The sequence below is a fragment of the Tachypleus tridentatus genome, chromosome 13 (assembly GCF_004210375.1).
Source record: "Tachypleus tridentatus isolate NWPU-2018 chromosome 13, ASM421037v1, whole genome shotgun sequence".
NCBI lineage: Eukaryota > Metazoa > Arthropoda > Merostomata > Xiphosura > Limulidae > Tachypleus > Tachypleus tridentatus.
This window is the reverse complement of record NC_134837.1, coordinates 188,398,788-188,526,904: the sequence shown is the minus strand read 5'-3', so window position 1 is coordinate 188,526,904 and position 128,117 is coordinate 188,398,788. Positions and strand designations below refer to the sequence as shown.

Genomic DNA, 128,117 nt, shown 5'->3' with positions numbered 1-128,117 from the left:
TCCCAGATAATTACGGCATTTGGCAAAAATTCCTTGCACACGCTGATGACGTAACCCTAACTTTAACTACAGAAAGAGCAATAGTAAAAAGCATGCAGACATTGGACACCTATTGTAGTGCAAGTGGAACAAAAATAAATAAAGAAAAGCCTAAAGGTTTCTGGCTAGGTAGATGGAGAATCAGAAATGACTCCCCACCTGATATTAGCTGGACAAAAAAAAAAAAAAAAAAATTTTAGGAATATGGCTGGGTCCATACGACCTGATAGTCTACAACTGGAAACTCAAAATTACAGAAATAGAAGAAAAAATAGAAAACTGGAGAGAAAACGATTTTTCCTATAAAGCTAAAGCACAAGTCATATATCCAGGCAGAACACTTCCATCCCCGGAGACGGAAATAAAAAATAATTTACAGTTTTATATGGAACTCCAAAAGAGATCGTCTGGCACGTGAAATAGTTAATCTCCCCGACTAACGAAGGAGGCCCAGGTTTACCCAAGTTGGGCAACTACCTTACAGCAGTCACTATAAAAAACGTGTAAAATTATGGGGTCTGACACAATTGTGCTCTTTTCTGTAGCTACACAGTTGGTTTCGATGCCAAATTTTACGTAAATAAGACCAAACCTCAAGCACTATGAGCAGAAACTCCACCAGCCTACCTAAAAAATATGATAGCAGAAACAAAAAAGGTGACAAACAAAAATCCAGCAGTTCAAGCGTATAAAATGTCAACAGAAAAGATATATGAAAATCTAACAGATAAACTACAAGCTAAAATAGTGAATGAATATCCACATATTAACTGGAAAACAGCGTGGACTACAACAAGCAACAGGAAAATAGAAAACAAAAGAAGAGCCCTATATTATAAAATAGCACATAATATTGTAAGTACAAAAGAAATATCAAACAGACAGAAAGTCATGAAATTAGACAAATGTCCGTACTGCCAGCGCATAGAAACAGCAAAACATGCTTTCTATGACTGTGCATGTGCAAAAGTATTTTGGTCCAGATATCCGACATTTTTCACACGGGCTTGATAAGTTACGATACAGCCCTCTTTAATACTCCATTACCTGTAAAGAATAATCAGAAATTCTCCTTTTTCCTTTTGGTGAGTGAATTTAAATACCAGATATGGTCCGCAAGATGCAAAGCCGTTTACAAAAATGTAAAGGAAAGTGTTCCGGTGGTGATGAGAAAAATTAGAGCAAATACGAGAATTAGGTTAAAAATCGATAAACATCGATTGGCGAAAGAGGAAGTTAATAAGAGATGGGTCCCGGAAGAGTTGAAAATAATGGAAATGAAAGGCGGATTCATAGACCTAAAATTCACTTTGTCGAGGCAAACATCACACGCTGACTTCAACTGGACGATGGAGGAGGGAACCACGGCGGACCAGCCAACGCTGGAAGTGCAAACCTGGTTAGTTTGGGTTTGGTTGTTTAAAGTGGAGAAACTTTGGAATGGCGTGTCAAAGTTTGCATTTGAAAGAAAGCAAATTTCCATGCTGACGTTTTTAACTTTAAAGTCCCATTTTTGAGAGACAGCATACAGGCAACAGTTCATTTAAATATGGTCATAACAGGACATTAGCAATCGGTGTGTTAGAAAGAAAACGATGTTAGACGATTAATAGCATAACTATATTGAAGATCAAGAAATAAATTCATATAACAGAAGGGGCAGAGATAAAGTTTTCAGTATTTTACAGATTCAGTCCTTAAATACTGAACATAATGCATAATTTCTAACTAAATAACTAAAATAAATTGCTGAAATAACGATAATTTAAACAAAACTAAAATACATAGAAAGTAAATTACTGACAATAAAAAATGCTGTACATATTTTAAAATGTCTATTTTAATGAAGACTACATGACATTCGGTGTTGGTTAAAGTTGTTTGATGTGGATGGTTTCTTTAAATACTAATTCCAGATTAGAGTTATCCTTGCAAAGAATATTTATAACTTATAGTTCGTGTCTTGTTTCTTCACTATGTTGGTGTATAAACTAAAACCATGAGTCACTCAACTTTTCTGTGTATTTTCAAGAACAATCACAGATTTCATCAGCTCTTACTACTAGATGGCGTACGGATTCGTCAATACAACAGGCGTTACCGCCTTCATGCGTGAAAATATGGGCAAGTCACGAACAGAGATAAATTCGACTGTCTTTCTTTAGTCAGAAGAAATCACACGTGTATGATACGGTTAAAACTAATCTGGAACTAAAACATAATTTGTGAGTTATAAAAAAGCCATTACCTATCACCGTACTGATCTGGGCTTTTTGGTTTTTAACCTATATTTTTAACTTACCTGTTTTTTATCCTACCCTGACTAGCGAGCACCTTTTATATGTTGAATGATCACTCACATATCAAATTTTAAATGTATACTAACAGAAATGCTTCAGACTTTATAGTTTCGTAACATTCATTCAGTGTATGTCACAAATAAGAATGAAAACCAATTCAGACTTTCATATTTGTTCGCATGTGAATTCTGATGAGTTTCTCCAGTAGACGATCTATCTATTAATTTGTAACATCTAATCCCAAATCCTATGGTTGTATTTGTTAACTAATTATCATTTTTCACATACTAATTACTCATGTCTCGTTTTTCGTACAATTATTTTTAGTGGTTTAATTACTACAATCTTTTTATCTCACCCTTGTATGATATTACAGAATTTGATCTGAACAACAACCACGACTTGTGACTAACTTTCAGATGCACACCTTTATATTAAATTTTAAACTGTAAACAAGAAATAATTCTAAATCTGTGTCAACAGTTTTACTCAGAAATAGTTTGTAATTTATAACTTTGTGACATTCATTCAGTGTTAAGTCACAAAGAAAAATGAAATCCAATCCAGATTGGACAGAGAACTTTATCTACTACTTGTTTTATATATACTGTGAACCGTGGTGTCTGTCCATCCGTTCATCTGTCTCCTGTTTATGATGACCACGCCCGCTGCTGGTACAGCGGTAAGTCTACGAATTTACATTGCTAAAATCAGAGGTTCGATTCCCCTCGGTGGGCTCAGCAGATAGCCCTATGTGGCTTTGCTAGAAGAAAACACACACACACACGACGGCCACTTCTCGTGTTGAGTGTGAAAAGCTACTGATGAAGACAAAGTCTAATGAACAATTAATTTTATGTTTAAGGATATTAAAGTCATTTGTTAAAACACAACACACAAAGAGATAGTGAACATTGAAACGGAATGTTTGACAAAGTATGTTTGAAATTCTCGCTGAGATGTTTACCAACTTTAGGTTCCAATTGCATACAAATAATATGAACACATTTAATCCTATCATTTGGTTACCATCATATAACACGTACCATGTTTTTCATCTTTTAATATCATGTAATTCTCATGTGGTACAGCACTTATTCTACAGAGTTACAACATTAAAATCAGGGTTTAAATTATTTTCAGTGTACACAACAGGTAGCCCGATATGGCTTTACTACAGAAATAACTCGCACATAATGTCATTTAATTTTCCTTGATGTTATACTTGCAAAAATGTTTATTTTTCAATAAATTATTTATTAACATTTTATTCAGATATTTTGTTCTTTATATGAAGTTATTATTCGTGATCTTATTTAAAGATTGATTTTAGATGTTACGTACATTATTATTTGTCATGTTAAATGTTCAGTTTTATTTACATATTTATATTGGTAGTTAATGTTTTATTTTGATTTACACAGAATTCTACCAGATATACTTCAACATAATTTGAGATTTACTGACTGAAGTGTTACTGGCTTATTTGTTTGTTTGTTCTGAATTTCGCGCAAAGCTACTCGAGGGTTATCTGCGCTAGCCGTCCCTAATTTAGCAGTGTAAGACTAGAAAGAAGGCAGCTAGTCATCACTACCCACCGTCAACTATTGGGCTGCTCTTTTATCAACGAATAGTGGGATTTACCGTAACATTATAACGCCTTCACTGCTGAAAGGGCGAGCATATTTGGTGTGACTGGGATTCGAGCCCACGACCCTCGGATTAGAAGTAGAGTGCATTAACCACTTGGTCGTGCTGGGCCGGTGTTAATTGAAACTATAACAAGAGACGAAGGAGAAAACGGATTTCCTGTTAACCTGCCAATTTAATTGGATGAATTCAAAATATTGGAAATGTTTGATTCGCTAACACAAACTTTATTTTGGAAAGACAATGTAATGAGATTCCCAAAATATTTTTAAGCTTCGTTTAAAACAAAAAACAAACTATACACTACTGTCAAAGCTGACAACTGGCCTCCTGTTTAAAGTAAAACACAGTCTTCAAAATTGACAGAAAAAAAAAGCACCAGAAATAGAAAGTGTGAGGAGGCTAAAGTATCTATTGGAAATATATTATCAGTGTAAGAAAATATTAAGCTTGGTACGTTATCTTACTAAAACTAACATACTAACAGGAATCATAATAACATTGACTTGGTGGAGGAACCTAGACGAGCACTCTTCGGAAGGTGTCCAAAGAATGTGGTTGGAGTTTGACTTCTCTTCTTGGAGGAACACTAGTGAGAAAATGAACAAACCAGGTACACTCTTCTCCTATCTTGAAAGTATGGGTCACTACGTTGGGTTTTAAATCACATCCTTAATTGTAGATATGCTACTTGATCCACCTTGTTTCCCATGTTAGGGGGAAAGGAATCTTAGCCAACACAATACATATACGTTAGTCCACCTTCTTTTCCATGATAGGGTGGGGAGAATCCTAACTAACACAACATCTCTAAACTGGTCCATCTTCTTTCTCTTGATGAGGGAAGGAGAACATCATAGCCAACACAATACATTTAAACTGGTCCACATTTCTTCCCATGACAGGGTGGGGAGCATTCTAGCCATCACAATACATCTACACTGGTCCATCTTTTATCTCATCACAAGGTGGGGAGCATTCTAGCCAACTCAATACATCTACGCTGGTAGACCTTCTTTTCCATGATGGGGTTGGGAGGTTATAAACCCCTTTCATACCATGTCGAGGTTGATTCTTTGGAGAGCTGATATAGAAAGGAGTTTCTTATCTGACTGATATATTCTTTTGCTGGTACAGCTTCTACTGAAACAAGACAAACCTTTTCACACAGATAAGCTCTCTTTCCTGTTCGTTTGTCTTAGAGATTTGCTCATAAGGCAACTACCATTTTAACTTACAAGATTCCTTATAAAGCAGAAAAAGTCTTCCACCAACTGGAGTAGACACCACCTTCCTGTTTTCTTTATATAGTCTTTCACTTATGAAACTTGATTTCCCTCCACCTTATTACATCTGAAGAATGTGTTTTAGAAATTCACTAGTTTTAAATGAAATATTTGCTTCATTTTCTGACTTATGATGCATTTCTTATTTCTCCTTATCCTTAACTTTGCCTACATACTGACTTTTTCTAGACTAATTACATTCCCAGGAACATGTATCTAGTCCTCGCTTCTTTACTTATTTCTTTATTATGACTTACAGTTATTCTTAGTTTCATTATCTGAATTTACATCTTTGGAGTAATTTTTGCATGTTTGGAAAGCTGATCTATTGAGTTCAGTTCACTGCTCAGGACACAGTTATCCTGTCTTTTCCTGATCCTTTTTTGTATACCTCTTCATATTTTATCTCTTCATCATCTGTCAGAAATACGTCATACAGATGCTGATTCCATTTGAAATAATTCTTGTTTTCTCCTATTCCCTACAGTTATTTGTTTTATACATTCTGTGCTCTCTTTACTCACTTTACTAATTTGTAATTGGGACTTTTTTATTCCCTTCTCGGGATCTTTTGCTTCGCACCGTTTCTGCGCAATAAGATTTTGGGGATCTTCTAGATACTGTTGAACCTAGGGAAGAAGCCATATGTAACCAATCTTCTCTTACCACACACGACTCTCAGCTTTCTCAAACCCACCATTTCTTTATGGTGCTTGGCTTGGTTTCCAATACTCCCCTTGAGTACCTTTGCGTGAAATTAAAAAAACAACAACAAACAAACACCTCCTAATTACAAAGTTCTTCTTATCCCAGGTTTTGTCAGATTCTGTTTTGTCAGTCTCTTTTGTGAACACCCCATCAGATTCTGTTTTGTCAGTCTCTTTTGTGAACACCCCATCAGATTCTGTTTTGTCAGTCTTTTTTGTGAACACCCCAAGGAATCGCATCCTGTGAATATGTGTTTGTCGTAACTTTTACTCCACTGGTCCCACATGTCAAGGAATGAATGGGTTACCATCGTTCTTATACTTGTGCTATCACTTCAATTCTATTCTCCTTTACTTACTGTCAGTTCTCAACCTATTCAGTTGCATCTTCTTTAGGATCTATCTCCTTTAGCTGTGAAGAGAATTACAAACCATTTTACAGGGTTTTACTTGTGGTTCCTGAAAAGACCAGGATGAGGTTTAGTTATTAATCTGGCTAACGTTTTTGTTTGGAAAAATTCTCTTCCCTTCATTCGACCATTACTCCATAATAAGATCTACAACTCAGGTATCTTTGTTCATATTCCCATTGCAGAGTTCTCTAGATGGTTCATCTACTTCATCCAATACCAGCCGATTTTACATGTATATTTTTCTCTACAGGTTGGTTTTCTCGTCATCACAGAATTAGTTTGTATTTCAAAATAATATTGTTATAATTTGTCAAATATTTCTATGTAATATCTCGTACAAAGTTATTAACAAATGAACTTTTTACTTGTGTTTACATAAATACTTTCAAATCAAATACTTTTTATTTCGCATTGTTGAATTAAAACTTACTTTAGCAACTTTACATTTTGAAAGAAAGAAAATTTTGTTTCTTTGTTGTTAAGCGCAAGTCTACAGAATGTTCTATAACACCATAAGTATAGAAACTCGGTTTCTGGCAATGTTAACCTTCAAATTTACAAGTGAGATAATGAGGGTTGAAAGAAGTTAAAGAAGTTATTGTAAAAAATTTGAGTATTTCAAACACTCCATTGTCTCCAATGGTTTCAGTCACATGGTCAGAGCCTATGATTAAATAAGAATAGACCACCATTTTAAACTTGAGTTAGTATCATATCTGATATCTTCACGAGAAAAAGTAATACATTCACTGTTATGGCTTGGTGTAGCTTTCATGTGGTACGCATAACATATTTTGTAATTGTTATATTTATTTATAACATGCTTTTCTTACAGAATATCTACAAACTTACCGTGCTAGAAACCAATACAAGTTAAATTGCGTTGTAAAGGTTTTTTTTTCTTTTTTAATTTCGCGCAAAGCTACTCAAGGACTATCTGCGCTAGCCGTCCCTAATTTAGCAGTGTAAGACTAGAGGGAAGGCAGCTAGTCATCACCACCCACCGCTAACTCTTGGGCTACTCTTTTACCAACGAATAGTGGGATTGACTGAAACATTATAACGCCCCCACGGCTGAAAGGGCGAGCATGTTTGGTGGGACGAGAATTCGAATCCTTGACCCTCGGATTACAAGTCGAACGCCTTAATCCACCTGGCCATGCCGGACCAAGCAAAGGTTTATATCAGTGATATAAAAAAAATACAAGTTAAATTACGTTGTAAAGGTTCACGTCAGTGATGTAAAAAATACAAGTTAAATTACCTTTAAATGTCCACCTTGAAGTGACATAACCCTAATGGTGAGATTTTGTTGCCTCCTGAATTTCGATTCACTGAAACTGAAATACTTTGTTATTTTCAAAAGATTCACTAGATGGCACAACTTGTATTAAATAAAGTGCCCTCTTGCGGTGTTACGTAAGACCTTTGGTTTACTTACAAGCAGTTGCTTGAAGGCATGAATTATCTTGCCTTGTAGCAGCTGATCGTGTTGAAAAGGACCTAGCAGGTAGCATGGTATCAATAATTATAAAAATTATTTTAGTGGTAGTCGGAGCTATAGCTTGCATATCTGGTGGTGTTTTGTACGCCATGTTTCCAGAAATAATCAAGGCTAAGATTGAAGCGGTAAGTTTATTAATCTACATTTGAATAAATACTGGTTACAAGTCTTCATCAATGGCTCAGTAACACACTTAATATGTTGTTTAGAAGAATAAACTATAGATAAAAAAATTACCAATGTTTGTATGTGCAAGTTTGCTATCATTTACAATAATTGTTCATTTCAGTTTTATCTTCTTTTTATGTTATTTATTGTTGTGTATTCTTCGATTTCTACCGTTCTATAAGTCTAATTAACATCAGTTTTTAATTTCTATGTTCACTCAGGCTTGATATGTTGTTTCATCCTACCTTATTATCTGCTATTCTACCAATCTGATTGTCCTCCGTGTTATCAACCTTATTATTTACTATTCTACCAGTACTGTTAAATTCACTTTTATCTTCTCTGTTATCTAATATTCTACCTGGTTTTGTTGTCTTTACTTTTATTTTCTACTGTTCTACCATGTTTATTTTCTCCATTATTTACTATTATATCAGTTTTGTTCTCTTCAGTTGTTTTTATCTCTAGTATGTTCTATTTTCACAGATTTTATGTTCAGTTTTATATCTACAACGAGGCTTGTTATAGACTGTCCTTGTCTAGTTTAGATTATAAATATTTAGTTCACAGGTGGCGTGCTTTCAAGTTAAATAGTTCTACGTGCTGTCGAAGCTACAGAGTTATCGTATTCATTTAATTGAGATTTTTAGAAAGAAACAGTCCACATCACTGTATTTCTTTACGAGGATCCCAGTTTTTGTTTAATCATTCTAACCTAAATATCTTTTGAAGAATGAATTCCGTGATAAGATATTCGTAAAATACATAAATTTCTCTACACTTCTAGGATTTTGTGTGAGATATATATCTGCATGTTACGTTTTATACTCAAGGTTAACTATAAGGAAAATTGACAAACTACTTTACGTTTTTTTCCTTCTTCCCGCGAAATCCTTGATGAGAAACCTCTCTACACGAGCACTTTAAACTTACATATACTTAACGTGTTTGATTACACAATAATAGAAGAAAGTACCTAAACAACGTTTAACACGATGCGAAGTAAAAAAAAATTATCGATAGATCGTAGTTACTTTTAAATATATTTTGCATCATTCATACAATCGTGGTATATTTCACTTTTTAAGTATGTTTTATATTTCACGTAAAGCTACGCGAGAGCTTATTTGCGCCAGCCATCCTTAATTTACCAATGTAAGTTTAGGTTTGATTTATTTTAAATTTCGCGCAAAGCTACACGACGGCCATCTTCGCTAGCCGTCCTAAATTTAGCAGTATAAGATTAAAGGGAGGGCAACTAGTCATCACCACCTACCGCCAACTCTTGGGCTACTCTTTTACCAATGAATAGTGGGATTGACCGACACATTATAACGCCTCCAAGCCTGAAAGGGCGAACATATTTGGTGTGACAGGGATTCGAAACTGCCACCCTCGGATAACGAGTCGAATGCCTTAACCACCTGGCCATGCCGAGCTATCAATGTGTGACTAGGGGTTTTGTTTGTTTCTTTTGAGTATCGCGCAAAGCTACACGAGGGCTATCTGCGCTACTCGTCCTTAATTTAGCAATGTAAGACTAGAGGGAAAGCAGCAAGTTACCACCACCAACCATCAACTTGGGCTACTCTTTTATCAACGAATAGTTGAATTGACCGTACATTATAATGCTCCCACAGCTGAAAAGGTGAGAATGTTTGGTATGACAGTAGTTTGAACCCGCGACCCTCAAATTACTCGTCGAGTGCTTTAACCACCTGGCCATGCCTCGCCCTAAATTTCTTAAGCCTGTTTTAATTAGGCCAAGACGCAAGCTGTATTAAACTTATAGTACCTGTAGATTATAAACTATTTTATCATACAACAAAACGTTCACGTATTTTAATACGTCAACAGAATCTGAAATTCTGTCATACCCATAATAGAACCACCCAGGTAACTGTAGGTCATGAATGCAGGGTCTTAATATGAAGTCAGAAGAACTACGAAGGTGACTAATTATAAGTCATGGATGCAATGTCTTATTCTGGAGTTAGAAGAACTGCGAAGGTAACTAACTGAATGGCATCACAGTTCTGTCTCTGAAATTGGCAACAACTGGAAAGTTCACACTCCAGTCCATAATGTGAAGGGAGGAAATAAAGGTATCTGAATATCCTGAACGTAGCCTCGATTGTAGAGTGGCGAGTTAATTAACTGGACAGTTGAACAGAAAAAACTGTCTTACGAGGATTTCCGGCGGCAGGTGACACTGTGCTTGTTCCAAGCTAACACAAGGGGTGATCAAATATTATGTCAAAGAGCACCTGTTGGCGTTGCTGCTCCGACAGAGGTTATTCGTTTCGATGGCCTAAGCCATGTATTAAGCTCCACACTGCAAGGATGGTGAAAAATGTGCAGAGTAACACAAAAAATGTGTGCAAAAAGTTCAGTGTTCGTCTTTATGATGAAAGAGGCAAGTAGTGTTTCTAGATGTGCCACCGCTTAGTCTGCCCCTGATATCAGTGCCTATACAAAACACACGGTGTAGGATGTTTCTTTTATATATTGTAAACTTTCTTATTATAAAAAACATTGAAGAGAAATATAAATTAAACTTACGTATAATTCAATAAATTTTGATTTAGAAAGTTATAAGGTCGTAGTTTCACTATCTTATTACTAAGTCTCAAATATTCCTGAAACAGAACATGCTGTAACACTGAAATCGATGTTACTATAAGTCTAAGGTTATAGTTGTGATAACAGTACACTTCTGTGCAAAAATAAGCAAATTTAACAACATAGTCAATAGCAGGTAGATGAGGGTTAAACGTGACTAAATACCATTAGAGTGGGTTAATTGTCCATTCTCTGTTAAACCTGGCTAGATATCATTAATGAAGGTTAATTGTCCAAACACGGAACTATACATCTCTCAGCTCATTAGTTTGTGTTACTGTGAAGATCAAACACAGAATTAGTTTATATGTGTAAAAACGGCTGGTATTGGTAGAAAAAGCTTTCTCTACCCATACCAGCCGTTTTTACATATATATTTTTCTCTACGAGTGGGTTTTCTTGTCATCACAGAATTAGTTTGTATTTCAAAATAATATTGTTATAATTTCTCAAACATTTCTATGTAATATCTCGTACAAAATTATTAAGAAATGAACTTTTTACTTGTCTTTATATAAATACTTTCAAATCAAAACTGCGATTTGTTTTACAATAACAACGTTCCTGTTGTTAATGTTCTGTGATTTGTTTTATAATTAAACACCAGCAACTACCGGGCTAACTCACCGCATGTTGGTCCCAACTGATCATGAAACTAAATTTTGTCTTTTTATTTACAGACGACTATAAATTTTACTCTCCAGTAGAACATTAATCTAACCCTCGACTTGAAAATCGTAATTGTCCAAAGAACATAGATTGATTTTCTAAAAGTATAGTCAAAAACACACAAATATTTAGTTACTTTACACAATTACTTCAAAGGTGCTCTTTTGTCAGCTGTGTAGAATTTACAATAATGCTTAAATATTTTAGCAACTAATCTTGGCAGATGGGACTACAACCTATGAAAACTGGAAGAATATTCCTATACCGATGTATATGAAGTTGTACATTTTCAACGTCACGAATCCATCTGACTTCATGAATAACAATGCTAAGCCTATCGTAGAAGAAATAGGACCTTACACATTTAAGTAAGTTCAGAAAACCTGAGAAACGTTTCTGCCTTTTATTTCGCATTGTTGAATAAAAACTTACTTTAGCAACTTTACATTTTGAAAGAAAGAAAGTTTTGTTTTTTTGTTGTTAAGCGCAAGTCTACAGCATGTTCTATAACACCATAAGTATAGAAACTCGGTTTCTGGCAATGTTAACCTTCAAATTTACAAGTGAGATACTGAGGGTTGAAAGAAATTAAAGAAGTTATTGTAAAGAAATTTGACAATGGCTCACGATATTTTGTAAAAGTAATTTACATTTTTGGTATAATTACAGGTTTAAAGGTGCGTGCTATTTATTATATCATGCTAATTTTACCGTTAAGTTTAATATGAAACATGTAAACTATAAAACGTCTGCAGCGGTGAGGGCTTTTAGCAATCAACAATGGTGTTGTTAACTTTAGGTTTAGGTCTAGCATGACGGTTGTGAAATATAAACAGTGTGTGTATCTAGCGTTGAGGGATTTTAGCAATCAACCATGGTGTTGTTAACTTTAGGTTTATATTTAGTATGACGGTTGTAAAATATAAAGAGTTTGTGTATCGAGCACTGAAGGCTTTTAGCAATCAATGGCGCAGTGTAACTAACGAATCAACTGTTTGTTTGTTTTTCAAATCAGGAATGATAGATACAATTTAGAAAAGAAAAGCTTTTCAAATAATGCACCGATACAACTAAAGAGACTAAGATGAAGGTATCTTGGTCTGATTATAATATAACATTTCCAGACATTATAAAGAGAAAGTGTGTGTAGAAAGAAGAGAGTCGTACGTAGTTGAGACTGTCTTCACTAGTAACCAGGAGAAGAATAAAATATAGAATAAAAGAGAACCAATTACAAATGAACTCTCCATGTTACAAGGCACTGTTTTAGTACTGCTGGAGTGTGTTACAAATGAGTTTGTGTAACTAATTTTATCAGAAACAACAAGGACAAACTGTAATGTTGATTGAAGAACAAAATAACTACCAATATATGAGTTTTTTTAATCAGTGATTAAGTGGTGAATAGTAATACATTAACGTCTTCAGAAGAATATCCTCAACAGGAGGTAGAGTAAGTATTATTCCATAAGAGAAATTTGTTTGTTTGTTTTATGAATTTCGCACAAAGCTACACATGAGGGCTATCTGCGCTAGCTGTTCCTAATTTTGCAGTGTAAGACTAAAGGGAAGGCAGCTAATCATCACCACCCACCGCCAACTCTTGGGCTACTCTTTTACCAACGAACAGTGGGATTGACTGTCACACAATAACGCCCCCACGGCTGAGAGGGCGAGGATCTTTGATGCGACGGGGATTCGAACCCGCGACCCTCAGATTACGAGTCGAACGCTTTAACACGCTTGGCCATGCTGGGGTCCATAAGAGAAATTACAATACTAAAAGGATGATTTATCTTCTATGAAAGTAGATCTGAGGAAACGTTGATAAGAACATGATATGAAGTAGAGGTCACTATCTTTAATATTACAACGTTTTTAAAGTCACGTGTGAAATAGAAAACGTATATTAATTATACTGTCAGGCCTGTTGTAATACATGTATATCAGAGTTCATGTCGATGGGAAACAATAACAAAATGAAGCGTAGAGCAACAGAAAACACTCAATAAATTAAAAAAACAACAGCTAAGAAAACAACACTTCGCGCCAAGTTTTAGGCCTTCTCGGACCACAAACAACCGAATTTTTTCAACATATTGCCAGCTAAATGCCATCTAGCTGTATTTCCATCTCATTGACCAGTCGTCGATGCAACTTTTGTATGGCATAGTAGCTTCTAACCGTTACTAAGTCCAACTCGGCATGAAGATTAAACTATATTTTTCTGTTCTAATTAAAACAAACTACAACAAGTCGTGAATGCTACAAATAAATTCAGCCTCAAACTTCAGAGACCTAAGATTTAATTCATATCACTTTGAAGTTAAATAAGCAAAAGTAATCAGGTTAAGAATTATTAATATTGGTTTGAGAAAAATTAGAATAATATGAAAAAACATGACACTCAAATGACGTTTTAGAAGGTAAGGTAGGAAATGTTAGAGGCTAAATTATACTCATTTACTAAATTATATTTATAGTGTGTCCCCAAGTGGCATAGCAGCATCTCTGCAGAGTTACAACGCTAGAAACGGGATTTCAATATCCGTGGTGGGCAGAACACAATTAGCCCATTATATGGCATTGTGCTTAACTCCAAAGAAACAAATAAACAGATTTTCAGAATGTAAAGTAAATAGTTTGAATTTATAGTACAGAGATAAATCACTCGTGCACAACTTCAGACTTCTGAGTGCTAATGGTTGAAAGAGCTGTTTTAAAAGTTTAAATGGCGCAGATCGTTAATATAACTATTGAAAATGAGCGTGAGAGACGAAACTGTTTTTTAAATAAAAATAAAGAACGTAAATAATTAGACTGATATTCCAAGTTGATAGAGGGACTATTTCATTGTAATATGTAGGTCCGAAATTAGAGCGAAGAACTTGGCGATAAGCTACTATTATAAAACGTAGGTCTTTCAGCGAAGCACATAGTGAAAAGTTACTATTTTAATATGTATGTCTTTAATCAGAGCGAAGAACATGGTGAAGAGTTACTATTGTAATGTGTAGGTCTTTCACCAGAGCGAAGAACATGGTGAAGAGTTACTATTGTAATGTGTAGGTCCTTCATCAGAGCGAAATACATAGTGAAAAGCTACTATTGTAATATGTAAGTCCTTCACCAGAGTGAAGTACATAGTGAAAAATTCCTATTGTAATATGTAGGTCTTTCACCAGAGTGAAGTACATAATGATGAGCTAGCACTGTAGTATGTAGGTCTTTCACCAGAGTGAAGTACATAATGATGAGTTAGTACTGTAATATGTTGGTCTTTCACCAGAGCGAAGTACATAATGATGAGTTAGTACTGTAATATGTAGGTCTTTCCCCAGAGCGAAGTGCATAATGGTGAGCTAGTACTGTAATATGTAGGTCTTTCACCAGAGCGAAGTGCATAATGATGAGCTAGTACTGTAATATGTAGGTCTTTCACCAGAGCGAAGTACATAATGGTGAGCTAGTACTGTAATATGTAGGTCTTTCACCAGAGTGAAGTACATAATGATGAGCTAGCACTGTAGTATGTAGGTCTTTCACCAGAGTGAAGTACATAATGATGAGTTAGTACTGTAATATGTTGGTCTTTCACCAGAGCGAAGTACATAATGATGAGTTAGTACTGTAATATGTAGGTCTTTCCCAGAGCGAAGTGCATAATGGTGAGCTAGTACTGTAATATGTAGGTCTTTCACCAGAGCGAAGTGCATAATGATGAGCTAGTACTGTAATATGTAGGTCTTTCACCAGAGCGAAGTACATAATGGTGAGCTAGTACTGTAATATGTAGGTCTTTCACCAGAGCGAAGTGCATAATGGTGAGCTAGTACTGTAATATGTAGGTCTTTCACCAGAGCGAAGTGCATAATGGTGAGCTAGTACTGTAATATGTAGGTCTTTCACCAGAGCGAAGTACATAATGATGAGCTAGTACTGTAATATGTAGGTCTTTCACCAGAGCGAAGTACATAATGATGAGTTAGTACTGAAATATGTAGGTCTTTCCCAGAGCGAAGTGCATAATGGTGAGCTAGTACTGTAATATGTAGGTCTCTTCACCAGAGCGAAGTGCATAATGATGAGCTAGTACTGTAATATGTAGGTCTTTCACCAGAGCGAAGCACATAATGATGAGTTAGTACTGTAATATGCAGGTCTTTCACCAGAGCGAAGTGCATAATGGTGAGCTAGTACTGTAATATGCAGGTCTTTCACCAGAGCGAAGTGCATAATGGTGAGCTAGTACTGTAATATGTAGGTCTTTCACCAGAGCGAAGTGCATAATGATGAGCTAGTACTGTAATATGTAGGTCTTTCACCAGAGCGAAGTGCATAATGATGAGCTAGTACTGTAATATGTAGGTCTTTCACCAGAGCGAAGTGCATAATGATGAGTTAGTACTGTAATATGTAGGTCTTTCACCAGAGCGAAGTGCATAATGATGAGCTAGTACTGTAATATGTAGGTCTTTCACCAGAGCGAAGTGCATAATGATGAGCTAGTACTGTAATATGTAGGTCTTTCACCAGAGCGAAGTGCATAATGATGAGCTAGTACTGTAATATGTAGGTCTTTCACCAGAGCGAAGTGCATAATGATGAGCTAGTACTGTAATATGTAGGTCTTTCACCAGAGCGAAGTACATAATGATGAGTTAGTACTGTAATATGTAGGTCTTTCACCAGAGCGAAGTACATAATGATGAGTTAGTACTGAAATATGTAGGTCTTTCCCCAGAGCGAAGTGCATAATGGTGAGCTAGTACTGTAATATGTAGGTCTTTCACCAGAGCGAAGTGCATAATGATGAGCTAGTACTGTAATATGTAGGTCTTTCACCAGAGCGAAGTGCATAATGATGAGCTAGTACTGTAATATGCAGGTCTTTCACCAGAGCGAAGTACATAATGGTGAGCTAGTACTGTAATATGCAGGTCTTTCACCAGAGCGAAGTGCATAATGGTGAGCTAGTACTGTAATATGCAGGTCTTTCACCAGAGCGAAGTGCATAATGATGAGCTAGTACTGTAATATGTAGGTCTTTCACCAGAGCGAAGTACATAATGATGAGCTAGTACTGTAATATGTAGGTCTTTCACCAGAGCGAAGTACATAATGATGAGTTAGTACTGTAATATGTAGGTCTTTCACCAGAGCGAAGCACATAATGATGAGTTAGTACCGAAATATGTAGGTCTTTCCCAGAGCGAAGTGCATAATGGTGAGCTAGTACTGTAATATGTAGGTCTTTCACCAGAGCGAAGTGCATAATGATGAGCTAGTACTGTAATATGTGGGTCTTTCACCAGAGCGAAGTACATAATGATGAGTTAGTACTGTAATATGCAGGTCTTTCACCAGAGCGAAGTGCATAATGGTGAGCTAGTACTGTAATATGTGGTCTTTCACCAGAGCGAAGTGCATAATGGTGAGCTAGTACTGTAATATGTAGGTCTTTCACCAGAGCGAAGTGCATAATGATGAGCTAGTACTGTAATATGTAGGTCTTTCACCAGAGCGAAGTGCATAATGATGAGCTAGTACTATAATATGTAGGTCTTTCACCAGAGCAGAAGTGCATAATGATGAGTTAGTACTGTAATATGTGGTCTTTCACCAGAGCGAAGTGCATAATGATGAGTTAGTACTGTAATATGTAGGTCTTTCACCAGAGCGAAGTGCATAATGATGAGCTAGTACTGTAATATGTAGGTCTTTCACCAGAGCGAAGTGCATAATGGTGAGCTAGTACTGTAATATGTAGGTCTTTCACCAGAGCGAAGTGCATAATGATGAGCTAGTACTGTAATATGTAGGTCTTTCACCAGAGCGAAGTGCATAATGATGAGCTAGTACTGTAATATGTAGGTCTTTCACCAGAGCGAAGTGCATAATGATGAGCTAGTACTGTAATATGTAGGTCTTTCACCAGAGCGAAGTACATAATGATGAGCTAGTACTGTAATATGTAGGTCTTTCACCAGAGCGAAGTACATAATGATGAGTTAGTAGTGTAATATGTAGGTCTTTCACCAGAGCGAAGTACATAATGATGAGTTAGTACTGAAATATGTAGGTCTTTCCCCAGAGCGAAGTGCATAATGGTGAGCTAGTACTGTAATATGTAGGTCTTTCACCAGAGCGAAGTGCATAATGATGAGCTAGTACTGTAATATGTAGGTCTTTCACCAGAGCGAAGTACATAATGATGAGTTAGTACTGTAATATGCAGGTCTTTCACCAGAGCGAAGTGCATAATGGTGAGCTAGTACTGTAATATGCAGGTCTTTCACCAGAGCGAAGTGCATAATGGTGAGCTAGTACTGTAATATGTAGGTCTTTCACCAGAGCGAAGTGCATAATGATGAGCTAGTACTGTAATATGTAGGTCTTTCACCAGAGCGAAGTGCATAATGATGAGCTAGTACTGTAATATGTAGGTCTTTCACCAGAGCGAAGTGCATAATGATGAGTTAGTACTGTAATATGTAGGTCTTTCACCAGAGCGAAGTGCATAATGATGAGCTAGTACTGTAATATGTAGGTCTTTCACCAGAGCGAAGTGCATAATGATGAGCTAGTACTGTAATATGTAGGTCTTTCACCAGAGCGAAGTGCATAATGATGAGCTAGTACTGTAATATGTAGGTCTTTCACCAGAGCGAAGTACATAATGATGAGTTAGTAGTGTAATATGTAGGTCTTTCACCAGAGCGAAGTACATAATGATGAGTTAGTACTGAAATATGTAGGTCTCTTCCCAGAGCGAAGTGCATAATGGTGAGCTAGTACTGTAATATGTAGGTCTTTCACCAGAGCGAAGTGCATAATGATGAGCTAGTACTGTAATATGTAGGTCTTTCACCAGAGCGAAGTACATAATGATGAGTTAGTACTGTAATATGCAGGTCTTTCACCAGAGCGAAGTGCATAATGGTGAGCTAGTACTGTAATATGCAGGTCTTTCACCAGAGCGAAGTGCATAATGGTGAGCTAGTACTGTAATATGTAGGTCTTTCACCAGAGCGAAGTGCATAATGATGAGCTAGTACTGTAATATGTAGGTCTTTCACCAGAGCGAAGTGCATAATGATGAGCTAGTACTGTAATATGTAGGTCTTTCACCAGAGCGAAGTGCATAATGATGAGTTAGTACTGTAATATGTAGGTCTTTCACCAGAGCGAAGTGCATAATGATGAGCTAGTACTGTAATATGTAGGTCTTTCACCAGAGCGAAGTGCATAATGATGAGCTAGTACTGTAATATGTAGGTCTTTCACCAGAGCGAAGTGCATAATGATGAGTTAGTACTGTAATATGTAGGTCCTCATATTTTGTAAATAAAATGGTAATGAAACTTGTCATGTAAAAGGTGTTTTTTTTACATTTTCTTAATATCTTTAAAGACCAATCAGGTGTTTTATTGAACAATGGAGAAGAGAGAATAATTTTACAGTGTATTGTGGTAGAGACATAGGTTTCCCATGCTTATATATGTGGTGCTTCTTAAAGTGAACCTTTGCTATCATTTATTTAATGTTTAAATATCTACATGGATAAAACTTAATTTCCTTAAACATTTAAATTCACTTATCTTTACTTCTATTTAGAGTAACTAGAAAAAAGGAAATTATTGGTCGAAATGAAGAACGTGACACAGTGCAATATAACGAAGTAAACACATATATTTTTCAACCAGAAATTTCTGCTGGAACTCAAGACGAAATGGTTTATGTTGTAAATGCTCCATTACAAGTAAGTAGAAAGTTATAAAGTTGGTTAATTAAAAAAATAAAAAACATAGAAACGGAACTTCGTAGTAATAATTTTCTCTGCAATGAAGATGTTACACGAGGCATTTGTAGAAGCAGGATACCAAGGTTTGATAATCTAATGTCATGCTAATAATTTATCATATAGTAGCGATGTTATATGAGGCTTATAGAAGGAGAATGTCTAGCTTTCATAATCTGAATGTCATTCTAATAATTTGTCATGTAGTAACAATGTTACATGGGGCTTGTTGAAGCAGAATGTCAAGGTTTGATAATCTGGATGTCATACTAACATCTGTAATATAGTACGATGTTACATGAGACACCTGCACAAGCAGAATAAGATGGCTTGATAATCTTGATTTAATGCTAATGATTTACTTGTTTTCGGAAACCATCTACTTAAGGGTTATCTTTGCTTTCTCTCCATAATTTTGAACCGGTACAAGAAATCGAAGTCGTCTAGTCCATAGCAACCGTCGGCAACTCTCGAGTTTTTCTGATCGGAAAGTGAGATTTCATCATTATTGTTTTAATTCACCCGTGGCTTCGAAGTATTTTTGAGACTACGAAACGTAAACATTAGCCTTTCTGGTTCTTTATATGACACACTATCCATGGGGCAACACTGGGTCAAACGGAACTGTTATAATTGATTCCTAAGAACAATGTCACGATGTTTCAAAAGATGTTTTTTCTGCTTTCAGATATAGAAATAATATTTTAGGGTTTTATTTCTTTATAAAATTCAAGCAACAAATGCTTTATTTTTATGATATTATAAGGTTCATTTTCTGTTGTTTAGTTTTAAAAACGTAATTTCATTTCTCCCCCTTTTAGGGAATAGCCAAAATAGCAACTAATAACATTCCACCACTTATACGTCCATTTTTCCTGCCACTTCTCAGTTCGCTGCTCATACACTACAAAGAACACGTGATTGTGAGAAGAACAGTTCGACAGCTTCTTTTTGACGGATACGAAGTTTCTCTGCTGAAAGATCTCAGCAAATCAGCATCACGGTTTATAAAACTTCCTCCGTTGCTACTAAACAACACTTTTGGTCTTTTCTATGGAGTAAGTTAAATCTTATCGTAATGGTCGCTTATAGGAACAAATTATGAAATAGATATATTACATTTCTATAAAAGGCAATAAGAATGTATAGAATATGTTAAACATTATACGAAAGAACTTCAACAGGAATTGCCACAAAGAATATTACATCTTATTCCAGTGAATTTTAAGATCACGTAATGAATTACGTTACATGTTATTGTAAATTTATCGTACTCAGAGATGCCAACTATTTCAAATGACTGAATGTAATGATTGTAGACAGAGCCCTTTCACAGTTTTAGTTTTAGATTTGCCAGAAACAAGACAATCTGGTGAACGAGGCCTCTCTTTTTCCACTTAAGAACGACCGCATTGGTGTTTCTATGCCGCTTAGAAAACGAGAAATACCCATCTACGCGAGCGCTGATTGGCTGACAAGCACTGATGACGTACTATGGATTCCCCACGTACCCAGTATGGAAAAGCACCGCAATCAAACTATTGGTAGACGTCGGAGATACAAATATTTTTTTATTATTTCAAGCACAAACATGATTATCATAAGTAGCCATTTGGACTATGTCTTTTATTTATCAAAATTTATTTGTATTTCACTAGAAATATTCTTTTCACCCCTTTAAAGCCCTGGGGGAACAATTTATCACTTTATTGTATAGGCCTATATAATATATAATAATTTGGGAGTTGCAACAAGTCGTAATATTTGTCTGTATGAGCGTATACAGTGTAGTGGTAATGTATACACCAAAATCGTAATGATTACGCTCAACTCGTAATGGTTGGTATCTCTGCTTACTTCTTGAATTCCGCTATTATAAAATAAATATATCACAACATATCGTGTGAAATAATGTTTTACGGTAAGTATGTCACAACGTATCGTGTGAAAGCATGGTACAGAGTGCATATGTTCAGCTTATCTTGTTGAAACGTAGTTCTCTACTTATTCAAGTCAAAAGTATATAGAATGTTAGATGCAGAACATATTCAAAGCATTCCATTTAGGAAGAGTGAGCTGTCTAATGATATGTACACACTGAACAACTTATTACCATGTTACAGAAAAATGCCACTAGTGGAGAAACTTTTTCCGTGTTCACTGGGAAAAGTAACTCGAGCCGATTTACACTCATTGACACGTGGAACAATAAAACGTGAGTAAATTTTTTACATCTAACCAAATCGAAGAGAAATCAAAGTGGTTTAGTTTGTTTTGAATTTTCGCAAAAAGCTACACATGAGGGCTATCTGCGCTAGCTGTTCCTAATTTTGCAGTGTAAGACTAAAGGGAAGGCAGCTAGTCATCCCCACCCACTGCAAACTCTTGAGCTACTTTTCTACCAACGAATAGTGAGATTAACCGTCATATTATAACGCCCCCACAGCTAAAATGGCGACCATGTTTGGTTTGACAGGGATTCGAACCCTCGTCCCGCATATTACGTGGAGTGTCTTAACCACCTGGCCATGCTGGGCCGCAATGAAAGTTTAGATTCAGTTTCGGTGAAGATCTTTATAATCTTATCTTTAAAATATTAAACTGTGTTTTTTAACTTATTATTGTAATCACATTCTTAATAAGATCTTTATTATCAAATACTGATATCTGTAAAATATTAAACTGTGTTTTTTAACTTATTATTGTGATCACATTCTTAATAAGATCTTTATTATCAAATACTGATATCTGTAAAATATTATTGCGTTTTTAACTTATTATTGTAATCACTTTCTCAATAAGATCTTTATTATCAAACTTACATCTGTAACATATTAGAATGTGCGTTTTTAACTTTTGTAATCACTTTCTTAATAAGATCTTTATTATCAAACTTACATCTGTAAAACATTAGAATGTCTGTTTTAATTTCTTGTAATCACTTTCTTAATAAGATCTTTATTATCAAACTTACATCTGTAAAACATTAGAATGTGTGTTTTAATTTCTTGTAATCACTTTCTTAATAAGATCTTTATTATCAAACTTACATCTGTAAAATATTAGAATGTGTGTTTTTAACTTTTGTAATCACTTTCTTAATAAGATCTTTATTATCAAACTTACATCTGTAAAACATTAGAATGTCTGTTTTTAATTTCTTGTAATCACTTTCTTAATAAGATCTTTATTATCAAACTTACATCTGTAAAACATTAGAATGTGTGTTTTTAATTTCTTGTAATCACTTTCTTAATAAGATCTTTATTATCAAACTTACATCTGTAAAATATTAGAATGTGTGTTTTTAACTTTTGTAATCACTTTCTTCATAAGATCTTTATTATCAAACTTACATCTGTAAAACATTAGAATGTCTGTTTTTAATTTCTTGTAATCACTTTCTTAATAAGATCTTTATTATCAAACTTACATCTGTAAAACATTAGAATGTGTGTTTTTAATTTCTTGTAATCACTTTCTTAATAAGATCTTTATTATCAAACTTACATCTGTAAAACATTAGAATGTGTGTTTTTAATTTCTTGTAATCACTTTCTTAATAAGATCTTTATTATCAAACTTACATCTGTAAAATATTAGAATGTGTGTTTTTAATTTCTTGTAATCACTTTCTTAATAAGATCTTTATTATCAAACTTACATCTGTAAAATATTAGAATGTGTGTTTTTAACTTTTGTAATCACTTTCTTAATAAGATCTTTATTATCAAACTTACATCTGTAAAACATTAGAATGTGTGTTTTTAATTTCTTGTAATCACTTTCTTAATAAGATCTTTATTATCAAACTTACATCTGTAAAATATTAGAATGTGTGTTTTTAATTTCTTGTAATCACTTTCTTAATAAGATCTTTATTATCAAACTTACATCTGTAAAATATTAGAATGTGTGTTTTAACTTTTGTAATCACTTTCTTAATAAGATCTTTATTATCAAACTTACATCTGTAAAACATTAGAATGTGTGTTTTTAATTTCTTGTAATCACTTTCTTAATAAGATCTTTATTATCAAATACTGATATCTGTAAAATATTAGAATGTGTGTTTTTAACTTCTTCTAATTACTTTTGTAATAAGATTTTTTTTTCAAAGACCGACACCTGTTAAATATTAGAATGTGTTTCTAAACTTTCTATAATGTTTTTTCTTAATATTTGCTATTGGTACTTCGACACTTAAAGAATTTTATACTAATAAGGACGTGAGAATACGTCTCTTCAATCCACTTGGTTTCTGTGAATTTCAAATTGCCCAACTTTCAGTTGTGATTGAGAAACACAATATATAATATTACATAAAATTCCCTCTTCCTGTGTTTCATGGAAGATTGAGTTTTACGAAATAGTAAATATTCAGATTAGTTAAGACTACTGAATTTTTTAAACTGTGATCTAGTTAATATTTCATACATGAAAGAATACCCGGTTAATTCAGTGAACGTCTTAAGAAATAAACGAGAAAAGTAGAAGTTGAGTAACCTAGCATATAAAAATATCAGATACAAAACATTCTTTATAAATCGATATAATATTTACTTAGTGGTGTATGGTTCACGACTCAGCAGCCCTAGTATTGTTAGTTCAGCAACATTCTCTTGATGAGCCATCTGTGTTGCCGTTTCTTAGTTAAGTAAAAATCAGTTGACGATTTATGTGTGTTAAAGTTTAACTCATTATCATTCGATTTACGATTCGTGTTTGTTACTGAGTGAACAAACGTCAACACTAATCAGTAATCAACTGAATGTTAATGAGCGAACAAATGTCAACAATCAGCTGATGATTCATGTGTGTTAAAGTTTAACTCATTATCATTCGATTTACGATTCGTGTTTGTTACTGAGTGAACAAACGTCAACACTAATCAGTAATCAACTGAATGTTAATGAGCGAACAAATGTCAACAATCAGCTGATGATTCATGTGTGTCAACGTTTGTTAGCTTATTAACATTCAGTTGATTCATCTGTGTTTGTTTGTTAACTCAATAATACTCACTTGATGATTGATCTGTTCAAACATTTATCAGGTGGATAACATGTAGCTGTTGATCTATTTCTGCTAATGTTTGTCACCTCAGTAACACGTGGTTAAAGATTCATTTCCCTGTTATTGTTTATCGACTCAGAATACTTACTTATTGATCTATCTGTGCTAACACTTTTCAACTCAATAGCACATGGTTAATGATGCATTTTTTTTTGCTAACGTTTATCAGCACATTAACATTTAGCTAATGATCCGTTTAAACTAACCTTTGTCATTTCTGTAACCCTAGTTTGTTGAGCCATCTGTGCTTTGTCAGCTTGGTAACACATAATTACAAATCAGTTTGTTCTAATGTTTGTTAAGAGTTACTTCCATATGATATAGCTCTTGTCACCAAGGGCACTCTATCTGCCCAGTGCTTGTCAGATCGGAGACATTAGTTGATGAGCTTTCTGTGCTGACTTTCTTAATGTATTAACATTTAATTAACGATCCATCTGTTCAGTGCTTTTCGGCTCAGTATCAACTGATAGGCCTGGAATGGCCAGGTGGGTTAAGACGTTCGACTCGTAATCTGAGGGTCGAGGGTTCGAATTCCTGTAACACCAAACATCTTCGTCCCTTTCAGCCGTGGAGGCTTATAATGTGACAGTCAAACCCACTATTCGTTGGTAAAAGGGATGCCCAAGAGTTGGCGGTGGGTGGTGATGACTAGCTGCCTTCCCTCTAGTCTTACACTGCTAAATTAGGGACGGCTAGCGCAGATAGCCCTCAAGTAGTTTTGCGCAAAATTAAAAAAACAAACAAAATCAACTGATTATCCATCTCTTTAACGTTTGTCAGATCAGTATGTATTTATAACATTATGTAACAAAATGTTTACTTTTTCTTGTTCCTGGGCAGAAAGTGTTATTTTCCAATTGCTTATGCCTAAAATAAATGGAAAAGACCTATTTTTCTCTTCAAACTTTGCTTTTGTGACCTGGGAGCGTATAACGAAAACATGGGAGACTATATTTGGGAGCTGATACGTGAAAGTGATTTACATTACAGTCGCAAATCTCGAAAAACTACTCACTTCTAAACATTTTTGTATAAGTTTAGTATAAATACATGTAAATCTTGATTCATATGTTGTTTTATTCAGTCCTTATGTAAATAAAAATGTGTAAATTTGTCCGTTTTTACATAGAAAATAGGTTAATTTCTAAATTTCATTATCCAGGTCACAAAAGCAAAGTTTCAAGGGAATAATGGCCATTTTCCATACTTTTACAACATAAGCAATTAAGAAATAACACATACTATCCATGAACGAAATATGTGTTACATAGTGTAATCCATCTTTAAAACGTTTTTCAGGTCAGTACCGGTTACAAATTCTACGTTTGCAGGACAATAAGTTTTTATTTGAGATCTACCTTACTTAGTTACTTACTTAGTTCAAAAACACATAAATTTTAACTTAGAAACAACTAATGCAAAGACAATTGGAAGTAATGATAAAACTTTCTACGAATTTGTATAAGAAGTCTCATAACTAAAGTTCACCAACACGATATAGAAACAAGACTCTGGTTACTTTATCATCAGTATGATAATTTATTAATCAGTCTAAATTTAATGTTAAGAAAGGAACTGGAGTCAAGGGGTTTACAAAACCCCATGGATTAAATTATTCTAGGAATTAGAATGAGTTTATGTTTCATATTTAAACTAATATTAATTTTCTCTAGCTTTCTACCATATTGGAGCTCCAAATACTGCAATATGATCAACGGAACAGGTAAGTGTTAGTGAAGAGGTTTTTGTAATATATTTATACACTACATGGCTAAAAGTATGTGGACGCTCGACCATCACACCCATATGTGCTTGTTGAACATCTCATTCCAAAATCATAAGCATTACTGTGGAGTTGGGCCCCTCTTTGCTGCTATAACAGCCTCCATTCTTCTGTGAAGGCTTTTCACTAGATTTTGGAACATGGCTGCAAGGATTTGCTCCCATTCAGCCACGAGAGCATTAGTGAAGTCGAGCACTGACGTCGGGCGAGAAGGTCTGGCTCGAAGTCGGCGTTCCAATTCATCCCAAAGGTGTTCAATGGGGTTGAGGTCAGGCTTTCTCGTCCGACATCAGTGCCTGACTTCACTAATTCTCTTGTGGCTGAATAGGAGCGAATCTCCGCATTAGCATTATATTTTTTATCAATGACTTCCTACGGTATCTTTTGTCTAGTTAAGCCTAGTTGAGCGCTGTACCCCATACTCTTTATCCATGTAATATTAGTCTAGCATAAAAAAGAAAAATGTTTGCATGCTCTACACACATAGATGTAAAGCTTAAGATATTACAAACACTGTCTGATCCAAAGTTTCTAAGGAATATGTGTATTAATAATTGGTAGATTTCAGATATGAATAAATATAAATAAATATAGTTGTATCTTTTTCAATTACTACAGATGGCAGTCAGTTTCCACCTCACATTAAAAAAGGAAGAAATTCTCTATGTATATAGTACTGACCTATGTAGGTAAAGTATCTCTATTCATTTCTTATAGTCTGACATACATTCAATATACAAGACTAAAACTACAGTATTTACTACAGTCTTCAACACTTAACTGCTCAGACTGAAAGTTGTCTCTTTACTTTTGTGTTTATTACTATAGTCTGTGATATATAGATATTTATAGACTGACGTTCTCTATTTACTTAGTAGTCATTTACTATACTCTATGATAGAGGTGGCTAAACCGTGACGCGCGAGCCACATGCGTCTCTTTGACACACAATGTGCGGCTCGCGAAAGTATATTGGCTGAGCTCCTTTTTGCATCACAATTAGTATTAAAGGTAAATAAAAACTGTTCAAGCTTTATAATTTATTGGGTATAAACTGAGAGTCCACTGGATTAAAACGTAAGTTTAATATTCATGGTGAGTAAATATATTTAATAATTTAAATCCTAATTTTAATGCTAGATTTCAGTTAGGGATTAAAGGAATTTCGGATCATCAAGCATTACAGAGGAATTTTGCTGGAGAATCAGTAGTCGCACAAGCCGGTGCTGAAAATGTTAGTTTTAGTAGGCGTGGATTGCGTGATTGTGGCGTGTGTAGCTGTGTTGCGGGCAGTGAATTGGTGGAGTGTTAGTGTGATACTGGGCACTGTATAGTTTGGTTTTGTTGTGAGTGGTGGAGCTTATTGTTTCTTTTCACTTTACCTTTTTAGAAGTGTCTGTGAAAATTTTATGAAGGAAGATAGCGTCATCAAATTGTAAGAAGCAAAAGTATGAAGATGAAAACAGAAATTTTGAGCCAGAGTGAGAGGAAGATTTTTGCATTAACTGTTAAAGTTACTATTGTGTTACTCAGTCATTAGAAAGCCAGTAACTTAAAACGCCACTATGAAACAAATCGCAAAAACGTTGCATCTGATTTTCCACCTAAATAAGAATTTCGGAAAAACAAGTTAATTGTGTTAAAAATCATCACTGAATAACCAGCATACGCTGTTGACAACGCTCAGTAAGGAAGTTGACACAACGACTGAAGCTAGCTTTGTTAAATCATGGAATATTGTTCGTGCTAAACGCCCATATTCTGATGGTGAACTTGTTAAGAATAATATAGCTGAAGTTGTTGCAGTGTTAGATCTAAATAACACAAAACTTCAACGACTAGTAGGACAAACACCAGCTTCATGCCACACTACATAGATACCTATCTCCCAGATCAGTGCTGATGTTGCAGGCATAATGCAAAATAATTTAAAGAATTCCCTTGCATTCAGCTTAGCACTTAACGAATCTACAGACATACAAGACAACCCACTGCTGGCGGTATTTTCTCATTATGTTTCCTATGATGTAACTGTGAAAGAAGAGATGCTGGACTTAGTGGCACTAAAAGAAACAACTTGTAATGTTGACATTAAAAATACGCTTGACCGAACGTTAACAAATGCTGATATTCCACTGGATAAACTTGTCAGTGATGCAACAGATAGAGTACCGCGATGGTGGGGAAAATGTAGGATTAATTGCACATATGAAAAGTGATCCCAGCTTTCCAGAGTTTCTCCCCATTTACTGCATTATTCATCTTGAACACCTGGGAGACAGATACTTCAAGTATGAAGATATTATGAAATTTGTTCTTGAAATTGTCAATTTCATACGCTTAAATGGGAAGACCCACCAACAGTTGAAATATTTTATTGAAGAACTGGAGCTTCAAGATAAACATGGTGATGTCTATTTCTACTGCACTGTGAGGTGGCTGTCAACCAGTAATGTCTTAACTAGGTTTGTGGATCTGTTGAAACCTATTAGTACTTTTCTTGAAGAAAAGATTATATCCTCAACTGAGAACTGATGAATGGATGCAAGATCTAATGTTCCTTACTGACAGGATCGTAGATCCTGGGGGGATGGGGATATACCCCCTTTATTTTAGGTGGGGGTATGGTGCATACAATCATCCCCCCTACAGTTTGGTTTGTTGAATTGTTTTATTGCATCACAGGACTACAAATTGTGTGTTTGTTCTTGTGATTCTCGTGTTCTTACCAATCGAATTATATAATTAGGCCTAGATGTAGGCTTTTTCAGTAGCCGAAATGTACATCTTTAATATAGTCGTGCTTCTAAGCTTTTCGATCTAAGCGATAGTTCGTAAGTATCAGTCAGTAGGCCTAAGTATACATGCAAGGCTTGCAAGCACTATCATAGAATCTAACTACGTCTTGTATATAGTGTAAGATTAAGTAAAATTTTCATCACCACAGATTGAACAGAGCATGAAATTCGAAAATTTTGCTCCCAAGCGTAAACTCCTATAATCTAGATCTGGCAGGCCATTTGTAGCTTGTAGCTGCATCAATCTCATGTGTATATTGTGCGGTTTTCCTACGCCATTTGTTCTTATGCATGTCTAGCCGGTTTTATTGTTGAACGCCTTACTCTCCTTAGCTGCCGAATCCGCTGACCATAGTGTACATTAAGTGTACAGTTAACGACAGGTTCGAGCCGCTCGGATCCAGACGCGCCCTAAATCACCCTTTCCGCTCCCTTTAGTCTGAGCCTCGATTTTACAACAGAGCTCATTAGACCTGTATTTGTAGCCCTCATTAATCCATGAAATTTCAGATTATCACTGCCCTCTAACAATGGTAAAAGAACAATATATTCTCTTATCATAGATAGTAAAAATATTGTATTTTCTTGCATAATTAGAAAACAAAAGGAGCGATTTCAACAACCTGAACCCTCTATTTGAATTGTATTGCTAGTTTTTGTTTAGATATTTTTATTTAACAGACATGCTTATAGAAATTATATCACAACGTGTTTGCCTTTTGATGAGATTTAACAGGAATATAATATATTTGTGATTGTTTAAGTATTTTTCGAGAAACTTGTAATCACTTGTGTTGTAGCTAGCACACATTATTGTCCCAGCGATGCCCAGGCGGTCAGTCGGCTCGGTAGTCTCTGTGAGGTTCGTGCGTTCAACCTAAATACATTGTACAGTTCAGTCCTACTTCCATTCTGTTCTATCTCCGTTCGTTGTACGTTAGAGTTTTTCAATAAAGACTGTATTTTAGTCTGTTGAGTCATCTGAGAAACAGATTCCAATTATGACAAGCAAGCGTCTGAAACTTTCCGATATTAGACAGTTCTGCAAGCCAGTTACTAGTACTACAAGTGACAATGCAGATGTAGATAATACAACAACCTCAAGCAAAGGAATAGAAACTTGCCATACAGAGAAAATACCATGTTCATCAGAGGACGAGTCTTAAAATGCTTGTGCAACTATTGCACATCATGAACCACCAGATAGTTGTGAAACAAGTTTGTGCAGTAATGAAAAATCTGACACTCCACAGATACAGTGTGGATAGCCATATCATCCAGATGCACAACTAATACCACGACAGAAAGCAAAATCTCAAAATATCAACTTCCGGGGCAAGTGGTTTGATGAGTTCCCATGGCTGCACTTTGAGAATCAGACTCAAAAAGTTATATGCTTTCATTGTGTCAAGGCGGAAAACAGAGGCCTTTTTACAGGGAAATTGGAGAGGCCAGTGGAGTATACATTCATATCCACCGGTTTTTGCAACTGGAAAAAGGCAAAACAGAAATTCAACGAACACCAATCCTCCTCTCAGCACAGATTCGCTATATCTCCAGAAGGTTCACTTGATGTAACTCCAGTGACTGTCCAGCTACATGATGGAAAGAAGAAGCAGCAGGAAGAATGCAAAAGAAGTCTTGCCAAAATATTCAGAAGTTGACGTTTGTTACTGCGTCAAGGTTTAGCATTACGTGGACATACTGGTACGGAAGAGAACTTCCTGCAGTTAATGAAGCTCCTGGAAGAGGAAGATCCTGAGTTGACGGCCTACTTGTCAAAGAAAACCACATTCACATCATCCCAGACTCAGAATGAAATAATGGAGATGCTCAGCCATCAAATACTGAGGAACATAGCACACGAAGTGCAGCAAAATAAAATCTTTACATTAATGGTTGATGGCACTCAAGATGTTACAGGTGCCGAACAGGAAGCAATATGTGTACGATACGTAGATGAGAAACTTGACGTCCATAAGACATTTCTTGGTTTGTACAGTGTTTCTATTGCATTAACAACATTGTTTGTTAATCACCAAAATTGTGATTTAATTAAAAGTAACTCAAGATTTGTAAGAGTGACACTCATATCACAGCACACCATTTTATAAGCAGCCATCATGTTGAAGCAAAAGTTGAAATAACTGCAATTTTTAAAATAATAGACAGTTTTGAGTTTGAATTATGTCAGAATAACAGTTATAGGATCAATTCTTCGGTATGTATGATAGTTACTTTGTACATATTCATCAATAGCTCTCATGATTGACACAGGAATTTTACTATGTAGCAAAATCAGGAAACGACACTATCAGAATAAAAGTAGTTCAAACTCTTAACGTGAGAACAGTGGAGTTGATAACTTTTAATTATTGAAAATTTGTTTATATGTGAACATGAAAACCTTAGCATAATTTTACACAGTTGATTATAACAGTATTGCTTTATGGGTTTTTTCAGGTCCTTGAAGTTTAAGTATGAAAAAGAAATTAACATTAGAGGTATAAAAACCTACCGCTTTACGATTCCTGCTGAGTTCTATGCTGATCCAACTATCAATCCAGACAACCAGTGCTTCTGCTCAAATAACCAAAGCTGCTTAAATAGTGGAGTTATTGAATTAACAACGTGTAAGAGAGGTAATGTTTTCTTTCTTTAACTTGGCTGTGTTTAAACTAGAACACTTTCACAAGTTTATTTGAATTTTTAACAGCTAATACCTGCTGTACAGTGTTATTGGTAATTTAAAGAAACACAGTTTAGTTTCTCTCCCATTCAGTTTCTTCATCTTTAAAAGGAAGCTGATAAATATTTAATAAACTATAATAAATAGTTAGTGTTTTCCATCATTACTACACAAGTTAGTAGTAATAAAACGTATTGAATTAAATAGAAACAACTTATTTTCTGTTACTACACTGAAAACCTGAATAGTTCTTTTGAAAGTAAATTAATAAAATACATTAAATTACAACTAGAATATATAGTCATATTATTTTACATGTCAACATATCTTTTAATACATTATTTTAATTGTGGTATCAGCTGTATTCTTAAACATTGTTCATTATTACTTTCTTTTGAATGTAAGGTAGCATTTCAATTGAAATAAGATATGCTTCATACACAATGTCAGTAATATTATTATAGATATGTTGAAATTATTAAAATAGGTAAGAAAAACTAATTTGTAGGGCCAATGCTTATCCTGGATATGAAATTAGTAGTTATGGCTGTAGATAGATAGAGGGCGCCATGCATCTATCGAATTTATGGAGGGAGGGGGATGATGTCATCAAAGACGATTATATTGTAGTTCCACAATGTTTCACTATCATGGAAAGGGTTGAAATTTTAGGTGGATACCAGACAGGCAGCTTTGACGTATTAGTTCTAAGATGATAGAGAACGTGTTTCTAGGATGTCATGACAGGCAACCATGAAGTAATAGTTTCTCGAAGTGGGGCCAGCATGAACTTGATCAACATGAGTATATTTAATCAAATTGGTTCAGACCATTAACTTATTAGTTAATTAAATTTCTTGACCATTTATACTTAAATCATCTTAAAAATGATGCTTAACACTAATTCATTAGTTCATTATACTTAAATATTCTTAAAAGGACAATATCATGAAAAAATTAAAACTTACTATTTGACTATTTAATTATAAATCAAGTGATTATTTTAAAGATCTTTAGCAATTACTTAGTATGAAGACAAAATGTTTCATTTCACATGTAATATTTTATAGTTTTATCTCATGGTTTTACAAAAGTCGATGGTGTTCTACATATACATTGTTTTTCAATCATACAATGCAAAACAAGTACCTGAACCATCTTATACCTATACTATTCATGATGACCATTACATCACTCTATCAACTAACAAGAGTAATTTGAATATTTATATTCAACAGCTCAAACACTGGAAAAGGAACACTACATCCAACCAGGGAAGGTATCACTTTCTCTTCAATAAAATGGGAAGAATTTAAACAGTAAATCTATAACATTAGTGTTGCTGTGCAAACCAAAGTTGTACAAGAGTTTGTTATAGAAGGACGGAAATGTTTAATTCATGTTAGATGTGTTAATATTATCCTCTCTATTTTCTTTGCAAATTGAGTGGCTTATCATAGTATTGATATCTTATCTGATAAAATTTTCTTTGTTTTACCAAATTCAGAATGGAAGACTATAGTTGCACAGATTTTTAATATCAATACTTACTTAAAAACTATAGTTTGTAATGAAAAATAACTGAATAAATAGGTTAAACGAAATTTTACTAACATATATGCAAAACCAGTGTACCATATTTTAAAATTATTGGGTCTGACTTTTTTGTAGTTTAGTTTTAGTAAAGTTAACTGGAATGAAGACGTTATTGTGTTTTTTGGTGTAGGGAAGTCACTTGTGTCTATAGAGATGGTTGTGGCATAACGTTCCTAGTTTGGTGAAGTGGTTTGTTTCAAAAATGTTGTGGTGGGGAGTGACAAATGTGTTGGCAAAATGCTAGATGAAAATATCAACTTTCTGGTGGTGTTTGTGTTCCCATAAATAATGTATCCAAGTTAGTTGTTTTCTCTGCATGTGTTTTTGAAGATTTCTGGAGGAGTGATAGGTTTGGTTTTAGTTTGTTGAAACAAAAACAGCTCCATCTCTCTGTCTGTTGTAGCTTAACAAGTTTTTTGATTTTGCTCTTACAAGAGTTGATCTGGAATTTAAGAGAGAGATTCCTAGCTGTAAAAGTATGTTCTGTATAGTTGATGTTGTTTGAAAATTAGCTTGTGAATATCATTGTTAATTCATAGAAGTTTAGTGATATCTTGAAGGTATTTTTCAGTATTTGTTGATACTTTCAGTAATTGCTGAGCTTAGATTTTGTGTGTAGGTGTCAAGATCATTTTTGTTTCCTATGAAGGATCTGAAACTTGGAGGTTTTGGTACTAATGTTGAATTGAAAGAATCCCAGCTAGCATTGTTAAAGTCAAGACAGTGTCATCAGGGGAGCTGTTGATTGAGTGGTGAGGTTAACCTTAGGTTAAAGAAAATCAAATATTGATCTTAACCTATGTTTTTGTGTACCTTGAAGTTGTTGGATTGAAAGTACTTTAGCAAAATCTATGGTACTTTATGAACCGTTGTAATGAGGGGGGATGGAGACATTGTTATTGAAATCAAAAAGTTTATGATTGGTCAATGATTTATCTGCAAGAGCTGTTAAGGGGAAAAAAAGATGTCAAAAGTGGTGTACAGAGGACTATAAATGGTTAAGAGTGTAATGCAAGGTGAGGTTGGGTTATTTTACATTACATGTGCTAATGTGTGGTTGATGTAATATATGTTAACATGCAGATTGTATTTATGTTGTAATGCTATAGCTTTTGTACCTTGAGATCTGTGTTTTGAAATCAATTGTTATTTCTGTAATTTCAATTCAGTGTTTCTGTTAAGGATAGTTTCATTAATGGTTACGATATTAAAGCTAATTTTATAAACTAATTTGCACAGTTCAACTTTTTGTAAAAGAAGTCCTTGTAATAGAGGGAAAGGATAATTAGACTTACCTTTGAATTTGGTCTTGGTACTCTTTTGTGATCATTTCTCTGAGGATATGTGGGATAAGTCAATGAAGTTTCAGGTATTGGATTGTGCAGTTGTAGACTCTTATCAGAAAGAGTATTGAGTCATTAATTTTTCCTGTGCTGATAATGATGTCTGTCACAAATGCCATGAGGTCCATGGGTCATAGGAGGTTGTATTTGGCTATAACTGGAAATGTGGATTGTTTTTCTATGTTGGCGTAGATTCATTTGTGGTGCCCAAACAGGTTACCATGGAACCTGAAGTTGTGTGCATTCTGCTTGGAGAAAGTCTGCCACTGAAGAAGTGGAGGTAAGTCCAGCTAGTATGGATCTGGATTTTATGGCAATTACTGTTTTAGAATTTGGGGAATCTTTGGTAAAAACAGAAAGTATGACAATCCTAGGTTGTTGCACAAGGCATCTTCACATTTATTAGAACAGTCGGTGATGAGATTAGCTTTGGAATATTGGATTTTGGCTGCTCAGAAGAATCTGGTGTGGTTGAATGGTTGACAGTTGAAGCATTGTAGTATGGAAACTCTTGAGCTGACCAATTCTTTCATTCAGTTTCATGAAACACGGGATAATTTTATCTTTGATAACTTGGTTAGCTTCATATAGAATAAGGTGGATCAAGAGTGTACGTTATCCTATCTTAGTTGATTTTATTCTGGCAAAAATGGTGATTTTATAGCCTTGTGGGAGAAGTTCATTTTTTGATTTCTTGTATCAATTGGATTATCTCTTATATCGACAGTCTTTTCTGGTGAATTTTCAGCTGGGATATGGACATTAATTAAAGCATCATTGAAGGTATTGTTGACCACCATTTTATAAGGGTGGTGTTGTTACATTTGATTATGATATCACCCCTCAGTAACCTGCAGATGTTTACAAAGTTCATTAATAGGAAAAGACAGTGGAGTTCATCTGCAAACTGCAGCTAATGAATGTTTATGTAAATCCTTTCTACTGCAGTAACAGATGGCTGAATGGTTTCATTGCTGTTATTCGATTTTTTTTTTTTTCCATTTGATGAGTCTTGTGTATTAGATGATTTGGCTGGATGAGATGTCATAGGTTTGGTCTGAGAGAATTTTGAGGTAATAGTTAATACACTGGAACTAGGTGTCGAGTTAAAGGTCTCTCCATTGGAAGAATTTTGGGAGATTAATATCATATCATTGTATGTCTTTTCCAGGAGTGTAACTCTATTTTCTGTTTAGAGTGGTTTGCCTTGGGAGAGAGTGCTTGATTGTGACCTTTCTTACCTAAGAAATTAGGTAAGGATACTTCTTTGGAGTAGTCCTGAAAAGGAGTAATTGAGTAAAATACTACTATCGTAATGGTCCTAAAAGAATAAAAGTCATAACAGTTTGATTTCTCTAACTCAAATCCCAAAAGAAGAAAATATCAGTGTGTGTCATCAAGTCAAATTTCTTGGTAGATAATTTGTTCTAAAATCACCAGGGGTATACTTTAAAACTTCAGGAGACAATTGAAGGCACTCAGAAATGAATGTTCCTCTATCTATATGGAAATATATGACCTTAACTTAGGACATGGCTTTATTCAGTTATTAAGTCTCATCTTTTTTTTATTTATATGGTGATATGTGTTCTTCAAGTACAACATGGCCTTATTCAACTATTAAGTCTATTCATTTCTTGATTTACCTTATTACTGATATTTTGCATCTTATGTTTATTTATGAGGTTATCTCATAAGTAATGTTCGAAAATTTAATACAGAAAGTGCATCATCATTTCTGTCTTTGTAGAAGACTTTAATGATGAAAATGTGTAGTAGGATGTGTGTAAAGATGTTCAGATAACTAAAAGAAACTAACCTAACTCCATTTTTTTCAGATCATTAATCATATAAACCCTTGTGAGAATGATGTCTGAGGAGCACATCAGGCATATAATGCTGTATTAGTTTAAAAAAGGCAATAGTGCAGCAGAAACTACACAAAACAGTCAAGGTATTTATGGTGCAAAGTCTTTCAATGAAAGAAAATATCAAAAGTGTTTTCAGAAGTTCAGATCAGGTGACTACAGTTCAAGTGATGCACCACATTCAGGTCATCCTGTTGAGTTTAATGATGACTTGTTGCTAGCTGCACTTGATGAAGATTGTACTGCAACAGTTGAAGAACTAGCACAGAAGCTTAATTCAACCCATTCAACAGTTAACTGTCATCTGCAACAGCTTAGAAAGGTGTCTAAACTTTGAAAATGCATCCCCCATTATTTGATAGAAGCCAACCTTAAAGCAAGAGTGGACATTTGTACTTCTCTGCACTCTCATGAACATAACTCACCTTTTTTGGACAGATTAGTGACTGGAGATAAAAAATTGATATTTTATAAAAATGTTAAGTGCTGCAGATGATGGCTCAGTGCAGGTAAACTGGCTGAAGCACAGTGATGTCGAGAAAAATATATATGTAGAAAAGCCTGACGATGACCGAAGAAGGTCATTCTTTGCTCCTTTACGTAAAATATTTTCTCAACCCAAACAAGCTGTTTCTACATATATATTTTTGACTGAAGCAAGCCCAGAATGGACCACCACTCTTTGCATCTTGTGATTACTTATATGGTGATATATGTCATTAACGTAGAACGTGGCTTTATTCAGTTATTAAGTCTAGTCTTTTCTTGATATACCATATCAGTCTATTTTTTGTATTTGCTAAGGGAATCAAACCACTGATTTTATCATTGTAACTCCAAAGACTTACCACTGTTTCACTGGGGAACATTACATAGATGTCTTTTTTTTGTTGAGGTTACATTTGGCTTATGTGATAAAAACATTATCTCCAGTTAAGTGTGTTTGTTGTTAAAGTTACAATTGACTTGTGTAATAAAAAGTTTTGTCTGATCCATCAAAGCCAAGAGTTGGAGGTTTGTAAAAAACAAAAAACTGTAGGTTCTCCATTCTTCCATGAGCATAGTATTTAAGTTACAATGTCGGACCTTTGGTTGTACCATAACATTATTTTGTTGTTTGAAAGTAGACTACAAATATTGTATTTTGGTCAGGCTTTAGAAACTATTATAAGTTTATCTACTCACAGTGTTGAGTACAGTAAAGTTTAGCTCAGACTAAACTAAAATACTATTTTGAACTTGCATTTCATTGTCTTGCAGTACACTTTTATTACATATTTTTGAAGAAAATCGATAAATATTACACCTTTGTTAGGTACGTTTTCATGTATTTGATTATGTATAATGTTAATGTTTTTCTCTATAGGTGCACCAGTAGTTGCTTCTGCTCCTCATTTTTATCAAGGCTCAAAACAATACCTACAAAATGTGATTGGACTAAAACCTGACAAGACACGACATCAATCCTTCCTGGATGTTGAACCAGTAAGTAAGAACTTTTCAATACTTAAGAAAATATAGCTTTTAACATTTCCTGAATATTAAAACACTTTTAAAAAAAAAGGTTTTCATTGAAAACTAATAATACATCAAATCTACATGTATGCTAAACTAAAAACTGAGCAAGGTTGTTTAGACCAGAAAAAATAAACAAATACTGATGAAAAGTTTTAGAATCTAGAGACAAACACAGAATTAGATCTTCATGAATGTTAAACAAGTTCTGATGAGAAGTTTCAGAAAACAGAGACAAACACAGGATTAGATCTTCATGAGTGTTAAACAAGTTCTGATGAGAGGTTTTAGAAACTAGAAAAAAATAACATCACATCCTCTTTGATGTTATATCAGTACTTATGGAAAGTTTTAGAAACTAGAGAAATGTGCAACATCAGATCTTTCTGTATGTTAAAAGAGTGAGCAATGTGATATTGTTGTAGCACTTATCTGTTGAAGATAATTCGATATCAAGTCCATATAATAATAGCAAATTACTTTTATTTCCTTTAAAAGTTCTACAATCATAAACATTTGCACATTGCAATAAGTATGCTATAGGCTTATGTTACAAATGACATTTACTAAGGTAAAACAAATCACCTTACTTCTACAGTGAAACTATGATAGCTAACACACTGTCTGATTCATCTTTCTATCTTGAAAATAGCTCTAAACTGTCTAACTGAACTTATTAAAGTATGAAGAACATCATATTTATAATCTACTTTTGATTATAGAAGGAAAAACTTGAGTTAATATCCTTTGATCATTGTACACCCTCTAGTCCTCTAACAAATTACAACTCTAAAACATCATGTTTATAATAAACACTTGTTCTACATATTTTTGGGACTTACTTTGTCTTAAAATCATGTATCTCATAGCTAATATCGAAATTAAATAAACAACATTACAAATATAGCTTATAGAATTGACCCTTTATGCATTGAGAAGTTGCTTGACATGCTAGAGTGTTTAAATCTAATGCATGAATAATTATTGCTATTAACTCTCGATATGAGAATCTCACTTCTACATGGTACAACAATCACTATCCCTGCTTCCACTAGATATTCAACCTGCAGTGTAGTAGTTGCTAAATGGTGCACAGAGATTTTTTAAACATAAATTGTGAAGATATATGAAGCTGGTACAGCCTCACGTCTACATCTCTGCATGAAGTCAGTTCCCAAGATGCATTTTTTCTCATCATCAGTTCTTCACAAATCATGAGGCACTGAGTAGTGATGTACAGTAAGGGCAACTTCCTTTTTTTTGGAACTTTATGTCCAACTGTTTTTCACATTAATCCCTCCTGTTTTTATGTCTTAAGACATTTTCCCATCTTTTGTTAACAAATCAGGACAAGCATCTGAAGCTTTAGAATCAGTTTCAATCAACATACTGCAAGATATATCATCAGTAAGCCCATGGACAATTTTTCTCTTATTTTCTTATTCATGGTAAATGGTATATTTCAAGCTAATCTCAGCCTCATAGATTCAATTAATTACTGTTTTCTTAATATCTGATAAGCTCATTCTTACTCCTTAGATGCAGCCAGAATTATCCTGTACAATATTTTATGGTATATGATGTTTAGGTTGAAACTTTTGATCTGATATAAAAAGAGGTGGGGTTTAATATATGCTTAATATTTCATTTTTCAAGTATTCTATTCTATCATTGATATTCTTTCTTACATCATTGATGTCTTCTTTTTTTTATATAACTTTTGACTTGGATTATTTTGTCACTAAAGCCTCTGTAATTTTTTATTTTTGTTATTGCATCCTTTCTATACTTCTTCAATCTCACTGTTGTAATTTCTCTTTACCTTTCCAATATTAATTATTTTAATTCTTTCCTAGGTAGTACATCTCTCTTTTTCATTCTAGTCTTTCTTCTTTCACTTTTTCTGTAAATTTTTTGGGGGTTTCTTTTAATTTTCTATTTCACTTTAATTGGTCATCTTTAAATTGTTGGTTTCATTCCTCTAAATTTTAGATCTTATTAATTTCATCATCTGAAGAATTATTATCAGTACTTCATCTTAACAGTTGATGTGCAACTTCAAGTGTTTAAAAGTTAGTTCTTTTGTTGGGAAGTTTCTTTAAATTACTTTGTAAAAATAATACAATGACCAGTCCATATTAAAATAACAGTTTACTTTTTATTTTTTGTAAATGCTTCTACAAACTTGTACACTTACACACTGCTGTAAATCTGCATTACCAATGACATTAACTAAAGTTAAACAAATTAATTTATTTCCATAAAGAAACCAAGAGAACTAAGACACTCAGTGACTCATCTCATTATCTTGAAAATAACTATACTCACTCTGTCTAACATAACCACATTTCAAGAAATGTTTTATTTTTAATCTGTGTTTGAGTTCACTAGAAAACAAAATGAATTCACACCCTACAAGCGTTTTAGGTTAAAGATTACCACATTAAAAATACAGCTTACAGCAGAATGGCCAGTATCAAGTAGTTTTCAGTAAGTGTTTGTTCTTAAAGATGTGAACAAATCGATAAGGCATGAGTTATTTTTATGTTGATCCACATGTATTTATCTTCCACATTTATGATTGTTAACTTGCTGTCTTAATGTATTATTTTCAGATGACTGGTTTGGTTCTAAATGCTCGTAAAAGAATTCAACTGAATATAGATGTGAAAAGAACTCCTGAGCTAGAGTATGTTCGCTTCCTTATCATTTTATTTCTCTATGTATTTTATAAAAGTGTATTTACAATGTAGAAAGAAAACGTCCAGTGAAACCTCATCAAAAGAACATAAACTTTCCATAACTGACTATTTTAGCCTAACAAGATATAAGTATTTATTTTTCAAAGCTAATGATGATCTTGGAATTTTCATTTATTTGTTTTTCTCACTTTTTATATAAGGAAAATTGTAGTTACTGATGTTTCTTTCATTTTACAGGAGTCTTCGTAATATCAGCGATGTTCTCATTCCTCTAGCTTGGCTAAGTGAAGTAAGTTATTTTTTCTACCTGCTTTTGTAATACTAATTTTTAAATAATTATAGAAGGAGTTGCTGATGATCAGAAAATATTATTAATATTCAAATCTAAATGGAAACTTAATGTTTAGGCTTATCTTTTAGAAAATATTAACCTCAGATTAATGAGCATTGTAAAAACAAGTTGGTAATTTTAAACATATTAATGAACTACAGTCCTAACAAAAGTGTGTTGATGTAATGTTTAGATTACAGACATTGAATTGTCAGCTGTTCTTAACACATTAACCATTAAACACCATAAAGTACTGTAATTCACATTTAATATGATAAAACTGTTGTATAAAATTGAAATTTGCACTTATCTTTTAAGCTTTGGTATGAGTCTTAAATTCACACTAGTGTTTTTAGTGTTTAATATGATAAAAGTGATTTTTAAATTTTAAAATTCATGCTGTTCTTTACACTTCTGTTACAATAAAACTGATAATTTTACAGTTCATAAAATTTTGTAAGCTATATTTTTAAAGTTTTATATGTTAGCTAGATAAGGCTGCTAATTATAATGCTGTAATAATTGAGAGACTTTTCAAAAACCAAGAAACAAAGATAAAATAATAAAACAAGTAAGCAGTTACTTAATTAATGTACCAGTTAGTTCCGTGACTTAGACTTCAATGAAGCATTCATTTGAGTAATAAAAGAAATTAAGAGGAATTGATGAGTGCTTGTGTGTATTCAGTTTTTATATTGTAACAGGTTCATCAGATGGCTATCAAGGAAATTCTGTTGAAAGTGAAAACATTATTTATTAGCCCAAGCACACTGCTGTATACAAGTGAAAGTAGTCTGTAGTAAATGTTATAGAATGTGGTAGAAAGAGATAGAAAAATTAAAAGATTTTAAAGAAATTTATAGTAAATTCAAAAATGATCATGAGATAAGGGAAGAGATAAAAGAGAGAGGTATAATATATAGAGAAGAATGTATCATGTAATGGCCCAGCATGGTCAGGTGGTTTGGGAACTCAATTTGTAATCTGAACACCACAGGTTTGAACCCTTTTGACACCAAATATGCTTACCTGTTCAGCTGTGGGGGTATTATAATGTGATGGTCAATCCCACTATCTGTTGGTAAAAGAGAAGCCCAATTGTTGGCAGTGGATAGTGATAACCAGCTGCCTTCCCTCTAGTCTTACAGATAACCCTTGTGTAGCTTTGGGCAAAATTCAAAAACAAACAAACTTATCACATAAATACATTTGATTGAAGACAAAATTAGAAGTTTTCTCAATTCTATTACACACATGAAATGACAGATTTGTCTGAATGTAACATGTTTTTTATGTTTACCATTTGAGGTTATGTGAATTATGTTGAAACAAACAACATGTGAGTCTTTGAGGAAACTCTTCAGTTTGGGATGAAATTTGATACACTAATAATAGTACCATCTACAAGTTACAGGATCATAAGATCCCTTAGTACTCACACAGAGACTCCCCCTTAACATAATCTAGAAAAATTGAAAGAATTAGGCTGACAGCTAATTACAGAGATTAGAGAAAATAACACAAAAGACAACATATTTTTAAAGTGTAACCTTAAAGGATGCATTATCTATAACTATAAATAAAAGCCTTAATAGAATAATAACTCCTCCCAAAGGATTTTAGAAACAGAAAACTGCCAAAATTGTATAAAATATGGCTGTTACAGTTATTATAAAGCAAATAAGACTACTATAAGGATATGTCTCAGAGCTTCAAAGAACTAGTGAGACAGTAAAGAGACAAGAACTAGCTGGATTTATGGGGCAGAACGCAGCTGAAAATGTTCCATCTACACCCAATGAGATAATAAGTTCATTATTTCGAGAAAGTTGTCTACAAAGCAATAGAAAAGCTTGCAGCTAATTGACTGATAACCCAGAAACTGTGAAATTTAATTTGTCAATGAAAGATGTGAAAGTTCCTCCATGTATTAAAAAAGAGGAAAAAAGAAGAGGGAGTGATACAAACAGCAAGTGAATATTAAGTAGCAAGAAGAAAGTTAAAAGATTTCCTTATTGTAGGAAACTTCTCTGCACATCATGTTGTTTTGTTAACTAACATTAAGGAAGAGTGCAACTTGGAAAACTGATTTTATAAAAAGAAATGGAAAAGAGGTTAGGCTAGTTTCAAACAGCTTCACAATACATATCAGGAAATCTTATATGCTACTTGGATATCATTACACCACCAAAGGTTGAATTTTTGATGACAACAAAGGTGGCAGCCATAGTTCCACCAAGAAGTGGAATATTTTCATCAGAAGATATTACCAATAAATCTTCATCTACTGACTGAAGTGCAGTGGAACAAACACTCCAACTTGTTTTATGGAATTAGTACTTGGAAGAACTCTTCTTCTGTAAAGAATAAAGATGTCATATGTCACTTTACTCAAGAAAGATGTAAATCAGTTTATGATAAAACAAAAAATCACTGATGTCTTGCTCACAAACTGGATTTTATCTTGCTGACATAATATGGCTGAACAATACTCATCACAAGGAAAGGCAAACTTCAAAGTTAAATAGTTTTTGGAAAGTTCATACTCTGTATTGAAAACAATGAATAATGTAAATCATCAGCAGAAGGAAAGATGATCCATATAAAATGCCAACCATTGTTGTAATCTTTAGAAATATCTTGGTGAGAAAATGGCCAATTGAGAAACTTCAAAAACCAACTTGTGAGTATAAAGTCAACCCATTGAGAAGACCAGAATTGTTTTCATGCTACTTTTAGAGAAAAGTAAAAATACAGCCAACATTATGTTTGCTTGATGACCTCTCTAAAAAGATGTCCCAGCAACAAGAACAGCTAGTGATGATAAACAACAATGCATACCATGAACCTCAGAAAAGAAAACTGTGAAAAACACTCGAGGAATGAACACCTAAACATCTCAATACAAAAAATAAAATCAACACGACACTAAATTTTCCAATTACAAAGTTTCTGTTTAATAGTTGCCTCTTCCAAGACCAATGATAATTATGCTGAATAGCAAGTTGCCCCTTATTGTCACTCCACATTCTGCCACTGGGGAAGTTCTACCTTGTTAAGTGGTCAGATAAATGGCAAACCTTGCTGCTGCTCTGGAAATAGTCCCAGCAGGAACTAAAAATTTTTCAGCAGGTTTAGATTCTGTTGATGGTATTTCCTGGGACTACCATACTAGCTTTTCTCCCACCAATGTGATTCAAAAGATAATCATGATGAATGAAATTTGGCTTGGATTGCTGAATCTATAACACCTACTTAACTTTGAAATGTGTCCTCTTTTAGAATGAGAACTTTTCAGCCATATCATATAACTCTGATAAACTTTCTTGGGTGAAGTCATTTAATTCTACACATTAATGAATCTTCTAACCACCACCAATTTTAGAATTTGGCTCCACTACATGTCAATCACTAGATGAGGAATTTATTGGTAATAACTCCTGGACTCTTTATTACACTTCTTGATGAGGCAGTAACTACCATGCTTATTTCTACTAAATTTTCAATTCTCTAATCCAGTAATTGGAGTTAGTACAATGGAACTTCATGGTTATTGGCTGTGTAACTAACCTATTCTTGTATTCATGTTTCCACATGAAATCATTTCCTGAGATGCACCCTTCCTAGATGTCAATCACCCACACATCCTGAAGTGTAGAGATGCTTCCTACATTAATAATAAATTCCACCTTCTCTTTTGCTGTAACCTGTGTCCACCAGCTGTTTGCTTCATTTTTCATTGCCTACTGGTTAGGGTGTTTGGCTCACTATCTACAGGTCATGACTATAAATCCCTGTCACCAAACATGTTCATTATTTAGGTATGGAGTGTCATAATATGAAGGTGTATCCAACAATTCATTGATAGAAGGGTATCCCAAAAGTGGGTAGTGGGTGATGTTTAGAGAAGGTTCGTGGACTTAATTGAGCAAAATATATAGACGACCAAGCAAGCAAAAGTCAAATGAAGAAAGGTGATGTTAAAGTCAGAAAAAATGAAGCTAGCAGGCATTTGAGTGATTAGCCACAATGGCTAATATTTTGAAGCGAGTTTTACAACTTAATAGTGATAAAGAGAATAATTTGTCTTGTCAAAGGGTGTTCTAAAAATGATATTCATTCTTTTTATCAGAGATTTTTCACAAAACATCATTTGTACTTTTGGACAACTGAATCATTCTCATTGAAATTGGGTAGTTTCATAAAATGTTGACATATACTGTCTGAAGATTTCTCTAGACCAATCACAATGTGAGTTTTATTGATCATTTTAGGATTCACAAGAAACAGACTACTAGCACATAAAAAATTAATAAACTGGATGTCATGTCATTTCTTGCTAGTATTTGTTTGTGCATACAATTTGACATTATTTTCTTTTCAGTATTATTTATTCATTTTTATAGCAAAAAGAGGTTGGGTAACATCTTAAAATGTTGATATATACTGGCTAAAGATTTCTCTAGACCAATCATAATGTGAGTCTTATCGATCATTTTAGGATTCATGAGAAACAAATGGTACATGAAAGGTTGACTGGATGTATTTGTTTGTGTGTACAATTTGACATTATTTTCTTTTCAGTATTATTTATTCATTTTTATGGTGACAAGAGGTTGTGTGAATTACCTAAATATATTCTGTTATATTTGTTGCAATCTTTTGTATATAAACAAGGCAAAGCATTACAGAATTTGTCAAAAAAATCATATTACATGTATTTTGGAATAGAACTTGAGGACCAAGAAAAATCATGGACTCTGCACAGAGTTTGTACCACTTGTATTGAAAAGTTAAGACAATGAACTAAAAGTAAAAAAAAAGTCTTTGCCTTTTGGAATCCCAGTAGTCAGGCATAAGCCTAGAAATCATGGAGATGACTACTATTCTTTTCGCTCATGACACCTGCAAGGCTACAACATTTGAAATAAAAAGGAAATTTTTTAACCGAACCTTCAGTCTGCTATAAGACCTGTTGCTCATTGGCCTGATGTACCTGCACCTACTCTTGATACAGCTTCATATGATTCTGAATGATGTCAGTAGAAATGATGATAAAGACTGTTTTCTACCTGAAACCTCTGGTAAACTGTAACTTTTCACACAAGTGAACTCAATTTGGTGAGAGATTCAAACATTCCAAAAGATTCTTTACAGATTTGGGTGGCAAGACTTTCTCCAGGGACATAATCTTACTGATACAGAAATCATGAGAAATAGTTTGTACTGTACTTTCCCCAAGAAGGTTCACTAGTTTATTTAAACAATATTGCTGAATTGATGGCAATGCTAGTAGATGCACTCTATTGATCAAGTGATTAGTGGTTATTCACTGATTCCTCCAAAAGAAGTCTATAAGGTTTTCTCCTTTACAATGGTAACATATATGCATCTATTCCTATTGCTCATTTGGTTCAATTGAAAGAAACATATAAAATCTTGAACTTTTTAGTAATGTAAAATACAAAGAACATGGTTGACTACTTTGTGGAAACTAAAAAGCCCTTTATATGTTGTTCAGAAAACAATCTAACTATACAAAGTTTCTATGCTTTTGTTTTAATGGACAAAAAAACATCACTAGATAAAGAAGCAATAGCCACACAGAGTCAGCTTGATACCAAGATCAATAAATGCTGAATATGAAAATTTAATTGATATGAATAAAACCCTTTTTCCTCCACTTTCCATAAAACTAGGCTTAATGAAACAGTTTGTAAAGATCTTAGTCAAAGATGATGACTATTTCTAGTATCTATGTTAGCCATTCCCAGCTTTTTCAGGAGCAAAACTTAAATGAGGGATTTTTTGGGCGTCAGGCTAGGAAATTGACTTTGGATAAAAAATTCAAATGGACAGTATTGAAAGTTGAACATGAAGTATGGATTGTCTTTAAATATGTTGAGGACAAATATTTAGGAAGCAAGAAAGACCCAAATTACCAAAGTATTGTTAATAACATGCTTGATAAATGTAAAGAGTTGGGTTGTAATATGAGCTTAAAAGTTCATTTCTTACACTCACATATTAACTTGTTTCTCTAAAAATCTCAATGCCATCAACAAAAAACAAGGGGAAAGGTTTCATGGCTGATTACTGTTGGTCATTGAAACAATTTGCTCCAGATGCAGTGCATAAAAGAAAGACCACAGCACATAGTTTTGATACTAAAAAATGTAGATTTCACACACACACACACACACACACACACACAATACAAAAGATAAATGAGGTACATATTTGTTTGGTATCAATGTTCTTCCTTTTTCTTCAATTTGTTTGTATTTTTAACAAACATAATAATAAAAAATGTTCATTATGGTAAATGAAATATTAATTTGATGTAAGAGTTTTTGTTTTCCTGACAATTTGTAAAAAGCCCTTATGTGATGGAAAAAAATATATATTATTTTTGAAATTTGTGCAACTGAGTTCTGGAAAATTCATTATTAAAATGGACACAACTTTTTGAAGTTTACATTTGTGTCACTTAAAGTTCAAGATACAATTGCTGTAATACAAGTACAGTATGAAATAAAATCAAGAAAGACAGTTCTTGTCAAATAGATTCTAGTGTAATTGAATCAGCCTGAGAAGGTTCTTGACAAGAAAGAGAATTATTTGGAACTTTATATACAACTGTGATATCCTTGAGACCAAAGAATTTTTGTACATACATTTGACTTGTTATGAATACATTATTTTAAAACAAATGAATTGTATGATATCCATTTATCGTTTGAACTTATCACTAACAAGTCAGAACCACCTACTGTAGAATAATTCTCATCCCTAATCTACTATGACAAGTAGGTTTGGAGCTTTGACTATTACAACCAGTCATAATTTATTTATATTGAGTATTACAATGGAATGTTGAGCACACAAGTCACTAACTCGAGGAAGTTTATTATTAAAACACAGAATATTACCCTGAGACTAAGATTCAAGCACTAATAACTAATACATTTAATATACTATATCAAGATATATCAATCTCAAAACTAGCAAACTGTTCAAGTGGAAATGGCAAATTTCCTCCCATTATACTTTCAGCAACATTCATTAAATTATTTAACACCACTAGCACATTATTTGATATTGAATCAGCTGTATTTTAACATTGTGTTCACTCGATCCTAACTACGTTATTCGATTGTTGGAAATATGGCAATAACTTAAGTAGTTGAGTCAAAAAACAATTTCTACTTTGAAACAAGTGAATCATTCTCATTGAAATTGGGTAGCGTATTAAAATTTTGACATATACTGGCTAAAGTTCGTGATGATTTTAGACATGTTTTTTTCTTTTAACTGAGACTTCAAACAACAGTTATAATGCCAAATCTTTTAGGTATTCTCATGCTCTTCTAAACAATGTACACAGCTCCCTGCTAGTAGGTCTGACACTTAAATGATCGTTTTCTTCAATCTTACCATAATTATGAGAACCAGAACCATTTAACCAATGGTTACAGATAAAGTCGGTAGATTGGCAACTATTTTACTTGTATCCTTACATAACATACACTTTTGATATATGCACTACATCAAAGTTCCGACTTATTCCTTTGTTTAGTAACTGTGTGCAACATAACATAAGCATTTTTGGTAGCTTTCTCACTGCTATAGAGACACCAACCTGTAGATAATTATTTAATTCCCAGTCTCTCTAATGAGGGTTTTCTAACTTTCTCATGACCTAAGTAGCGTCTTTTCTAGAATGTATAAACAAAGACGTTTCTCAGTATACTTCAATCACCGTTATATTTTTTTATGCCTTTGTGAGCGTGCATAACACCTTTCCTTACTATATATATTTTCTCATTATTTGAAATGCCCAGAAGTGCTGCAAATGCTTCACTACATACACAAAACTCACATCTCATAACTTTTAAATGGCTCCAGTTGTACTTTTTTTTGTAACTGATGGATTCCAGTTCCATCATCAATGAAATAGTTTTCTTTAAAAATTCATACAAATTCTCGTATTCTCATTTGTTATAGTTTATATAAATTGGTCGAATGACAAGAAATCCATCGTCCAAGTAGGATTATCTGGATAAGATAACGGAGCAAGTATTTCCAAATTTTCTCTAAGTCTGGCTAAAGTCTCCTCTTTCCTCCACATCCTGTTTTGGAACTTTACTCTTGACACTTCTCTCTGGCGTGACTCTCCAAATATGGTGGACGAAGCAGCTGCCAATATGTGATACTTGTTACATGTCTCAGCACCTGGTTTACATTATGTTATCAGTCTGCTTCTATATAAATGTAGAGAAAGATAGATGGTTTGTTTTCACTGTTTCACCTGTTCACTCTTAAAATCATTTCATTCTGAGACCTATACATCTCACGTGGTTCCTTTTCACCATAATTGGTTGGTTTCTCTATTTACCAATGTTGAACTAGCCATTTAAAACCTGCAATTGGATTTGGTAATGTCTTGGCTGGAGAGATGCTTTACTAACAGGTGATACGGCTTATTGGTAGTAGGTGTAGACTAAATTAGTTCTATATCCTGTAGGCGATAGTCCTTACGATTCAATTCTATATTTGTTTTTTAATTATAACGCCCCCACGGCTGAAAATGCGAGCATGTTTGGTCTGATAAGGATTCGAAGCCCCGACCCTCAGATTACGAGTCCAGCACCTTAACCACCTAGTCATGCTAGCCCTTCAACTTTTTATGCACTGGTCTTAACATCATGGAGCAAACTCACATTAATCTTATAAACCTCTAAAAGAGTAGATCACCACTGACACAGGAAAAGAAAACTCATGATAGAAGAAAACATCTGAAAAATTATTATGAATTGCCCCATGATGTTATCAATAATTCGTAGCTCTGTCTATCTAACAAATAAATTATATTATCAATATATAATAGCGATAAGTGTTGCTCACGTATCATAAGTCACTGCCACCTTCATCCCCCAACTGCTTACATTGCTAGAAACTGGCTTTCAATACTAGATAGCACATTCTATAGCTTTATACTTAACAATGAACAAATATTAGTCACGGATTTTCTGTTAAACAGCTGATTTACAAAATCAAACTTACAAGTTAGCCTGGTTGTGCAAATGTCTATTGAACAGATAAAATGATTCTATCATTACACTGACTGGACTTTGTATTATTATCAATAGGCAATCCAAAAGAACCTGCCAAACAATAACATACTTCATCACAGTAGGTTTTATTTTTGGTATAGTAAAAGTAATGTCTGCTTTTTAAAATTCACACTAAGTCTTCTCAACTTTCATAAACTTGAAGATTAACACTTTATCTTATAGTTGTTCCATGTTCTAAAGATCATCGCTGATTCACTTTTTATAATAATTTCCAGTTTCATTTCAATTTTAGCTGTTTTACATTATTTGCTTACAAGAATTATCTGACAAGTATTTCTATGCATAAGTGATATACATTTCTGCATGTTTTTTGTTACAGTCGACACTACTCAACTTGACAAAATTATTTTTAATCTATGTTTTTGTAACTTTAGGAAATAGTTTTGATTTTTGTGCAAGGTTACACAAAAGATATCTGCACTAGCCTTCCCTAATTTAGCAGTGTAAGACTAGAAAGAAAGCAGCTGGTCAACACCACCTACTGCCAACTCTTAGGCTAGTTTTTTTTTACCAACTAATGGTGGGATTCACCATCACATTGTAACACCCCCAAGGGTGAAAGGGCGAGCATGTTGGATGTGATAGGGATCCTAGCCTGCGACCCTCATATTATGTGTCAAGTGCCCTAACTTAAGGAGAAGTAAATTTATTTTTTCCGTAATCTTTCTTTACACCAAGTAATATGTGGAGAGACTACATTTACAATTGATGTTAAATCTTTTTAACAACAGTATTGGGACTAATTTACAATCATTCCATAAACTTGTACAAATCTGCGTGATAACATTCTTTTATCTCAATTACCTATCAAATAAATTAAATTTCTGCTTCAGAGAACATCATGTCCATAATCTACATTCAAAAATGGCCCCCTAAGGACCCAGTAAAAAGTCTAATAAAAGTTTTTAACCCTAGAAAGTGGATCTCAATACCCTTGGTGTGCACACCACAAATAGTTCATTTAGTGTCTTTGTGATTAACAATAAACATTCAAAAGAAAAAAATTTGATATGAGATTAAGACTTTTTTGTAATATTTCCTTTAGCTAACAAATAAATGACAACATTTCATATATGTAACAATAATGTTTTTCCGATGAAGGTAAATTAATTCTACCTCAAATCAGTATAACGATTATGAATTATCTTACTTCTTATTTTAATATTTCTACAACTTTAGCACTTGTAGACTCATAAATTGTGGTAGGCCAACGTCACGAATGATGAAATCAGCCTACTTCACAATGCAATAGCTAACACACTGACTTGTTCACTTTCCATCTTTAAAATGTTACTTTGTCTACTTCAAAACTATGACTAAAGCTAGTGAGCCTATTAATGTTCTATGAATAAAAAGTTCTTAGCACGTCAAACAGCTGCTGGGAAGGCTATTAACAAATTGACTTTCAAGTAAATGTTCTATAACTACAGTTCTCAGCACATCTAATAACTGATAGTGAACATGTTAACCTAAACAAACGTTTACTCTAAAGCTATTTATTTAGAAGATTAATAAGTTGTATGGAAGATTATTAATTTGTATAGAAGATTACTAATTTGTATATAATATTATTAATTTGTATGGAAGATTATTAATTTCTTCATATATCTTTTCCACAGTCTGCAACATTAGATGAAGAAAATGCAAATTTATTTAAACACCAAGTTCAATCTCCAATCAAAGTCGGTGTAAATAGTACATTAGTGACGACCATTGTGGGGGCGCTGTGGACACTAATTGCGGGAGCTGTGATCTTCTACTTCAAGAAGGTATTTTGTTTTCACAATCTAAATGTGTAATAATGTTCTTAGTAACTCTGTAAAGATTTTTATGAAACTTGAAAATGGTTTTAAAAGTACAATTTTCTGTTTTCAGGAACATAGCAATCTGTGTAGTCAATATTTTTAAACATATTCCTCAGTACATAGTAGTTTTGAGAATCTAAACGGAGACAACGTTTTGCCTGCTAGAAGGCTTTCTTTGGTATAAAAGTCGAAAAGTGGACTCTTTCTTTCAACAGCCACTTACAGTCCATTAAGGTCCCCTAACTTAATATGTTTACACTGCCTAAAATACAGGAATCGAGGCGATTTTTCCTTCCTTTATTTTAGACCTATCAAGTAACATTGTTTAGAGAATATAACCACTGAAAATGGTGGAATATGATTTAAAAATCACATTATTTAGTGAGTTTCTCTTCATTAAGGTTAAATTTTTTATTAAGTTGAGCCATTTGATTGCTATCAGCGTACAAATTAGTTAGAGAATGTAGTTTCCATAATGAAACTGTAAAGCATGATCAGTGGTACTAGTGTCAGAGTAGTTGATCAGTAAGAGATTGTACTGATCATAATTAAACTGTAACATGGTAAGTTTGACTAGTTTCAGAACACTGATCAGTTAGAGATTGTACTGATCATAATTAAACTACAAATCATGATCAGTAGGACTAGTGTCAAAACACTGATTAGTAAGAGATTGTACTGATCATAATTAAACTGTAACATTTTCAGTGGGACTAGTGTTAAAATACTGATCAGTAAATAAACTAAGTCATGATGAGTTTCTGTAGTATCTGTAAGTGATAAATGGTGTTGCTTGGAACTATGGATTAAAAAGATTTTTGAACAAGTGGGAGATTAGAAATGTTGATTACAAATTTTGTAATTAGCGTCAGTATACTAAAAGTGAAAATGTGGTCTGACTGGAACAATGAACAAAAACTTTAAGTAGAATTGATAGTTACTGTGTTTAATATAAATGTGCAATTTCAAGGAAATAGTATAGAAGTAAAGTTAGATATCATATTGTGAAAAAATAGACTAAATAGGATTGATAAATTGTCAAGTGAGTCACTTTGTTGAAAATAAATGTACAATACCAAAGAAATAATACAGAAGCATAGTTAAATATCATATTGTGAAGAAAAAGATTTTAAATAGTATTCATATATTGTCAAGTGAGTCACTGTATTGAATATAAGTGTACAGTACCTAAGAAATAGTACAGAAATTTAGTTTGTTATCATATTGTGAAAAAGAAAACTAAGTAGGACTGACATATTGTGAAGTGAGTCATTGTGTTGAATATATATATACAATAGCCACAAAATAGTTCACAAGTAATGTTAGATATATTGTCAAATGAGTCACTGTGTTGAATGTAAATGTACAATACCAAAGAAATAGTACAGAAGTAAAATTAGATATCATATTTTGACAAACCAAAAAGACTATCTGGTTTTAATAGATTGATAACTGAAAGAATGTGTTAAATAAAAATGTAAATTCAGTGAGGTGTGACTAGTGTCAGCATAATGATAAGGTATCACTCCCAATATAGAAATGGCCCAAGCCATTAATAACACTATGTAACAAAATTTTTACTTTTTCATGTTCCTGGGCAGAAAGTGTTATTTCCCAATTGCTTATGCCTAAAGTAAATGGAAAATCATATATTTCTCTTCAAACTTGGCTTTTGTGACCTGGGTAATGAAATTTTCAAATTTATCCATTTTCTAGAACATTCCAGGAAGATTCAGTGGTGAGTAACTGATAGAAAGTTTTCTCGAACTTACAATCATTTTCAAAAACTTTCTAGAATGTTGTAGAACTTAAGAAAATTTTAAAGAACCTTTTATAATTTTCTAGAACTTTTCATAGTAATATATATATATACAGGGGCTCACCACTCACCATTTCAGTGTAGTTCTAGCTGCCTAAGTGAACACACAGATCTATCTGATTTTGTCAGAGGTGGCATCAAGAAGCTACAAACATTCTCCAGACACATTCTGCTATGTATGTGGTTAATTTATCAAGACAAGAGCAAAAAAGTACTCTGTGACAGTATCTGCTAAAATGTGTGAAGCCTACAGCCATATTTTCATCATGCCTGTCAGGGATCAAGACAAACCCTGGGCACCTCATTTTACCTGCGAGCACTGCAAAAAAACTCTAGAAGGTAAGACGGACAATTTTTGCTTGCTTGAATAGTAAGATTTTATATTATACAAATTTTAGACCTTTTAAAATTTAAATATTTTTTTTATATTTCCAATAGTATAGAAAATATATCACAAAAAATTTTGCATGAACCTCTTACATATTAGTTGTGGATGCAATAAATTTATTCTTCATAATAACAATTTTATTTTGCTCTTTGGCAGGATGGTACAGAGAGAAAAAGAGAGCCATGAAGTTTGTCATTCCAGTAGTTTGGCATGAATCCACTGATCACTCAAGCAATTGCTACTTCTGCATCTTGGACCTTCTGTCATCCATCCTCCCAGTGCTACACTCCCCTGAGCTCCCTGTATCCACTCTGTCAGAGAGTAGGCAGCCATCCTCAGAAGAGAGCAACAAATCAGAAGAGGAGGTAGATGTTGAAGATCCAGATTATAATTTCAGAGGTACAGCTGGTGAGAGAAACCTATACTACCCTAACCAAAGAGACCTCAATGACTTGATCAGAGATCTTGGTTTAACAAAATCGAATGCCAAGCTTTTGACATCTGGGCTCAAAGATTTGGATTTGTTGGATGAAAGTGTCCAAGTCACAAGTCGGAGGAAGCATCACAGACATTTTTCAAGCTTCGTCACTTGTCAAGATGGGCACTGCTTTTGCCACAATGTATCTGGTTTATGAGAGACTGTATTTGGGGGCTGATACATGAAAGTGATTTACATTACAGTCGCAAATCTCAAAAACTGCTCACATCTAAACATTTTTGTATAACTTTAGTATAAATACATGTAAATTTTGATTCATATGTTTTATTCAGACCTTATGTTAATGAAAATGTGCACATTTACCTGTTTTTACATAGAAAATAGATTAATTTCTTACTTTCATTATCTAGGTCACAAAAGCAAAGTTTGATGGGAATAATGACCATTTTCTGTACTTTTACAACATAAGCAATTAAGAAAGAACACATACTATCAAGGGACAAAATGTGCATTATAGTGTAATTGGACTTTGATGACTGTGTAAGTTTTAAACCTTGAGATCTGATTGCTACAACCATAAGTATAAAATGGATGATTTTGTTGTTTCCTTTAATCACCCTGTTATTGTGATTTACCTTATAATGTTAGCTGTAGTAGCAATGCTTTTTTTGGGTAATTATGTTGTTACTGTATCCTAAAAAATGTATTTAAAAAATTAATACTATTGTAAGAATGTTCATTTTCTATATCATAGATCAAGTCCACTACTGTTATTGTGACCAAAGATCATTTGTGCATGCCGACGAAGAAACATCAAGAAATGCAAACTGGAATTACTAACAAAACATTTGAATTCAGCGTGTGACGTCAAAATGTGTTTAACAGTTTTGTTTCGATGAATCTCTTCCTCTATTATTGTCAGAGTTTAAACATGTTAAATAAATGTGATGTAATTCAGAAAAATATCTCAGTAACATTTTAGTTATGGTGTGTTTTGTACATATTGTTTATTTATGTAATTTAACTTACTCATTCTTTATAAGTAGCAGTTGTTTCTACCATTCCATTTGAAACGTATTTTACCTAATATTAAATACCATTTTTCATTGCTTGACAACACTTCGAGCACGTGGAGTACATTCATGTATAATGATAAAAAGATGTTTCATTAAAGTACAAATATGATGTGATCTAGTGTTGCCTGTTTTAGAAGAGGTAACATAAAATGTGATGTTCTAACCCAAGAGTTTCAGAAAATAGCCTACTCATTTCCAGGTTGCCCAAAAGAACAGTTTCCTTGAAGGTATTTTAAAAGATATCCCAGATGTTTGAATGTAGAAGGTTGTTATTTCATTCGGTGTTGAAGCCCAACAATAAAGACATTTCCTGTAAATATTTTCCAGGTATATGTAGAATTATTAGCTAATCTGGTGGACATCTTAAATACAACAGTTTTCGAAAATATCAGCATGTTACATAAATTTTGGTTACAACTTTTTGAATGATAATTTTGTTAATCGTAAGAGTTGTATCGAAAGAAAATAACAGTAGAGCTAAGTAAAATAGACAGATGCCATAATAAAGAAATCAAAAGTGAAAATCATGAATATCTAAGTTCTGAAATATCAAAATTCAGTTTTGTAATTTGACTTGTTATTCACTGCAACATATAAGTAAAACAAAATTATGTATAAATTACAAGTGACTGTGTTACTCAAATACTGTAACATAGTCAGTTGTCACTACAAGAGTCTCTCTGAAAGGATCTCTTCTGTAATCTGGATCAGTACACCATCTTAAATAATAGAGGTTTTGAAACTTCTATGACTTCGTTGGGTCGAAAGCCAAAGTACTTAAGCCAGCTTAGAGATTTAAATTGGATTTATATATATATATACACATATATATTTCAAAAATAACAGTGGACCCTAGATGGGGTCTAAGATTTCTATACCTCAGTTGAGGCATTCTGATGACCTTGTCCTGAATTTGCCAGATACATAAATATTTGAAGGTGCAAAAAGTTGGTAATAATGGAAAAAATTCAAAATGGTGGAACGTTATTTCTGTGTTTCTATAACTCACTGGCAAGCATTTTAAAAATAATCATTTCCATATATTTCATATTTAGTTACAAATAACACAATTTTGACTTATCAAAAAAAGCTGATTGTTTTAATGGTTTGATAATGTTTGTATGAAACAAATACCAGTAATCAATAATATTTTTCATAATATATAAAACTTCCTTGTATAGATATCACATTTGTTACTCTCACATTTCCATTCCTGAGCTATCCTGGTAAGAAAATAACCCTTGCAAACACATGCCAACTTATTTAATTTTAGTAAGGTTGTCTCCTATCTTATGACGTTTTACATTTACAGAATATCGTTTGATGGAAAGCATGATATAGTCATTAGCATAGGATGAATATCATTGGAGAACATTCACAGGACAAGAACCATATCCACAGCTGAGATGTGATGTGTACAGTGTTTTCCTGAAGAACTTTTTTTTTTCAAAACAACGCTGCAACTAACACTCGTAGATATGAAACACAGATGGGTATCATAAAGTACAAATACAGAGTTAACCAGGCAGAGGAAGATATCACATAATGATATAAATTACAAAAGAGATAGTTAACCAAGTACATGGAGGTATCATATCATGATATAAATTACAACAGAGATAGTTAACCAAGTGCATGCAGGTATCATATCATGATATAAATTACAACAGAGATAGTTAACCAAGTACATGGAGGTATCATATCATGATATAAATTACAACAGAGATAGTTAACCAAGTACATGCAGGTATCATATCAGAGATAGTTAACGAAGTACATGCAGGTATCATATCATGATATAAATTACAATAGAGATAGTTAACCGAGCTGTGTTGAGTGTAACATCTGTACACAGTAACCCTTTAACGGAGACAAAAAACGTTGATCTATAATTAATGATAACCTTCATGTGTCTTGAGGCATTACAGGAAGAATAGTTTCATCTGTTACATCAGTAAGCCTGCTTAGTTTGCTATATACATCATTATCTCCAATGTTCAGCACTAAATGTATTTTTTCAAAACTTCGATCAGAAATAAGCAGCAGTTGATGTGTTTTCTTATAGCAAAGCAACATCAGGCTATCTGTTGATCTCACCGAGGGAAATCGAACCACTGATTTTAGCGTCGGGAGACATACCGCTGTACTAGCGGGGGGCACGGCAATTTATACTTTATATTTTAATGTCATTTCAGTCTTACATTGTTGAAATGCTAGAGACTTTTCGTGAACTTGAGGAAATAATATACTGTCAACCATTTTCTTTAGTTTTGAAGGTATTTCAATCATGAGAATAATGTAACAATGGTGATAAGTGAAATAAAATATTTTCATCAGGATTAGAGTCGTTATATAGGTTTTATTATGACGTATAAATATAACGGATTTATACACATACACGAAGCAATATAACTTAAGATATATACATTTTGTTTGCTGTAGATCTTGTCGACACTGATACGGGAGGACATATATACACCAGGTTATATTTACTGTAAATCTTGTCTTCACTGACACCAGAGGATATATATACAGCAGGTTATGTTCACTGTAGATCTTGTCCTCATTAACACCAGAGGAATTATATAACCAAGTTATACTTAGTGTAGATCTTGTCCTCATTCATACCAGAGAAGTTATATACACCAAGTTACGTTTACTGTAAATCTTGTCTACATTCACACCAGTGAACTTGTATGCACCATGTTGTGTTTGATGTAAATCTTGTCACCATTGGTACCAGAGGAATTATGTTCACCAGGTTATGTTTATTGTGCATCTGGTCAACATTGATACCACTGGAATTTTATACACCTGGTTGTGTTTACTGTTGATCTTGTCCTCATTGATACCAGAGGAGATATATATAGTTAAGACAGAAAGTGTTCGTACCCCTTCGTCGTGAGTAGTTTTTTCCTCATAACTTGAAAAGTATCATGATTAGGTTAATGAGAGTAGAGCATATTATAAATATTATATTAACACACATCTACATATTTTTTATGTAAATTGAACGACAAATAAACTGTTTATAAACAAATAACCAAACATAGATGGGCAGAAAGTGTTCGTGCGTCTACTTTAATGGTCAGTTGTGTAGCCTTTCAGGTGAACCACTTGGCGCAATCTCTCCTCATAGTCCTCCGTGATCGTTTGACAGTACTCGACTGGTATTTTCTTCCATTCTTCTTTACAGAAAGCCTCCAACTCTTGCAAGTTTTTTGGATGACGCTGATGAACCCTGGTCTTCAACTCATGTCAAAAGTTTTCAATGGAGTTGAGATCAGGTGACTTATATGGTTCCTCTGCAACCAGGATTGCACATATTTCGATGTGTGCTTAGGGTCATTGTCGTGCTGGAAGATCCAACGACGCCCAAGCCGCAAGTTCCGAGCATCATTCTTGATATAAGTGCCTAATATATCAACGCACTTTTCTTTTTCATGATTCCGTTGACGCAGTGAAGACTGCCTTCACCAAAAAAGCTGAAGAAACCCATAGCATGATCAAGCCACCTCCGTGTTTAACTTTGGGGACGGTGTTCTTTGGAATATTTCGTTCCCCCTTCTTACGGAAAATATAGCGAACATCATTGTGACCGAAAAGCTCGATTTTAGTCTCGTCTGACCAAAGAATACTCTTCCGATAGGTAAAGGGTTTATCTACATGCTTTCTTGCATACGTCAATCATGCTTCTAAATGAACAGGCTTTAAATATGGAGTTCTACGAGGATGGCATGCTTTGAACCCAGAAGAGCGTAACATGTTCGTAACTGTAGAGGTGCTTACTTCAACCCCAGTTTCCCTTACCAGTTTCTGTTTGTAATTACGTGTTAAACGAGTGTTCCTACTAACGTCTCTGAAAACCTTCCTCTTGGTTCTCTCTGGAATTTTGGTGGGGCGTCCGGAACGAGGGAGGTTAGCAGTTGATCCTGTAAGCTTAAACTTGGCAATTATGCTTTGAACAGTAAATTTCGACACAATAAGTTGTGTAGCAATATCAGAAAGAGACACACGAAATTTGCATTTTATAATCGGTTTTTAAATCACTGGACAGTTGTTTCCTGTTCGCCATGATGACCAAGCAGATAATGACAGAGACGGCGCTAAATTGCCGGAAGTACATGTTTTGCTGGCTAAATTCCAATAATTATGAACCCAGTGTTTAGTTCTGGAATGGCATAATGTACTTTATTCGCCAAACTAAACAAAATTTTTACGGGAATATCAGTTTTTTCACGCGTTCTGAACTGTACAAACACTTTCTGTTCTTCCTATTTTTGGTTATTTGTTTATAAACATTTATTTGTCGTTTAATTTACATAAAAAATATGTAGATATGTGTTGCTGTAATATTTAAAATATACAATACTTCCATTAGCCTACTCGTGATACTTTTTAAGTTATGAGCAAAAAACCACTCGGGACGCAGGGGTACGAACACTTTCTGTCGTAACTGTACACCAGGTTATGTTCCCGGTAGATCTTGTCGACATTGATACAAGAGGAGAAATATACACAAGGTTATCTTTACTGTAGAACTAGTCCTCATTGATATCAGAGGAGATATATACACCAGATTATCTTTAGTGTAGATCTTGTCGATATTGATAGCAGAAGAGATATATACACGTATACCAGGTTACGTTTACTGTTGATCTTGTCCTTATTAACACCAGAGGAGATATATACACCAGGTTGTGTTTACTGTAGGTCTAGTCGACATTGATACCAGAGAAGTTATATACACCAGTGTTATGTTTACTGTAGATCTTGTACTCACTGATACCAAAGGAGATACAAACACCAAGTTATGTTTACTGTAGATCTTTTTCTCCGTGCTACCAGAGGAGATACATACACCATTTTATTTTTACTGTAGATCTTTTCCTTATTGATACCAGAGGAGTTATATACAGAACATTATGTTTACTGTTGATCTTGTCCTCAGTTATACCAAAGGAGTTATATACATCAGTTTATGTTTTCTGTTGATATTGTCCTCATTGATACCAGAGGAGATACATATACCAGTTTATGTATACTCTAAATCTTGTTGACATTGATACCAGAGGAAATGTGTACATAATGTTCAAGTTTACTGTAGATCTTCTCCTCATTGACACCAGAGGTGTTATATACACCAGGTTATGTTTTCTGTAGATCTTGTCCTCACTGACACAAGAGAAGTTATATACACTGCTGCCCAGAATCTTAAGGCCAATAAACATAGAGAAAAAATATGCATTTTGCGTTGTTAGACTCAACCACTTATTTGAGTAGAGCTTCGAAAGATGAAAATAAGAAAAGGAAAAATAAAAATAAAAAACTTTTTTAGCATTTAATAGGGAAAATGTGAACACTGTGAAATTAGCCTAAATACTAGTTGGTCAAAAGAGTAAGACCATACTGAAATGAAGCGTTAATCGGTAAACACGTAACAAAATTAATCATTTATGTTCAAGTATTAGCGTTGTCAACATCTCCCACTGACATCACTTGTGTTACATTGGGTAAAAATATGGCAAAGGCTAAAAAGTTGACAGAGTTTGAACGTGGCAGAATTGTCGAGCTGCAAAAGTAAAGTCTCTTTCAACGTGCCATCGCTGGTGAGATTAGGCGTAGTAAAACTACTGTTGCAAATTTCTTTAAAAACCCTGAGGGATAAGGAACGAGGGATAACGAGAATTTGAAGTGGTCGGCCCAAAAAAATTTCGCTGGCGTTGAGCAGGAGGATTCGACGGGTTATCCGACAAGACACCAGTCGATCGTTGAACTCGATTAAGGCCCTTACGGACGCAAAATACATGCTCAAGAACAATAAGACGGCATCTACGAGAGAAAGGCTTTAAAATCCGTAAACGTCTTCAAAAACCACGCCTCTTTCCACACCACGAAACAGCTCGGTTAAACTTTGCTGAGAAGCACCAAAAATGAGTCGTAGAAAAGTGGACGAAGGTTTTCTTCTCTGATGAGAAAAATTTAACCTGGATGGTCCAGATGGCTTCCAACGTTACTAGCACAATTTTATCTACGACACAGTGGAGGAGGTTCCATCATGATTTGGGGTGCTTTCTTCTTCCATGGAACAACGGAGCTTCAGGTTATATAGTGGCATCAAACAGCAGCTGGCGACATTGGCTTGTTGGAGAGAGCATCCTTATTGACTGAAGCCCCTCGCTTGTGTGGAAATTACTGGATCTTTCAGCAAGACAACGCTGCAATCCACAATGCCCGCAGGACAAAGGACTTTTTATGGCGAATAACGTGATTCTTTTGGACCATCCAGCGGGATTCGCCCGAACTGAACCCCATTGAAAATGTTTGGGGTGGATAGCAAAGGAAGTATATAGAAATGGACGTCAATTCCAAACAGTGCATGATCTTCGTGAAGCCATCTACACCACTTGGAATAACATTCCAGCCAGCCTTCTGCAAACGCTTATATCGGCCATGCCAAAGCGAATTGTTGAAGTTATTCGCAATGACGGCCGTGCAACTCACTATTGAGACCTCTTGTTGGGCATTTCCTACCATATTTAGGTGTTCTTTAGCCTAGTATTTGGGCTAATTTTATAGTGTTCACATTTTCCCTATTAAATGCTAAAAAGGTTTTAATTTTCCCTTTTCTTATTTTCATCTTTCGAAGCTCTACTCAAATAAGTGGTTGAGTCTAACAACGCAAAATGCACATTTTTTCTTTATGTTCATTGGCCTCAAGATTTTGGTCAGCAAGGTACACCTGTTTGTGTTTACTGTAGATCTTGTCGACATTAGTACTAGACGAGATATGTACACCAGTTTTTGTTTACTGGAGATTTTGTTCTCATTGATGCCAGAGGTGTTACATACAACACCTTATTTTTACTGTTGATTTTTTCCTCATTGACACCAGAGAAGTTATATACACCAGGCTATGTTTACTGTAGATCTTGGTTACATTGACATCTTCAGTCATTCACCCTAGAACCTATTATCTTAAGTTGACGTAATGCTATCTAGACTCTTCGTTGCGTAAGTCATCAAATACAGTGTAACTATTTTACCTTCACTTAGAGGCATCTCAATTCGCGTTTCTGATGACGACACACGTGATTTGCCAGTATCATCATAATACTATTTTGTTTTTCATACCAATGCTCAGAATCTACTTGTTTACAGAAGTGTGAGCCCACTATTGTAGAACTACTGTATGATGAAGAGTTAGCTGTTAATTTCATTTCAAGTAATTTGGAGCAGTGTGGCTCCATATTATATATTAATTGACTGCTGCCTTATATATTGTATTATAATAAAATATAATTAATTGAAGACCTCATTAGAAATCATCTAGCTGAAATTTTTGCCCCCTGTTTCAGTTATTTATATCTTTGTATTCATATAATTGTATCTTTAGTCTCGAGGGCCTTTGTAAGTACCGTTGCATCTCAGTATTATCATTTTATTATTCATTAGCGTATAGCCAGTCAGGAATGATGGGTTCAATACTACCACCCCACCCTATGCTATACCATAACCTCACATTTCATAGTTAACTGAGCCAAGTAAACTTCTAAATCAAGCTTGACCAACAAAAAGGCATAATGTGCAGTCGTGGCAGTAGAACATTGGTAAATTCATTTGTAAGCTAATGAGAACAGATCATTCATGAATTGAATTTGTAGCATACTTATTCGTAAAAATCAGTTAGATTAAGGACTTATAATGTATAGAAAAGCCAGTGCGTTTTGATAACACTGCATTCAAACAATGACTTTTATGCCATATTGCTTTGTAACAAAAGTGTCTGTACAAATATAATAGTACTATCTGTTGTATGACCATGTGACTGCTTAAAATTATATGGATGGATCTACACCAAATTTGGTATGGATATTCAATGTGCCCTTGGAGAGAAACGTAAAATGTTCAATTTTTTTACGTTTGACGGTTTTTATGGGCGTGTTTGCATTTTATATCATTACTGCATACCTTGTTGATGGATATTCATTAAATTTGACATGAATGTTGACTGAGATCTTGTGAAAATACACAAACGGTTTCACATTTTATGTTTTGCAGTTTTATGGGCATTTTTTACAATTACATATAAAAGAAGCAACTTTTCATGTCCTAAGATAACCTTTTATTAACATAACTTACATCCATGGGACAGGTAGGTACTCCTGCTTGTAACCTAATACTATTGTTAACCTCTATACTGAAAGTATAAAATAAAGCTTGTTGACAACAAAACTCGAAGAATATTTTTTGATTTCTTAAGTTAGAATCTTCATTGAATAAAGAAGGTTTTTATTTAATAAGTACTTTTACACGAGATCTTACTGAATATATGCTGAGAAGAAAACACTGGAAAATCTGGCTTCCATGTTTGAGAAATTATATTGGTCTCATAACGTAAATGATAATACATTCTTTAGATTCCTGGTGGAACTTGAATATAGTTCCAAGCATATCAATTTCTCGTTCAACATTCGTTCTGATAGACGTGACCTCTCGGAAGCAGTGATGGTCTGTCAGTTACTATAGAGTAAGGGACGTTGGCCATTGAATTAAAAAGTTTTGTGGTTTTCACTAAAACTTCATTGTTTGAAGTATAATGTTAGCAACGGTAGCCTCGTCCCAGAATTTCGAGTAGTGATGTATTAATAAAAGACACTAATCAATCCAGAATGTGTTAAAGATTATCTTTAATAAATGAATACTGTGGGGTTATTAATCTTAAACAGGTAAATCCCAAAGTTTTATTAATCATCTGTAGTTTATGGTAATAAATTAATACTTAAGCATAATATAGCTATGTGTGATTGGTTTAAAGCTTTAACGTCTTTAGTAGTAATTAAGTAGTCAGTACAGTACAGAAATTTTATTATACATTTAAGAAACTGTTGTAAGTTGGGCCTACCTCTGTTGAACAATATAGGACACTAATATGAGAAGTCATCCTTTATAGTACAAAAATCTTTACCCTGTTCTTCTGTCCAGAATATAAATGAATTTTGGACTTGACATTCACTCTAATTAATTCACTTTTTAGCTCAATAATTGTACCACAAAATTGAAATGGCACTGAAATAATTCGTTCATTGATTCTCTGAATAATTTTCTTTATCTAGTTCACTTGTTCTGCCATTTATATCGCCCCATTTTCTATTTATTACAAAAAATTCCTAGATTATCACATGACCATCATTACGTAATGACATACTCCTAGTAAAGAATTATTTAAAACAAAATGTTAAAAAATGTAGCTTACAAGAAAACTTTTGCCCTTGTACTTGCTTATAATGTCAGACATGTGTTTTTGAAGTGATAAGAACAAGTGACATTGATTTGTCAACCAATTTTCATTAGAGCAAAAAATAACTGTAGTATCCACAACTTACAATACGTTTTCGGTCCCCATATTATCTAGATAAATTATTCAAAATTTGTATATGCTTTGCATTGGTTTCACAATAGATCATAAATTACGAGAGAGCTGTTAAATTACTCTTACCTTAGCTATTCACGTGACTGGGTGCGTTTGCCATAGTCGTTACAAAGTTCCCTATTAGGAAAGCTTGCCTTTAATGAAACATTACAGATGGCGATAGAGATGTCATTTGTGGTTAACAAAATGATATCCAAAAGACTTGTAACCTAAAGCTATTTAACAAGTTCTAAATATTCATATCGTCTGACTTAGTAGTGTAGTGCTAAATGTTATAATGCTGGCGCCATGCCAGATTTTTCAGACCTTTGACTGATGTCACCATCAGCATAAAGATTTTATACTAAAAACGCAAATTACGTGTTTGTAAATTCTTTTTAAATAAGGAAAACATGAGCAACACTAAGTATTTGAGACTAGTAACGAGCTTAAATGCATATATCATCGAAAGAAAATACAACACTCACTTCCTTTAAATTTAAACATCAATAAGAAAATAACAAAGATTGGGTAACACATATATATAAACGTTCGAAACGCAAGGTGCAACAGTAAACTGTGTATGTTCTAAACACACAGAATAAACGTAAGATGTATTTTATTAAGTGTTTTAGTACTATACTCGTGTGTCTCAATAACCACCTGCCTTATGACATATTACTATTTTAACACTTTTAGTCTTACTCAAGAACCAGAGAAAACGCATTGTGTCTGAGATCAGCTTCTGGAGAGTGTGTGTTGATCATTCTGAGAGAGTTCTACCAGTAGACATGGGGATCACAAACAGCCAGAGTACTCTCTGACACTCTGATAATTTAGACATAAAAGATGTTTAATGACAGTTGTGAACTAAATAACTCTTTATCGGGTCTATTCCGTTGATAAGAGTTGTTTTAAATTTGTATATATCTCTTTAAGGTGGCCATATATTTAACTTTCTATATTGTAAGTGTTATTTATTGTAACGCCTAAACGTTGCTCAACACAAAGGTAGCTATCGAGAAACCTGCCATATGAGTGCCGTCGAAAGTAGCCTCATTAATTTATAGTGGGGACAGCTGATATAAGTGTTTAAAAATATTATTTTGAAATACAATACAAGTGATAACATTTTAACTTGCTTAGATTCTCATCACTTTAAGACAAAACCAACCTATCGAGTAAGACCCTCGCTGTAATTATGAGTAAGGTGCAAAAAATTATTGGAGGGTTTGGTTTAAATAACAGTACAGGAAATACTCATACACAAAACAAAGATGGACGAAGCAATTAGTGCTAATGCTGTAATAGAAACATTGAGCTGTTGTGAAATCCAAAACTGCTACCACAAACTCTTGTTTTAAATTTGCCAAAATTTTTTATTTCATAGTAAAACAAACAACCTTTCTCCTTTGAATAAATTTCACTTTCAACACACAAATTTGAAAGGCACTTGGTCACAGATGGGTTGACGGAGTTTATAGGCTTACAACGACAACACCCGGGACTCGATTCTCAGAAGAAAACAAAGAGAAAGTCGTTTCAACTACATCTCGTGAACTAACGTGTTTAAGATCACGTAAGGGTTTTTATTTAATGGTTAAATCACGAGGTTGCATCACAAGTGACCTGCTATTACCATAATATTAAATAATATTAATATCTACACGACCCCTTTAGGTAAAGCTTATGTCAGTTTCATGATACATACGGTTAAAATTTAACGTGCTCTAGCTATAACTTGAGTTAGTACTTAACAGAAAATTGAGGTAAATAGAAAAAGAAATAATGAATGAACAGTAAGCTGGCCCGGCATGGCCAGGTGGTTGAGGCACTCGACTCGTAATTTTAGGGTCGCGGTTTTGAATCCCCGTCACACAAAACATGCTCGCCCTTTCAGCCATAGGAGCATTATAATGTGACGATCAATCCTACTATTCGGTGGTAAAAGAGTAGCCCAAGAGTTGACGGTGAGTGGTAATGACTAGCTAACTTCCCTCTAATCTTACACTGCTAAATTAGGGACGGCTAGCGCAGATACCCCTCGTGTAGCTTTGCGCGAAATTCCCCCCAAAAAACAAAAAAAACAAACAAACAGTAAGTAAAACAATAACAATATAAAATTAGAATCCACTATCACTGTAAACTTTGCGCTTAACAACAAAGAATAAATACAATATATTTTAAAGTAAATTTGCGTTTATCAATTCTATATATTATTGGAGATGTAATTTAGTACCATAAATAACTACCAGATAATTTTGGATGATGCAATAGGCTTGAGTATGTGGTGAACATGAAGCGATCAGAAAAGGACGTTTTGCGATGTGATTATCAACTGAATTTAATGAATTTTAGTAACTGCAGAAGCTAGCTGACAAAATACAATAAACTAGAGCTCTGTTTTCAAAGCCTAATCTATTTCGTTATGAATTATCAAGTAATGTTATTTAAAACTTTCACGCAACCTGTCTTTCTTCGTTGTTTTAGGCCTTGGAATCGGCTTTGTCAAAGAGGCTACCCTTTTTGTTTTACTTTCTGTGAAAGAAGTTCAGGCTTACGACTTTACGCTTTTAAAATTACCTACAGGAGTCCATTTTCAGTAGTAAAGAAGACTTCACATCGGGATAACTCCGTATTAAATATTACGGAATTGCCAGAGATACTTCCAGGCTGTTGCAAAGTAATATTAACTACTACTGGCGTTACTACTAATACTAGTAGTACTAGTGGATATCAGTATCAGTGTTATCACAGTCTGCACAGAAATACAGCAGTGCCTAAGTCTGACCCTGTATTATACTTACCTAAAAAATTGTGGTTAGCAGGAAATTTTCCTTTCCTATTTTCAAATTTGAGTTGTAGATGGAAAACAAATTTTTGGAAAATTTTCAGTTTCTCAACAGTGGGCACTTTATTTTTAGTGTTATTTTCAATAGGAGTTACTGAAGTGTATTGTGAGAGCAAACAACGTAACTCTTCTGAAGTCGCTAGTGAGTAAACTTTTATTAATTTTTTTTTAAACAATGTAGTATTTTCACTTGGTTGTTAATGCAGTTCTTATTTTAAATGGAGAGTAGAATGATAGCATGCCAATGGAGTTGGGTAGGATAAAGGGGCTTTTTCAATTAGCTCTTTCCTCCATGTTTTGGCACATATCCAGGTGAGAGTACTACCATTAATTGGTTGTAGATATTGTATAGTGATACTGTTTTTATTTGTGGTTTATTCCACTCATCAGTCTTGATTTTGTAGGTGAAGCATATAATTAAATAGGATTAAAAGATTTTTTTGTTAGTCTCCAGTTGTTAAAATGACAAAGAATTGTCTTTCTTTGTGTCATGTGGATAGTTGGAATAATTGGAAACATTAAATTTAATAATTTCTATCTATAAGTTGTGACACAAATATTGTTAAAGCTTAATAGAGTTGAATTACTCATGATTAATGGACAATATGTCACTTACCTGGATATATAGAGTAATTGAACATGGTAATAATCAAAAACAGTTTCATTACATTAATCTGTGTCATTGAAGCACATAGGTAATCAGTATTATCAATTAATTGTGACCTTTGAAGTGGTCACTTAATATATTTTCCAATGAGTTAGAGCTGTTAGTTACTTCGAAGTTTTTGATCATGTTTCAGATGCCAGACTGTTAGCAGCTGCACGAGTTGGACAGAGTGAGGAAGTTAGAAGGTAAACTTGAATATGTATCACTTGTAAACACATGTTACATAATAAAATAGAATATAAAATAGATTTAATGTGAATGATTTGTAAACAGTCATATTTGGCTTGTTAATAGAATATGAAATATACTAAATATGAATCATATGTGAACTGGCAAGACAGTAAAATATGAAATATACCAAATACGATTGACTTGTAAACAATCATGTTAGATATGGCATTAGAATATGAAATATGCTACATCTAATAATTTGTAAAAAATCATGTTAGATATTGAATTTTGATATTAAAATTTGTGAAGTCATGTTATATATGGAATTAAAATTTGACATACATTAAATTTGTATAACTTCTACTTTTTTACACATAACTTTTGTTACTTAACACTTGTATTTAAAAGAGAATTACAGTTGTAGTATTTTTAAGCTTGTGATATTTTCAATGAAATGTACCTTTTTTTGTGGGTGTTTGCCAAGTGCTAGCTTTTATTTTCGAATGTATCTCCAAGTACTATAGAGATGTACATTATTCTTTTTCATGTGTAGTAATTTTTAGTTTTAGCCTTATGTTTATTCAGAGTTATGATGTAATGGCTATTAACAGTGCTGCCAGTAATTTTTATTTGTAAGTAGTAGTTACTCCTGGAATTCTATCACTGGAGGTTTTTTTTACAAAGTGCAGCAATAATATTTTGTAATAAAAGTAATTTAAATAATTATGAATTGTTTTATTATTTCAAAAGGTGAAACTTGGCACAGGATTAATTTATCAAATTAAATCACCATCTAGTCATAATAAACACACATAATGAATGGCATTACAACTTTTTACTTTTTTACCAAAAATTTGATCTTTTATGAGTGTCCCAATAGAAACTTCTGGTAGTCAGGGGCTGTATTAAGAAAACTGAATTTTTTAGCCTTACACAAGTGCACACCATACCTGGAGCACTATTATTAACATGAACTTGTTGACAAAAAAATTATAATCAGTTTTTCTCACTTCCAAGTGACATTGTATTAAGTTGTAACTGGATTATAGTTTCATGCCAGGAACAAACAGAAGTTAACATGTGTAAGTAAATTTTAAACATTTAACTTCTACTAACCTATAAATCATATTATGGAACTTTCCACCAACTATTTATAAAAATAAATATCTTCCATACATGGGAAACTTTGTGCATATTTGTAATTTAACAACAAAATGTATGCATAAAGAATCATAGATGTAGAATGTCACCACTGGATAAAAGTCAATGGGCCTGTGGGTATGGCACTACTGTAACAAATTCTACACCATTGATTTTGTTTTACTGTTTTCACCCTGTTATCATTGTATAAGATACAGTATATGATGATATCATCAGGAATTGGCAGTGGTCAGTAGGTTTGAGGTCAAGACAATTATGTGTTATATTTTGTGTTTACTTATGTTGCACTAGTTGATAGATTGAAGATTAGGGGAGGTATTTTGTATTTCAAGCATTCTTCACTGTTCAGGGAATATGCTACATTCTATGTCCAAGTGTTCTACACCAGTTGGAGAGTATTTTACATTCCATGTTGAAGTACTCTACACTAGTCAAGGAGTATGGTACATTCTATGTTCAGGTATTCTATACTAGCTGGATAGTATGCTATATTCCATGTTCAAGTATTCTACCCTAGTCAGGGAGTATGCTACATTCCATGTTCAGGTATTTTACACTAGTCTAGGAGTATGCTGCATTTCATGTTGAAATATTTTAAACTAGTCAGCATTCAATAAGGTGAGCTACGTTTTCACTATTGCAAATTTTGCCCAGTACATTTTAACTTCCTGGTTTTTGTGAAATTGAAAAGAAGCATAAGGGTTTGAAGTTCTTTGTTTTATTTATGGAAGTAGCTGCTCAGAGTATACCGTTATGTGACAGTAGTTCACACCTTTTCAGTGCAGTTTTTATTTCAAATGGCTTTGTTGTAAGGCTTTCGTGGAAAGAACTCCAGTACTACTCCTTGCATGCTTTGAATTAACCATTGGTGTACAAGAATGACAGGTTTCCAGTACTTGTTTCAATAATCTGGTCATAGAGAAATTCATAGATGCAGCATCCAGAAATTTGACCAGTGTATGTGGAATAGTGTGGATACTTTAGGGACTCAGCTTGTATACTTTTATCTGATCTGTTGAATCTGTTCCTAGTTATAAGGTTTCTTCAAGAAGTGTAAACGTATATTCATATGGCGTGAATATACATCAAAACTTGCACAGTAACTCTCTTTCAAGATATCTTTTGATTGTAGAAGATATAACTGAGTATTTTATCAAAAGTCTCCTTAATTCGTGATATACATCACAATATTTAATGTCAAAGGTTTAATTTGATATTCTTTGTATACCTTATATCCATCATATAGAATAGCTGGATTACCTTACAGTAGTTTTAAACTTTCTAATATAATCTCCTTTTATTAAGTATTTTATCAAAAGTTTCCATAATTCATGATGTACACCACAATATTTAATGCTAAAGGTTTAATTTAATATTATGTGTTTACCTTATATCCCATATGTAGAATAGCTGGATTATATACTAGCAGTTTTAAACTTTCTAATATGATCTCCTTTTGTTAAATATTTTACCATGAGTCCCCTTAATTCATGATGAAAAACTATTTGTGGGTGAGGGTTTTTCTTTATATGCCTTGTATCCCATATAGAATAGCTAGATTACATTCTAATGTTTTTGTATATTAGAGCATATTCTTTTATTATGTATTCTTGTTATGAGTAGTGTTTTAAATATTTTGTGACAGGTTTCCTCAATTCATGATGTCTGTCTCAGTATTAAGTACTGTGTTCCTTTTTTAACTTTAACACATATCTGATATATTTTCTATAATCTTTGTATTTTTGAATTATCATTTAGTATATATTCTACTTTAAAGTTTGATTCTTTAGTTAGTACCATTCCATTTCTTTTATCAAGCCCTCAGTTGCACAGCAGTATATCTGTGGATTTCTACAGCTAGAAACTGGGTTTTGATACCCATGATGGGCAAAATGCAGACAGCTTTTGTGCTTAATAATAAACAACAAATTCCATTATCGGTCTTTATTAGGATTAGTTTTTTTTTCTTGTATATTATTGTTTTTGAATTCAAGTACAATATAAGTAAAGAAGAAATATTTACATTAAAACATTAAATAATAATTATAAATGACCAGTTATTTTGCTAATTATAGATTTGCAAGTTGTTTTTCTCATTATTTATACTTTTTTAAGGTTGATTGGACAGGGTATAGACGTCAATAGACATCACCCTCTTGGCTGGACACCCTTGCATGTTGCAGCAGTAAATGGACATTCCAAGTATGTTTGTTTGTGTTTGGTTATTTGTATTTGTGATGTATATTAAATTATTTTGATTTGTTTATATATAAAAATGTATGGTATAATTTTTTAGTTGTATATATATATATATATAATGTGTGTGTGTGTGTTTGTATGTGTTATGTATGCATCATATAATTGTGTTTAATGTTTATAGTTATTTGTGCTTTTATAATTATGTATATTTATATGTATGAAAAAAGTGCTGTGGGTATTTTTATAATCTTATTTGTGATTGTTTCGTATAAAAGATTAGTAAGTTGTTTATTGTGAGATGTTGCAAATTAGTTAGAACAAGAAGATTCACATGTTTTTACTTGCATGATAAAAATAAATAATGTTTGTTTTTTGTTCAAAACCTTCACATTCTTTGTCACAGTGAGTTTCAAGTAATCATAATGATGTTTCCAGATTTACCTATTTAGTCTAAAAGTTATTTTATTGGAAGATCAGTTCTACTATTTCATAAGTAGTAAGATTATCTTTAATTACCCAAGGCACAAGTGCATTAGACTGAGTGTGATGTATTCACGACGTCAAATCTGAACCCTGAGAATCAGGAGAAAATAAAATTATCTGTAATAAGAAACAGAAGCCAAACAGGAAAATTTTGGCACCTATTTCAAATCTACATACAAACAAGATAAATATTTTCCAAAGTTGAGGGTTGCATATCTTGTAATAAAAACATTTTACCAGTATCATATAAGCAAAGGTTTTATTATTGTGTGATAATGCAACCCATAAGATAATGTAATGAAATTGTTGGTGAAAGCACAATAAATGTTAATGTATTCAACTTGTTTCTCAAATAGTTTCAATTACCTGGTACCTTGAGAATTTCAATACAGTCTTACCTTCACTTTCACAAGGCTATCTTAATCTTCACCTGCTCTCTAAGCATTGCTAAAAAAATTTCACAATCAGCACACCAGTCTAGATACCCTATCAATTTTGTGCCATTTTTGAAAATGCACATAACGTGTGATTACTCTATACCAATAGTCTTGTACCAAGTACATTGACACAGCTAGTTCCATCTACTATTTCCACCCAATCTATTGGGACAACATTGTTTAGATGTGTGTGTTTTCAATTGAGGCTACTGTTTGTAAACATGCTTCTTTGTCAGTACAATTTGTTTCTTTTTGGTAGTTTATGATGTTCATATTTATTTATTGTTAGCACATTAGAAGAGATCTGAATATGGATTTGTGATCAGTGTTTTGACTGTGGTAATTCCTGTTATAGTTGGCAGATTTACTGGTGATTTGCTGAGGAGGTACAGACCTTAACTAGCAGAAGCCAGATTTAAATGTTTGGTGGACACTATCTTCTTTTCACTGGGATAATGTTTCTGAGGAAGGATATAATCGTTGAGAAAGACAATTTGGTCTCTCACTTTCAGGTACTTTTTTTTTCTGGTTTGTCACATTTCACAACTTTTCAGGAGTTTCACCTTCTGCCAGTTGCCATGCTGCCACATCATGCTTAAGGCAGAGAGGTCTTCTTTATCTCTCTCCCCCTTGATTCCAGTTTTCCAAGGGAATCTGTGGTAATTTTTTTAATGTACTCCTCAGAATTGGCATTGCTCAGATGTCCTCTATGTGGCTTTGTCCTTAGTTATACATGAAAGATCTAAATATTTCACATCATTGCTTCTGTTTTGGTTAGTAAATGTTTATGCATCCTTTGACAGCCAACATGCTTTAGATGAATTGGGAGCTAGATACTAATTATTACTTTTCTTAGATGCACTTGGTCGTTTTGCATGTTCTTGAATATTATGTACTTTGTATACTTAAAGTTATGTAGGTTTGTAGTTTGTAATTAATAAGTTCTTTAACCCTTTCAATATGGGTTCACTATAATATACACAAGTTTGTCTACACATTTGTTTACACATTAAGTATTTGCACTGTAACTTTTCATTCAGCATGTGTATCTTCACAAATTTTGTATACTTTTAGTAAATATTACAAATATTTTGTTATAAAAAAAATAGTTTTTTTTAATCATAACATGAAATCACTTTGCACTCAGACTAGTAATGAAACATTTTTTTCACAAACACGTTTAGTAAAATATTTTATGTAATGAAAAAAATGTTTCATTACTACTAGTCTGAGTGCAAAGTAATTTCATGTTATGATTAAAAACTATTCTTTGCCTCAACAATCTCAAATATTTGTATAATTCTCTAAAACCTTCTAAACACATTTCAAATGTTTGTTTCAGTAAGACTTAATTTTGTTATTTTGTATACCCTTAACTATGTGATGTTTTTCACTTAACCAACCTAATAACTATCATAAAAAAAAAATAGAAATAAATATAAATTACGTTTTTTCATGTTAGAACAACTAAATATCATAACATGAAAATGTTTAGTTTAAGTAGCTTAAGTCTCATCATGTTGTGTATTTATTATATTGACCTTACAGTTGTGCATAGCAAACATCAAATTGTTTGCACTGACACAGTGCATGTGCACTCATGTTACATATCCAGTAATATAAAACTTACCTTTAGTCTTCCCTGCCTTGGATGTGTTTTAGTGCACTAGTATTTTGTAATATACAGTCACATTTAAATTATTATACATTATATATACATGTATATTGATTATTACTATTTAGAAATAAATTAATAAACTTATTTTTTATTGAAATATAGAACAATAAATCAAGAAGCAATAAAAAATTTCTCTTCTCACTATGACTTTTATACTTGGTTGTTGCTGAGTCTTTTAAAATTTCACACATGGAGGATATCAAACAATGTTTTTTAGGTTTTGGTATATACAGTTGAACAAAAAATATATAAATAACTACACTGATACCATACAATTCCACTATAATTTATTAAGCTTAGTAATGAAGATGTATTTAGATTTTAATAAGTATGAAACTTCAAGCATATTAAAGACACAACCTACCTCCTTGAAAACTTGAATTGAAAGAAAGTGGTAGGTTTTTCACCGATTATAATGGCTAAGAAAATCACTCTGGGGACATTCTAAGCTGTTGATTGGTTATTCTCATGTTATATATTGAAGTTAGGGTTTATAAGGGACCATTTCAAAAGTGGAAAGAGTTGAACAGGCTTACTGTGTATTATTCAGTATGTAAGTTATATCTCATCAAAATAAAAAAATACAAGGTTCTTATTTTATATTCTAGCTTGTCAGTATTAGTAATTTGACTTCCTAATTTGTATAGAACTATAGACTTAATATTTTGATATCACAAACATCTAATTTTAATCAGTGGTGTATTCAACATACCATGTTACTCACTAAAATCTATATTTAAATGTTTTCTTTTAATATTTACTTTTAAATTAAAGAATTAACTTGTATATAATATTAAAGTTGGAATTATAATCTACAATTATAATCTACAAACTTGTTGACATAGTCATAAAATAGAAGTTCAGTAAAATGTCAACAAATGTGATGGCATGGCCTTTGACTTGTGACACATTGCAAAAAAAGTTAATTAAATATGTTTAGATGGTATGCAAGTTATTCTATTTGAGTACTTTTTCCTTGTCATTGTTAACTGTGTGCATTATTCTATTTTTAATCAATGTAGAACTTAATTACATGTCCTTTATTGTTAGGGTTTATTTAGAGGACTTGTAAGTTAGATATTTGCTATTAATGTGTTGTGTGGGTAATTTTCATTGGTTTGCAATATTTGTTACTATTATATACATTGTGGACTATGTAAATATAGGTACTTTGTCCATTTGATATTTACAAGTACTTTATTAACTAGGTATGTTTAGATAGTTTGTTCCATATTATTACTATTGGTAATATAAAATTCATTGTTCTATATATATAATTTTGTTTTCATCATTGTTAAATATATACCTTCTCATCCTACTTTTCATCAGTACAGGATGTAATTATGTGTCCTTTGTCATCTAGATTAACTTAAATGAATGGTAAGTTATATGTCAATCATTAACGTGTTTTCTAGGTAGTATTGGTGTGTTTACAGGTTTGTTATTGTTACATATTTTAGGGACTAAATAAATATAACAGGTTTGTCAATATGATTTCTGTAAGTATTTTCTTAAATAGATATGTTTAGTTTTGTAAGTTATGTATAATTCTACTCAAAACATGTAATTCATTATTCTATTTGAATTAGTTTTTTCAGCAATTGTTAAATATATAACTTATCTGAATTTTTGTCATTGTCAGTATTAAACTTTTTGGCTTTTTTACATCACTGATGCACCACTTTCTTTCCTGTTTATAATACTAGAAACCTCATTTTCTCCTTGTAATCTGCTACTTGGACTTCTTCCCTTCAGTGCACACTTCTTCAGTAGTTATTTTTCCTCTAAGCTTAGGGCTCTATTATTTGTAGTAACCTCAGTTTTTAAATACTGATGGGATGCAACATGTGTAGGATTCCTGATTGTAATGGGGAAGGTTTTTTCCAACCTTTTCTCAAAAGTCTATTCATATTTCTTCCTTCTAACTTTAGTCAGGCCCAGTCTTTTCTTTATCTTTGGGTTTGGATCAAGAAGACCCCTCACCTCACATTTTCTTACAACTTGATATGCTCTATCTCTGGAGGTGTGGGCTTTTTTGGAAGTTCTCTTTTTTCCATGGGTCAGACTCGTTTGTTCTATTTGGTGGACACTCCTAGACTAATGGAACTTCTCCTCAGATCCCATGCTTGGTGGTTAGCAACCAAACCATGGTGGGGATGTTGTTTACTCCATCCACTTTTACATGTGTTAACAGGTTCATCTTTAGAGGGTTAAGGTACTTTTTTCACATGAGATTTCAGTTCTCTGGTTGATCAAGGAGTCTACTCCTCATATCACCATTCCCAAGACTTTGGCAGCTCATCAAGCTTTGTCACACTTCCTTCATCTCGTACAGTGGGTTGGCTGTTGTACATTTTGACATTTCCACACTGGTCACTTATATCACCGAGCCAAGAATTACCAAGTGCTTCAGGGTCCTGGATCTCCTTTCTGGACCCATAGTCACTACATTGTGACCTTTGTTTGCATTTTTTTGTTTTCCTGAATCTAGTGATGGATTTTTTTTCCTCCCAAGATGATTTTCCTCAAGGGTTAGTCCCTTAATCCACAGGTCTTTAGGTGGGTGTGTTCTCATCTGGGAACACCTCATATATGCCTGTACCGTCCATTTGTACACCAGTTTACTTCTCTGTAGTCTCCAGTTCCTCACCCACTTACTCTGGGAGTGGTCATATTCTGTCAATGCAAACATTTTTTCCAATTGCTTCAACCTTTAGTTGTACCATCTCCCTTACCTTTCCCTCTATCTTGGTCTTTATTTTGTTGACCTTAGTCAGACATTGTTCATTGACACCATATTCTGTCTTCACACATAGATTTTGTCAGGTTCATTGTCTCAGCCCAGGGACTGACTACATGTATAGCATCTGTCCTTTCCCAATCCATTAGACCTTCCATACTCACTTTCCACAGGTGATGGTATATCTTGCATCTTTGGTCTCTGGGACATGATTTATGCCCTTTCCACCTTTCCATTTTTCATCTGTACGTATTCTTCACCTGGTTGTTTGACAACTGCTTGTCCACTTTGACTGTATCTAGCTATTTAGTGGCCTTGTCAAATACCTTCTGTTTAGCCAGGTTTTGTTTTCCACTGTTATTTTCTTCCTTTTTAAGCTCCTTTTGGGTCATGTGCCCTCCATGCTTCTTTTATTTGGCTGATTGGAATCACATTGTCATCCATTATGCTTTTCTTATCCTCCCTTTGAAGCTTTGTCCTCATGTTCCATCTACCATTTCTCCCTCGAGACCTGTTTCCATCTTCTCCTTTCTTCTGGAAGTTGTTGATTAGATATTTTTGTGTTTCATGTTACTAACTTTGTTTACCATGCCTTTTATGTCATACTATATCCCAACCAGTCCTTCCTACATCAGACCTATGCTGCCCTTGAAGGCTAGTTGGCTTTCACATTCATAACCTTAACTTTCATCTTACACCAGTACTCCCATTCTGATATTGACCATCTTCTTATGGCAAACCTCAACTCCTTTCATGGTTCAAATTTTCAATCTTTATTCCATGGAGCTCTTCTGTTTTGCACATTTGTTTTATTCTATATCATGCTAACCATTTGAGTTTATCAGCTTGTTAGGCTGGCATGTTCAGCCTTACTTGTGGAAGGTTACTCTCTTCACAATGTTTGTTGATATCATGATAATTATATAACCATATCTTTGGTTTTTTGTTTTCACCCTCAATTGGCCCCCTGCTAGTACATTGGTAAGTCTACAGATTTACAATGCTAAAATCAGGGGTTTGTTTCCCTCGATGGGCTCAGCAGATAGCCCAATATGGCTTTACTATAAGGAAACACACATTCACCCTCAAATGGAGATGATAATCAATTTGGGCTACTACCAATATCTTCATCATCCATTATATGCATGATTTGGCTTTATCATCCTCTGGTGGATATCATCTCCCTTCTGGAACACTTCTACACACATCAGTGTACCTTTAACTGTGTTAAATACTACCTTTTCTTTTTATCAATGCTAGTTGTAACCACTGATATTGGGATCCTACACAGAGATGGGTGTTGTCTGATCAGGTGCTCTTTGTCTCAAACATACACTGTTTACTTATTCCACTATAACTCACTGTAAAGAGGAGTATTATTGCAAGACCACTAATGGCATGCATGTTTGTGCATGTATATGTATATATATAATCACATTACCATAATTGGTCCAAATTGTCAACTTAGTGTCATAGCAGATAATGTCTGTAATAATAGTACCCAAATGCATTGGGGATACCCCATCTTTGAGACTAAATTCAAACACTGATGTTAATCTCAGCAGCTATCTTGAAAAATTATGTAAATGTGTGAAGCATAGTCCTTACACTCACAACATCTCAGCTTCTACTGCCCTTCACTTTCTATAGCCTGTTGTAGGAAGGCATTTACCCTTAAATATCTTAAAGTAGAAATGAAACAGCTCTAATGTTTCTACTAATTCTTCTTCTCCACTCTTAAGAAAATATATTAAACAGAACTATAAGGTATTAAACAGAACTAAACACTATCTTAGAAGTTCTTGTATAGCTCATAAGATATTAAACAGAACTAAATGCTATATTAAAAGTTGTTGTATATTTCATAAGATGTTAAATAGAACTAAATGCTATATTAAAAGTTCTTGTGTAGTTCATAAGATGTTAAACAGAACTAAATGCTATATTAAAAGTTCTTGTATAGTTCATAAGATATTAAACAGAACTAAATGCTATATTAAAAGTTCTTGTATAGTTCATAAGATATTAAACAGAACTAAATGCTATATTAAAAGTTCTTGTATAGTTCATAAGATATTAAACAGAACTAAATGCTATATTAAAAGTTCTTGTATATTTCATAAGATGTTAAACAGAATAAATGCTATGTTAAAAGTTCTTGTATATTTCATAAGATGTTAAACAGAATAAATGCTATGTTAAAAGTTCTTGTATATTTCATAAGATGTTAAACAGAACTAAATGCTATATTAAAAGTTCTTGTATATTTCATAAGATGTTAAACAGAACTAAATGCTATATTAAAAGTTCTTGTATAGTTCATAAGATGTTAAACAGAACTAAATGCTATATTAAAAGTTCTTGTATAGTTCATAAGATGTTAAACAGAACTAAATGCTATATTAAAAGTTCTTGTATAGTTCATAAGATATTAAACAGAACTAAATGCTATATTAAAAGTTCTTGTATATTTCATAAGATGTTAAACAGAATAAATGCTATGTTAAAAGTTCTTGTATATTTCATAAGATGTTAAACAGAACTAAATGCTATGTTAAAAGTTCTTGTATATTTCATAAGATGTTAAACAGAACTAAATGCTATATTAAAAGTTCTTGTATATTTCATAAGATGTTAAACAGAACTAAATGCTATATTAAAAGTTCTTGTATAGTTCATAAGATGTTAAACAGAACTAAATGCTATATTAAAAGTTCTTGTATAGCTCATAAGATGTTAAACAGAACTAAATGCTATATTAAAAGTTCTTGTATAGTTCATAAGATATTAAACAGAACTAAATGCTATATTAAAAGTTCTTGTATAGTTCATAAGATATTAAACAGAACTAAATGCTATATTAAAAGTTCTTGTATAGTTCTTACTCCCAACCTCTTCCTTTTCTCTTGAAGATTTATTGAAGTATAACATAGAAATGCTGAGAGAAACTCAGCTACTTGAATTTAATAGTCTTTCCATCTATTTAAAAATCAAAGTAACTAATGCCCTTTTTATAAGGTTCTTTCTATAATCTATAATTTGGTTTCTAAAATATTTTTGTATATATTAAAAAAATAGTATGTTTCTTTGATTGCTTGTTTTTATAGTCATTATCTTTCAATTTATTCTTTAAAAGTTATCCATTAAATGTTATAATTATTACAATGAAAGAAATACCTAATTTATGATGAGATAAATGTATGATTCTTAATCATTTGTGCAATTAATAAAATATAATTCCTATTTATAGAAGAAACATGGTGGATAATAGGATTTACTTATTTTAAGAATATAATTAACAATATTTTTATCTTAGTCTTTTTAAGATTTCACATTTTTGTCTGTTTTAAAATTCTGTATTTAGTTCTTTTCTTTAATGTTCATTATAATACTTTATCTTTGACAACTTAAGTTTCTTGTAACTATGTGATTATGAAAGATATCTTTAAAAAACTGTTAGTTATTACAGTTATAAAGTAAATTGTCAGCTTATGTTTGATTAAATTTTTCAATTCAATTTTTATAGTTAAATTTGTCCTATATGTTTGTTATATTTAAAACTAACTATATGTTGAAACAATTTTATGGGAAGACATGTCTTTCTGAATACATTTATGGATCGGGTAAAGTGAATACAGAGCATCCTGAACTTTGTTTAAAATCAGTTATTATACAAGATTTCTGTCTTTTTTCCTTTACTGAAAGGAGCATAGGTATACAATTCCATTTTATTCTAATTTTAATTGGATCTATAATTAAGTTTTTAACATGGATATTTTTGAATGCAGTGTTTAACAGATACTTTGAAAAATATTTAAGTTTTATTTATTAATTAAATACTTTTTATTACAAGTATCACCAATTAAAAGATATGTGAAGAGCACAATCTAAATTTTTACAAGAACTTTCAAAATCAATCCGTTTTTTTAATGTTTTTATTTTTTTCCTTATTTTGTTTTGTATATTGTTACAAATATTTATTTGAGACAAATTTCTGGTATAGAAATCTTTACTTATAACTTTAGCAGTTTTATTTTGAAACTTTTGATTTAATCAGTAAAGGTAAAAAGTTCTTCCTTTCAGAATGAGATATTCTTCTGTTTATGAATTTCTGTTGTAAATATTTTCCAAATAGAGTAATTTTTATATTATTAAATGAATGTTCATAAAAATTATTTTTCAATTGAATGAGAAAAACCCTTATTACTTTGTAGTCTGTGTAATTAATCTTTAATTAGGAAGAATTGTTTGTCCTTTGTATTTATGGCCATATATACCACAACTTAATAAATAAATTACAATATCTACTTTAAACAGTTGCACATTTTATCATACATGACTGTAGTTTGCACATTTATTTGATTATCCATAACTGCTGATCAAATTAACATAGTATTTGGAATCTGTGTGATAGATGGGATATCTCCAATGCATTTAGGTGTTATTGCCACAGAAATTATCTGCTGTGAAAATATGTTGATAATCTGGACTGATAATGGTAATACAGTATTTAATTCATTATTGTTTTATAGTGCTGATTCAATTGCCTATTAACAATTAATGTAATCAATAATTTAAAAGTTATTTATGTATGTGCAATACACATACACATAATTTTTCCTCAGGACTTCCCAGTTCCAAATTGCTGGGGTTTTGGTTAGAATGAGTCTGGCCTGTGCAGAATCCTTCTTGTAATGCTGAGTTTGGAATGACACCTCCCTGTTTCTATGGTTGTGTGCAATAGAGGCTTTTAATCTTGTTAATTCCAATTGCAGGAGGTTCTTTTCCTGCCTATAAGTTGAGTTTGGAAGATTTCACTTGCCTTGTCATACTGGTAGCATGATGTATGAACACTGTTCCTATGGTAGAGTGAATGTTCTATACTCTTCTTGTAATTCAGGATATCTCTTTCCTTCACTTACAGTAGATGAGTTATAATTTTTCTCATAATACCATTTACAGATATTACCCTATCTTTATGGTTTAGTTGAGGCAATGCTATGACTCATTAATGCTGGGTTTGGTTTGTAGTACTTCTTGCTCCTGTGGTTATTCTGTGATTATTTCTAGTTTTAAATGAAAGTACCTTTCTCTTTATAATGCCAGTTACATGGTGTATAGCAATCTGTTTACTTACTGTTAAGAGTTGATGGGTACATATAACATGGTTCACATACCTTAGTAATACCAGTTACAGATATTACCCTATCCTTATGGTTTAGTTGAGGCAGTGCTATGACTCGTTAATGCTGGGTTTGGCTTGTAGTACTTCTTGCTACTGTGGTTGTTTTGTGATTATTTCTGGTCTTGAATGAAAGTACCCTTTCTTTTTATAATGCCAGTTGCTTGGTGTATGGCAATCTGTTTACTTACTGTTTGAGTTAATGGGTGCATATAACATGGCTCACATGCCTTAACCACAGTGTTGATGTTCCTGAGAATTGATGGGTACATATAACATGGCTCACATGCCTTAACCACAGTGTTGATGTTCCTGAGAGTTGATGGGTACATGTAACATGGTTCACGTACCTAGCCACAGTGTTGATGTTCCTGTAATTTTTTTTCTTCTTTCTCTTCCTAATGTTGGGAATAAATTACAGAACCTTTTCTGTCTGGTTGAGGTTGGGAACATATGTAGCTAATTCTGTCTATACGTTACTATGGATTGCACCTCTCAGAACATATTACTCTTGTGAAAGTACTTTTTTTTCACCTATTTCGGACTACTTTTTGGCTGAAAAGTATACTTGTTTCAGAAGTAGTGTGACACTCTACTAATATGAGCGTACTTGTTCATTCTGGGTGGTTGCTTTTATCTTCATTTGAAATTTGTGTGCCTACACTGCCCCTCTGCCTTTGGGAAGGCCAAAGAGGTAAAGACCATATTGAATTGTATTTCACATCTTGCACCCTTACTCATCATTGCTGGTGTTTTTGGTGTTTTTCAATTCTCAAAAGTGAGGATTGAATAGGGATAGTTGCAACAATATAGGTGGCTCACTACTATTGGTGGAGAGTAGTCACGTGATATATATATCAGTGTAAGAAAGTTATAACTGTTTTAAAGAATAATTCTGATAATACTTTTAGATTTATTCATGTGTGTGTGTATCAGCATATTTATTAATCTCTCTTACAATTCCAACTTGTCTATGCAGTTTCATGTATTGAGAAAAATGTTTGCTGTTTAACTATTACTTTTTATTTGATATGGCTATTATGTGACTAATCTTCATATTCAAAATTATTTTATTATATCCAATTCAAATGTGTATTTTTAGTAATAGATTATTTTCTCTATTTTGATTTTAAATAATGTTGTTCCATTGTTTATTAAAAAATTATATTTGTGTAATCTTGCAATGGGATTTATAACTGAAGATTTATTTGTGGGATTTTGAGCTAAATGTTTTTATAAATTAACATAGTTGTGACAATTCTTAGTGTACATTCTTTTGTTTAAAGGTAATTTGTTAAATAAAGCAGAATGCATATATTTTTTCAAATTGAGTTAGTGGAGGAACTGCTATCACATTAGTGGAAGAATAAATTTAACATACATGAACTGTGTACAAAATGATCCATTACATTAATAATTAATTCCTTTAAAGGAACATACAATTTCTAAATATTAGAATTGTAGAGTGTTATTCACTGTTAATATTGGCTAGATATATCAATATTTTATTTAGGAATGTCATTGCATTAGCTTGATAAATGTGATATTGAAATGTTTAATATAAATATCCTGTTACATGCACCTGTTAGTCCCAGTATTACTGTTTTCATATACAGTGGCACCTCGGTTCTCAAACTTAACCTGTTCCAGAAAATTGAATCAATTTTTCTCAAAAGAAATACTGTATATTAAATTAATCCGTTACAGACCTCAAAATATTACACATTATGAAGCATTTAAGTAAAAGTATTGCTTATTTATACTTGTATAATAATACTTACATGTATAAAGTCAACCACAAAAACTATAAACACAATAAAAAAACAATAAAGAAAAATTTAATTGCACTTGTGCTGAGAAGAGCTGATGGCGTAAGTGAAAAGTGGTGACGAACGTGGAGAGTAGGAGGGTTATTTTTGTTTGGAAGGGGAGTCACCTTCCATAAAAACATCAGGTAACTCTCCTTCTGGGGTTTTTTCTCTTTTCTGTCTCTTTGCACTGCTACAACTTGCTTGAGACTCACTGGACTTATTTCTCACTAAAAATATGTCTAGTGAGGTTTGTTTCTCCCCGTATTTTAAAATGTTTCTAAAGTAAGACATGGCATTGTCATTAAAAAGTTTTATGCTGCAGTTTGCTACAGCTTTGTCAGGGTGAAATTTTTCCACAAAACATTGTAACTCTACCCATTTTACACACATTTCCTTGATTAGTGAACTAGGAACATCCTCCCTTCCCTCCTTCTCATCTGAAGACACTTTCTTAGTTGCCTTCTGTTGCTGCTCCTTCTGAAGGTCTTGGAGTTCTTCCATGGTGAGCTCAGTGTTGTGGTCTTCCATCAACTCCTCCACATCATCACCACTCACATTCAAGCTCATACACTTGCCTAGTAAGCCAGTATCCTCAACAACAGGCTCAGCCTCAAAGCCTTCAAAGTCTCTATCTGCTACTGAGTCTGGCCACAATTTCTTCCAGGCTGAGTTCATGGTCCTCAAAGACACTTCTTCAAGCAACAGAGGATATTAAAGTCATTTTTCCAGAACTATCTGAGGGTTAATTCAGAGATGTATCAGAGATCACTTCAAAGCACCTTTTAAACAGTGCTTTGGTGTAGAATCTCTTAAAGTTCAATTCGACCTGCTGGTCCATGGGCTGAATGAGAGGAGTCATGTTAGGGGGCATGAGCTTCACCGTAATAAAACTGTACTCCTCCACCAACCCATTCTCCAAGTCTGGTGGGTGAGCAGTTGCATTGTCCATCACAAGAAGGGCCTTGAGTGGCAACTGTTTTTCTGTGAGGTAATTCTTTACACTTGGGGCAAACATTTCATGGACCCACTCCATAAAAAATTGCCTGGTTACCCATGCTTTACTATTAGCCTTCCCCATAATATTTAGTTTACTTTTCAGGACATTATTTTTCTTAAAAACCCTCGGGTTCTCAGAATGGTACACAAGCAAAGGCTTATGTTTTAAGTCCCCACTTGCATTACTACATAACAATAGAGTTTGCCTGTCCTTCATTAGCTTGTGTCCTATCAGTGACTTCTCCTCCTTGGTGATGTAGGTCCTCTTTGGCATTTTCTTCCAAAAGAGGCTTGTCTCATCGCAGTTGAACACTTGTTGGGGAATAAAACCCTCAGCTTTTACATACTCCTTAAATTCCCTAACAAATTTATCAGCAGTGTCATTGTTAGAAATGGCACCTTCCCCATGTCTCACCATACTATGTATGCTATTTCTCTTCCTAAATTTTTCAAACCATCCCCTACTATCCTTAAAGGCATCACTTGTATCAGCACTTGTTCCAGGGGTGTTTTTCAGGAGGTCAGCATGCAACTGCTTTGCTTTCTCACAAATGATGGTCTCAGAAATGCTATCACCAGCTAGCTGTTTTTCATTTACCCAAATCAATAACAGTTTTTCTACCTCTTCCATTGTTTGTGATCTTTGTTTCATAAGCACTGTCACTCTTTTTGCAACATCAGCTCCTTTGATGACCTCTTTATTTTTCAGTATGGTGCAGACTGTAGACTTCGTCATACCAAACTGTGTAGCAAGGTCAGACACGCGAAAACCACGCTCATACTTTGCTGTGAGATCTATTTTCACCTCTATTGTGTCTCTAACAACTTTTTATTTTGGTTTGCTGCCTTTATTATCCTTCTTTACCCCATGGTGGCTTATTTAATCAGAATATTTGGAAAAACAAAAAGAAAAACGAGAACATTCACAGCAGATTTTAGCAGAGGTGTGGACTGAGCGACAGGTTGGGATAAAATGTTTTGGGCAAGCCTGGCGTGGGCCAAAAATGGTTGAAGGGTCATTTGGGTCATCAGTCAGGTTATTTTGGGGGTTCGGGCTACGACAGCTTGGGTCAGGAACTGAGTTTATGTTCGACAACCGAGAAATTTTTTTCTCAAACAATATGTTCGAAAACCGAATTGTTCATGAAGGGAGTCTTTTGAGAACTGAGGTACCACTGTATCATAATTATTATTTTAATATCAAGTAGCACAGTAGACTGTAACTAATTCAGAATTTAAAAAGTTGTAATGAAAAGAACTATTTACCTCAAACAAAACTATTATTGCTAGTATTCTGCTTTATGAACTTTGTTAGTATAAAGGAGACCAAATAAATATTTTCTTGTAAGTAGTCATTCTTATTAAGTTTTACAATGTCTACTCAGTCTGGAGGGTCATGGTTCTAAGTTCATATCACTCCAAACATGCTCATAATTTCAGCTGTGGGGTATTATAATGTGACGTTTAGTTCTTCTATTTGTTGGTAAAAGACTAGCCCAATGGTTGGCAGTATGTGGTGATGATTAGCTACCTTTCTTCTAGTCTTTCACTGCTAAATTAGGGACAGCTAGCACAGGTAGCCCTTGTGGAGCTTTCTTCTAAATTCAAAAGAAACCAAATCAAACCACAGTGTATATTGCATTTCTTATGATGTGTTTTGTGGGAGCCAAAATAGTATTTTTATTTATCCAATCTCATTTATTTACCTGCAATAAAAACAAAACAAAAAACCTTTTTTTTCAGAACTGTACAGGTACTGCTTGATGGTGGAGCAGATCCAAATATTGGAGATGAATTTTCTAGTGTTTATCGAACAGCAAAGGAGAAGCAAGTACATTTCATGGAAGGTTTGTATCAGCTGGTTCTTTACAAGTTAGTTTTAACCAAAGTGTAATGTTTGAACACTTATGAAAACTTGACCATATAAATCAATTTATATTCGATATATAAAAGTTATTCTTTCTAAACAGTTTTTCTGATACAGATTTGGTTTACTCCATGTGTCATGTCATGATAGTTAAAATGTCCTTTATTCATATCAAACAATATATTTATGTTATTCCAGTGTAGATACAATATCCTAGCACAGTAAAAAACTAGCATTAAATACACCTTTGCCACATTCTCTAACTAAAGTATATTTTGTTTGTTAAATCATCATTTGGCATACCATTTTTGTGTGAGGCTTCACTCTTTATAACTGCTGAAACATCTTCAAGATAAGAAATGATAGGGAAGCTATGAGATATATTTTCTGACAGTGTCATTAGAAGATGATTTAACATACTTGTGTAGATACGTTAGATAAGCTGTAGGAGATTTTATGATATGAGTTATATGTGAATATGGTGTAGCTGAGCAAGGTCTGATGATCTAGACAGGTTGAAGATGATATTCATAGATGTATGTAATAGGCGATTTCATCAATAAAATTATCTGAAGTAGTTATTACATTGATTACTATCATATTAATTGATTGATTAAGTCAAGTAATATTACAAATAATCAACTAATCAAAATTACACTTTATGATTATTACTATTTTCAATTATTCCAACAGCCAACTAATCTTAGTTGGTCTTTTTGGAACAGTCAATTTCACTATGTATTAGTTATTCCAGCATTATGCTATTACGTTCATTTGTTGTTAAACATAGAGCTGATTTTAGGATCCTGGGTTTGGTTCTCATTATCATCAGATTTACTTCCTCTGTCTTTCTTATGGTTCAGATGTGGTGTGGTCTCCCAAAAGTGTATTCTTCTACAATGAGATGTCACATTTTGTGGGATCTCTTTGGATTTTTTCCAAAGGTTGCTTACCTAAGTAAATTTTGCACTAGTCTTTCCACCAGTTCAACATGAGATTTTAGCTGTTGTATAAGGGTGGGATAAATTAATCATTGTGGAGGTCATAATTTTCTTAAACCTCTCTTCTTTTCCACTTCTGTTGCAATTTTTTTTTGTCTCATCGTAAAATAAAGATTAGGTTCTATAGTACAGAGGAAGCCAGGTGCATCATGAGGGTGTCTTGCACTCATATTACTGGTGGTTTATCACATACTCACTTGCAGGCAACATCATAGCTGTGTCATATTTACCACAAAGAGTAGATGGTAGTAAAAAAAATTGTGCAATGAATAAGAAAAGTTATGTAGGAATAGATAAGTATCTACAGGAAATACATTTTCAATTTGGGGAAAAAAAATGTAACTTTCAGTTTACAGACAGCTATTGGCCTTCAAGCTCTTCCAGTAAGATGATTTCAACATTTTGGTTACATTTTTTTTGTTTGTTTACTGTTAGAGGTCTGCTTCATTCGGTGTAGAGATTATTAAAACATTTTTAACTTCCTTAGAAAGCCAGGTAAATTATCAGTTTTACCACATTCTATTTTATATACATATCTCTACTTCTTATTTTAACTTGCATACTTGAATTTAAAAAGAGAATTTCTGAGGCCACACTATTATTATTGAGAGTTAGGCTTAATGTTTGATGTAAACTTGTAAAAGTTAAAAGAGCTTAAAAAAGGTAAACAAAGAATTTAGTTGTAGTTATTAAATGTCTGGTTTTTATTTATTCTTATAAAAATAACTAAAATGTAAAAAATATGAACTTATTAGAATACATAGAAAATTTTAAATGAAATTAAAGAAATTGTTTGTGATGAATGATTGTATACATCAAACTTGAGAGAGGTTGTATAGTTTAATACAGAAGTGCTGGTAACTGGATCTGATGTGTGTAGTTTAATACAGATGTGCTGGTAACTGGATCTGGTGTGTGTAGTTTAATACAGAAGCGCTGGTAACTGGATCTGGTGTGTGTAGTTTTATACAGACATTCTGATAACTAGATTTGGTGTGTATAGTTTAATACAGAAGCGCTGGTAACTGGATCTGGTGTGTGTAGTTTAATACAGACATGCTGGTAACTAGATTTGGTGTGTATAGTTTAATACAGACATGCTGGTAACTAGATTTGGTGTGTGTAGTTTAATACAGATGTGCTGGTAACTGGATCTGGTGTGTGTAGTTTAATACAGACATGCTGGTAACTGGATCTGGTGTGTGTAGTTTTATACAGACATTCTGATAACTAGATTTGGTGTGTATAGTTTAATACAGAAGAGCTGGTAACTGGATCTGGTGTGTAGTTTAATACAGACGTGCTGGTAACTAGATTTGGTGTGTGTAGTTTAATACAGACGTGCTGGTAACTAGATTTGGTGTGCATAGTTTAATACAGATGTGCTGGTAACTAGATTTGGTGTGCATAGTTTAATACAGATGTGCTGGTAACTAGATTTGGTGTGCATAGTTTAATACAGATGTGCTGGTAACTAGATTTGGTGTGCCTAGTTTAATACAGATGTGCTGGTAACTGGATCTGGTGTGTGTAGTTTAATACAGACGTGCTGGTAACTGGATCTGGTGTGTTTAGTTTTATACAGACATTCTGATAACTAGATTTGGTGTGTATAGTTTAATACAGAAGCGCTGGTAACTGGATCTGGTGTGTGTAGTTTAATACAGACATGCTGGTAACTAGATCTGGTGTGTGTAGTTTAATACAGACATGCTGGTAACTAGATTTGGTGTGTGTAGTTTAATACAGATGTGCTGGTAACTGGATCTGGTGTGTGTAGTTTAATACAGACGTGCTGGTAACTGGATCTGGTGTGTGTAGTTTTATACAGACATTCTGATAACTAGATTTGGTGTGTATAGTTTAATACAGAAGCGCTGGTAACTAGATTTGGTGTGTGTAGTTTAATACAGACATGCTGGTAACTAGATTTGGTGTGTGTAGTTTAATACAGACATGCTGGTAACTAGATTTGGTGTGCGTAGTTTAATACAGACATGCTGGTAACTAGATTTGGTGTGTGTAGTTTAATACAGACATGCTGGTAACTGGATCTGGTGTGTGTAGTTTAATACAGACATGCTGGTAACTAGATTTGGTGTGTGTAGTTTAATACAGACATGCTGGTAACTAGATTTGGTGTGTGTAGTTTAATACAGACATGCTGGTAACTAGATTTGGTGTGTGTAGTTTAATACAGACACACTGGTAACTAGATTTGGTGTGCATAGTTTAATACAGACGTGCTGGTAACTGGATCTGGTGTTAACACAAAGCTTAATAAATAAGTGTTACTGTAGATCTAGATAGAGCTTTAAAAAATAAAACTAAATGAAAAGTATGTTAGCTTTGGTTCAAAAAATAAATAACATGTAAATGTCAAAGTGAGCTGTCATTCATTGAAAAAAAAGATAATTCGTATTTTGTAATTTTTGTTTTGTGGTTGCTACATGGTTGGTGAAATTGACTGAATTTAAATACAGTGATAGGGTAGACAAAAACACATTAGATATAAAGTTTCAAAGAAAAAACTTGTTATTCATCTAGGAGGCTATGCAAATGAAATATGAAAACTGTGAAGTAAAAAATCCAGCTAAATAAAATTCAGTGACAAATCATTAGTATAAATACCTTAATAAATATTCTGATTTTTTTAATACAGCACATTTATAATGTTTACTAAAAGCTCCCCAAATTATGTAAAGATATGTTAAGTACATTCAAAATTAAATTATGTATTTCTGTGGTAACATGATTGTTACAGTGTTGTGCAAAATGCATGAACACATCTAAATAGGGTTAAAAATGTTTTGAGATATAGAATGTTGCACTGACAGTAATTAATGATACAGCATACGAGGGCTGTTCAAAAAATACGCGGACTGACATCATAAAACAAAATGTACTTTATTTAGAAGTTACAGGTCTGGGACCCCTTCAAGGTACTCTCCTCCCCAACGCACACACTTATCTCAACGGTGTTTCCACTTGTTGAAACAGTCCTGGTACGCTTCTTTTGTAATGTCCTCCAGCTCCTTCATTGCATTTGCCTTAATCTTGGGAATCGTCTCAAACCTTCTTCCTTTCAAGGGTCTTTTGAGTTTGGGGAACATGAAAACATCGCAAGGAGCAAGGTCAGGTGAGTAGGGGGGTGGGGAAGAACAGTGATCGAGTGTTTGGCCAAAAACGCACAAGTTCTGAGGCACAAATTTCGCAGCAACTCGGTGCATCTTCAATTTTTCGGTCAAAATCTCGTAACAAGATCCAACTGATATCCCAAACTCTTCAGCAAGCTCCCTAACAGTCAGACGTCGAATTGACTGCACCAGGGTGTTGATTTTGTCGACGTGTGGGTCGTCAGTTGACGTGGAAGGACGTCCAAAACGCTCATCATCTTCAATGGACTGTCGACCATCCTTAAAACGTTCATGTTACTTGAAACATGCCGTACGCTTCATAGCAACATCACCATAAGCCGTGTTAAGCATAGCAAAAGTTTCAGTCACAGATTTTCCAAGTTTAACACAAAATTTCACAGCAAGTCGTTGCTTTTTCAGGTCATTCATTCTGAAATCCGCCAAATGAAAAAATCGCACTTTACTTAAAACTGTGTAGCTAATACACAAATGAAGATATCTGCAATCGGGAAATGGCGTCGTAATCAGCTGATCTGTGCGAACCTAGCGACACTAAGCGGATTCCACTGGAACCAACTGGACCTGCGCAATTCAAACAGTCCGCGTATTTTTTGAACAGACCTCGTATGAAGGGTGCTCAAAAATATGGCACTATTTTTACACTGCAAATCTGTGTACAAACATTTGATGTTGCACTAGTGATTAAAATTAAACACATCCTCTTTAGGTAATGATCTGTAATTTAACTATTGAACATATAAGTAATACAATAAGAAAATTACTGTTTGTTAAGTAAAACGTCAAGATGTTAGGGACAGGAGAGAGTGAAGACTGAAAATGATGGTTTTTCACCACTGGCTTCATAAAATTGATAACAGCTTTTGTTTTGTTTTGAAACTATGGGCCTTCAAACTGTGGTATGCTCTTTAGAGTGAAGTATTAATTATCAGTTGTCTAGTGATAGTATGGTTGATTACAGGCAGTGTGTTGCTGTTTTACATTTCATCTAATTCCAAGGTTTATAGTGGAATAAAATTATTGTCAGTACTGTTAGTAACTATTTTATTGAATAGTAATTTACAGCCAGCCTGGCATGGCCCGGTGGCTAAGGTGCTTGACTTTGAATCTGAGAGTTGCAAGTTTAAATGTGTCACACCAAATATGCTCGTCTTTTCAGCTATGAGGGAGTGATCGTCAACACCACTATTCGTTGGTAAAAGAGTAGCCCAAGAGTTGGCAGTGGGTGGTGATGACTAGCTACTTTACCTCTAGTCTTAAACTGCTGAATTAGGGATAGCTAATGCAGATAATTCTCTTAAATACCTCAGTGAGATTCCCTTAAATTCTTTTTCCAAAGAAAACAGTTTGAGAAATTAAAGCCTTTCCTTGTATGACTACCCTTCTATCCAAGGCACCATTCTAGTAACCCTTCTCTGAACCCTTTTTTAACAATTCAATATCTTTTTCTAAGGTAAGGAGTCCAATACTGAACAAAATATTCCAAGTGTGTTCTAACCAGTGACCTGTACAATGAAATTATAACTTCTTCAGAAATGTATTTAGTCTTTCAGTAGACACAACTTAAAATCCTATTTGCTATACTACTAGCAACAGCATAGTAATTGGATGGCTTTAGAGACTGATATCTTTCCTTCACAACACTGTTAAGGTTATTCACATCCAAATTGCACTTATAATTCAAAGTATTATAATCCACATATGTTATCTTGCATTTATTATAATTAACACTCACTTTCCATTTATTTGCTGAGCTCACTAAATGGTCTAATTTTTTTGTAAATCAGTAACATCCTCATGATAGGTAGCAACACCCAAGACCTTAATATCATCTGTAAATTTAAGTAATTTATTAACCATTCATGTAAATTAAAAAGGTTAAGATTGGGCCCTGAGATATCCCACTTGTGGTATTAATCCAGTTTTGCTGAACTCTGTTTCTAATAGCCTTTTGCTTTCTTCCATCAAGTGACTTTTCCTTCCAGTTTGTTTATCTCCCTTACCTGTAAAGATAGTGTTTTTTGACAAGCCTTTATATATCATTTTATAAAATGTTTCTTGAAAATCAAGATACACTAAATTTACACCCTTTCCTTCATATGTATAAGCAATAACTTTTTCATACAATATATGTAAAGGAAGATTTTTACCTTAGTGAAACTATATTGACTATCTGGTAAAATTCTAAACTTTGTAGAATACTGCTTAAAGTTCTGCTAGTAAAATTTAATAACCCAGCCATCTTATAATGTTCAGGTACTAGCCTTTCTTTTTCATTCCTTAAGGGTCCCACCTTAGTTTCAATATTTTGTTTACCCTTAATGTATTTAAACAAATTCTTATTGTTAATTTTTTATTTTCAGCCAACCTTTTCTTGTACATATTTTTTTGATGTCCTAATTTCCTCTTTGACCAACCATCTTGATCTTCTATAATACCTGTCAGTTTCTTACATTTGTTATGCTTTTCTGTTTATCTCTCATACTCTTTGTGAGCTAAACTGGATTTTTTTACTTGCATCTACCCTTTTCTTTCTGTAAAGAATGTTTACCTTAAATATTTAAAAATGTTTCACAGTATCTCTAAATAACACAGCTACCCGATTCACAAAAGATAATTGTTGTCACATCCCTTCAAAATTTGCTTTTTTGAAATTTGTAACCAGAATATTATTTCTTATCTCTGTATGCAGTGAAACATCAAACTTATGATCACTTGCACACTGATGTTACCTAATTTCAACCATTTACATATTTTTTATTAACTAAAATAGTATTGTTTATAGTGGGTTTCTCAACTAATTGGGAAAGAAAACCATCCTGAACAGTTTCTAAAAACCTTTTGCCCTCATTGTTTGACTCTGGCATTTCCTAATTTATATGCTTGAAATTAAAATTATCCATAATTATGAATTCAGTAACAGATGAAATATTAATCATATTGTAAAGTTTGTCACTTTATTCTATCCCAGTTAAATAGCCTGTAACCTTGTATTTCAAATGTTAAATAGCCTGTAACCTTATATTTCAAATGTTAAATAGTCTGTAACCTTGTATTTCAAAAAGAACTTCCATCATAAAAATCATTTATGTTTAACCATGTTTCAGTTATTCCCACTATATCAAAATCTTCCATTTTACCAATGCTCTAAAGTTATCTGTTTTATTTTTTATACTTCCAGCATCACTATAGTAACATTTAAGCCTATATTTATAACTACTCTTGTACTCATTTCCTGTGCTAAACTTTTCTCTGCTTATAATTCTTTTTCATTTAGTTTTCCTGGTCTTCACTTCTATCTAGTCTTAGTTTAAAACTTCCCTTACAACTAAGTTAATAACCTTAGCTAACAAGCATTCCCTACCTTTTTTAAATGTAAACCAACCATTTTAAAAAAGCTGACTTCTTTTACTGAACTCATCCCATAAGTCTAACGAGCCAATCTTCTCATCCTTACATACTAATTAAGCCTAGCCTGTAGCCCTATTGACCTGCTTACAACTTTGTCCCCATATCTAATTCTTGACAGTATCCTTGACAAAATTAAATTATGAGATTTGTCTTTAAGTGACTTTATCAACCCCTTGCACTTATTAACTAGCTCTTCTGATCTACCTCTCTCTATAATTAGCCCCTATATACATTATAAACAATATTTATGTTAGCCTTCCTTTTTTAATTGCTCAACTCACTAAATGATTTAAATCCTTTTATAAATCAGTAGCATCTTCATCACAACTAAAAGTAACCAAGTCTTCAGTATCTTCAGAAATGTTAAGTAATTTATTGACATTCCTTCATCTGTTTCATTGATGTACATAAAAAAGAACAAAGGTCCTAAGACTGGGCTCTAAGATATTTTATTTGTGACATAAATCCATTTTTGCTGGGAATGGCATTTTAAATAACTAGTGAGGGTAGAAGAAATGATGAATGTCAGTAGTTCCATAGCTGTTTCTGTAATATAAACTGTTCCCTATAAATGATGCTGAATGTGATATAATAGAAGTGTTAATTTGTGTTATTTTATATGTTTACTTTAGAGTATTAAGGTAAATATTTATTTTAAATTGTTTTTTAATGTTTTTGTGTTAGTTTTGGTTGTACGGGAAGATGAGTTTTCGCACAATCTTGAAAGCAGAGTGTCTTTCCGGGGTTGTACAGCTTTACACTATGCTGTTCTTGCTGATGACAAAAAGATTGTAGAGATTTTATTAAAGCATGGTAAGTTAACAGAAAATATGTAGAACACAAGAAGCTACAATTTAATATGTACTAAATTACCTGTCTATGCATGTGTAATAAGAGTAATGATTTGAAGTTGTAAAAAACTCAGAATGTAAGTGAAAAATAAGTTAACAAATAATGAGAAACATGAAATTGCTACATATATTACTTAAAATATATAAATTGTTTTATGAATGAATCAAAACTGCAACATGCAAGTTTATAATATTTATAAAGTGATGTTCAGACACTAAGAAATGAAGGTTTTGTTTTCAAATGTAGAGATCTTTTCATAAACATTATGTTATAAGATTGTTGTTTTTTGGTTTTTTAATGAAGGTAATATATACACAAAAGTGTAGATTCTATTATGTTAGCAGTTAAGGGTTTATTGAATTATGTATTGTTTTTTAACCTACATTTCACCTTTGTGGCTTTTTCAGGGTTAATATACACAATAAAAAAACTTAAAAGTTAAAGGAATTTTAAGATTGCATTTTTGTTGCCATTTTGACTCTGAAGTGCTCAGCTGATTGAACTGTGGTTTAGTGATGGTTTGAACATGCATGGGTTTATTCAAGTTAAAACATGTAAAACTATAGAGGTTTTTTTTTAGAAATATCTGATATTGAAGGGTTTCTGTAGAAATATGTGAAATTTTGTGTTCAAGGTAAAAGGTTGTGTAATAAGCTTGGGAAGATGGAGATTTTACTTAGATGAAACTTTTGTAATTATGCTGGCTTTTGAGATAAAAGACTTTGAAAAGCCATATATATAAGAATTGTTATTTGAGCCTGATGTAGAACATGCTAGTTTCTTGAGGTACAAAACTCTGGACTATACAAGAGTTGGGTAGAATAAAGGTCATACGTAATGTGGGTTTCCTACTTCAACTGGAAAAATTTTAGGACTTGCAAATCTAATTATCACAAAGTTTTTGACTACCAAATATATGACCTACCAGTATCAAGAGTGTAGAATACTGTTGAAGTTATAGTAGTTCTTTTGAATAAAGAGTGTAGAGGAGTGTTGAAGTTAGGTGTTTTAAAACATATTAGTAGAAGAGTGTTGAAGATAGATGTTTTAGAACATATCAGTAGAAGAGTGTTGAAGATAGATGTTTTAGAACATATCAGTAGAAGAGTGTTGAAGATAGATGTTTTAGAACATTCCAAGAAGAGAGCTGAAATTAGATGATTTAGAACATGTCAGTAGAAGAGTGTTAAAGTTAGATGTTTTGGGACATGTCGGTAGAAGAGTGTTGAAGCATTGTTTTTCTGTAATTTTTGACATGAAAAAGCTTATGATACAGCGTGGAGGTATGGTGTCTTGCAAGACCTCCACTCATATGGGTTGCAAGGCAATTTACTGATTTTATTAAACATTTTTTAAAGAATCGGTGATTCCAGGTGTGTGTTGATTTGACATTTTCCCACTTTTCCCCACAGGAACTTGGAGTCCCTTAGGGCTGTGTCTTGAGTGTCACCCTTTTCATTATAAACATAAATGGCATCAGTGAACAACTACTCCCTACAATTGCAAACGGTCTCTTTGTCGACGATTTCTACATCTCATGTCAGTTGTGAAATATGAGATATATTGAGCAGCAGCAATAGACTGCCCTCAATCATTTACTGAAGTAGACCACAACAAACGGTTTCAACCTTTCTCTCTCTAAAACTGTTTGCATGCACTTTTACTGTCAACAGGGTATTCACTCTGATCCTGAACTCTGTATTGGTGAAGTTGTGCTTCCTGTGGTCCCTGAGCCAATGTTCTTGAGGCTTATATTTGACCATAAGCTGACCTTTATTCCACACATGAAACAGCTACATGTCAAGTATACAAGGGCACTGAACATCCTCCATGTCCTCTTTTCCACCTCTTGGGGGACGAATCAATGTTCCATGCTGGAAATCTATCATGCTCTTATTCGATCAAAACTAGACTATGGGTCTCTAGTCTATGGCTCTGCCAGGACTTCAGCCTTGAAAATGTTGGACCCTGATCACCATCAGGGGCTTCGGCCCTGCACTGGGCCTTCCACACTTCTCCAGTTCAGAGTTTGTACATGGAGTCCCATGAACCTCCTCTATACCTTTGTAATTTGCAACTATCTTTAATGTATGCTTCAAAACTTTGATCTTAACCACAGCATCCCAAATGTGGTTGTGTTTTCCTTCTTCAGTGGGCCACACTTTTTCATAATAGACAGTCTGCCATTGTTCCTTTTAGCCTTCGTATCCAGGTGCAGTTGGATGAATTGTATTTATCTTTGGATGACATAGCTGTATCCACAGATCAGTCCATCCCACCATGGCTAATTACTATCCCCATATGTGACCTTCCATTGAGTTATCTGAAGAAGGCAGATACTCCTGATTGAAGTGTCACCTTCTATTTGCCAAACATCTTTCAAATCATCCTTCCATTCCCATTTATACAGAATGTTTGAAGTCCAATGACTCTGTGGGCTCTTCCATTGTTTGTCGTGATTTGGTTGTTGATACAGAATCCTCTCTGTAGTTTCTGTGTTCACTGCCAAATTGTACACCATTTTTCTTGCTCTGGATCACATAGAAGCTATGTAGTATCCAAACTGTACTAGTTATACCAATTCATTTGTCTCTTTGTAAGCCCTGGAATTGTTTCACATCAGTCTCACTCTACTTTTGCTGATATTCAAAACCAACTGACCCATTTTTGTGTAACATTTACTTCTATCCAGTTCTTTTGGATAATAGGCCATGTTGGTATTTGTGGGAATGAGCTTGCCAACACTGCATTTAAATCTGTCTGCTCTGGTACTATCACTGCTGTGCCTGTTCCCTGCATGATTCCTTTTTGACTTACAATTAGTTTGATATGAAATTAGAAAATGGCTGTAACATCAAATAACTTGAAACCAGGATTAGAAAGTTAGTCATCCTGGCAAGTTATGATCATTAAATTTATGCTACAGAAAGTCCTTTAAAATGAGTGTTTTTGTAACTGCTCTCTTACTGCTGTACACTAGATATGCAGTTTGGATTTCATGCTGTTTAAGTTTTTAATTCAACAATTTAACTTTGTTTTGTTTTACTTCATTTTATTTTACATATTTTAATACTTTTACTTTAAATTTCACTTTTTACTGTATGTTTAGCAGAGATAGCCCAGTTGCTTTGCACCATAAAATGCCAAACCCACCACCTCCACCTCAAAAAATGTCTAATAGATATTTGAATAACCATGTAAATTTTCTGTTAATACAGATGCCAATCCTTGTCAAAAAAATGAAAATGGACATCTACCTGAGGACTATGCAAAAGATGTTGAAATGAAAAACCTGATAAATAGCTTTAAGTCCCAGGTAAGTTAGTCTTGTATAAAATATATTATTAGAATTATATGTACACTACTTAAATCACATGTACATTACATCATATATGATATATTACTTAAACCACATCTGCATCACACTGTATATGATATATTACTTAAATCACATGTACATGATGCTGTACATGATGTATTACTTAAACCTTTAACAAACTCTTGCCAGTTGTTGAGAGGATACATCAAAACATCTCATAGTTACTGCATATATTGTTGTACAGCTGAAATTCACAGCTTCGTTCCTACAAATTACATGCGCCCAGCACAAAACAGGTAAATCACATGTATACTACACTGTAGTATACAAGATGCATTACTTTAAATGTGTATATTACACTGCAGACAACATGTATATAATGCATTAAGTAAATTCCATGTAATCTACATTGTAAATAACTTGTAATGCTTAAATATATACCATAAATAAGTTTCTTTGTAAACTAATTGTTATAAAGTGAAATAATGCTAGTTCTTTTTTAAATATATTCTGTGATATTATTTTTCTCTTGCTACCTTAATGTTACAGTTTCTGGAGAAACAGAGAAGAAAAGAAGCAGAAGAACGGCGCCGGTTTCCTCTTGAAGCAAGAATTAAGAAACATATTGTGGGTCAAGATGGTGCCCTTGCTATAGTGGCTTCAGGTATGTGTAGAAAAAACTAGATCTTGTAGGTTGGTAAGTTGAATATAAATAAAAGTATATAGAAATTGGTTTCACTTCATTTTTTTATTTGGCCCTTTGGAGTCTGTTTTTGTCTTTCTGTTCCATCTATACTTTTGTGTGGCTATTTGTATGAGTGTTTTTCACAGTAATAATAAATTGATGGGTGAATGTTTCTCCATGTCCTTCAGGTTCTTGTTTTAACAGTAGAAAAGCATTTTTAGGAACTTGTTTTATTTTCAATTCTTATGCTTTCACATGGCAGTTTGTATAAAGTTTAATAAGTTTTATTGTTAACCACAATGTAGTAAAGAGCTATGCAATGTTCAAATTGTATCTTAAAATAACATTACACCAGCACTGTTACACAATGTATTATGTAGTTTAGTTTGTTTTATTGTTAACCATCATGTAGTTTAGAGCTATGCAGTGGTTAAATTGTATCTCAAAATAACATTACACCAGTGCTGTTACACTATGTATTATGTAGTTTATTTTGTTTATTGTTAACCATCGTGTAGTAAAGAGTTACGCAATGGTCAAATTATGTTAAGCTAATATTGTTACCATAAAGTTTATTTCAAATTTAGTTAGTTGTTTTTTGTTTTTATTTTATTGTGAACCTTGATAAGGCACAGAGCCATGGAGTTTCTGAGTAGTGTGCATTGAAGTGACTTTCTAGCCTTATAGTGTTGTAAGCAGATGTTTGGAAGAGAACCTTTCTAAATTATAGATGAGTAGATATGTAGCTTATTATTAGCTCTAAAGACTAAAACATAATATTATTTTTTTAAATGATGATGTATTTCTCTTTGTACTGGTAGGAATGAAAATAAACTGTAAGAATGAATTAATAATGTGCAAACCATTTACAAAGGACAGAACAACATTATAACAAATTTTGTACTTTTTTGCTGAACATTATACTTTGTTTTGAATTATCTGTAAAAGTTAATATTGATTAACATGTACTTTTTTTTAAGCAATAAGAAGAAAAGAAAATGGCTGGTACAACGAAGACCGACCTCTTGTTTTGTTATTTCTGGGATCTTCTGGAGTTGGTATAAAAAAATAATGATATTGTTAATTTATAAAACTTAAAAATAGCAAGTTATTCTTCTGCATTTTCATTTACTTGCTCATGAAGTTGTATTTATACAGATATTTAAGTAATGCTAGTCATTATTTCTATTTCTGGTTTGATTAGAATGATATTTTTTGCTCTTTATTAAACTTATCAAATTTTGCTGGGAAAGAAATTGTAACTTATATTTGTAACCAGTTTACCACGTGTTGCTGAATTATTTGGAAATATTCTATCCCCCTCATAAGAAAAGATCAGCTTTATTTTTGAATTGTCTTTATGTAGGGTTACTAATGAAGGATGAAATATCCTAAGGCCTATTTAACTCATTACAAAATGTACTTCCATCCACATTCCAGCTTTTATTCAATTGCTAAATTTTCTTCTTTTGCACATTGTACTGATTTTTTCCAATTTAGTCTGTGACAGAATTTTAAGTTTAAAGTAGTTAAGACCTCAAAGAAAGTTTAGAGTCTGAAAGACAATTCTTGATTCTCTGAAACTCCTTTTTTTCACCCTGCACGATTAAAAGGTATGAGCCAAACGAGGTGGAAGAAGCTTCATGGCATATCTTTGTTGTACTCATTAACTGCTTTCATGAATACTGAGTAAGACATTGAAAGATGTTGGCCAGAAACTGCCAGTCAGGCCATGAAGAGAGCTGTGGCAAGAGTTTCATGTGGAACCTGTGCTGGAAGCATGTGTAGTTGCTTATCCATGTGGTGGTGACACCATTCAATGAGGAGTGGAGAAGAGAGATGTAGTCTGTGTGATTGAAATGTTATTTGACAAAGTTTGATTGCTAAAAAATAATTTGGTAAAGTTGATGTAAAATCAGAATGAGTCTATCAGAGTAACCTGGATTGAAGGCCTTTTCAGGGAGTTGGGATGGATGATCCACTGTCCAAGAATAACTTCATGAAGGGGAAATGGTAAACTTGGAGAAAAATCTGCTTTTGTTGTTCAGAGATTGAATAAACTAAGTGATCTGGTCCTATATATGTGGCTGAAAGGAATTATTGGAATATATTTTTAGATACTTTGTTATTGTATGCTGAATTGTGACTGTATAGTTTAGCAGTGATATACGAGTTTGTCATGTAGCTGGTGTGGATACTTGTAACTGGAGGTTTTTCTTAATTAATGGTATGTTTGTGAGATTGCTTGACCTATTTGTGGAGGGTGTAAATTGTTTATCTGAATACTGTTTTGTTAGCTGTGTTCTGTTGCTGGTGTATCTTATATATCATGTAAGACACATTGTAAGCAGCAGGAAACCGTACTCATATAATGGACTAATAAATGATTTTAAAATTTTTGAGATATAAAAGCTTTCACAACCCTTATTAACACCTCCAATTAGACGTAAGTATGCTAATCTTTACTGGTGTTTTTAAGGGTGTTGTTGAAGTGCATCTTCCAGTTCATTGATGAGTTGAGAGTTATTCCTTGGAATTTGGCCTTTTGTTGGAAATGTAAATTGAATGCTTAATGTTTCTGAGTTTTTTGTTTTCCTGTGCTTCTGTGGAAGGATATGGCTTGTATCTTAATGAGGTTGAAAACTACTCCCCACTTGTTGCACCAGTAAATAATGATGTTAAGCATTTCATGGGCCTTGGCTGATGTAAGCAGTGGGTTATGTGATGTGCTCCTCACTGTAGTACCATCTGCATATTGGGAGACAAAACTGTAAGCTAGACTCAAGGAATGGTGCATCATTTACTAATACAGTAGTGGGCTGAGAACTGAACCTTGTGGAACTCCTGCTTTTAGTCAGAATGGTTTGGATATGGAGTTATTAATTTTAACTTTGACAGTTCTATTGGAAAGAAAACTAGTTAACTACTTAATTGGAGGAGTGGGTATTTCATATTTAAATAGTTTAAACCTTAAGGTGTCATGTCAGACAGATTCAAGGCTTGTTTGGTGTCTAGAAACATGGTTATTGTTGTGTGCTTAGGGTGAAATCCTGAAACACAGATACAGTCAGTCTAACGAGATGGTCTGTTGTTTATTTTAGTTTCCTGCTGGTGTTTTGAGTATTGAATATTATTACATTCTAGGATGTGTACTAGCCATTTAGAGATGTTTTTTTTCATTAGTTTGCCTAACATGTTAAGAAGACTATTATTTGCTCTTGTATTTTATATGCAGCTTAATTGCCTGTGGCAATATTTGTCTCATGACACTCTCCACCTACACTAATGCACTGTATATCATGGTATTGTATATAACCATCTTATTGACATAATATTACCACTTTTTCTTTACAGAGTATCAGTAATGGGTTTCTTAGTGCTATAATTATTCAGAGATACTTTGAACATTTTTCATGTTACTTAGTTAATTTTCATTACAAAAAAAAAATTGACAAGCCATTTTTTCATACAAATTCCTAGAGTATTATATCCACCAAATAGGGTTGTCTTATCCTGCCTCTGATATCTAGCATTGCACAACGATGGGGAAAGGAAGTCACTTTGCTGAGACTGCCAGTGATTTTATTCAAATTGAAATGGGGACATATATTTGGTTTGGTGGTTTTCCTCCAAGACTTTTACACTGAAATAGAAGGCAATTCTGGACATTTTTGAAAATTTAGGTTTGCTTTTTCCCACACCTTCATTTATTCTGTTGGCTTTTCAGTCCCCTTTTAGGGGACATTGGTATATTTATGGACTTGCAATACTGAAATCTGTGGCTTAATTCCCTATAATGGACACAGCAGGTAGCCCAACATTGATTTGTTCTGACAAAATGTTGCTCCAAACAACAGTAATAAGATCAGTCTTTAAAATAAATAAAAAAGGAGGCCTGTTTGAAATAAACTGCCACTAATTTGTTTTGCTGAGTTGGTTCTTCAAGAGTCTGTTGCTTTGAGACTATCCCAATTTGCTTTTCAGCTTATGTCTTACTTAGTGGCTGAAAGATCTGGGAGCAAATATTTGGTTTTCTCTCTATCCACAGACACTGTAGTTCATTCTGGGAGGTTTGAAATAATACATTTGCTCATCCAAGTTAGGGGTTCTAAGGTAGATTTTGTAGAATGCCAACAGTAGCGTTAGTAATTACTGTATCCCTCCTGTGTCTTCGGGGTGAACTCAGCTCTTAGAATTTTTGGATGTGTGGTAACCATAACTACAGATCCATGAGCAGTACAGGCTATGAATCGGGATTCGTCATTCATTTCATACCTTCACCACCACTATCCACCCAACCTATAGGGTTTTGGTCTCCAACAAATCCTTGGATTTTGAAATTTAGTTCTGTGACTGTTTGAGTTTTTGTTGGTTTGAAGGTAGAGAGTCATGTCAGTTATCCTGATGTTTTATTTCTGTCTGTTGTTAGGCCTAAGAAGACAGGAAGTTGGTGTTCAGTTATTGATCTTTCTTGCCTATATCAATGCAGGTTCACAAGTGACTCATTCCTAAAACTGAGGTTACATTTTTTACTAGGACTGGATGTTCAAGTCCCTTGTAGTTGCTTCTTATTTGCACATTGCCATAGTGGTGACATCCCACCAGTATTGATTTTTTTGTGCACAGTGGTCATGTAATATAGTTCCTGGTTTTCATCTTGGGACTAGCATTGGCTCCACATGGACTCTGTCAAATTCTATGAGCCTTTCTTGTTACCTCCATTCCCTATCCTTGTGCACACACATTCCATGGAAGACTGGTTACTGCTGGCATCATGTTGGAATGTAACATGAATTCTGCTTTTAGAAACAGCTGAGGCAAGCTTCATTCTTAGAGCTGAGACATTTGTTCATGATCCAACTCAATCTGTTTTTTGTTTGTTTTTAATTCATGTATCTCAGTAAGGCTCACATGTCTCTGATCAGGCTTAACAGTATGGAACAGGAAGCCATGGCTCTTACTCACCTTTTTTTTTTATTACTGCCAGATGGTTCTTTTTACTTTTGGATTGTGGACATCACTTGAATCCCTCATGCCTTTGGGAAAAGTGCACAAAAATCCTTTCAACAGTTTTTATGTGGCCCAGGGACTATAAACATCAAATCACTGGGTTACACAGTTTTGTTTTTATTTAGGATCATTCTTCGATCTCAAAGGTTGTTAAGTCAGGACCTGCTGAGGTATGGGTTACTCTGTTTCCACTTTGTTCAGCAATCCATTTCTTCACAAATTCCTCACTTCAGAAATGGGGTACATATCCTAATAGTCATGAATTCCAGGGCCTAGATACAGACAACAAAGTTTCTTACACAATACTTTAAGTCCTTTTTACTTTTGAAAAGGTGATGCCTAATGGTCTGGGCTCATTAAGGGAAAAATTATCAAGCTTCACTCTGACAATTCTGTGGTAGTGTCTTGCATGTTTCATCAAAAAGGCACTTGATCTAGGACTCTAGTTACAAATCTTGGATCTCTTTTCTTTGGGACAACTCATCATATCACCCAACTAGCTTGTGCCAGTTTCCATGGGTGATAAGTGTAGTAACAGATCAATCGTCTCGACCCAAACAGACTTTCCCATTAGAATAGGTCTAGACCTTTGTTTGATGGGATCAACCAGCTTCTGAACTGTTTTTCACTTCAACATTGTGTTTGTGGAAACTTGCACCTTTCATCTTCTTAAAGATTTCCATTTCTGGTGGTAGACTGAAGTGCTTATTGCTTTTTTTTCCTTCAGTTATTTCAATTCTTATGAGGGCATCAACAGTATCTTCCCATAATAAAAAAATCCCATCTGTTTTAATCTTGTTCATTGCAGAGAAACCTCTCTCCACAATAACATTGGATACAGTGTTATATTCTCGAACTTGATGGAAAGCAACATTCTGGCTTGTTCTAACATCATATTGAGAAAAAGTGAGTCAAGTTTTTATGAGCAAAACTCTTGAAGGATTACTTTTCACTAATAACTTCAGTCATATGTTTCCACCCAGAAACTGCATTATGATTTCCATAGTTGTGTGGTCCCTTTAGTTAAACTGGCCACAATCCTGTGTCCAGTGCTGTGGGAGATTTTTAACTTTGTTTGGTTTACTGCCATGATGAACATGTGGTTTTTGTGATTCTTCAGTGTAATTGATGTATTCCTTCTGATCAACACATTTCAGGACAACATTTTAGAAATTACTGCTGGTGGCACAATATAGCAATATAGCTCCATGAATTCTAGGAACAGTTGGCAGTTTTCTATTTTCCAGTTCCAGTTAGGAAATGATTAGCATTTTACTGTTATTCATTTCCAGTAAGGAATAGCTGGAAGCTTTCTGTTTTTCAGTTTCAGTAAGAAATGGCTGGCAGCTTACTGTTGTTCAGTTTCAGTAAGGAAAAGCTGGTAACTTGCTAATGTTTAATTTCAGTAAGAAAAAGTTTGAAGCTAACTTGTTCTTTAGTTCTAGTATGGTTGGAATTGACAGAAAATTTCATGTAATGGGAAATGGAATTTGTTTTGTGTCACAAGCTTTTCAAAATTCCTCTAGTTTTTGCTTGTTTCTAAAATACCAAGAGTTTTCTGCTTTTTTTTTTAATTAGAATTAATACAAATCCCAAATTATTTGTGCATTGTGTTGGTGACTTCTGGTAGATGTGGGACCCATATTGTTTCATGGCATCACAAGTAGCAAGGTCAAGTCTAGTGAATAATAATTAACCATGGTATCTACTTTCTAGGAATAACAAAAAAACTAGTCTTTGCTTTCATGTCTTAATTAGCACTCTATCTTCAAAATAGATAGAAGCTCCATTTTACCCACCATAAGGAGAAATAACTTCTTCCAGCCTAGCTCAAAATGACAAAATGAGACCTTAACATCTTTCTTCTTTTTCACACGTACATGAACTTCTTGATTAGTTATTCTAGAGACTGGACTTTCTTCAATCAAAACAAAATAATTTTCTTCAGCTAAGTAAGCAATCAATCTCTTTTTTTCTTTTTTTTTTCGTGGCTTCCCCTAAATGTATATAGTGAACTCCTAGGTCTTGACATCTGTGGCATAAGTAGCACCCAATTTCATAAGCTGTCCTTTTTTTCTCCATTGTAATAAATGCCACAAATCTGGTGAAATCTGAAGATTGCTGGAATCACATTGAAACTTTTAACCAGTTTTGAAGTACATTGCTTTTGAGTGCACCCTATAGACAAAAGAGCTTTCTCTGAAAACATAAAATGGGATTATTGTGGTGACACTTACATAACATTCAACTCTTAATGCTGTATGTATATCTTCACAGAAGTTTGTAGAGTTTTAGTAATAATTGCAAGTTTCTGACACAAAAATTCAAATTTTTTTAATGAAGTATTTTTACTAATAATTTGTTTGTGAAAATATCAAGGTTGTTTTGTTACTAGTCCGATTGTGAAATCATAAAAACAAAACTATTCTTTGTCACAAAAATCTTAGATATTAGTTGTGTAATCTTTACAATCTCCTATACATATTTCAAATCTTTGTTTTGTCTATTATTATTCTCTACCCTAACTATACAAGGTCTGTCAATTTGACCAACCTCATAACCACCACAAGTATTTAAGAAATAAATATAAATTACAATTTTTACATTGTAGAATGGCTATGGATAATAACACAAAATACAAATGTTTTGTCTATATTACTTAAATCTTATAATATTATACATTTATATATATTTATTGACCTTTCAGCTGCACCTAGCTAACAGTACAGAAGTTATAATAATGAGGTTCACATACACTTATGTTATATCCATTATCATACATAATATGTATGTTTATAGATTATTACTATTCAGAAACAAGTTATTAAACTTATTTGTCTTAAAATAGTAAATAAAGAAATAAAGTAAAAAAATTATCTCTTCTAGCTATGACCTTCATATTTGGCTGTTGCCTGATGTAGGTTATTAAGTCTTTAAAAATTTCACACATGGAGTATATCAAACAAAACATTTTTAAGGTTTTATACAGACAGTGGAATAACCAAAACAATAATAAATTAGTATATTGATATCACAGAATCCCTTTATAATTTATCAAGCTCAATAACTAATCTATATTTTGGTTGAAACTTTATATTTTGTTTTTTATTTTCTCTACTCTCACTGTACAAGATCTGTCAATTTGTCATACATCCTAATGTATGAAAATGGCTGAGAAAGCCACAAGGAGGACATTTTAATCTTTTGATTGGTTAGTCATGTGTCATTTGCACATGTAAGGGTACATAAGGGACTATTTCCTAAAATGAAAACAGGTGAGTGAAGCCACTGTGTTTGATTCAGTACATGAGCCATATCTCAGCAAACAGAAAAACCAGAACTTCTTATTTTATATTCTAGTTCATCAATATTTGTAATTTTACATCACAAACATCTGATTTTAACTATTGTTGCACTCAACGTACCATGTGACATGTAAAAATTGATGTTTATCTGTGTTTTTTAATATTAACTTTTCAATTAAAAAGTTGAATAATGTATAATAGTAAAGTTTGAATTATAATCTACAGTTGAATACCAAGCTTATTAACATAAATTGATAAAATAGCTGTTCAATAAAATTTTGAATGCAAGTCAACAAACAGTGATATGGCCTTTGGCCCATGACCTGCAGCAATGGGATAAGCTGCATGGCTGTACAACAACCAATCAAGTGTCATGCACTTAATTATTTCAGTTGTGTGCATCCTCAGCAATAGTGACCTTGGTAGTCACTAGGTCTAAACCCATATACACAATTACATTTGGTTAGTAACTACAGCAATACAATAGTGCATTTTGTTAGTGACTACAGTTAATACACTAGTACATTTGGTTAGTAACTATGGTCAATACAATAGTGCATTTGGTTACTGACTACAGTTAATACAATAGTACATTTTATTAGTGACAACTGTTAATACAATAGTGCATTTGGTTAGTAACTACAGCCAATATAGTAGTGTATTTGGTTTGTAACTATGGTCAATGCAATTGCACATTTGGTTAGGGACTACAGTCAACACAATAGCACATTTGGTTTACGATGAAAGCCAATTCAATAATGCATTTGGTTAGTACACCAGTCTCACCAAACACACTTGCCTTTTTAGCTATTAGAGCATTATAAAGTGATGGTCAATCCCAATATTCATTGTTAAAAGAGTAGCCCAAAGTTTGTGGTGAATGGTGATAACTAGCTGCTTTACCTCAAGTCTTTCACTGCTAAATTAAGGGTGGCTACTGCAGATGGTCCTCATTTAGTGTTGCACAATATTTAAAATAAACTAATGCAATACATCTAAATGAATGCAAATATTAAATTAATTCTTCAGCTTTCAAAATGGTGGAAGTATATACAGATAGTTAATGATCTGAGTGTTTTTTGTTGTTTTTTTTATTTCAGGAAAGACAGAAATGGCAAAGCAGGTGGCAAATTACCTTCATAAAGGAAATAAAAAGGTTATTGATGTTTTCAGATTTAGTTATTCATATGTGATTTGAGTATTTCATGTATAAAACATTGTAAACACAAAATCAAATTATGGTAGAGATAGTATTTGAAACTAACATCTGTAAATTTCACTTTTCCTGTTATGTATGTAAAAGGGAGTGACTTTTTAACAGGCAACATTTAAAGCAATGAGTAAAGGTAAGAGAGTAATAGTGTTTATAGTCCTAGATGAACAGGATGAATGTAATTTGATGCAACCCTTCTTTTATTTTCTTTAATTGTCTTGGGACTTTTCTACCAAAATCTTGTCTTAGACATTCACAAAGTGGGAACTGTCCATATTTCACATATGCCTAGAAAGAAATCTTAGTTTCGTTCTTCATTTTACTACCAATACTTTATACTTGTGTGTGTTTTTTTTTGTTAATTTAAATAGCATGCATGATTTTTATTAATGAAAGAAAAGAAAATGTAAAAACTTCAATTATTCAAAGACTGATGTTTATAGTGTTATTTGTTTTTTATATAATTTATTTTTGATGTCTTCATAATGAGGCCAATAGTTAAAGCTCTTTATGAACTTTTGAAATGTTACATAAACTGTTTTCTGTTGTTCTGCGCAGAATTAGATTTTAGTTTAAATTTATACAGCTGTGTTTTCTGCTCTTATCATAACCATTTATATTCTGAATTATTTGGCCAGACCTATTTTTGTGATGTAGTTATCTCAATATTGGCATAATAGCTTTCAGAAAATAAATCTCTGTTTTTGTAAACACCAATATTCTCATTAAATTATCTGATGAAAAAATGAACAGCCCTTGTCTGTTAGTGGGTTTTCTAAACATTTATAGCATCATAAAACTAAACTTGAAATCTGGTCATAAACTGTTTGATGATAAAATGAACATCCCTTGTCTGTTATAGTGGGTTTCTAAACATTTATAGCATCGTAAAACTAAACTTGAAATCTGATCATAAATTGTTTAATGATAAAATGAACAGTCCTTGTTTGTTACAGTTGTTTCTTGTAACAACACCTGTAACATCACAAAACTAAACTTGACATCTGATCATAAACTGTTGTGATAAGTATGTGTTTTTCCAGACTTAACTTTTAACAAATTCTCCACTAATTGAACATTTCATTTAATCTTATTGTATGTTATTGTTAACATTACAAAATATTACTATTTATTTGTAGAGTTTCATCAGGCTAGACATGTCTGAATACCAAGGAAAACATGAGGTAAGTTCCAAGTAACATCTCAATGGAATATCATAAAACACATGGTAGTGATGAATCTTATTATTTTGTAATGTGGATATATTGTCAAGTGAATGTGTGTTCATATACGTGTGGATGAATATAATAAACAATTTTTCATTGTATTGTCGAATGTAATTATACTGTTAAAAATGTTTATTGTTAAGTGGATGGGTCTGTGTGTATATATGTATCTACACACATACACAAGTAGACAAATATTACAAGAAAGAAAATCTTTCTGGTATTGATTAATTTTATTGTGCTGTTATATATTTACACTTGAGGATAAACTACTGATTCATGTACGATGTATGTACTGAAACATATAGACATTATATGGCCAAGAAAATGAATATAGGTGTAATTGAATCATTTTTTCGTGTGCTATGTCATTTGAGCCAAAGCTAAAATATTTTTTCACACATGCATGACTTTTAAGTGGAATATGATATTTGTTAGAAAAGTATGTGTTTTAACCCTTTTGTGATGGGTCAAAGGCTATGTCATTGCACTTGTTGACTTCTTTTCATAATTTCAATGAACTACTATTTTATAAATTTATGTTTATAAGTTTGCAATCAAATTGTAGATTATAATTCAGACTTTAATATTTACATGAGATAATTTCTTAATTTGAAAGTAAATATTAAAAGAACACATCTAAATATAGATTTTAGTGAGTCACATGGTACACTACATGGCCAAATGTATGTGGACACCCCTTCTTATTAGTGTGTTCAGTTATTTTAGCTAACAGGTGCCTAAAATCAAGCATATAGCCATGCAGTCTCCATAGACAAACATTGACAGTAGAATAGGTCATAAGATGCCACCTTTCCAACAAGTCAATTCGTCAAATTTTTTCCCTGCTAGGGCTAACCTGGTCAACTGTAAGTGTTGTTATTGTAAAGTGGAAACATCTAGGAGCAACAACAGCTCAGCCATGAAGTGGCAGGACACAGAAAATCACAGAATGAGACTGACGAGTGGTGAAGCTTGTGGCACATAAAAATCGTCTTCCCACAGTTGTAACACTCACTACCAAGTTCCAAACTGTTTATGAAAGCAACGTCAGTACAAGAAATGTTTGTCAGAAGCTTCATGAAAAGTGGATTTCATGGCTGAGCAGCCATACACAAGCCTTAGATCACCATGCGCAATGCCAAGTGTCGGTTGAAGTGGTGTAAAGCACACCACCATTAGACTCTGGAGCAGTGGAAACTTGTTCTCTGGAGTGATGAATCATGCTTCACTATCTGGCAGGCTGACAGACAAATCTGGGATTGATGGATGCCACGAGAACGCTGCCTGTCTGAATGCACAGTGCCAACTGTAAAGTTTTGTGAAGGAGGAATAATTGTCTGGGGCTGTTTTTCATGGTTTGGGCTAGGTTCTTTAGTTCCAGTGAAGGGAAATCTTAATGCTACAGCAAAAATGACATTCTAAAGAATTGTGTGCTTCCAACTTTGTGGCAACAGTTTGGGGAAGGCCCTTTTTTGTTTCAGCATGACAATGCCCCCATGCACAAAGCAAGGTCCATAAAGACATCATTTGCCGAGGTTGGTGTGGAATAAGTTGATTGGCCTGCATAAAGTCCTGACCTCAACACCATCGAACACCTTTTGGATGAATTGGAACATCGACTGCAAGCCAGGCCTTCTCGTCCAACATCAGTGGCCAACCTCACTAATGCTCTTGTGGCTGAATAGGAGTGAATCTCTGCAGCCATGTTCCAAAATCTAGTGAAAAGCCTTCCTAGAAGAATGGAGGCTCTTGGAGCAGGAAAGAAGGGACCAACTCCATATTAATGCCCATGGTTTAGGAATGAAATATTCAACAAGCACATATTGGTATGATAGTCAGATGTCCACACATCTTTGGCCATGTAGTGTATATTGAATGCAGCACAGATTAAAATTAGATGTTTGTGATGTTCAAATATTATTAAGTCTATAGTTTTGTACAAATCAGGAACTCAAATTACTAATATTGACAAGCTACATGTAGAATATAAAATAAGAACCTCGCATCTTTGTATTTTGTTGAGATTATGGCTTATGTACTAAATCAAATATGATGGTCTCATTCAACTCTTTCTATATTTTTGAAATGGTCTCTTATATACTGTTACTATAGTATATAACATGTCAATAATTATACAACAGTTTAGAATGTCCCCAGAGTGGTTTTCTCAACCCTTTTCAATCCAAGTTTTCAAGGAAGGTAGGTTGCATCTTTACTTTGGTTGAAATTTCATATTTATTAAAATCTAAATAAATCTTCATTACTAAGCTTAATAAGTTATAGTGGAATTCTATGGTATCAGTGTAGTTATTTATGATATTTTTGGTTATTCAACTGTATATACAAAAACCTAAAAAAAATTGTTTGATATCCTCCATGTGTGAAATTTTAAACAGCAACCTATGTCCAGCAGCAACTGAGTTCAAAGTCAGAGCGAGAAAAGGTAATTGTTTGCTTTACTTCTTGATTTATTGTTGTGTATTTTAAGAAAAATAAGTTTAATAATTTATTTATAAAGAGTAATAATCAATGTACATGTATATATAATCTATAATAAATTAAATGTGACTGTATATTACAAAATACTTGTCCGATAAAATACTTCCAAGACAAGGAAGACTAAATGTAACTTTTATACTACTGGATATGTGTCCTGAGTGCACATGCGCCACATCAATGCAAGCTATGTAATGTTAGATAGGCATGACTGGAAGGTCAGTATAATAAAAGATAAATATATATGTAAATATACCATGCTAATGAACTAAACATTTGTTATGATGTGTAGTTGTCCCAGCATAAAAAAATTATAATTTATGTTTATTTCCTAATTTTTTATGATAGTTATTTGATTAGTTAAGTGGCATACTCCACACAGTTACAGTATACAAAATAACAAAGTTTTACTGAAAACAAACATTTGAAATGGGTTAGAGGTTTTAGAGATTAGACAAATAATATTTGAGATTTTTTAATCATAACATGAAATCATTTTGCATTCATACTAGTATTAAAACAGACTGTTTTCACAAACAAATCTTTAGTAAAAATATTTGATTGTTTTTTACAAAATATGTGAACTCTTTACTAAAAATATATCAAATTTTCTGAAGACACATGCTGTATCAAAAGTTATAGTGTAAATACTTAATATGTATAAATGTGCAGATGAATTTATGTATATTATACGTAACCCATAGCAAAAGTGTTAAATAGATAAATCCTTTAACCCTTTTTCCTTTAAGGTAGAATGTTTTAGTGTCTCACATTCAGAATTGTATTAAACTACTTTTATTTATGTTATACCAATTAATATGGTGTAAACAATTAGCTAATAATACATATTATAATAGTATATATGTTTTAAGTTCTTAATTCTGTAAGAAAATATTTTTTTAAAAAATCCTGAATTTCCCCTAGTGGTGAAATGTGACAATTTTCCCTAGCCACCTTGTCTTCTGTAAATTTTCCACAACGTTTTGAAAAAATAAGAAATTAAATGTAGATTGCTCAATATACAGTTGTCATTTCTCAGGCAAACCATAGTTTTTATAGTCTTCAATTTTGTTTTGTTTGTTACAGAGCTATCAATAGAAAAGCAGATCCTTTCTGTTATATCTACCAGTCACATCCTCTCTTTCAGGATATGTTAATAGTTCTCTGTTAGATTTAATTTTATATTGAAAGTCAGGGTTCTCATCTGCCAAATGATATATTGCATAATGTTATGTCCCGAACAGATAATAGTAGTCAATGTCACTCAAAGTACAAGCAATGTTTCAGTGAGAAACTTACTTAACAACAAGCTTAGATGAATTTGTAAAAGATCTTGTTGGACAGTTAGAAAGCACAAGAAAAATTGTTGGGGAAGTTGTCCACTTTTGTACATTATCAGTCTGTTCTTTGGTGCATTATTTGATTAAATAAACATTTAGTACATTGCTAACATTAGTATAAAAAAGTAGGCTTAAATGTCCTTGATAATCAATGGCATGATAAAAGAATATTTGTTTTTTTTCAATTCATATTTATTCTTTATTTGTTATTATTAAGGCAACTAAAATTTAAAAGTAGAAATCTTTTCAGATTAGTTAAGATTAAGTAAAGTAAATAATATGATAAAAATGTTTCATAAGGTATGCATGTGAGCAGCATGTAGGTAATAAAATTTGATAGCATAAAATGAGCAGCACATGTGCTAAGTGATTTACAACTTATAATGGTGCAGGTAGTAATTGGAGGCAACAAAAAATAAAATTTAACTATAAATAGATGTGTATTGTTATGAGATTAAAACTAATTAGGATAAACAAATGTAGTTTCATGTTTCAATACAAAGTTATTATAGAAAGAAGAAAAGGATAATTTAGGTGTATTTCAACTTTTTTTTTATGTGTGGTTATGAGGTTAGTCAAGTTTAGAGATAGGGTATGGAAAATAACAGATAAACTATTAAGTTTTACACTAAAAATAGTTTAAATGTATTTTGGAAGTTTTAGGAATTATAAAAAAAAATTAAGATTTTTGAGGAAAAGTATTTTTAATTTTAACATTTGTTACTTTGCACATGGACAATTCAAAACAAATGCTTGATATATTAATGGACAAATATTTAATTTATTAAAAATACCTCACTAAAAATATGATTTTTTATGTGAAAAACTTGTTTACTGAAAGACTAACAAATTTTGGAAAATATACACTATTATTGAAAGTTAGAAATATTAAATCTATAAAGATTTTAAAGAAGTCGTGCAGTTAGTCAAATTGCCCAAACTGAGAGTTAAATAAAACTGTTTTTATGTTGGATTTTAAACAAATCAAAAGACCTACTAAGCAGAACATGGTGGTGGTGTATTTAGATTTAAAGTAGTGTATAAACAGTAAAGTTATGATATGAAGAAGTGCAAAAAGTTATTTGTCTTCATTTGTTGTGTTTTACTTATTTCACCTCACATTTTACTTTTAAACTGTGAGTGATGTGTTGAGTCCACTGTCCCCAGTAATGGAAATGGTGTAATATTTTATTCTTCTGGTTGGTAAACATGTACTTTTAATGTGAAGCACACTTTAACTTTAGGCCTAACTGTCAATTCTTAGACACCTGTACTGTTATATTTGAAAACATATAATACTTATAAAATAATGAACTTTCAAAATTGTATCAAGAATCATAAAAGTCAACTCTCATCATGTTTTCCTGTAAATTTTGTGTGAGACTGCATGTGTCTAATTTGAATATCACTTGAAATCTCTAATTTTCTTTTACATATTCTATTAGTTTTAAAAATGAATGAAGTTGTGGAAATAACTGTTAAGACTTAAAGTTCGTCCCATTATGTAGCAGGCAAACTCAAGTTTGAGTTAAAATAAAGGCTCAGGCTTTAGGTGTCTGTTTGAACTTGTATTGAGATGTAATGATATTATATTATAAGCTACAGAAAGGTTAAGAATTAGCTTAATATACATGTGTGTTTATATCACTAAAGTAATTGTTTTTAAAGTTAATTTTATGAACATAGTTTTGCACTTGTATAGTACAATATGTATTAAATGCTATTCACTTTTGCACTCCTATAAATTGAAATGTACAAATGTATATTTCACCAGTATAAATACTGGATTTCCAAGTAAGTGAACATACATACTGATACTTTACCTGATTCTTTAACTTGTTTTCATATTGATTTCTTTAAAGAAGTGATCTGACACATTTTCATAAGTTTCTGTTATCAAAAATGTAAACATACTTGAAATTATAGTGTAGTTTGTATCATGGATTTTGAAATAGTAAACTTCTGTGTCACTATTATGCAAATAAGAGTTCTTATATCTGCTTATGCTATCTTTTTTGTTCTTCTCAGGTATCTAAGTTTATTGGTTCACCACCAGGTTACATAGGACATGAAGAAGGTGGTCAACTCACTAAAAAGTTACGAGATTTTCCAAATGCTATTGTTCTGTTAGATGAAATTGACAAAGCTCATCCAGAGATTTTAACTATTATGCTCCAGTTGTTTGATGAGGTCAGTTTTAGTTCTGTCTCTTGCTGATAAAACACTATTGTAATAATTTTAGGTTTTATATTTTATGTTTCTTAAATTGTAGGGGAGATTAACTGATGGGAGAGGAAAGACAATAGAGTGTAAAGATGCAATTTTCATCATGACATCAAACCTTGCCAACAGTGAGATAGCCAATTATGCTTCTGAGCTACGAGCAGAAGCCAGACAAAGGCTGGAAACATACAACAAAGAACTGAGTAAGTGTCAATGACTTATTGAATTTTGAACACGAGTTAAGTGCCACTCCTATAATAAATTTCCATTAGATATTTAAGTAGAAAAGTTTTACAAAATGTAATTTACTAATTAAATTCTACAGAGCAGCTTTAAGAACAGGCCATTAGACATTTGTAGAATTGGTTTAAGATATTTATTTATATGATAATTGCACAAGAAATATTTATCATAAGTTATGGAAAAGTGTAGTAACTGATTAGACAAGAAGGTGTTCCTGTAAGATTCTTTATTAATTTAGTGATGTCAGTACACTGATTTAGACCTCAAACAAGAAGGTATTCCTGTAAGATTCATTTATTGAGTGAAGTCAGTACACTGATTAGACTTCCTGAAGAAGGTACTCTTGTAGATATAAGATTAGTCTTATGACATTGCACTTTGTTATTGATGATATATTTAACAATAATATGATCTAATAATTTAATATAAATTTTATATTCATGCTGTGACACACTGGTGTGAGAAAATATGCTGTCAAGATAGACAGTTAAACCAATGATTGGCTGTAGATTAGTGCTGTGGATTTTTACAAGAAATAATATAATGGTTGAAGGCAGATATAACATTTAGAACATTTTTTTGTGCATAGGAAATGAAGAGAAAATACCTATCTCCAAAAAGTTTAAGGAAGAAGTTGTCCGACCTATACTAAAGGTAAGAGTTTTGAAATATCCAACCTGTGTTAATGGTACAAGTTTTGAACTATCCAATTAGTATTAAAGGTATAAATTTTGAACTACTCAACTAGTATTAAAGGTGTGAATTTTGAAATACCCAACTTATATTAAAGGTATCAGGTTGAAATGTTTTACTTCTGAATAATGTACACTTATACCATGAAATGTGTTAATATTTGTTGTTTTTAGTTATAGTACGTGACATAAGAGATTATTGAAAAAAAATAGTTGGGCATAGCCTTGTTGTTTGCATGTTAGATTGTGAATTTTTCTGTCCACACTTCATTCCCTGTATCAAAGTCACACTGCACACTTAGGGACAGTAGATGCATTGTGTAAAAGTAACCAAATATAGGCTTTCAGGTAAAAATAGCCAGTGGTGTACTTTCAAGCAAAAGTAACCAATGACACATTTTGTGTTGTTTTTTTATGTCCTTCAACAGTTACTATAAAATATAATTCCAGTTGACTCAAACTTGTTCTGAGCCAATATTAGAAGGAAAGAAACTTTTTTTTATCATTGGTTATTTGTTGGTGTTTTGTATTTATTGTACATAAAATTTGTTTAAAACAGTAAAGGTTTCTTTTTTTCTACAGCAAAATATGAAAAGGTTAAACAGTCATGTGATTCCTTTCCTTCAATATGAAGGTTATCTACCTTCAACTAACTGTGTGTGGACTCTTTGTACATAAACTGTTTGGGAAGAGTTTTGTCTTAGTCTTCAGTAAAGGTTGCTGTGATACAAATGATACCTTAGTTCACAGATGTACCTTAGCTGAAAATTATACACATTATTTATAAATATAACAGATTCAGGGTATTTATCAAAAGTACCCATCCCCAGTGATGGGAATAGTTTAAGTTAATCTATCAATTTAAATTATTTCATGGACCTTTAAAAGGGTAATTGTCTTATAGACTTGGTTTCACTCAGAACTAAAGGTCTTGAGTTACTTGTACTGCCCATTAAAACAAATAATTGTTGAGCATTTCAGCCATGTTAAGAACTTCTCAACATTCTTTGAGATGCATCACATTTTGAAATGGTATGATTAATTCCTAACAGTTTATTGTAGCATATCTTGATTGTGAAATAGAATCTATAATCACCATTATTCATGTCTGTTCTCTCATCATTTCAAAAGTGAATATTGAGGTTTACCCTAGTGTGCTGCTTTTCAAACACAGCACAGTATGTAGCCTCTGTAAATGGGAGACGGACAAATGCTTGGACAAAACACCACAGTTTTCAGTGTATTATATATGTAATTTGTTATAAACAAAAACAAACCTAAACAAAAATAAAAAAGACTGCACCAACTGAAAGAATCTCCCAGGATACAGCCTATAATATGGGATATAAAATGTAACCTAGGTTTTGGAGGTGATTGCTGAAGTAGAACCCAGATTCCAGTGAGAATACACCATATATCAGTCTTAATCTCCATTTTCCAGTGTTGCATGAAGAATAATTAAATAATAAAATAATCAAAGAAATTGAAATTAGGAGAGCGAGATTTATGTGCTCAAGACCACAACATCCCACATCTATATCACTCTTCACTGCCTGCAGACAGTTGTGGGTAGGCTACTGCTCTTCAAAGTGAAGAAGAAGAAAAAATAAAATAAAAATTTAAAAAAATACTTTTATTTTTGTTTCGGCTTGTTTATAACAAATTATTAGTAGAGATTTGGATTTGCTGATTTTAACATAGTGTTTCCTTTTAATTTGATTTTACTTGACTGTTCAGTATTAATATTATATATAAATAAGATACTATACTAAATCATACACAGTATCTCTTGCTCATTTTAAATGTCTTTGTTAAACAAAAACTTGGAGTTGTTTTACTACAGTTAAGATTTCTTGTTTTAATTAAATCTCAATCTTTAATCATATTTTCTGTGTTCTGTTAGAGACATTTTCAAAGAGATGAGTTCCTTGGACGAATCAATGAAATAGTTTACTTCCTTCCATTCTCAAGATCAGAACTGATAAAGCTTGCTGACAAGGAAATGGAGTTCTGGGCCAAAAAGTTAAGTAGGCATATATATGATAATATATAATATTAAACATAAGTCATGTTAAACTACTTGTTTGTAATGCATGAAGTATAAATTATTACAGTGTATCTCATTACAGCTGGTATGTGTATTAACACTTTTATTGATAAGCAGAGAACAATGTTTCAACCTTCCTAAGTTATCTTCAGGTTAACAAGTGATGATTGCTCTTGATACTCTTGTCCCTAAGACGTGTCTAGCAACAGTCTTTTGTCAGACACAAAAAAAACAAGCAAACGAGAAACCCACTTTGAGATACATTTTTATTTCAAGTGGGTTTCTCGTTATCAAGAATAAACTATTACACTTTCATTTGACTGTCAACACATATCTGTACAAAAAAGGAAAACAGTTGAAATATTTTACTTTGGTTTGTTTTTTCCAACAGAACTGAATTCTTTTTTCTTGTAGACCTGAATTCAACACTATCTGTGTGTGTAATAAGGACAGATATAGTACGACATATCTTTGTGTGTATAATTAGGACATATGTTGTACTATACGTATGTGTCTAATTAGGGCAGAGGCATTAGAACATATTTTTGTATATTTATAGTTCAGACAGATTTAGCACAATATACCTTTGTTTATATTATTAGGAGAGATGCAGCATGACATCTTTGTGTGTATGTGTAATTAGGATAGATGTTCAAAATGTGTGTGTGTGTATAACTAGAGCAAATATAGTATAACATATCTTTGTTTATAATTGGGACAGATATAGTAAAACGTATCTTTATATATAATTAGGATGGGTATAGTAGAACATATATTTGTGTATAATTGGGACAGATATAGTAATGGTGTAGTATGTTGTTTTGACTGGGTAAAAGTGTTATTTTTCAGAACCAAGATCTAGAATATTACATTTGTAAAAGGAAACACGATAAAATTGCCACAAATTGTTTAATGCTCATGTAAAAGGAGAAATTCAATCTGCAATTACAAATGTCTAAGTGATATTTATAATACACATGTATATTTTCTGTGAGAAAAATTTTGTTACACATCTGAAAGATTCACTTACATCAGTAGCAGATGTTTAAGTATCAGTTTGTTCATGTTAAAATGTTTTATACGGTGGACATTTTGAAGTAATATTCTTTGTTATTCCTTTTCCAGGCTAAAGAAAAGCATGATATTGACCTGAAGTGGGATAATACAGCTTTGGATGTTTTATGTGATGGTTACGACATGTATTATGGAGCCAGGTCTATAAAATATCAGGCAAGTTCATTATTCTTCAAAAAAGTTTGTTAAAAAGGTTCCTAATGCAAACTGTCACTAATGTTCTTTCTTACTTTCATAGTGACATTTTAAAGTTGTTAGAGCATAGCCCTTATATTAGACACTTTCACATGTGGAAACTTACTTGATTAATGATAATAATGAAGATTTTATTCCTAGGATATTTTGTCTTAGCAATACAAAACAATAACATGCAGGTTTATGGTAACTGATTTTGGAAAGTGCTTTTAAAATATATCAATATATTATTAAAAAAATTATTTTCAATAGGTTGAAAGAGAAGTTATAAATGTACTTGCCCAGTCACATGAAAATGAAGAGATTCGTAGAGGAAGTGTTATAGACATTACTGGAGAAGATCAAACAAGGACCCTGAAAATACGATTGGTAGAAAAAAGAAACACTGGTGAACTTATTTTTCATGACCTGCCATTAGGTCATAAGCACCCAGTGTACACAAAACTGGCAAACAGTTTCTTCATGTAGACAATGTAACTTAAAAACTGTAATAAAAGTATCGATGCAGAAGTAAGTCTAGTCAATTCCACATGAAAGATGAGGTGACTTCTGAAAGTCATGTTACATGTCCAGTAATATAAAACTGACCTTCAGTCTTTCCTGTCTCGGTTGTGTTTTAGTGGACTAACATTTTTTTAATATACAGTCACATTTCAATTATTATACATTACATGTATATGTATATAGATTATTACTATTTAGAACCTCTCGAGGTGGATTCCTGTACATGGTAAGGGGACCTCCCAGAGAAGGTTCTGTTCTTTCAGTCTACCTCCTCTAGGATCTAAACATCCGTCCACGTGTTTGCCATGTGTGACGACCTGTGAAGGAGAAAGGATCCTGGAGGTTGAAGGGTCCAACTCCAACACACCACTTTGGCCTTGAATTCCTATAAATGGGTAACCTTGGAGTGGACCCCCCAGGGTCAGTTAGCTGGTCCACTTGGGCTAGGGTCAACTGAGTACCAATGTTGGACGTTCTCAGTGGTTGTTGCGGGCATTGTGTCTGATACTGGTGTTTGGGTATAGTACTCATGAAACCCTGGTATTGCTGCAGGGTCCTTGTTTAGCATTGAAGTACATCTCCACATAGGGCTTCATGGTGAGTGGAAGTCAGTGGGCACTGAAATGTATTGCCTTTATTATGGATACCCCCCACAGGGTTTACCCTGGACTAAATTTTTCTGTAGCCAGGCTATTAGCCAAATGATTTTTTGGTAGCCAATTTTAGCCAGCTAGGTTTGACCCATATCCAACCCATACGATAAGACAGTCAAAGAATAAATGACAACTAAGTTCTTATCATACATTTTATTTCAATGAATTTATCATTTATCAAATTTATTATAAAACAACAGTTTCACAGTTACAAAGTTCAATGTTTTTCACACACAAATCATTACAATAATGACATGGGAAGACGAGTCACTAAATTAAAAGTAACTGTTATTACATGCTGCTAAACAGGGCTCAATTTATAGAGAATCTTTCCACTAATTAACATTTAGTTTTTTATAAGTACGTGTTTATTATGGTACTAATCCAGTAACCGCTTTTAATTAATCTTACTGGCCAAGCCATGTGCCATTAGATAATGTAATTACACGTGTGAAAGCCATCACAATCTTCATGGTCGTCCTTTAATTATAGCGCCGCTAATCAACCACATATAAATGAGTTATTCATGTCAAGCCGTTAGGTCGCTGTTGATTGAACAATTTTTCACACATTTGTCGATCCTGACCATGACCTTGCATGAATGCTGACGGGTTATTGATTTTTATCTGTTTACCACATACTTGCATTAAAAAAATGTTGATGTAGTGAACTAGTCTAGCATTTTGTAAACAAACAGTGTTTCGCCAGTATATTCACCAATTACAATTTTTCTTTGCCAAAAAAACAAAAATAATAGACATTGGCGAATATGGCGAGCAACAGCGTGAGCCCTGCCCCATTTATGAAAAACTTTGAAAAACAGATTACTGGAAAATGACCACACATGGATGACTCTGTACAGTCAGGTTCTGTGCCTTGATTTCCAATAATGCATTCCTTATTTGAGAAATCCTTAGGGCATATGTCTCCCTTTTTTTTATTCAAAATGGATTAGAGGGACTTGCTGGCTCCCCTAAGTCAGTAAAGAAGTTGTGTTCTAGAGACATTTTGGTGGAAACATCTTCACTAAAACATACCAAACACCTCTTGAAATCAAAGGCTGTTGGAGATATACCCATCGAGGTTACTCCCCATGCAACTTTGAATTCTTTCAGAGGAGTTATAGTTGAGAGAGTTTTGAAGAACATTCCTGAGTTGGAGATCTTTACTGGTTTCTCCAGCCACGGTGTTTCTGTAGTGTGCCAAGTCTCACTCACAAAGACGGAATTATGGTGCCTACTATTGTTCTGATATCGATGTTTACATCACCACATTTTCCTGCCACAGTGAAAGGGGTTACCTGAATCATAAGATATGGTCATACATTTACAACTCTCACAGATGTTTCTGTTGTCAACAGTTCAGTCACTCAGAAACATTATGTTGTGGTTCTTTACAATGTGCTCATTGTGGTGGTAAAGACCACAATGCTTATGAGTACACACTGGAACCACACTGTGTTAACTGTAGTGGTCCACATCCCTCTTACTCTAGTTCTTGCTCTAAATGGGTGGAGGAGAAAGAGGTCCAATGCTTGAAGACTATAAATAATATTTCTTACCCAGAGCCTCAGAAATTATTGTACCCAACTCCACCTTGGATGTATGCTGCTGCACTCCATTCCACTGCTGCATTGGGAGTGTAAACAGATCTCTCTGCCACAAGCAGAGTCATTTGCAAAACATCTGAAGCATATTTTGCCCTCCATGATTAAAATAGTTGAAGAATCTGCGTCTACTTTCATCTCTGTCCTCACCACTCCTTCCAGTGACTGCCTGGTCTTCTTCCTTTGGTTTTGGGTCCATTCTCTTCAGCAGCTCCAAGAAGCAAAATGATTATTTGTTCATGTTCTTGGTTGTTGGAATCTTTGTCCACAGACAGAGACCTGCCTAATTGACCCAGGGCAGGATCCAAGAAGGTCAACAGACTTTTGTTAAATAAATAAAGAAAAAAAATGTGGTTGAAAACAAAAGGGGTCCTTGCCCCATTCTCCTCCACAAAAATAAAAATGAATACTCTGATCCAGTGAAACTGTTGAGGTTTTCATTCAAATATAGAAGACATTGAAGATTTAATTGATTCTTACCATCCCATGTGTTACTCCTTACAGGAATATTTTCTGAAACCAACTGATACACTCACCCTTCTGAATCTTTTTTTTGAACAAAAATGACAGGTTGTGTGATGGACAAGTGCATGGAGGGGTGGCACGGCTGGTTGATCAGCATGTGCCCACCATGTCTTTGTCACTTGATACATCCTTGAAGGTTGTAGCCATCTGTGTTTCCTTCTGTCGTAACATCACTATTTGTTCTCTTTATCTGGCTCCTGAAGAGACTTTAATGCCCTCATTGAGCAGTTACTGTCTCCATTTTTAATCCTGGGGAATTTTAATGGACATAATCCCCTCTGGGGTGGTCTGATACTGATAGTTGTTGTTCCACAGATATATGCTCTTGGATCACAATGTTTCTTCAGTATTGGTTTTTATTCTTATTTTCATGCACCTTTTCAAACTTACTCTCTGATCGCCAGGAAATTGGTGATGCCCAGAGCATTGCCAGTACTCTCAGCTCAGGAGCTTAGGATCTAGGCGAGTACCCCATTGGTGGCAGAAGTGTATGCAAATGGTTTCAGAGTGAGAAAAGGTAAAACCGTTTGCTCTGGTCCACTTCAGTAAGCAGTTGAGGGCAGTCTGTAGCTTCCATTCAATAAACCTCATGCTCAGTGACTGACACAAGACGTGGAAGTTATTGACATAAAGACCATTTTCAACTGTGTAGGGGAGTTGTCCATTGATGGCATTAATCTTTACAATGAAAAGTGTAACACTAAAGCACAGCCCTGAGGGTCTCTAAGTTCATGTGGGAAAGAACAGGAAAGTTTCAAATCCAAATAGGTTTGAAATTGCCAGTCCATTAAAAAATGGGTAAATGGCTTTGCAACCTGTATGAGTGGAGGTCTTACAAAATGACATACCTCCATGTTGTATCATAAGCTTCCTTAAGGATAAAAAAATATAGAAATAAGATGTTGTCACTTGAGAAAGTCTTCCCTGATTGATGTTTCAAGTTGAATCAGGTGGTCCATGAGGGAGCACTGTTGTTGGAACCCACACTGTGTGGGTGAAAGGAGGTAGTCTGATTTGAGGAACTAAACAAGATGAGCATTAACCATCCTCTCTAACATCTTACACAGACAGCTTGTCAAAGCAGTTGGAGGGTAGTTTGAAGGGACCTTGTGATCCATACTAGGCTTAGGAGAATGTTTTTCCTGATGCTTGGTGCCATGTTATTGTCCTCCCCTTTATTCCTGAGGCAAAGTTCTTGGGGCTTATCTTTGACCATAGGTTGACCTTTATTCCACACATCAAGCAATTATGTGTCAAGTGTACAAGGGCACTGAACATCTTCTGTCCTATCTTCCACCTCTTGGGGAACAGATCAATGTACCATGCTAAAAATCTATCATGCCCTTAGTCAAGCAGAACTGTACTATGGATCTCTGGTTTATGGCCATCTGCACTTCTCCAGTCCAGACTTTGTGCATTGGGTCTAATAAACCTCCTCTTCACCTTTGCCATTTGCAACTGTCTTTACTGTATGTTTCAAAACTTCGATCCTTGCCATAACATCCTATCTTAGGTTGTGTTTTCTATCTTCAGTAGGCAATGCTTTTTCAGAATAGATGGTCTGCCAGTGATTCAGGTGCAGTTGGATGAATTGGGTCTGTCCTTGGATAACATAGCTGTATCCACTGGTAAATCCATCCCTTTCTTTGAGTTATCTGAAGAAAATGGATACAGCCCAATTGGAAGTACTGCCTTCTATTTGCTGAACATCTTTCAAACCATCCTTCCATTCTCATTTATACAGATAGTTCAAAATCAAGTCAGTCTGTGGGCTCTGCCATGATTTGTTCTGATTCAGCAGTTGCACACAGAACCCTTTATACAGTTTTTATGTTCACTGCTGAATTGTATGCCATTTCTCTTGCCCTGGATCACATAGAAACTATACAGTACATGAACTGCACTATTTATATTGACTTGCTTAGCTCTACTGGCCTTGGAATTGCTTCACATTAGTTCTCACCCTGTTCTCATCAGTATTCAAAACCTACTGGACCATTTCTCTCTATCATTTACTTCTATTCAGTTTTTCTGAATACCAGACCACATAGGTATTCACAGGAACAAGCTTACTGACACAACAGCTAAGTCTGTCTGCTCTGGTGCTATCACGACCGTGTCTGTCCCATACATCGACTACCTGTATTCAAGGCTTGATTCAGCACCAACTGGCAGTCGACTTGGGGTGAGCAACAAGATAACAAGCTTTTTCAGGTAAAACCTTTGGCCATCTTGCTTCCATAAGGATTGAAAGGAGAAAGTTATTCTGGTTAGACTATGCACTGGTCACAGTTTTTAACTCATCACTTTTTTGTCTTGTACTGATGCACCAAAATGCAGGCTGTCTGACACTCAAGTCACAATAGCCCATATTTTATTTGTTTTAGCATAACTCCTTTTTACGTAATAATATTACTTTCTTACCGGTTGTTTGGTTCAGATAGCATAGTTGTTTTGCACCAATAAATGCTAAACAACCAACCAACCATTTAGAAATAAATTATTAAACTTACTTTTCTTAAAGTATAGAACAATAAATAAAGAAGTAAAGGAAACCATTATCTCTTATCACCATGACCTTTGAACTCAGTTGCTAAGCTGTTTAAAATTTCACACATGGAGGATATCAAACAAATTTTCTTACATTTTTGTAAATGCAGTTGAATAAAAAAAAATCATAAACAACTATAGTAATACCATAGAATTCCACTATAATTTATTAAGCTTAGTAATTAAAATGCATTTAGATTTTAAAAAATACAAAACTTCAAGCGGACTAAAGACACCACCTACCTCATTAAAATCTTGGATCAGAAGTACGTGGTAGCCTTCTCAAAGATTAAAATGGCTGAGAAAAACCATAAGAAAACATTCCATGCTGTTAATTAATTATTCACATGTCATACATTTAAGGAAGTGTATATAAAGGACCCTTTCCAAAAGTGAAAAAAATTGAATGGGGCCATCATGTTTGATTCAGTACATAAGCCATATTTTAACAAAATAAAAAGATATGAGATTCTTATTTTATATTCTAGATTGTCAATATTAGTAGTTTCAGTTCCTAATTTGTACAAAACTACAGACTTAGTATTTTGACATCACAAACATCAAATGTTAAACAGTGCTGTATTCAAAATACCACATGATTAATTAAAATGTGTATTTGTTTTTCAATATTTACTTTTAAATTAAGAAATTAACCCATGTATAATATTAAAGTTTGATTTTGGTTTCAAACTTACAGACGTAAATTCATAAAAAAATAGTTCATTCAAAATGAGATGATGTGACTTCCAATAGTCAGTTTAATAGAATATATCACTGCAAACTGTCACAGCAGATTGTGTCTAGTGAATTCCATACAATACATATTGTCACTATCAATAGTGTAATAAAGATGTCACAGCACTGTGTCCAGTGAATTCCATGCAATATGTATTGTCACTTTCAACAGTGTAATACAGATATCATAGCAGACTGTGTCCAGTAAGTTTCGTACAATATGTAATTTCACTTTGAACAGTGTGAAAAAGAATACTGCAGATAATACAGGAGCTAACATGTGCTATGGATTGTGCTTTATTTTTGAGTGCATGTCAAATACATACCATTGTGGTTTTTCTTCCTAAAAACACATGGCTGAGTCATTTTAAACTTTGTTAAATTTTGTGATGTTTAACTTGGATAACAAAGTCTGAGCAATTGATGCATTCTGTGATACAGTGTTAGCAAGATCATTTCTGTAGTGTGTGAAACCACCTCGAGCATTAATGACTGTTGCTTAACATCTGAGTGTGCTCATGACCACATTAGCCAGACATTTTTGCAAAACCTTATGCCATTCATCAATGATGGCAGGTCTTGGAACTTTCTTGGTGGTGCTTGAGAAGCTTGTAACCTTGTCTGTAGCTGTTCCCAGATGTAGCCTGTTGGGAATTGGTAAAGAGACCTACCTGGTCATTCTACCCTGGGAATTCCTTCAGCTTTCAGGATATTAATCAGTGCTTTTGCACAGGGGTATCTTTGATTGGTAAGACTTCCAGTTTGGTTGATTACAAGGTCAGTACAGCCTGTAATTGAAATACTACCCAACCACATGATTGAGCTTCCCCAAAACAGTCATGTAACATTCTAAGGCAAATTGCACTTACCAG

At 33.4% G+C, this 128,117-nt stretch overlaps 3 protein-coding genes across 3 annotated transcripts; all 3 read left to right on the top strand.

Annotated features, from left to right (window-relative positions):
* The first annotated feature begins 7,842 nt into the window (after window positions 1–7,842).
* LOC143236413 (platelet glycoprotein 4-like) lies at window positions 7,843–55,422 on the top strand. Its single transcript, XM_076474675.1, has 14 exons — window positions 7,843–8,024; window positions 11,566–11,726; window positions 18,976–19,120; window positions 19,981–20,217; window positions 21,283–21,374; window positions 25,912–25,961; window positions 26,190–26,203; window positions 26,640–26,710; window positions 31,283–31,461; window positions 37,682–37,800; window positions 40,446–40,519; window positions 40,770–40,821; window positions 51,620–51,769; window positions 55,206–55,422. The coding sequence occupies exons 1-14, from the start codon at window positions 7,911–7,913 to the stop codon at window positions 55,314–55,316; spliced, it is 1,569 nt and encodes a 522-aa protein (XP_076330790.1). The 5' UTR covers window positions 7,843–7,910; the 3' UTR covers window positions 55,317–55,422.
* On the top strand, window positions 53,720–55,199 carry LOC143240821 (uncharacterized). Its single transcript, XM_076483956.1, has 2 exons — window positions 53,720–53,963; window positions 54,169–55,199. The coding sequence occupies exons 1-2, from the start codon at window positions 53,861–53,863 to the stop codon at window positions 54,645–54,647; spliced, it is 582 nt and encodes a 193-aa protein (XP_076340071.1). The 5' UTR covers window positions 53,720–53,860; the 3' UTR covers window positions 54,648–55,199.
* Window positions 55,423–67,193: 11,771 nt separating the features above from the next.
* On the top strand, window positions 67,194–121,182 carry LOC143240199 (mitochondrial disaggregase-like). The gene is made up of 16 exons (XM_076482269.1): window positions 67,194–67,932; window positions 68,591–68,642; window positions 71,905–71,991; window positions 87,059–87,162; window positions 95,434–95,562; window positions 98,820–98,917; window positions 99,470–99,584; window positions 100,586–100,663; window positions 109,021–109,076; window positions 110,273–110,317; window positions 116,227–116,388; window positions 116,471–116,624; window positions 117,254–117,318; window positions 119,260–119,379; window positions 120,529–120,633; window positions 120,925–121,182. The coding sequence occupies exons 1-16, from the start codon at window positions 67,368–67,370 to the stop codon at window positions 121,138–121,140; spliced, it is 2,151 nt and encodes a 716-aa protein (XP_076338384.1). The 5' UTR covers window positions 67,194–67,367; the 3' UTR covers window positions 121,141–121,182.
* Window positions 121,183–128,117: the final 6,935 nt, after the last annotated feature.

Excerpts from the sequence above, each read along its gene's own strand:
- LOC143236413 (XM_076474675.1), top strand. The coding sequence starts at position 7,911 with ATGGTATCAATAATTATAAAAATTATTTTAGTGGTAGTCGGAGCTATA. Across the intron at positions 8,025-11,565 it reads TCAAGGCTAAGATTGAAGCG|CAACTAATCTTGGCAGATGG; the intron begins GTAAGTTTATTA and ends TAAATATTTTAG. Across the intron at positions 40,822-51,619 it reads CTCTAGCTTGGCTAAGTGAA|TCTGCAACATTAGATGAAGA; the intron begins GTAAGTTATTTT and ends TCTTTTCCACAG.
- LOC143240821 (XM_076483956.1), top strand. The coding sequence starts at position 53,861 with ATGTGTGAAGCCTACAGCCATATTTTCATCATGCCTGTCAGGGATCAA. Across the intron at positions 53,964-54,168 it reads CTGCAAAAAAACTCTAGAAG|GATGGTACAGAGAGAAAAAG; the intron begins GTAAGACGGACA and ends GCTCTTTGGCAG.
- LOC143240199 (XM_076482269.1), top strand. The coding sequence starts at position 67,368 with ATGAATTATCAAGTAATGTTATTTAAAACTTTCACGCAACCTGTCTTT. Across the intron at positions 68,643-71,904 it reads CAGAGTGAGGAAGTTAGAAG|GTTGATTGGACAGGGTATAG; the intron begins GTAAACTTGAAT and ends TACTTTTTTAAG. Across the intron at positions 116,389-116,470 it reads TGCTCCAGTTGTTTGATGAG|GGGAGATTAACTGATGGGAG; the intron begins GTCAGTTTTAGT and ends CTTAAATTGTAG.